The sequence below is a fragment of the Gossypium hirsutum genome, chromosome D07 (assembly GCF_007990345.1).
Source record: "Gossypium hirsutum isolate 1008001.06 chromosome D07, Gossypium_hirsutum_v2.1, whole genome shotgun sequence".
In the NCBI taxonomy this organism is placed as follows: Eukaryota; Viridiplantae; Streptophyta; class Magnoliopsida; order Malvales; family Malvaceae; genus Gossypium; species Gossypium hirsutum.
In genome coordinates, this window is record NC_053443.1 from 48,623,874 (window position 1) to 48,768,052 (window position 144,179).

At 34.0% G+C, this 144,179-nt stretch overlaps 1 protein-coding gene, 3 long non-coding RNA genes and 1 other non-coding gene across 5 annotated transcripts; 3 read left to right on the plus strand and 2 right to left on the minus strand.

The window, feature by feature from the left end:
* The first annotated feature begins 63,931 nt into the window (after positions 1-63,931).
* On the plus strand, positions 63,932-64,038 carry LOC121219706 (small nucleolar RNA R71). Its single transcript, XR_005916597.1, has one exon. It is a non-coding gene; the product is annotated as a small nucleolar RNA R71 (small nucleolar RNA).
* A 4,493-nt stretch (positions 64,039-68,531) lies between these two features.
* On the minus strand, positions 68,532-75,855 carry LOC107956784 (uncharacterized). Its single transcript, XR_005916314.1, has 4 exons — positions 75,555-75,855; positions 74,649-74,965; positions 69,745-69,807; positions 68,532-68,766 (listed from the first exon to the last, which is right to left on the minus strand). It is a non-coding gene; the product is annotated as an uncharacterized lncRNA (long non-coding RNA).
* Positions 75,856-90,087: 14,232 nt separating this feature from the next.
* LOC121219511 (uncharacterized) lies at positions 90,088-90,634 on the plus strand. Its single transcript, XR_005916315.1, has 2 exons — positions 90,088-90,194; positions 90,557-90,634. It is a non-coding gene; the product is annotated as an uncharacterized lncRNA (long non-coding RNA).
* A 9,168-nt stretch (positions 90,635-99,802) lies between these two features.
* Positions 99,803-101,569, minus strand: LOC121219512 (uncharacterized). Its single transcript, XR_005916316.1, has 2 exons — positions 100,627-101,569; positions 99,803-100,523 (listed from the first exon to the last, which is right to left on the minus strand). It is a non-coding gene; the product is annotated as an uncharacterized lncRNA (long non-coding RNA).
* Positions 101,570-121,323: 19,754 nt separating this feature from the next.
* On the plus strand, positions 121,324-124,155 carry LOC107956295 (fumarylacetoacetase). The gene is made up of 6 exons (XM_041097783.1): positions 121,324-121,570; positions 121,796-121,824; positions 122,298-122,362; positions 122,596-122,688; positions 123,312-123,438; positions 123,879-124,155. The coding sequence occupies exons 1-5, from the start codon at positions 121,324-121,326 to the stop codon at positions 123,343-123,345; spliced, it is 468 nt and encodes a 155-aa protein (XP_040953717.1). The 3' UTR covers positions 123,346-123,438; positions 123,879-124,155.
* Positions 124,156-144,179: the final 20,024 nt, after the last annotated feature.

Here is a 144,179-nt window from a genome sequence, read left to right on the forward strand (position 1 = left end):
ATGACACTTAGTTAATACTCTGATAATTACATGCTTTTCGGTTTAGAAAATCATTACTTTAAATGTTTTTCACTGCTTTGCAAAATACTTAAAGTATCAATAAGCCTTTTCTTAAAAACCTTACCTCATTTTTTAAATCTTCACATTAATAATATCATAATTGAATTACTAAGTAAAGTCGGTTTAAATTAATGAACTTTTTTTCCTAAAAGCGAAAGAGCAATTTTATACAAATGAAATCAAGTAAAAAAAAGGGCTTTATAGGACCACTTCGGTGATCGAATGTAACGCCTCCGACTTAGCTGAAACTCCTAAGACGGGTCGGGGGTGTTACAAAAAGCAAAATGCACTAGCAAATATTAGCTCCTTGATTACCTAAGGTTTAACTTATAATAAGTTGCATTATATGAACGAATTAATTATAATGCAAGAAGACAACTTATATTAGTAGATAATTTAATTTGTCCACGGTCCATATGATTATTTTGATTAAATGGCATATTTTTAAAGAGACTATTATGTCATATATAAATCCAATAAGAGAGATAACTTGTATTGGATATCAGAGTTGTTTGACTCCGAAAATGGAGACATTGATGTAATTGTCTAAACTGACAATACATTGGATTGAACTTAAGTTGAATTTATCCTAGATCTGTTTATATATTCATTCACTTGTGACTTACCTCAATTGAGCATACAAGGTCTTGATATTGACGTGACCTACATCTCTATAACAAACCAACGAAAGGTCTCGACTTAGTGCATCAAATGTCTAACTCTTATACCAATTAAAAGTTCATTTACTTTTACTTGCAGACATTTGTTCAGTTGGCATTGAACTAAGTCACTACTAGTAGTAAAAACAAAGATGGACACAGTACAAGTTTGATTACATAAAGAGTAATATATTACATATAGAGTAATCTAGATTTTGTTTTACTTAAATCATGTCTTGTAAAAGTTGATTTATAATATATTATAAATAGTTTAGTATTGTTTCTCAAAAAAACTTTTGGATAAAAAAAAACTTTTGAACAAAAACTAAAATTTTCGACTTCTGCTTTTAACTAAAAAAAATATTTTTACAAGGTATTTTTTGTCTCAAAAGTATTTTTAAAAAATTTAAAATCATCTTATTTAATAATATTTTTATTTCAAAAATATTTTTATCTCAAAAATACATTTTAAAAAGAATGGTAAACTCCCCTAACACTTTCCATTAGGGGTGAGCAAAACTTGATTCGACTAGAAAAAATCGAAAAAAATTCGAATTTCGAGTTAAACGAACCAAGTTATTCGAGTTAATCGAGTTATTCGAATCAACTCAAAATTTTTTTCGAATTTCGAGTTCGAATCGAGTTGAGTTTTCGAATTCGAATAATTCGAATATCAAACTATAATATTTTACATTTTTACCCCAAACTCCCAAACCTTTTTACTTTTCCTTCAAAACTTTTACTCCTTCCCACTTTTCCCCCAAAACTTTTACTCCCCTCCCCTCCTAACCCCCCAATCTACCCAAAATCCATTTCCCACCAAAATTTTACTCTCCCATTTACTTTTTCTCAAAATTTTACTCCCCAAAACCCTCAAAACCTTTTATTTTCCCCCAAAATTTTTACTCCCTCTCACTTTTCCCCTAAAACTTTTATTCCCTTCCCATCCCACCTCCCATCTATCCCAAACCCTCCCCCCTCCAATTTTTTTTAATATTTTCCCTCCAAAATTTTACTCCCCCTATTTACTTTCCCTCAAACTTTTATTCCCCAAAACTTTTTATTTTTCCTCTAAACTTTTACTTCTCACCATTTACTCTCAAATAAAAAATCGAAATTATCCCAAAAAAAATCACTGTAATAATTTTATTTATATCTACTATTTATATTATTAAATTAAATTTCACATTTTATATTATTTATATTATTGAATTGTTTAGTCATATTGAATATTTATATTAAAATTGAATTATTAATTATGCCATAAAATATTCGTGTTAAAATTTTATATTGGTATCAATTTCACATTTTATTTTTAAAATAACTTTTATTAAAAAATCATATTTTTACATTTAATATATTTTTTAATTCCAAAATACATAGTGACAAGAATCTGAAGATAATTGAAACAACTAAGCAAGCAAAGAAGCTAACCAATATATAAAAAATTAATAAATAAATTATGAGGTGATGAAAGTTAATAAAAAATTTGATTAAGGTGGACAAATTTCATTACGATGGGTGACAATGGTTACAAGAACCTAAAATTATTTTTTAAAATTTAACTCGAACAAATATATTCGATTCGATTCGATTCGAATTCCATCTCACTCGACTCGATTCGAGAAAACTTTAAATAAAGTTAAGATGATAAAATGAGATTCGAAAACTCAATTAACTCGAAAATTTTTAATTTGATTCGATTCGATCGAATGCTCACCCCTACTTTCTATGATTGCATTTTGGCTCACTGTTCTAAAGGGAAACAACATATTGTTAATGCTCCGGCTAAACAAGGTTTGCGTGTTCCTGAAGATTGTTTATGGGTAGAACTGCTTGAAGCTATAGTAAATTTGGTGGAACGGTACAATGTTTTGTTTGGTGAAACATTTATTCTATTAATGGAATTTATTACTTTCAAAAAAGAAGATAGAGACACTTTTTAGAGCTGTATTTAATACCAAGTGTACTACGTTGACAAGTCAATGCATGTGATTTTACGTACTATTTCTACTTTAGACTAATTCACAACTAAACTTTCTTTATTGAGTTAAATGATATTTTTTTTCTTTTTCTTTTTTTATAAATCAATAGAAACGTATTCACAACAAGTTAAACTTTAACTTTATTATTATAACCGAAGTATCATTTAATAATTTTTAATAAATTTATTATACAGTAAATAATTGGATTAAATTTTTTAGCTATATTCTATTTCATTTATTTTGAAATAAAAGCATTTAATGTTTAAAGAGTTAATCAATTGAAATTATTTAAAATTTCCTTAATTTTCAAAATTTCATCCAATAACTAAGCTTTATCATATTTATTTTGTGAAAAATGATCTCCCTGAACATGATACTTCAAAATACAAATATCATAAAGGTAGACCACAAGTTATACATTAAGTCACATAACAAACAAACTAGGGGACAAGAATAACAAGCAAAATACATGACTAGTACTACTAATTGAGGACACTACTAGCCTCAACCAATAACAGGTAAGCGCATTGCCACGTAATCCAAGCCCCTATAACACCTTCAATATAAAAGACTCCGGTATATTAATTTTGAAGTATGAGCTCCCTTAATACCTTGTATTCTGTTCAAATATCCTTTTAAGCTTACTATTATTCCGTTAATACCTAGTAGTTCGATCCAATTCAAATGTCATAATAGAGTTGAGCTTAGTTTCCCTTAAAGTCCAATCATGAGATCCTAATCTAAGTAGCTAAACTCAAACCCCAACTTATTCGTTCAACATTTTATCATAAAAAAAATTCGAGATGAAGAATTGAAGCTTCAAGACGATTGATTTTAGAGTGAGGATGAATTAGAAGAGATTAATTTTGTTCGTGGGACTAAACTCTCAATCTATGATGACAAGCCCATGTGGAGAATGAAAACAAGCATAGGTGTTTCACTTCAATAACCCTAATCAATTCCACAAGCTTAGGCATTTCATATTGGGTTCGAACTCTAGACTTAATTTTTATTATATATGAGCCTAAATATTGTATATATCATGTCTTATTATTTTATTCCGAATTTTTTATAATTATTAAATGTTTTAAGTTATTTAAGAATTTTATGTTAACAAGAAAGTTTAGTTTAAAACTACTTCTTATTTACATTAAATTAGAGTTCTAGTATATTTAAGAGTTTTATTTAGATTTATTTAGCAAGCCTATATATAGGTCTTTGCATTGTACACAATTCATTCAATTCATTATTATTCAACTTCTTTTTTGAGTTAATAAATTCTTTTTAAGTTTTCTTTTTAAGAATTTATCTTGAGTTTCTTTCAGAGGAGTTTTAGCAATATTTTCAGATTGTGGGGATCATCTTCAAATTTTTTCTTGCCAAGTTTTCTTTATTGGAGGGAAAATTAGAGCCGCTTAAAGGGGGTTGTGGATTATTCATGTTTCCAAGGCTTCTTAGGACTTCTACATACCACATTTTATCTTTCCATCTATCTTATTTATTTTCTTCCTTATTGTTCTAATCGTAGATTATTATGTTTTGATTATCTTAGTTATTTATTTTAATTATTTATCTAACTTGGATTTAATTACGTTTTAGGTTGTGTCAAAATTCAAGTTTGTTTCCGAACATCTAGAGCCCTAAGTCAAATATGCAACTTTAACAAACTTTACGATCCGTTTCCGTATTTATCCGTTTCATTTTTTATCACCTTATATTCTGTTCAAATATCCTCTTAAGCTTACTATCTTGTAGTTCCTCGATCAGCCTAGTCTAGTATCACTGCAGTCCATTGCTGTCTTAATTAAAAAAGAAATTAAAAATTAATCAAGGTTTCGCCGACTATAAAAAGTACTTGACTTTTAGAGTTTTTATATATTAAAAATTATATTAGAGTAATCCAAAAATTCACTTTTTAAGCATTCAATAAAAATGTACCATACTTCAGTTTTTTTAAAATAATTTCTAATTAATATCATACTGTTCTAATATTATGTTGTGCGGAAGCGTGTAAAAGAGTAAAATTATTGTACTAAAAAATCACACTAAGTTCAATTCCTAGGAAAGAGAGGTGGATCACAAGGATCGCTTAAGTACCAGGTCTTTCCTAGCCAGAATATCCCTCAATCGTAATTTAATAGCACAATAAATCACTACAATCACACACACAATTCATGCAGAATAATACAATAAAGAACACAAGAATTTAACGAGGTTCAGCAAATTTTGCCTACGTCCTCGGGCACTACCAAATATATTTCACTCCAAAATACAAGTGAGAATTTACAAAGAGAGAGAGAGAAAACAATGCCTTAAGTAGAGAATGGCAAGTTTGAGATACAGAATGAGAGATGGTTATGCCTATTTATAGTTGAGGTTCAGGGATCAACTTGCAAAGTCACTTTACAATTAGGGACCATATATTGCAAATATTCAGATTTTATTATGCCAATATCTCGATACCCATATCTTTGACTTTCCAATATTTGATACCCATATCTTTGACTTTCCAATATTTGATACCCATATCTTTGACTTTCTATTATTTGATACCCATATCTTTGATTTTCCATAAATATGGATAATTCCCAATAATCTCCACCTTGAAGATTTGATTCGAGTAATCTTATCTTCAAACAATTCTCTCTGCCATTGTCAACAACACTTGATAGTGCCTTCTTCAACTGTTAAACATGCAGAATATTGATCAAGTTCAAACAATGTTCGAACTTGATTGTTGTTACCACCTTGGTCATCATATCTGCGGGATTATCTGCAATCTTAATCTTCTGAAGGTGAATTTTCCCCTCATCAATAATTTCCCGCACAAAGTGGAAACGTACATCGATATACTTTGTACGTGCATGATAGACTTGATTCTTTGCTAAATGAATAGCACTTTGACTATCACAATACACATTAATATGCTCCTGGACCAATCCCAAGGTTTTAACCATACCTTGTAACCAAATAGCTTCCTTTACAGCCTCTGTTACAGCCATGTATTCAGCTTCTGTGGTTGACAACGCAACTGTAGACTGTAGTGTAGACTTCCAACTTATTGGTCCTCCAGTAAGAGTAAACACATAACCAGTGGTTGATCTTCGTTTGTCCAAATCACCGGCATAATCAGAATCAATGTACCCAACAACACCTTTACCAAGTGTAGTATCCTGCTTGAACAGTAATCCAATATCCATGGTCTTATGAATATACCGTAGAATCCATTTCACAGCTTGCCAATGTCCTTTTCTAGGATTATGCATATACCTGCTCACTATACTAACTGCCTGTGAAATGTCGGGTCTTGTACACACCATTGCATACATCAAGCTACCTACTGCATTAGAATACGGAACTTGTAACATGTATTCTTGTTCCGTATTTGTCGAAGGAGATAGTTGTGCAGAAAGCTTGAAATGAGAAGCCAACGGGGTACTTACAGCTTTAGTCTGCTCGTTCATGCCAAACTTCTGTAGTATCTTCTTTAAATATTGCTTCTGAGATAAACTAACCCTGCCATGAGCTCTATCCCTACATATTTCCATGCCAAGGATCTTCTTAGCTTCACCCAGATCTTTCATCTCAAACTCAAGGTTGAGTTGAGTCTTCAATCTCTCAATTTCAACTTTACTCTTAGATGCTATCAACATATCATCAACATATAAGAGCAAGTATACGAAAAATCCTTCTTGTAGCTTCTGAAAATACACGCAATGATCAAATTTACTTCTTGTATACCTTTGCCCTTTCATGAACTGATCAAATCGCTTGTACCACTGCCTTGGAGATTGTTTCAATCCATAAAGCGACTTTGCCAGTTTGCAAACCCAATTTTCTTTATCAGCAACCTTGAATCCATCTGGCTGAGTCATATAGATTTCCTCTTCCAAATCACCGTGTAAAAATGCGGTCTTCACATCGAGCTGAACTAGTTCAAGATCATATTGCGCAACCAAGGCTAGCAAAATCCGAATAGACGAATGCTTCACAACTGGAGAAAATACTTCATTGTAGTCTATTCCTTCTTTCTGAGCGTAACCCTTTGCTACCAATCTAGCCTTGTATCAAACTTCATTTTTATCAGGAAATCCTTCCTTCTTTGCATATACCCATTTGCATCCAATTGCCTTCTTTCCTTTAGGTAGTGTCACCAACTCCCAAGTCCTATTTTTATGAAGAGACTGCATTTCTTCATTCATAGCTTGCTTCCACTTTACACTATCAGAGTTACTTCTTGCTTCTGTGTAAGTAGAAGGAACATCATCATCTGCAATTGGAAGTGCATAGGCCACCATATCATCAAAGCGAGCAGGCATACGAATCTCTCTTTTTGGCCTTCTATATGCAATTGAATCATGTTGTTGTAGAAGTTCTTGGGTCGAAACTTCTTCATCATTTGTTCCTTCAATATTAGTTGGATCATCATTAACCTTTTCAAGCTCCACCTGCTGCAAAGTGCCACTGGTTGTGTTATCCTTTTGTGAATCATTGTTCTTCATCATGGTTGATTCATCAAAAGTCACATCTCTACTGAAAATTATTTTCCTTGTATCAGGACACCAGAGACGGTATCCTTTTACTCCACCAATTATACCCATGAATAATGCTTTCTTTGCTCTTGGGTCTAACTTAGATTCTTTTACATGATAATATGCAGTGGAACCAAAAATATGTAAAGAATCATAATCAATAGCAGGTTTACCAGCCCACCTCTCCATAGGAGTTTTTCCATTTATTGCAGCTGATGGCAACCGATTAATTAGATGGCACGCATATGTAACTGCCTCAGCCCAAAATTCTTTGCCCAATCCAGCATTGGACAACATACATCGAACTTTCTCCAGTATAGTCCGATTCATACGTTCTGCCACCCCATTCTGTTGTGGTGTATCTCGAACAGTGAAGTGTCGTACAATACCTTCATCGTGACATACTTGTAGAAATGGATCATTCTTGTGCTCAGTACCATTGTCTGATCGAAGTCGTTTGACTTTTCGACCAGCCTGGGTCTCCACCATCTTCTTCCATTTCAGAAATACATCCAAAACTTCATTTTTCCTTTTCATTAGATACACCCATACTTTTCTTGAATAATCATCAACAAAAGTAACAAAATAGTGCATACCTCCCAAAGAAGCCACTTTAGTAGGTCCCCACACATCACTGTGAACGTAGTCCAGAATTTCTTTTGTATTGTGAATTGCTGAACCAAATTTTATCCTCGTCTGCTTGCCCAGAACACAATGTTCACAGAATTCCAATTTGCAAGAATTTGCACCTTTCAACAAGCCTTGCTTCGCCAAACTCTGCAAAGTTTTTTCACCAGCATGTCCCAATCGCATATGCCATAACCTGGTAGCCTCTGAATCTGCATCTTTCGTAAAAGCTGTTGATGTTGATCCAATAACTGTACTTCCATTTAAATAGTACAGATTATTCCTTCTTGTGCCTTTCATCACCGTCAATACCCCAGCTACTACCTTTAGTAATCCATCTCTCAAAGTGATTGTGAGCCCTTTAGATTCTAGGACCCCTAATGAGATAAGATTTTTCTTCAAGCTAGGTATGTAGCGAACATCTGTCAAGACTTGAATTGAGCCGTCGTGATTCTTCAATTGGATTGTACCTACTCCCATTGTCTTACAAGCGCTATCATTGCCCATAAAAACAACTCCACCTTCTAGTTCTTTAAGACTAGAAAACCAGTCCTTATTAGGACACATATGGTAAGTACATCCCGAATCCAAAATCCACTCATCTGTATGACATGCCATTGCCATGCCAACCAAGCTAAAGTCTGACTCCTCATCATGCTCCGCTACACATGCATCAGAAATAGCTTTACCTTTTTGTAACTTAGGACAATTCTTTTTCCAATGCCCTTTCTCACGACAAAAAGCACATTCATCTTTGGCAGGTCTCCCTTTGGACTTACTCCTTCTACCAGATTTGTTGCTGCGCGAACGACTTCTTACTGTTAAGACTTCTGTAGTTGTATCTCTGTGATCTTTTTTATCTTTCTTTCGAGTCTCAGATCTATACAACGCACTACAGACTGCATCAAATGTGGTTGTATCCTTCCCATGAAGCAATGTGGTGGTAAGATGATCATATTCATCAGGAAGAGAATTCAACAACAGTAATGCCTTGTCTTCATCTTCAAATTTATCATCCAAATTTAGCAAGTCTGCTAAAATTTTATTGAATGAGTTCACATGGTCATTCATCGACATACCGGGCGCATACGTGAATCGATAAAGTTTCTTTTTCATATAAAGCCTATTTTCAAGACTTTTTGTTAGAAACTTTTCTTCCAGTGTATCCCACAACTTCTTCGCTGATGTCTCCCTCATGACAGAGTACTTCTGCTCTTTGGCCAAACATAGGCGAATTGTTCCACATGCCTGTCTATTAATCTTGGCCCACTCCTTGTCATCCATCTTGTCAGGTTTTTCTTCAAGGGCTATATCCAGCTCTTGCTGACATAAGACATCCAAGATCTCACATTGCCACATACCAAAATTATTGGTACCATCAAATTTCTCTACTTCAAATTTCGCATTGGTCACAGTAGTCTTTGAAGATGACTTTTCCATTTTTTTCTCCTCAATCCCAACTACAGTACGTGAACAGTGCCGTGAACGATCGTATTCCCCAAGTACGAATCTAGCTCTGATACCAATTGTTGTGCGGAAGCGTGTAAAAGAGTAAAATTATTGTACTAAAAAATCACACTAAGTTCAATTCCCAGGAAAGAGAGGTGGATCACAAGGATCGCTTAAGTACCAGGTCTTTCCTAGCCAGAATATCCCTCAATCGTAATTTAATAGCACAATAAATCACTACAATCACACACACAATTCATGCAGAATAATACAATAAAGAACACAAGAATTTAACGAGGTTCAGCAAATTTTGCCTACGTCCTCGGGCACTACCAAATATATTTCACTCCAAAATACAAGTGAGAATTTACAAAGAGAGAGAGAGAAAACAATGCCTTAAGTAGAGAATGGCAAGTTTGAGATACAGAATGAGAGATGGTTATGCCTATTTATAGTTGAGGTTCAGGGATCAACTTGCAAAGTCACTTTACAATTAGGGACCATATATTGCAAATATTCAGATTTTATTATGCCAATATCTCGATACCCATATCTTTGACTTTCCAATATTTGATACCCATATCTTTGACTTTCTATTATTTGATACCCATATCTTTGATTTTCCATAAATATGGATAATTCCCAATATACTCGATCAATTCTAGTTAATAATATTTCAACCTTAGGTAAATAAAATTAACAAATAATAATAGTAATGCAAGGTTTATGGTTTTTTTATCAATTAGATTTTTGATTTATGGTATAGTGTATTAGAATTTAAAATTTTAAGATTTATTAAGATTTAGAGTTTAAAGAGATCTAACGTGTTAGGGTTTATGGTTTTAATTTTTTTATAGAAAAACAAAGAAAATTAATTTTAAAGTTAAAAATAATAATAACTAATTTAATGTTTATTGATGTACTATTTTTTATTTATATGTTTTATAAAATGATGTGAAATATTATTATTGGACGCAAAAATCAAATGAAATATCTCTGCGAGATGATGCTTTGATTTTAATGAGATCTACATTTTTTATTGAAAAAGAAAACTCCTAATACAAATGTAATAGGCCCAATTTGCCAGGGCCTAAAAGCACAAACACGAATAAACCAAAAATAAAATAAAAAACCAATAGTAGTCCTTTTTTAAATGTTTAGTATCAAAACCCAAATAAATAATAATAATTTTAAAAATCCAATATAAGAACAGTCCAAATACATGGGCCCAACGTGGCCCAAATTACTTGCAACCCAACATTTAGCCCAACTATCATACAACCGAAAACAAAAAGAACCAGAAACCCTAGCAGCAAGGATTCCTAGCGCTGCAGCAGTGGCGCCCCTCGCGGTCCCTCCGCATGTGACGCCCCTCGCTCTCCCTCCGCACGTGACGAGCCCTCGTATGCGCGCCTTCGCCTCTGTACATGCCACGTCCCCAGCCCTGCACGCCGTACCTACAAACGGGAGGAAAACGCAACAGAGAAAAGAGAAAATTTGTATTTTTTTTAGTTTAGTTTTTTCTGGCCTATAAAAACAAAAGACAAAAGGCCTTTGTAAGTTTTTCAAGAGAGAAAAATAAACAGACAAAAATAAACACATACGTATATTGTAAAAAAAATATTCTCAAAGAAATCGAAAAGAAAGGAGTTCGAAAGGTGATCCTTCTGTGATTTTCAGCGATATTTCTCGTTTCTTTTGATATTTGTCTTCATTTTTCAAGATTTGTGAGTAGAAAGTAGAAAAAGAGGGAGGAGAGACTCACCTTATAGGTGGAAATGCCGCATCCTGGTTCACTCCGCCGTAATCGGAGTTTGGACTGGCTGAATGGGAGGCTGAAGTGGCGCGGCTCATGAATGAGTAGTTAGATTTCTAGGTTTTTTTTTGTTTTCTTTTTTTTCTTTTTTGTTTAGAGTAATAGGGTTAATGTGGTTTAAGTGGGGAGTCGAGAAATGTCGCCGTATTGCCTGATTCAGTGGCTCTTAAACGGTGCCATTTTAGGCCGCGACCCGATGACTCGACCTAGACGTGGTTAGATCCGTGTGTTTTGGCGTAGGGAGGGATATTTGCGCGGCCAGCCCTTCCCCTTTTCTGGTGCTTTTGAATCAAGTGTCTTCTTTCTTTCTGATTTGGCCTCGTATTCTGTTTTCATTTCAGTTTGGCCCAGCTTGCAACGCCGCGTTTTGGAAGGTGAGGAATATTCCCCTTTCGATCCCCCATGTCATTCACGCTTTGCAATTTGGACCCGTTCTTTTATTTGTTTTAGATTTCTCCCCTGAATTACTGCTTTAATGCCAATTTTGTCCTCTATTTTGTTATTATTGCTAAAATCGTTTAATTTATCATCTTTACTATTGTTATTATTGGTATTATTATCATATTAGTATACATATTTACTTATTTTCATATATATATATATATGCATGTACATTACTTTATTTCATTACATATTGTTATTTTAATTCTTTTTCTATTCTAATATATTAGTATATATTTTATGTTAATTATTAATTATATATTTGTATAATACATTTTTCTTAAAATGTTTATTCATATATACTTTTGTGCTTAAAAAAAATCAATAATACCTTTATATAATACTATTTTATATACATATGTATATATAATTTATATCAAATTATGTTTATTTTACATATAAATCTATATTATTGATCTTATTATTGTATTTTCTACTTATTATTAATACATACGTAATTTATTTCATTTAAAAAACTACCTTGTTATATTTCACTTATTTCATTTTTTATGTATTATATGTTATTATCCATTTTGATTTTTTTATTTATTTCTACAAATATTATTTATTTAAATTAATAAATATATGTTATTTTCTTTAATTATGATATTTATTTTTTAAATTTATTCGGATACTATCATTCCATTTGATAATTGTTTTTTAACTATAATTTTGATTTATTTCAAATTCTTATTTATTTATTTTCAATTTATTTGAATTATAATTTCCTTTCTTTCATACATCCTAAATTATTTTTAAAAACTTGTACATTTTCATGTGTATTAATTTATTTAGTGTTTTGATGGACTTTAGCTTCATTAGCTTTTAAATGTTAACATAATATATGATATGAGAATTGCTCTTAGGTGTATTGTATTGCTTGTTTGTATTTGCTAATTATTCGTAGTTCATTAGAATGCATTTTGATTACAAATTACTGCTTAGTATTGTACATTATTCCACCGTGTTTCCTTTGCTAAATTTTGTGTTTAATATGATTAAAGTTTCGAAATCCCTTTTTAGATGTTATAATACTCAACATTCATAATTCACGAGAGAATTCTGCCCTAACTTACTGGACTTCAATTTTTCTGATGAATTTAGGTAGTCGAGTATCTCTTTTGTAATAAAAACCTTATGGTTTCTGAATAAAGCTTTTGAGATTTCAAATCGTTAGATCCTAACTTACTGGATGTGACATTTTGTTATCTTGATTTTAAAATAAAGGCAATGTCTGATGGTTAAGAACTTCGAGAAATCGAAACCTAACTTACTGGATTCAGATTTCTTGTTTGACTTAAATGACCAAACATCCTTTTCAAAATGCATGAATTTCAAATTTTAAAAATTAAAAAGACATACTTAATTTTGACGATTGAATTGTTGCACTCTAACTCACTGAGTGTGGCAATTCGTTTCTTTAAAATGAGTACATCTTGCTATTCAAATTTAAACTTTTAAAGGATCGTATTCTTAAAATCTTTTCAAAATTTCAACCTTAAGACATTGAACAATCAAATCGGTACCAATTTTGGGCGTTACGAGGGTGCTAACCCTTCCTCGTGTGTAACCGACTCCCGAACCTATTTTCTCAAAATTCGCAGACCTAAAATTGTTTTCAAGGTGATCCGATCACACCTCAATAAAAGATCGGTGACGATTCCCATTTTCATTTTCAAAGTCGATCCCCATTTTTGTACTTTCAAAAAAATGGTTTTGACAACAAAATTTCGCAAGCTCTAAATTAAGAGAGAAGCTAATGAATCATTGTCGATTCATATGGTTCTCGTTTTACCCCCAACTACATATGCATACTACATTTATCAACTAAATTCACGAGAACTAGCGGTGAAAGATACGCATATTCATATTTCAATCATTTTATTGCCAAAAAGCCCTAAAGGCTAAAATCTTGAAAATTATACATGCCATCAACTTAAATTTTCCATAAAACAATGACCAAGATATTTTTTTCACATGCTCCTCATCTCGGCGCTATAAATACTCCTCTTAAGGACATTGCATTAGTTTGCATAAAAAAAATGGGAAAACATTTACCGACACCCATCTTTTCAGCAACGCTTATTACCCTTATGTTCTGTATATTACAAGCACCTCTCAAGCAACCAGCTTTGCTTCACTGACAAAGATGAATGCTACCGTCACCATTGATGAAAGCCACATAGAATCTGAGTTGTTAATGGACCTTGGTATGGGTAGAATGCTTTTCAACTACAGATATCTGATAAATCGGTCCGGCAACCGTAGGCGCCCTATTGTGACTTGCAATAGAGGAAACGCCTATGCGTCGTGTTTGCCGGCTAAAAACCAACGGATAAGATCTGAACGTTGCGGTATTTACAAGCGTCGTGGATGCTTCTAGTTTATTTGCTCAGGCCAAGGGGTAACTTGTGTATGAACTTCCTTTGTTTTTTCTGTTCTTTTTATTTTTTTTCCATCTGTTTCTGTGTCAAGATTTATGGCTTCCATTTGTGTGATGCTTAGATATGTATCTACCTTTAAGAAAATGGAATTTTATATGTTGTGTTTCAAGTTTTTTAAGTCAAATTTCTGTTTCTTATATTCATTCACTGAATTAATTTAGATTAGCATCGATGGGTTGAACTCAAAATCATAAGTCCAACTACTCAAATCGGTGTTATATAACTAGAAATAGTTAGAACTGTTTCAATATGATAAAAATCCGAAAATTAGGGATGAAAAAACAGGTTAAAAGTTAAAACCAGGGAAACTAGATTTCTTTTTAAAAAAAAAATTAATTTTACATTTTTAGCAAAAGAATTTAGACTTCATCATTATGCGTTGTTATTTTTATCTTGGTTTTTTTTTAAATATTCTTTCTTTCCTTACTTTTCTTTAATTTTTTTTTATAATTTTAAATATAATTTTAAATTTTTATGAAATTTTTAATCATTATTATTTTTTTTATTTTTTATTTTTTAAAGTTATTGAATCGTCCTATTCAACAGGTTGAATTGAAAATAAAAAATCTAATGTATTTGGTTCTTATGCCATTAACTGTTACTAATTTCTTCTATACTTTCAATTATCTTAAGGTTTTTATTCTTTTTTAGAAAAGAAAACTACTTTTGTAACACTCTCTAACCTAAATTCGAAATAACCTCAGTTAGGATACTACATTAAAATCCTAGAGACATCTTGAGTGATGCATTTAGTTGTAGGTGATTATATATGGGTTTTACTACCTCTAACTTTATAAAGTCAATTTATAGTGTCACTTATATTTCTGAACCCATTATTCGAATAATCTATACTTAAGAATATGCTTTTATATAAACTCATAACATAAGCAAACACACACTAGGATCCTTGTACAAGTACCTATTATGTAGGTGCCAAAAGCTATCAAACACAACTCAAACATAGCAAAATTTGCATTAACATGATTGTGACTTTGTAGGCAAAGACGTAATTATTTAATCTTTATAATCAACTCGATGAATTTATGCACAAGAGACAACAACGGTGCGTTGCGTATAAAAATACTCGATGATAACTCCATCAATCTCCAACAATTAATATCAATTCAGAAAATTGTTAATATGTTTGTAATGCCTTTTCTTCAGTTCATTTACAAAAAATGTTATGTAGATTAGCCTTAATCAATATTAATACCATAGTTCCAATTACAATAATTAACTCCATTTAAAAAAATAGAGAGAAACATGTACAGCTTAATAATTACACTATTAAGTTCCTTGGACTAAATCTTAATTTCATGTCCTATGGTACCGAACCTATTTATTCTATTAATTACAGGCAATGTAATTTTTCTTTTATGGTCTGTTCAGAAACCATGATTTGGGTGAAAAAAAGAATAGATTTAGATTTGAAAATCTTTATTTTGATAACAAATTAAAAAATATGAGAACTTGTTTTTGGTGACAAATATGAGAATTTTTTTTGTTCTCTTCTTTCACACTTTCTTCAAAATCAAAACAATAATTAATTAATTTTATTTATAATATATCATCAATGGTTCCCAAATCAACTGGTTCATTCGATCCAATCAATTGCATCAAATAAATTATAAAAAAATATTTAAAAATAGATAAAATCGGTTTAATCGGTTTGATCGTCGATTTAGCTGGTTTGATCGGTTCAATTGATTAACGAGACAACCAATCTGACCCTGTATTTCAATTGCATCAAATAAATTATAAAAAAATATTTGACCGGTCTGATGCAGTATTGAAAACAGTGACGAAGCTTCATGCATTTAATTTAATACAATATAAATATTCAAAATTTTCATTTATACCAAAATTTCAACAATTTCAATTTTAAACCTTTGACTTTCATTTTATACCTAAGTCCACTACTGCCAATTGTAATCGATTTGACTAGCTGGTCTAGTCTAGTTTTCATAATTGAATTGGTGGTCGAATTAATTAGGTCACAATTTCTGGGTCCAACCAATTCGATTGGTTTGACTAGTATGATCAATTTGTTTGATTCTCTTAAATAAATCATTAAAAATTCATAAAAAAATTGAATTATCCAAACAATGAAGGTAGATTAATTCAAAATCTTGAAGTCAAAATATTTTAATTCCCAAACAAATAATTTAAAAATAATGAATTCATAAATCATAAATTCCAAAGCTAAAATTTTAAAATCTAAAATTCAAATCCAAATTCCAATTTCCAAACACCACCTTAATATAATCAATTATAGGTTCAATACGTGAATATTATATAGTATTCATTTAAGTATGTTTATCAATTAACAAAGAATTCAACTCTTGATTTATTTAATATTCAATTCATGAACAAATTTAATATGTTTATTATTCTTACTACATTTTACCCTTCGTATATAATGTGGACAATCAACCCAGGTACACAGATACTAACTCCTATACACCATGATAGAATAGAACGATACGTGCAACATATGAACGATACTTTGGTGTGCGTTAAAACACAACTTAAAACCACCTATACACCAACGCACAAAGAGCAACATATGAATGATACTCCCGGATGTGAGACGCTAATCGTCAATAACATATAATATATCAATAGTGCGTTGTATCTTATGGCAATATATCAATAGTGCGTTGTATCTTATGGCATGCCAACTATACCTATCTAATTTCAACGAAGTCTACAAGGGCCAAAATAATTTAATTATTTTGATACAATTTAATCATTGTTACCCATATATAACTACTCCATTATCACTATTGACATGTTTTAAATTTCTACAATGTGCTAAGGAAGTTTCCACTTCCAAAACTACTGTGACAAATCAACAATTTGCAATATTTAGAAGATTGACAATTTATTGAACAAATCTTTGGGTTGTGTTGATGACAAGGAGTGATACAAGCCCATCAATGAAGATCAATTCACTTAGAAAAACATATGTTGATGATTGGATCAAATTCATTATATCAAATCCCTTGGATCAAGGGAGTCGGATCAAGTCGAAACTTATCTGACAACAATCTTTTCTTTTTTACTTTTGTTGTTAATATTATATTGTATGTAGCTATTTTGTTGTCGTTTCGAAGGGATTGTGATTGATCTTTTAGTATGTTAGCAATTGTCGAAAATATCTATAGATTTGAGAGACTTGTATTGGTTTAGGTACTGATTATTGAGAGCACTTATCTGTTCAGTAAGGAATGTTATTTGTGAGAGTGCATTTGGATTGTAAAACCTATTTGGGATTGGTTTTACAAGCTAAGTTCTCAAGAGAAAATTTTGTGGTGAAAAATCTAATATTTGATATAAAAATTGATGATTCTTCATTAGAGCGTGTTAAAACTAGGATCACTAATTTTATTTGTTTCAAATATAATATATTCATCTCATTGAACTATTTCCTATTTTCATTGTGGTTGTCGTAGTTACTACAGAAGTGCTCACTTCTTCTCATAATCTATTCTTACAATTTTGCAATTGATTCAAAGTCAACAATCACAATAAAGTATAAGATAAAACATATCATTTACTGATACATCGATTTGAGCGCTTCAATCCATATCTGTTATTCTTATTCATAATACGACAATTCCAATAGCATTAATAACATTTCTAATAATAGATATTAGGTCCAATTCATCCGATATTCATATAGCTATAATTTTTATTGACATTATTGATATTTCTATCTTGGTAATTCATTAATATCCAATAAATGGCTTACGGATAAAAAAAAAGTCCTTAGTAAAAAATTGAAAATAATCAATTGAGCCTTTTAAAAAAAATATACCCTATTGAATCCTTAATGAGCAAAAAAATAATCAATTAAACCCTTCCATTAACGAAAACTGTTAGTTGACCAGTTTGGTTGTTAAAGGTGATGACCTGGCTAATGACAGCCACCAGGAGATGACACATAGCTTGCCATGTGGAAGGGTGTTGACGTCGCATGCCACGTCAGCAAAAAGTTTCAATTTTTAAATATTAAAAAATATTAAAAAATATTAATAAAAATATTAATAAAAATTATTTCTTGAATGAACCTAGACAAATGGTTATCCAGGTTCATTTAAATTTGGACAACCATTTGTCCATACTCGTTCTAGATGAGCTCGAAAGTATAAAAAGTTAAGAAATTATTAAATAGTTATAAAAAATTAAAAATTAAAAATTAAAAATTAAAAATTTCAAATTTTAATGTTTTAAATTTTTATTAATAATTTTTATACATATTTGAATTTTAAAAAGTTCAAATTAAAAAAATTAATTAATATTTTTTATATTGGAATTTTGTATATATAAATTATTATTAAAAAATTATATACAAAATTCGGATCTAATCTTCCCAACGTGAATTAAAAAAAATTATTGAAAAATTTTAATAACTTTTATTTAAAATATATAAGCTTTGATTGACTCTATTTTCATATTGATCCACCATTTGCAGTAAGTCCTTCTTGTATGCTGCCCTCTTTCTCTCTTTTACTACCTGCAGTATCAAATCACATAACTCCTTTTCTAGTGCCCAAGCTTCTCTGTTGCTTTTTGTATCAAGATATTTGTACAAAGCCCAAATTTGCCCCAACTCAACAAACTAAATTAAACCCAAAAAAAAAACAGCAAGCCCAAACCCAATACATCAATTACCCTAGCCCATGTTCAAAAAAAAAAAAACAGAGAGAAGAACAAGTAGTAGCAACCCTAGGTGCGCCGCACCTAGGGTCTTCAGCCACCAACCCACCGCACCTAGCCTCTGCTAAAGTCATCCACTTGCCCTGGTCGCCGGCGCCGCACGTCACGTCTCTGCCCACCTGCTTCACCGCTTTCATGTGGCCTACAAGAAATGACAATAAGTAATATAAAAACATTGTAAAAAAGGCTATAAAAAGCCATGCAAATACCAGAAAAAGGGGGTTTTTCTTTCTTTTTGCAATATTTTCACAAAAAAATAAGAAACAAAAAAGAAAAGGTGATTTCTGGGTCCTTGTATTCTGTTTTCTTTTGATGTTCGAACTCATTTTTTATTTCATTTTATTTTTATTTATTTATTTGTGTATATATATAATATAAAGCAAAAAGAGAAACTCACCGGAAATAGGGTTTTAAAAGCTCGTTATAGTGCTTCGTCGGCCGTTGACTTGGTGGCGGTGCGGCGGATGTGCGAACGGCAGTGGGAGGCCGATCGTTGGAGGGCATTTGAGAGGGTGAGAGACAGAGACTGAAAAGTTTTCAGTATTTAAAAAAAAAGAGAAGAGAATGGGGCTGAAATGTATTTTTTCAAAAAAAAAATTGGTTTAAATACCCAGTTGAAACGGCGCCGTTTTGGCCCGCTTCATTCGGCATGAAACGACGTCGTTTGAGCTTTAACCCGCGTGCTCGACCCGATCCGACCAGGAGGATCTGCGTGTTTTTAACTTTTGGGATATTTGTGCGCGCAGTCCCTCCTATTTTGCAGCGTGTTGCAATTTGGCCCTTTTTCATTATTTTCTTTTATTTTTGATTTAACCCCATAATTTTGTTTTTGCTTCAATTTGATCCTTTTTAACGCTGCGTTTTGGGGATTTGGGATATTTTTCATTTTGGTCCCCTCTCTTTAGGTGCGCATCACGATTTAGTCCTTTTTTGTTTTTTTTATTCTGATTTCGCCCCGTATTTTAGACTTTACTTCGATTTAGTCCCTTTCTAGCTTTTTTCATTATCTTCTTCATTATTTTAATGTATTATCATTTATTATTATTATTTCTATTATTATTATTATGTATATTACTGTTACTTATCATTATTATTATGTGATAGCTTAAATATATATATGTATTTTTTCTAACCTATTTAATATATATAAATATTTATATATATAAATATCTATGTGCTTTGTTTTACGAGTATATGTATATATATTTATATATATATAGTTTCTTTTATATTTATATATATATTATTTTATTTCATTTTATTTTTTATATCTCACATGTACATATATATATATTTTTATATATGTAATATTTATATGTATTTGCACATTTTATTTACATGTTACGGTTTATTATTTCGCATGTTATCGATTTGTTCTTTTTATTTATTTTATTTTAGTATTATTATCTGTATTATTTTTATACTTTTGTATTCATCATGGTTTTGCCATGCATAACAATGTAATTTGCTTTCACATTTTTACTACGACTTCATGTTTTTTATTTCACTCGATATAACAAAATTTATTTTAAAAAATGGCACTTCATGTTTAGATTCAAGAAGATCGTACCCTAACTTACTGGGTTTCGATTTTCACAATAAATCTAAATACACGAATCTTTTCAAATTCAAGTTTTTAAACGATCTTGGGAATCAGGAAAATATCGTGTCCTAACTTACTGGTCATTATCTCATTTTTAAACCCGAGATAATAAAATATATTTTAAATAAGCATTTTTCATTCGCCTATCGGGAATTCCAGACATTGTGTCCTAACTTACTGGATATGATTCTCTTTCTCGAATAACGTGAAATATCCCCTTTTTTCCTAAAAATTTTCAATGTTTTAATACAAGGATCGTATTTTTAAAATTCTTCAAGGTTTTCAATTTTCGACATTAAGACATTAAGTAATCAACTAGGTACCAATTTTGGACGTATCGAGGGTGCTAATCCTTCCTCATGCATAACCGACTCCCGAACCCTTTTTTCTAAATTTCGTGGACCAAACTTGTTTTAATAAAATCAAACCGTTTATTAAAAGCAACCCTTTTTCAAGGTGGCCCGATCACACCTTATCAAAAAAAATTGGTGGCGACTCCCGTTTTCATTCTATTTTCAAAATCCAAGTCGACCCCGTTTCCATCAAAAAAATGGTGTCAACAGCTTGGCGACTCCACTGGGGACTTTAAATAAGAGAGTCAAGCCACGAGTTGATTATTTCTTGTCTTTTTGTCGAAAGTTGAAAATTTGGTTTAAATATACGATCCTCTCATTGCATTTCATTTGTTTTGAGTTATAATCATGTTTTGTATTTTAAATTTTTATATATCTCTGCACATTACATTGCATGACCGTTGGTCACACCTTTTAAGTGGGAGCGAGAAGCTACTCCTTCGTGAGGTTTTCACCTCCGTGCAGGATAGTGGATCGCTTTCGGGATACATCCGTACCTATGTCTTCGTGAGATTTTCATCTCTGTGCAGCCATAGGGAAATGTATTCCCCTGAACCGAACTCAGTCCGTATGAGCCTATAATGGGAGAGGATCGAAGAATCTGCTGGTTCGGGTACCTTTGCTTTAGAACCAAACCACATGTAGTGAACCTTAGGAGCATGGACATCACCATTATCGAAGACTTCTAATGGGCATTGCTTCATTTTTTGAGAGGCTACTACATGGATCGAGGTCATCCTATACCGATACAGAATTTCAGAGAAGATGGTATTGAAAAATGCATTGAACTTAAATGATAGCACGATAACTGAGGTCTGAAATCAATTTAGAAGCAGACACCATGTTTTGTCACCGAATTACCTAGAGGTGAACAAGGACTGGCATGAGAAATTACCATTTGCCCTCATTGTTTATCGAACATCTGTACTGGGGCAACACCTCTCTTTTTGGTCTACAGGATTGAGGTAGTTTTACCTATTAAAATCCCCTTATTGCTTGTTGGAGGGATCCAATCGCGATGTGATCAGTTGGCCCTAGGAAAAGGGTTAAAAGCTATTCATCAAGGTTGGATGTACCATAAATAAATAATATGAGCCCATAATAAACAGGCTCGTCTCAGAGAATTCCACGAGAGGGCTGAATGTTGAAAAAGATCCTTTCTTAACGGAAGGATTCTAAAGGGAAATGAATGCCAAACCAGGAATGTCCCTATGTTGTAAAGAAGACCATTTTCAGAGGAGCACTGATCCTAAGTGAGATTGCCAATCCTATAAACTTGGATCCAATTAAGAAACACTTCGTTTAAATGAGAAGGAAGGACGAAGGTGAAAACCTGCAAAGGGCACTTTGAGTAAAAAAAAGATGAAAAAAATGAAAAAATGAAAAAATGAAAAAGTAAAAATGGAGAGGCTAAGGGGAAAACCCGCAAAGGACACCTTAGGCCAAAGGGGATTTGAGTTGAAAACCCGAAGGGCGGCTCAAATGTTGATCAGAATAGGACATGAAGTGATCAGATTGGGGCATGTGGTGATCTTGCTATACCTGAAAGGGTAAGGCGACATCTTGGGGCATCGATAGAGTCTTGTAGATCTCCTAAACACATGTCAAACTCAGGAAAGTCTTCAGAAAGTTTGTACAGAGAAGTTCAAGCTGCGATATCTGGGGCACCTAACCTTCATACTATTTATATTGAATTTGTTGTTGTTCTTGGAATACTTCAATCTTTTTCAAGATACGTGTTCCAATCAATTCCTTTTTTATTCTTGCTACCCTTGATAATTCATTCATTTCAAACTTGCTCTCAAATCAATTCTATTTCATCCATCATTATATTCTTTTTTGCTAGTATGTTGCATTAGAATGATGATACTTTCACAATGAGGTTTTGCATATTACTCTGAAAAGTTTCTAAATAATATAGGAACCTGAAACAGGACAATTGTTTAGAACACACCAAATATAAAGGTTGGAAATTTGAGAAAGAAGAGTCTAAGTTTGGACTTTCTCTTTGGATTTTGTTGTCAAGTGCATTGATTGAACAAAATGACAAGATGTCGTGTCAATGATAAGGCTTAAATAAAAAAGCAAACAATGATCACCAGGCAATAGGAAGAGGTTTCCTCGGAGAAGAAATTCTTCATTTTGTGCATGAGCATTTGGTATGACACCTTGGGAATGGGGTAAAGGACCAAAGTGCTTCACATTCTGTATCATTGAATTGTGATTGGAGAAGATTGAGAAAAGTCATACGTTTCTACCCTAGGGTTACAGTGGGAGATTGATGGTACAAATTTTATGTCCCATTGGATTGAACTTCGACGTTCACAGTGAGGGGCAATCAGATTAAGTGATTCTTTGGATATGCTAGCTGAGCAAGAAGGCGTTGTAGCACGTTAGTGATAAAGCCTTAATATACTTTTGCGTGATGATAACCTAAGCATTAAGGAATCATTTTCATGACATTTTGCATTCATTCAAATTTCATTCATACACATCTAGTTAGGAGCATTTGATTCATTCTGTTCATGCCATCCTAATCATTAGGCATAATTAGGTTCATTATACAGGTCATGTTCCCCAGAGAACAGATCAATGAAGACATCAAATCTTGCTTTCCTGTACTGACTGTGAAGCAGATCAAAGACAACAGATCTTGCCTTCCTGCCTTGACAGTGAAGCATATCGAAGATACAAGCTTTGTCTCCATCGGTTGCAGTGGAACTGATTGAAGATAACAAATCTTGCCTTCCTGCGTTAACAACGAAGCAGATAAAAAACAAAGCCTCGCCTCTATCAGTTGCAGCGAAGCTGATTGAAGAAAGGATCTTATCTCTCTGAAGTTACAGCAGAGTAGATCGTGTCAGGTCTTATCTCCCTGAGATTACAATGGAACAGACCAAAGAATTTCAGATCTTATCTCCCTGAGATTACAGCGGAGCAGATTGAAGCTAGTAATCCTATCTCCTTGAGATTACAGTGGAGTGGATTAAAATAAAGGATCTTATATCTCTAAAGTTACAGTAGAGTAGATCATGTCAGATCTTATCTCCCTGAGATTACAGTGGAGCAGATCAAAGCTAGTAATCCTATCTCCCTGATATTACAGTGGAGCGGATTAAAACCAAAGATCTTATCTCCCTGAGATTACAGCAGAGCAGATTGAAGCTAGTAATCCTATCTCCCTGATATTACAGTGGAGCGAATTAAAACCAAGGATCTTATCTCTCTGAAGTTACAGTAGAGTAGATCGCATCAGGTCTTATTTCCCTGAGATTATAGTGGAACAGACCGAAGAATTTCAGATCTTATCGCCCTGAGATTACAGCGGAGCAGATTGAAGCTAGTAATCCTATCTCCCTGATATTACAGTGGAGCGGATTAAAACCAAAGATCTTATCTCCCTGAGATTACAGTGGAGCAGATCAAAGCTAGTAATCCTATCTCCTTGATATTACAGTGGAGTGGATTAAAACCAAGGATCTTATCTCTCTGAAGTTGCAGTAGAGTAGATCGTACTAGGTCTTATCTCCCTGAGATTACAGTGGAGCAGATCGAAGCTAGTAATCCTGTGACACCCTTAAAGTGACCCTAGTCGGAAAGTGGTTTCGGGACCACGAAACTGAGTCTTATAAATAATTAAAGGTTATATTCTGTGTTTATGATGTGAGTAAATGCTTGTGTGATAGTTCCATACTTCAATTTGGTCAGTGTATGTGAAAATTATTAGTAGGGACTTATGTGAGACAATTTAGAAATATGCTAGGCAAGTGCTAAAGTTGCCTATTAGTATATGTGGGAAAGTGCTTGTCCTTGCATGTCAAATTAGCCAAACTATAGGTAGTGGCCGGCCATGCTACAAATTGTATAATCAAGTGTGAATTTTATATTAACTTTAATTAACTAGGTGCCATATTAGTATGGAGGATGTAATAAAATAAAGAATTGATAACTAAAGGAAGGGATGGGTGAAAGCAAAAAAAAAAGAGATCATCATACATGTTTCTTCCTAGCCGAATCTAAAGAAAAAAAAAGGGGAACAAGAGCATTTGGTGATGAAAACAAGTTGTGTTCTTTGGTTCTTCTTGGCCGAATTGAAAGGAGGAAGAAGAGAGTGAAGCCATCGGTCATCTTAGGTCAATATTAAGGTAAGGTGTTCATATTAGTTCTTGAAATTTTAGTTGATCTTGAGTGAGATATCAAGTTATTTTTTTTGTAACCCATGATGAAATTTTGATTTTTTGATTGAGTAAGGTTTTCGACTATGGTAGCTAATAATGGTGAGTTTTGTTGTTTCATGTTAAAGTTAGGTGAATGAGGATAGATGAGTGTTTGAACCATAAAAAAGAATTCGGCTACCTTGTTATGAACTAGGGCCGATTGTGAGTTGGTTGTGGTTGAATATTACATGCTTGGTAGAATGGTGGATGAAAGTGCCGAATGTGGTCTTTGGTTTGGCATGAGGTGATAAATAAAGGTTTAAAGGTAGCCTAAGTTAATTGATACTCACTAATGATTTCGAATGGAAGATTTGTTAAGTGTGAAATGAGTGGCCGAGAGAGAGAACTATAGACTATTGCCGAATGTATGTTGGGTTGATAGAGTCTCCAAATTGATTTTATGTGAGTATGCATGACCGAATATAATCGGCCACATGAGTAAAGAAATGGGTTATTTGATATGTGGTAAAAGTTAAGTGTTAAACGAAATGGAAATGATATCATATTGGAATATGTATACTCGACCACATGAATGAACACATAGATTGGTGTTGCATGTATTCGGTTATAAGTAAGCATATTGGTGGCTTAATCTTGGCTTAGACAATCGGCTAAAAGAGAGTGTGGGTTAATATGTTGAGTTGATTCATGATTTCATATGTATGTGACTTTAATGTCTAATGTATATATATATGGGTTAAGTACCTTGATTTTCTCTTTTCGATGTTCAATTGATTAAATCAATTTATTTGTTAAATTAAGCTCAAGAGCAAAGGGGAACTAAATCCGATAAAGGGAAGGAAAAAAGTGATCGAATAGCCGCCGAAATCGTTCGACCACATCCGAGGTAAGTTTTAAGTGATTAAACGTTGAGTAAATTCAGTCATAATAGGACATAATGAGTTGATTTAATAAGATATGATGTGACCATGATATGTCTTAAACTCAAATGGTAAGTTCATAAGTGTTTGGACTTGGAAATTTAAGAGCAAATTGTAATAATTTGCTTTGGACAGCAGCAGTAACGTGATTTTAGAAAATCACTATAAATTGTTGGTGTGGAATTATAGGCTGAATAAAATATGTTATCAAGGATTAATTAGTCTAGTTTCTTATAAAAGAGACCTTGTGAGCAAACAAATTTCCTATAAAGAGATATTTAAAGTTGAGTGAGACGGTGTCAGAATGACTCCGAAATCCCCTGTTCTGTTTTTAGAAAATCATTATAAATTGTACAAAAATGGTTATAAGATAAAATTTATATTCTTAGACTCCTTAATGAGTCTAGTTTCAAATGAAATCAAATAAAACACATTTTGAATTCTTTAAAATGAGAAATTTGATTCGTAGTGAAGAGTGGTCAGATTAGTCAAACAGTGAAATAGGGGAAACTTTAAGAAAAATCTGGTATTGATTGGACAAACCTAAAATTCTGAAAATTTTATGGATGGAAGATATACGAGTCTTTATTCAGGGAAAATTAATGGCAAGTGATTTGGAGTTTTTTAGCTCCAGTTATAAATAATTTAGTGACTACTGCTCAGGAAAACAGCTCGTAGTGAATATGTGATTTTGTTGTAAACATGGATAAAACTTGTTTTAGTTACTCATAAGCTATTGATTAAACCCATACGTGAATTCTAAGTCGTGATATTGTAAAACGATACATGAGTGTTAGATGGATCTTTGATATTAAAATTTGTGAAATTGTAAGTTTATGAGTATTCGAATATGAAATGATAGTATGGCGTGAAATTGAATTATTCATTGGGAAATGATTAATGTAGATTCGGCCAAGACAAAGTGTATACATGATAGTATATGTGATATGTGAAAGTGTATATATATGTGATAAGGCCTAATGGCCGATGTGATGAATGTGAAAGTGTATATATGTGATAAGGCCGAATGGCCAATGTGATGAATGTGAAAGTGTATATATATGTGATAAGGCCTAATGGCCGATGTGATGAATGTGAAAGTGTATATATGTGATAAGGCCGAATGGCCAATGTGATGAATGTGAAAGTGTATATATATGTGATAAGGCCTAATGGCCGATGTGATGAATGTGAAAGTGTATATATGTGATAAGGCCTAATAGCCGATGTGATGAATGTGAAAGTGTATATATGTGATGAGGCCTAATGGCCGATGTGATGAATGTGAAAGTGTATATATGTGATGAGGCCTAATGGCCGATGTGATGAATGTGAAAGTGTATATATGTGACAGGGCCGAGTGGCCAACGTGATGGATGTGAAAATGTATAAATGTGATAAGTCCCGAAGGGCAATTGTGTCAGTACTATATCCGGGTTAAAACCCCGCAGGCTTTATGCGAGAGTATTATCCTGATTAATGTCCGTAGGCTTCGTGCTTGTACTATATCCGAGCTTTAAAGACCCGACGGCTAAATGCTAGGATTCAAGTAAGACTTTGATATTGAGTATCTGCATTAAGTTACCATCAAATAAGTATTATGTATTCAAGATGTTCAGGTACGTATTACTTACTCATCGGTGGAGTGATTTCGAGGTGAATTATCAGTATCAAAGAGGTAGGTAAATGTGATTAATATTATAACTCCAAATGTGAGAATGTGCTTTGGAAATATTTGACCATCTAGGTCATTATTATTCGAAAGTATATATGTGGCAGCCAAGTGTTGCGTTTAATGATATTATAGATCGAGATGAAGCTCTAGATTAACTTCATCGAACAGTTGAAATGAATGACCAATAATAGTGATTGAGAACACTTTGTCTTGCTTAAAACTTACTAAGCATTAAATGCTTACTCCGTTTCTCTGTTTCTCTGTTTTATAGATTTTGGCTCGTCAGCTATCGGACTCGGGATTTTTGGAAGTCGAAGTCTCCCACACTATCAAAGCCCCCTTTTGGTACAATTTTGGTTGAACTTTGAAATGGCATGTATAGGACTACCCTTTTGTTGTTGGTCTTGTACCCTTCGGTTTTGTGTAAATTTGGATAGCCATGCGAAAATGGCTTAAATAACTTTGATCATAGCATTATAATCGTTTTGTATGTTGTCCGTCGAGAGGTATGGAAATGTTGGTAACGGTTAGCCATGGGAAAGGTTATTCTTGATCACTTTTGGAATATGTATGACAAACTCTAGTTGATCCATGGAGGATCATGAAATAGGTAAAGTCTACCTTAAAGGCAGATGCTGACAGCAGCAGTGATGTGGATTTGAAAAATCACTAAAAATAGTAGGAATGGAATTAAATAGTGAATAAATTATGTAAACGAACCTTGATGAATCTATTTTCATAGGAAAGTAACGAAATGATCATATGGATAGTATGTTAAGAGATATTCAGGTTCTCGTGAGACAGGGTCAGAACGGTTTCTGGATGCCCTGTTCCGACTTTAGAAATTCATTATAAATTAACCAGAGATAATTAGGAGTCATGCCATATATGTATAGATTCCTCTTTGAGTCTAGTTTCTGTAGAAACAAACGGAATCAGCATTGAAGCCATGTATAGGGAGATATCCAAGTTGTTATGCGCGAAGGTCAGTGTAGTCAATCACTGTAACAGGGGAGACTTTAACTAATAAAATGTACTAATTGGCCCAACCAAAAATTATAGAAAAAAAAGGTGTAGGTGCATATATGAGTCTAGTTTCATGGAAAAATCACGAAACTGATTTTCGAGTTGTGGAACTCAAGATATGATTTTTAAGGTGACAGCGACACAGTTAGCCAGCTGTCTGGAAATTTTTAAAATGGACTGCGATAGTAAGCGAAATTAGTCTGTGAACCCCTCGTGTCCGACTCCGGCAACGGTCTCGGGTACGGGGTGTTACAATTTTATTGGTATCAGAGCTACGGTTTAGTCGATTCTAGGACTACCGTAATACGTTTGGGTCTAGCTATACATGCCATTATGTGATTATTTGATAGTGTGGTGATTTCTGACAATTGAAAATGTGTTTATTTATTGTAATGAATTCCGATCCCGATCGAGCTGTAGCAGATGGTATTGAGAGGACTGAGACATGCTTATGACGTGTCAATATTGAGAAGGGTATAACATAAGTAAGTTCTTGAGTAATAGAGCTTAAATTATGATTTGATTAGATCATGTTTTAAGCAAATCAAAATCATGCTCCTTGTGTGTGGCTATTGAGCCGAAATTGCAAGAGTGATAAGTGTCTTGTGTTTGAGTTTTGCTAATGAAAATGACATACGAATGTGTCATGATTTATTGTTAAATGTGCATGGTTATTCGAATGATGTCCGGGCTAAGTCCCGAAGGCTTTGTGCTAAGTGACCATATCCGGACTAAGATCCGAAGGCATTTGTGCGAGTTACTAAATCCGGGCTAAGTCCCGAAGAGCATTCATGCTAGTGATGTATCTGGGCTAAGTCCCGAAGAGCATTCATGCTAGTGATGTATCCGGGCTAAGTCCCGAAGAGCATTCATGCTAGTGATATATCCGGGCTAAGTCCTTAGCCCGAAGAGCATTCATGCTAGTGATATATCCGGGCTAAGTCCCGAAGAGCATTCATGCTAGTGATATATCCGGGCTAAGTCCCGAAGAGCATTCATGCTAGTGATGTATCCGGGCTAAGTCCCGAAGAGCATTCATGCTAGTGATGTATCCGGGCTAAGTTCCGAAGAGCATTCGTGCTAGTGATATATCCGTGCTAAACCCCGAAGAGCATTCGTGCTGGCGTTATATCCGGGCTAGGTCCCGAAGAGCAATCATGCTGGTGACGTGTATTCGGGCCTTCGTGCCTAGTAGGCTTCGTGCCGGTAATTTGAGCAAAGTTTAAGTATTCATTACTATACGAATTCAAATTTAAATGAGATGATATGTTTAAAAGTGTACATACATGATGTTTATAGACTTGGTTAAGTCATTTCAATGTGTAATAACGAATGAATAAGAGCACTATGTGTGTGAATGATTAGAGGCACTGTGTGTGTGCGAATTCCTTTAATCGAGCACTATGAGTGCGAGATCGGTCAGTGGGCACAAAGTGTGTGAAGTGGAATTCATGTAAGACCTCGTCTGGGACGAAGGCATTAATTTGAGATAGTGTGTAAGACCATGTCTGGGACATGGCATCGGCTCGATATGTGAGCATATGTAAGACCATATCTAGGACATGGCATTGTAAGAGCTATATGTGCTTAATGAGTATCCGTAATGATTTCGAATGATTCAACGGGTATATTTAAGATGATAAATAAAGTAAGATCAGAATAAGTGATACAGGTATGTACGGAAGGTATGTGAAAATCAAATGAAAGTAAAAAAAAATTTGTGAGTTCATATTATATTATGTTATGTATACTAAATAAGTTGAATAGTGAGATATGATGGAGTTATTAAGGATATTTATTGGGATGTTTGAGTATATGTGTACTTTTGGTCAAATTACAGCTTATACATGAATGAAAATGTGGGTTACGAATATGTGGGTTGATGATGTGAATTATACATGTTAATATGATACGAGTCACAAAAGCCCAAATTCTTGAAGGCGAGGCCCAATAAGCAAATTCCCAGCCCAATCAAGAAATCCATCCATAGTTGAAAATCAGGCCAAATTGTCAAAGTGGCCCAAGTTGTAAAGTTTTATTTTTATTTTTATTTATTTATTTATTTATTTATTTACTTAGTTTAAATTTTTATGTCAATATTCAGTCCAAGAGTCCCAGATAAAATGACCTTTGACCGAATTTCCATATTAAAATAATTAGGAGTTTTTTTATTTTAGTTTTCTAATTAGATTAGGACTAGTTATAAGGCCTATTTAAAGGCATGGCTGTCCACCTTGTTAAACACTTATTATTATTATTAAAATTTCAGATTTGTTGAGAGCAGAATTTTCTTTGAGTTTTCTCCAAGATTTTTCTCTTGAGTTTTCTTTAGAAGTTGTTTTAACAATCTTGTGATTGTGGGAGCCATCTTCAACCTTCTTCTTGCCATTGATATTCTTTGGAGGGGAGATTAGAGCCGTTTGAAGGGAGTTGTGAGATCTTTCAAGATTTCAAGGCTTCTTAGGACTTATCTTTTAATTTCTTACTGTCAATTCTTTCTTTATTTCTACTTGTGTTGAATCATTATCTAATCTATTTTCTGTTCTTATTGTGTTTTAGCCTTTTTCTATCTTAAGGAATCAGCCCAAAAATCCCCAATTTTTAGGGTTTTTCCATACTCTTTTTGGGTGAAATTAGATTGTCGAAATTTGGGGAAAACTATCTTGGTGTTCAATTGGGCAGAATCACAATCTCCTTGAGGGTTTCAAGAACCCTAACACTTATTTCTATTCTCAATTTGATTCTTTGCTGATTTGGGGATTTTATTTCAGATCTGAAAATTCAAAAATCTAATCTTTTAATTTTCTGTTTCGTTTCAGATCTAATTGTTTAGGGTTTTCGTAGGAGTTTCTCGTGACTTGGCAACTCGATCTTGGTCCGCGCGCAACCCCGTATCATTTGGTATCAGATTTTGGGCGTTTTGGGTGTTCTTGGTTGATTTCTAAACTGATCTCTATTTTTTAAAGCATAAACGGCAGTTTTACCCAGAAAAATTGTTCAAAAAAATTTCATTTGAGTGGGTAAACGTTGTCCGATTGATCTGAAATTTTACATACATGTTTTTGGCACTGTGATTGAATATAAAAAATTATTCCCGCAAACAAATCAGTCAAAAAAGTCAAAAAAATCAAAAAATACGAAATCAATAAAAATTTAAAAAAAGATTTAGCGGGTTGAATTTGGTGCCCAAAATTTCCAGATCAAAAATTCAATATATAAGGACACTCCAGATTTAATTTCGTGATTTTTGGAGATCGGGAACACCTCGAACGAAGTTGTCAAGTTACTCCGCAGTTTTTCGGGTTTTCTGTTTTCAGCAATTTTTATTGATTCTTAGCTGTAGGTTTTCATTTGTTTCCCTTTATTCTTCCTTTACGTTATCTAACACCTTCTTGTTTCTTGTGTTAGTAGGATTTAAACGTGTGCACAACTTCTTCCTCGGTGCAACACGAATCAATTGGTGTCTCGTCAGTTTTTGGCATCCTAGTGCAAATTAGGATTCTTTGGTAGTTTGGTTCACACTCTCTAATTGGTTGATATAAACTCTGATAAAGAACTCACAAGATTGAATTCGACCTCATTGAGAATTTGATTTTTTCTTTTTGAGTGATTAACGGTGAGGTTTGATAACTTTTATTTTTGAGTGTTGAGTGTTTTGCAGGTTTTAAAAAAAAATGTCTACAGGTGATAATACTAGTGACATATTTAAAAAATTCCAACAACAGTTGGACGAACAGGCTGCTGCACTTCGAGCGTTGACTGCTACTATCAATGAGGTGCGGTTGAATCAAGAGCCTCAATATCGAGATCAAATTAAAGACGATGTGGATAACCAACCTCCTGCTCATAGGCGCGCTCCTCGGCGTGTCCCTAGAACTGATTATGATCTTCATGATCATGGACAACCCTCTTTGGCAAAACCAAAGAGCGAGCAGCAACGAGAACATCTCTTTCATACTCGCTGCCATGTACAAGGTAAGCTTTGTAGAGTTATTATTGATGGTGAAAGTTGCTCGAACGTAGCCAGCACGACGATGGTGGAAAAGCTTTGCTTAACCACTACCAAGCATCCACGACCTTATCAACTACAAGGGCTTAGCAACGAAAGCCAATTTAAGGTCACTCAACAAGTGCGCATCGCCTTTTCTATCGGTAAATATCAAGACGAAGTCGTGTGCGACGTAGTACCTATTCAAGCCTGCCATTTATTGCTAGGAGAACCATGGCAACTGGATCGAAAAGTCACTCACGATGGTCGTACCAATAGGTATTCTTTCAAGCATCAAGGAAAGAAACTTACCTTAGTGCCGCTCACTCCGGAACAAGTCCATGAGGACCAAATCAAACTAAGAAATTCTGTTAAAACAAGTGAGGAAAAAGAAAAAGAGAATGAAAAAGAGCAAAAAGAGATTGAGAGTGAAAAGGAATGTGAAACAGAAAAGAAATTTGAAAAAGAAGTTGAAGAAAGAAGAGAAAATGAGTTAGAAAAAGAAACAAAAGAAAAAGACGAGGAAAGGCTAGTGAGGAATGTTTCCACTAACCAAGATATGAATTTTTCTTGTGTTGCTACTTTTCAGGTTCCTGAAAGATCGAAAGATGACTTTCAACTTCAATACCTCTCAAATGAAAGACGCTTTCATACGATCAACTTAGGCAAAGATGAAATCACACTACATGATCCCGAAGGTAAGCGAGGTAAGGAAATTTTAGAAACTGAGTCCAGTGCAGATTTGAAAATTATTGATAAAACTTTTGGTGACTTAGTTCTTAAAAGATCCCCTCATTTTGATCCGATTAATTGTTACTCTTCGATTGTGGTTGATAAAGTCATTACGAAAAGAAGCGTGATATTCTCTTGATTTACCTTGTGTAAAATCCTCGAATTTGTCCAAATCTGTTTTGGAGAATAAGGTAATGAAATTTTCCAAATTTGTTTTCAATTTATATTCGTGTCTTAAACAGTTTATGTGGTTGTACATGAAGTTTGAGTTCCATTTGACAAAGGTTAACTCAACAACGGAGATTCGACTACACTATGCCCCCGATGAGCGAAGGTTTATTTTAAATGAAAAAGGTAAAATCGACCCTTATTCTTCTGCTTATCGAGGTAAGATGCTTGAAACCTTTGAAACACTTTTGTACTCTTCGGATAGTGATAAAGATCGTGTTGATGAACACTTAGATCGAAACGTGCTTGACTGTCCTATTTTATTTATTGATGATCTATCTGTTTTGATGGTTGATAAAAAGATTCTTGTTTTTGATAATGCATGTGTGAGTGAATCTAGAGACCGTCGATTAATGCATGGTATGATTATGCAACTCTGTGAACCATGTGAATCTTTTCAAATACCTACTTGTGACGATTATGTTTACCATTTGATTTATTACTCGCAATTTATTCATGGTTTGTGGGAACAATGTGAGACGACTGAATGCCTTAAAACATGTCAATCTTTGTTTCAAATATTTGACGAGGCAGTGGTGAGTAAATTAGATTGTTTGCATGGTAATCTGAATCTGTCCATTCACATGCGTTATACCTGTTCTATTATGCTTATGATTGGACTACAAGCTTATTTCCGTTGCTATTTACTATCTCATGGCTATTCTTCTCAGTGGACTCAATTGCCATTAGTCCCGTTCAATAGAGGAAAGTCGAGTTCATTTGATTTTTTAGATTCGAGGACGAATCTTTTTGAGGAAGGGGGGAATGATACGAGTCACAAAAGCCCAAATTCTTGAAGGCGAGGCCCAATAAGCAAATTCCCAGCCCAATCAAGAAATCCATCCATACTTAGTTGAAAATCAGGCCAAATTGTCAAAGTGGCCCAAGTTGTAAAGTTTTATTTTTATTTATTTATTTATTTATTTAATTAGTTTAAATTTTTATGTCAATATTCAGTCCAAGAGTCCCAGATAAAATGACCTTTGACCGAATTTCCATATTAAAATAATTAGGAGTTTTTTTTATTTTAGTTTTCTAATTAGATTAGGACTAGTTATAAGGCCTATTTAAAGGCATGGCTGTCCACCTTGTTAAACACTTATTATTATTATTAAAATTTCAGATTTGTTGAGAGCAGAATTTTCTTTGAGTTTTCTCCAAGATTTTTCTCTTGAGTTTTCTTTAGAAGTTGTTTTAACAATCTTGTGATTGTGGGAGCCATCTTCAACCTTCTTCTTGCCATTGATATTCTTTGGAGGGGAGATTAGAGCCGTTTGAAGGGAGTTGTGAGATCTTTCAAGATTTCAAGGCTTCTTAGGACTTATCTTTTAATTTCTTACTGTCAATTCTTTCTTTATTTCTACTTGTGCTGAATCATTATCTAATCTATTTTCTGTTCTTATTGTGTTTTAGCCTTTTTCTATCTTAAGGAATCAGCCCAAAAATCCCCAATTTCTAGGGTTTTTCCATACTCTTTTTGGGTGAAATTAGATTGTCGAAATTTGGGGAAAACTATCTTGGTGTTCAATTGGGCAGAATCACAATCTCCTTGAGGGTTTCAAGAACCCTAACACTTATTTCTATTCTCAATTTGATTCTTTGCTGATTTGGGGATTTTATTTCAGATCTGAAAATTCAAAAATCTAATCTTTTAATTTTCTGTTTCGTTTCAGATCTAATTGTTTAGGGTTTTCGTAGGAGTTTCTCGTGACTTGGCAACTCGATCTTGGTCCGCGCGCAACCCCGTATCATAATATGTGCTTAATATGTGTTTGAAATGCATTGGTGAATTAAATTAAGTGATTATTGCTTATGAAATCAAGAAAATGAGATATATGTGCATACTTGTAGAAATGTTTATGTATTTGTTTTAAGATAAGAAAATGATTTTATGGATCGATGCGAAATCAGTAATGAATTACAATTGCTATCGATGAGCTAATGTTTATATGGATATAATTCAATAAGAGGACGTTATCCTAAACTATGCATCGGTAGAAATTTTCGAGGACGAAAACCCCTAAAGGGGGGAAGAGTTGTGACACCCCTAAAGTGACCCTAGTCGGAAAGTGGTTTCGGGACCACGAAACCGAGTCTTATAAATAATTAAAGGTTATATTCTGTGTTTATGATGTGAGTAAATGCTTGTGTGATAGTTCCATACTTCAATTTGGTCAGTGTATGTGAAAATTATTAGTAGGGACTTATGTGAGACAATTTAGAAATATGCTAGGCAAGTGCTAAAGTGGCCTATTAGTATATGTGGGAAAGTGCTTGTCCTTGCATGTCAAATTAGCCAAACTATAGGTAATGGCCGGCCATGCTACAAATTGTATAATCAAGTGTGAATTTTATATTAACTTTAATTAACTAGGTGCCATATTAGTATGGAGGATGTAATAAAATAAAGAATTGATAACTAAAGGAAGGGATGGGTGAAAGAAAAAAAAAGAGATCATCATACATGTTTCTTCCTAGCCGAATCTAAAGAAAAAAAAAGGGGAACAAGAGCATTTGGTGATGAAAACAAGTTGTGTTCTTTGGTTCTTCTTGGCCGAATTGAAAGGAGGAAGAAGAGAGTGAAGCCATCGGTCATCTTAGGTCAATATTAAGGTAAGGTGTTCATATTAGTTCTTGAAATTTTAGTTGATCTTGAGTGAGATATCAAGTTATTTTTTTTGTAACCCACGATGAAATTTTGATTTTTGGATTGAGTAAGGTTTTCAACTATGGTAGCTAATAATGGTGAGTTTTGTTGTTTCATGTTAAAGTTAGGTGAATGAGGATAGATGAGTGTTTGAACCATAAAAAAAGAATTCGGCTACCTTGTTATGAACTAGGGCCGATTGTGAGTTGGTTGTGGTTGAATATTACATGCTTGGTAGAATGGTGGATGAAAGTGCCGAATGTGGTCTTTGGTTTGGCATGAGGTGATAAATAAAGGTTTAAAGGTAGCCTAAGTTAATTGATACTCACTAATGATTTCGAATGGAAGCTTTGTTAAGTGTGAAATGAGTGGCCGAGAGAGAGAACTATAGACTATTGCCGAATGTATGTTGGGTTGATAGAGTCTCCAAATTGATTTTATGTGAGTATGCATGACCGAATATAATCGGCCACATGAGTAAAGAAATGGGTTATTTGATATGTGGTAAAAGTTAAGTGTTAAACGAAATGGAAATGATATCATATTGGAATATGTATACTCGACCACATGAATGAACACATAGATTGGTGTTGCATGTATTCGGTTATAAGTAAGCATATTGGTGGCTTAATCTTGGCTTAGACAATCGGCTAAAAGAGAGTGTGGGTTAATATGTTGAGTTGATTCATGATTTCATATGTATGTGACTTTAATGTCTAATGTATATATATATGGGTTAAGTACCTTGATTTTCTCTTTTCGATATTCAAATGATTAAATCAATTTATTTGTTAAATTAAGCTCAAGAGCAAAGGGGAACTAAATCCGATAAAGGGAAGGAAAAAAGTGATCGAATAGCCGCCGAAATCGTTCGACCACATCCGAGGTAAGTTTTAAGTGATTAAACGTTGAGTAAATTCAGTCATAATAGGACATAATGAGTTGATTTAATAAGATATGATGTGACCATGATATGTCTTAAACTCAAATGGTAAGTTCATAAGTGTTTGGACTTGGAAATTTAAGAGCAAATTGTAATAATTTGCTTTGGACAGCAGCAGTAACGTGATTTTAGAAAATCACTATAAATTGTTGGTGTGGAATTATAGGCTGAATAAAATATGTAATCAAGGCTTAATTAGTCTAGTTTCTTATAAAAGAGACCTTGTGAGCAAACAAATTTCCTATAAAGAGATATTTAAAGTTGTGTGAGACGGTGTCAGAATGACTCCGAAGTCCCCTGTTCTGTTTTTAGAAAATCATTATAAATTGTACAAAAATGGTTATAAGATAAAATTTATATTCTTAGACTCCTTAATGAGTCTAGTTTCAAATGAAATCAAATAAAACACATTTTGAATTCTTTAAAATGAGAAATTTGATTTGTAGTGAAGAGTGGTCAGATTAGTCAAACAGTGAAACAGGGGAAACTTTAAGAAAAATCCGGTATTGATTGGACAAACCTAAAATTCTGAAAATTTTATGGATGGAAGATATACGAGTCTATATTCAGGGAAAATTAACGGCAACTGATTTGGAGTTTTGTAGCTCCAGTTATAAATAATTTAGTGACTACTGCTCAGGAAAACAGCTCGTAGTGAATATGTGATTTTGTTGTAAACATGGATAAAACTTGTTTTAGTTACTCATAAGCTATTGATTAAACCCAAACGTGAATTCTAAGTCGTGATATTGTAAAACGATACATGAGTGTTAGATGGATCTTTGATATTAAAATTTGTGAAATTGTAAGTTTATGAGTATTCGAATATGAAATGATAGTATGGCGTGAAATTGAATTATTCATTGGGAAATGATTAATGTAGATTCGGCCAAGACAAAGTGTATACATGATAGTATATGTGATATGTGAAAGTGTATATATATGTGATAAGGCCTAATGGCCGATGTGATGAATGTGAAAGTGTATATATGTGATAAGGCCGAATGGCCAATATGATGAATGTGAAAGTGTATATATATGTGATAAGGCCTAATGGCTGATGTGATGAATATGAAAGTGTATATATGTGATAAGGCCGAATGGCCAATGTGATGAATGTGAAAGTGTATATATATGTGATAAGGCCTAATGGCCGATGTGATGAATGTGAAAGTGTATATATGTGATAAGGCCTAATAGCCGATGTGATGAATGTGAAAGTGTATATATGTGATGAGGCCTAATGGCCGATGTGATGAATGTGAAAGTGTATATATGTGATGAGGCCTAATGGCCGATGTGATGAATGTGAAAGTGTATATATGTGACAGGGCCGAGTGGCCAACGTGATGGATGTGAAAGTGTATAAATGTGATAAGTCCCGAAGGGCAATTGTGTCAGTACTATATCCGGGTTAAAACCCCGCAGGCTTTATGCGAGAGTATTATCCTGATTAATGTCCGTAGGCTTCGTGCTCGTACTATATCCGAGCTTTAAAGACCCGATGGCTAAATGCTAGGATTCAAGTAAGACTTTGATATTGAGTATCTGCATTAAGTTACCATCAAATAAGTATTATGTATTCAAGATGTTCAGGTACGTATTACTTACTCATCGGTGGAGTGATTTCGAGGTGAATTATCAGTATCAAAGAGGTAGGTAAATGTGATTAATATTATAACTCCAAATGTGAGAATGTGCTTTGGAACTATTTGACCATCTAGGTCATTATTATTCAAAAGTATATATGTGGCAGCCAAGTGTTGCGTTTAATGATATTATAGATCGAGATGAAGCTCTAGATTAACTTCATCGAACAGTTGAAATGAATGACCAATAATAGTGATTGAGAACACTTTGTCTTGCTTAAAACTTACTAAGCATTAAATGCTTACTCCGTTTCTCTATTTCTCTGTTTTATAGATTTTGGCTCGTCAGCTATCGGACTCGGGATTTTTTGAAGTCGAAGTCTCCCACACTATCAAAGCCCCCTTTTGGTACAATTTTGGTTGAACTTTGAAATGGCATGTATAAGACTACCCTTTTGTTGTTGGTCATGTACCCTTCGGTTTTGTGTAAATTTGGATAGCAATGCGAAAATGGCTTAAATATACTTTGATCATAGCATTATAATCGTTTTGTATGTTGTCCGTCGAGAGGTATGGAAATGTTGGTAACGGTTAGCCATGGGAAAGGTTATTCTTGATCACTTTTGGAATATGTATGGCAAACTCTAGTTGATCCATGGAGGATCATGAAATAGGTAAAGTCTACCTTAAAGGCAGATGCTGACAGCAGCAGTGATGTGGATGTGAAAAATCAGTAAAAATAGTAGGAATGGAATTAAATAGTGAATAAATTATGTAAACGAACCTTGATGAATCTATTTTCATAGGAAAGTAACGAAACGATCATATAGACAGTATGTTAAGAGATATTCAGGTTCTCGTGAGACAGGGTCAGAACGGTTTCTGGATGCCCTGTTCCGACTTTAGAAATTCATTATAAATTAACCAGAGATAATTAGGAGTCAATGAATATATGTATAGATTCCTCTTTGAGTGTAGTTTCTATAGAAACAAACGGCATCAGCATTGAAGCCCTGTACAGGGAGATATCCAAGTCGTTATGCGTGAAGGTCAGTGTAGTTGATCCCTGTAACATGGGAGACTTTAACTAATAAAATGTACTAATTGGCCCAACCAAAAATTATAGAAAAAAAATTGTAGATGCATATATGAGCATAGTTTCATGGAAAAATCACGAAACTGATTTTTGAGTTGTGGAACTCAAGATATGATTTTTAAGGTGACAGCGACACAGTTAGCCAGCTGTCTGGAAATTTTTAAAATGGACTACGATAGTAAGCGAAATTAGTCTGTGAACCCCTCGTGTCCGACTCCGGCAACGGTCTCGGGTACGGGGTGTTACAAATCCTATCTCCCTGATATTACAGTGGAGCGGATTAAAACCAAAGATCTTATCTCCCTGAGATTACAGTGGAGCAGATCGAAGCTAGTAATCCTATCTCCCTGATATTACAGTGGAGCGGATTAAAACCAAGGATCTTATCTCTCTGAAGTTACAATAGAGTAGATCGTACCAGGCCTTATCTCCCTGAGATTACAGCGGAGCAGATTGAAGCTAGTAATCCTATCTCCCTGATATTATAGTGGAGCGGATTAAAACCAATGATCTTATCTCTCTGAAGTTATAGTAGAGTAGATCGCACCAGGTCTTATTTCCCTGAGATTACAGTGGAACAGACTGAAAAATTTCAGATCTTATCTCCCTGAGATTACAACGGAGCAGATTGAAGCTAGTAATCTTATCTCCCTGATATTACAGTGGAGCGGATTAAAACCAAGAATCTTATCTCTCTGAAGTTACAGTAGAGTAGATCGTACCAGGTCTTATCTCCCTGAGATTACAGCGGAGCAGATCGAAGCTAGTAATCCTATCTCCCTGAGATTACAGTGGAGCGGATTAAAATAAAGGATTTTATCTTTCTGAAGTTACAGCAGAGTAGATCGCATCAGGTCTTATCTCCCTGAGATTACAGTGGAACAGACCGAGGGATTTCAGATTTTATCTCTCTAACGTTGCAGTGGAGCAGACTAAAACCACAAACCTCATCCCTTGAAGTTGCTGTGAAGAAGATTAAAGCCACAAGTCATATCCCTTCTCGAAGTTGCAGTGGTGTGGATCGATGCAACAAGACACAATGGACTGAAATGAAGCTACTTGAAGAAGATAAGCGTCAAGAGAAGTCAAGACTCGGTAAGACCGGGCAAATTTGGTCTTTCTTCGTCTTTGCTCTGTTCTCGTTACACGACAACGAGCAAAGAGGGGCAGCTGTACAAAGCCCAAATTTTCCCCAACGCAACAAACTAAATTAAACCCAAAAAAAAAATAGCAAGCCCAAACCCAATACATCAATTACCCTAGCCCATGTTCAAAAAAAAAGAGAGAAGAAGAAGTAGCAGCAACCCTAGGTGCGCCGCACCTAGGGTCTTCAGCCACCAACCCGCCGCACCTAGCCTCTGCTAAAGTCATCCACTTGCCCTGGTCGCCAGCGCCGCACGTCACGTCTCTGCCCACCTGCTCCACCGCTTTCAAGTGGCCTACAAGAAATGACAATAAGTAATATAAAAACATTGTAAAAAAGGCTATAAAAAGCCATGCAAATACCAGAAAAAGGGGGTTTTTCTTTCTTTTTGTAATATTTTCACAAAAAAATAAGAAACAAAAAAGAAAAGGTGATTTCTGGGTCCTTGTATTCTGTTTTCTTTTGATGTTCTAACTCATTTTTTATTTCATTTTATTTTTATTTATTTATTAATATAAAGCAAAAAGAGAAACTCACCGGAAATAGGGCTTTAAAAGCTCGTTATCGCGCTTCGTTGGCCGTCGACTTGGTGGCAGTGCGGCAGATGTGCGAACGGCAGTAGGAGGCCGATCGTTGGAGGGCATTTGAGAGGGTGAGAGACAGAGACTGAAAAGTTTTCAGTATTTAAAAAAAAAGAGAAGAGAATGGGGCTGAAATGTATTTTTTCAAAAAAAAATTGGTTTAAATACCCAGTTGAAACGGCGCTGTTTTGGCCCGCTTCATTCGGCCTGAAACGACGTCGTTTGAGCTTTAACCCGCGTGCTCGACTCGATCCGACCCGGAGGATCCGCGTGTTTTTAACTTTTGAGATATTTGTGCGCGCAGTCCCTCCTATTTTGCAGCGTGTTGCAATTTGGCCCTTTTTCATTATTTTCTTTTATTTTTGATTTAACCCCATAATTTTGTTTTTGCTTCAATTTGATCCTTTTTAACGATGCGTTTTGGGGATTTGGGTATTTTTCATTTTGGTCCCCTCTCTTTAGGTGCGCATCACGATTTAGTCATTTTTTGTTTTTTATTCCGATTTCGCCCCGTATTTTAGACTTTACTTCGATTTAGTCCCTTTCTAGCATTTTTCATTATCTTCTTCATTATTTTAATGTATTATCATTTATTATTATTATTATGTATATTACTGTTACTTATCATTATTATTATGTGATAGCTTAAATATATATATGTATTTTTTCTAACCTATTTAATATATATAAATATCTATGTGCTTTGTTTTACGAGTATATGTATATATATTTATATATATATATAGTTTCTTTTATATTTATATATATTATTTTATTTCATTTTATTTTTTATATCTCACATGTACATATATATATTTTTTATATATGTAATATTTATATGTATTTGCACATTTTATTTATATGTTATGATTTATTAATTCGCATGTTATCGATTTGTTCTTTTTATTTATTTTATTTTAGTATTATTGTCCGTATTATTTTTATACTTTTGTATTCATCATGGTTTTGCCATGCATAACAATGTAATTTGCTTTCACATTTTTACTACGACTTCATGTTTTTTATTTCACTCGATATAACAAAATTTATTTTAAAAAATGGCACTTCGTGTTTAGATTCAAGAAGATCGTACCCTAACTTACTGGGTTTCGATTTTCACAATAAATCTAAATACACGAATCTTTTCAAATTCAAGTTTTTAAACGATCTTGGGAATTAGAAAAATATCGTGTCCTAACTTACTGGTCATGATCTCATTTTTAAACCCGAGATAATAAAATATATTTTAAATAAGCATTTTTCATTCGCCTATCGGGAATTCCAGACATTGTGTCCTAACTTACTGGATATGATTCTCTTTCTCGAATAACGTGAAATATCCCCTTTTTTCCTAAAAATTTTCAATGTTTTAATACAAGGATCGTATTTTTAAAATTCTTCAAGGTTTTCAATTTTCGACATTAAGACATTAAGTAATCAACTAGGTACCAATTTTGGGCGTATCGAGGGTGCTAATCCTTCCTCGTACGTAACCGACTCCCGAACCCATTTTTCTGAATTTCGTGGACCATACTTGTTGTTTTAAAAGCAACCCCTTTTCGAGGTGGCCCGATTACACCTTATCAAAAAAGATTGGTGGCGACTCTCGTTTCCATTCTATTTTCAAAATCCAAGTCGACCCCGTTTCCATCAAAAAAATGGTGTCAACAATATCTATACTCGATACAAATTAATTATAGAAGAGTTATGGTTAAAACAAATTCCATTGATGCTTGCTTCCATGGAAGAAAGATAGGACTTAAAATTGAGAAAACATGCTCAACTCATTCCCGTCACAAACAAAATTTAAAATTTTCAATATTTTTTTTAATTCACGTTGGCAAGTTTAGATTCTAACTTTTTTATTCTAATTTTTATTAATATTTTTCATAATAATTTATATATAAAAAATATTAATAAAAAAGTTTTTAATTCAAAATTTCAATTCGAACATTTTAAAATTTGAATATATATACATCATTAATAAAAATTAAAAATATTAAAATTTGAATTTGTTTCAATTTTTTATATTTTTTGTAACTTTTAGAATTTTTAAATAATTATTAATAATTTTTTATAGTTTTTAAACATTTTATACTTTTGAACTCGTCTAAAACGATGAAGAAGGGATTGAATTTTTAATACCCTAAAGTTACTTTAAGCAATCACCTTCTCAATAAGCTTGTCCTCTTGTCCTTGCTTTGGCTCTCGACCTCTTTAGGTGAACCAACCTCCATTGCACCACCATGATCTCCTCCTTACTCCTCCTTTTCACTTTCCCTTGTATGTTATATCAATAATTGGTGTGGTGAGCATAGATTTAACAATGTCTCAGAATCAGAACAATGCTACCCCTAACTCGAAAAAGAAGGATACCAACCTCGTCAATTCCTCCACTCTGAGGAAAGACAATGATACCACCAACACTGAACTCCTTTCAGCCCAAACTAAAACATCAACTCACTAGTTGTTACCACCATCGAAGCCCTTACCTAGCTCTGAATGTCCTGAACGCTCCTTTTTCTAGCCCCACCATTGTGGTCTCTCCTTCAATTTCTAATACCCCATCATCTCCTGTTACCCTACAAGATCCTACATATGACCTTATTAAACAAATCTTCTCTTGTTTGGCCTCTCAACCTCAGCCCATTTCTACAATCATTTCTCCCGATCAAGCTTCTTGATAGCAGCAACTTCCTGGTTCCCAACACCGTGTTATCGAGATGAAAGAAAAATACGCCTCATGGAGGACCAATTCCTGGCTCAACAATGACAATTTTAGGAGCAACAGGAGCGCCAACGCCAATTAGATATATAAAATGCTCATAATGAGTAGCTGATTGTAGAACTATGTGTAGGTAAGGACACTGCCAATGATGCCCACTTGCCTCCTCTGCACCATCTAGAAGGTTCGACTCAATCAACCATTCGTAGGAATTGGAAGGTGCTTGATGATGATGAAGTGATGTGATACCTTCATCCCTTTAATTGCCTGAACCAAGTGGCTTAAAACAAAGTTGCTTCTGTTGAGGAGTAAATTGCAGCCCTTAGACTAGAATTGTTGAAAGAAGCTGAGGGTTCTAAGTCTGATGAAGTTTCTTAGAGCTTCACCAATGAACCCATCGCCAACCTCTCTACCCCCTTCAAGTTTCCCAAACTAACTTATAGTGGCATTTGTGACACCTTATACCCGACCTAGTTGTTGGATTCGAATACAAAATGCCACATTTCATTGCCGAAGCAACTCACTTTTCCTTGTTTTTCTAAAAAAAGGAAACGTAGTGGTAAAATTATTTTATAAAAAATTTAGCAGTATTTTTGCCTATTTTACATGAAATCCCCATGCAAAATTTAGATTTCATAAAAACCCACATTCAAATAATCTCCCAAATCAATTTCTAACACTACAATTTCTCAAAACATATCAATAAACTAGATTTCTACGCTTTACTATTTTATCAAAATATTAGTTATAAAGTACTAGCAAAGAAAACATAACGAAAATATTTAAATTTAGTTTACGACATAATATCATATATATACAAGCCTAGGTACATTCCATTTACATCAACTATAAAGTAAACTTTTCACCAACATTGTTTGAGATGAAATTTGGTTCTTCAAATATTGTTGGAATGATCTAGCGAATCTAATTATTTGCGCACGAAAAAATAGGCAAACCTTACCCTGAGCAATTTTTATGTTCAGTGGTGCTAATATCATATAAATCATTACATAAGTATTGAACATAAATTAAATAATAGAAATAAATTAAAACATGATCATAAATATCATTAATAACATCCCAATAAAAGAAAATTCTAATATTAGTAAACTTTAAAATTTTAATATTGACAAATCGAATAAAGAAAATAAACTTTTAATCAAATTCGAACAATATGGAAATTCAAGTAAATTCAAATTTTGGTTTTACTTTTCTTTCAATTTAGACCTCGTACTAAAGTTTATACTTATAACCAGATATACGAATCCCCCACCTCGAGTTGTTCGGCAATGATGGCTATCAGAGAAGTCCACGACTGTTTGGGAATTGGGATTGCCCACGACCCTTTGGGAATTGGGGCTACTAATAATAACTGACCAATTTGACCTTTCCTCCCTCGACCCTCTAGGAATTGGTGAGTTCTAAATCCTTTGATATAAAGACTCTATGGTATGCCAATTATATTTGATTTAGTCTAATATAGTGTAACAAGGTAAAAACCAAGTTTCATAATCCATTTTAATTCAATACCATTTTCATATCATTCTCATTTCAATTTCATTTCATGTTCAAATCATATATTACCTAATGTAAAATTAGGTTTCCAATTCAAAACATATTAAATATTTTCTTGTTCAATCATCCAAAATCATATTACTCAAATTCAAATTATAACCATGAATTTTCTAATTTAATCACTTAAAAAGTCTTCATCTTGAAATATAATTTTATAAATATTAACTAAATCATTCAAACTCATCCAAAACTCATAAAAGTGAAATAGAATAAAATAAAATAAAATAAATATAACTAGTCTTAGTAAACTAAATATTCTAAAGTTTTATGTAATGGAATAAGATATTAGCACAAACCAAAGTTTCAAACGCTTTACTCCTTCGCTTCGTCTTTCTCCTTCAAGATGCTCGCTTTGTTTTTAGCTACAATAGGAGCAATTCAGTGCAAAACAATGTTATTTATCCATTCTAATACTAAAAGTAATAAAACCAAACTTAAATGTGCATGTTTATGACAATTTAAGTTTCCTAGTCTGAAATTCGCATATCTTTTGACTTAATTATCCATTTTCAATTCCGTCTTCACTGGAGTACTCGCTGCTTCACAAGCTATCATTTAGCACCAATATTACACAAAGTGGCCAATGTTCTATACTTCCCCTTTAACGTGGCCAAATATACCAAGTAAGCTTTCCATCCATTTTTATTTCTTTTTCACACTTTTAACAAGCTAGAACTCATCTTCTACTCATTTTCTATCCAAAAAATATACCTACTTCACTTAAGTTTTATAAGCTTCCATCAATGTCCTTTAATGGCAACTTTGAAAATACTTGGTAAAATAAAAAAAGTACTGGTACATATATGTAAAACAAGCTTCAAAGATTCAAAATTTATGAAAAGTTTGAAGAAAAATCATACCTCAAGAAGGAAAAATAATGAAAGAAATTTTTTTCTTCCCCCTTTTTCTTTAGGTGAAAAGGAGAAAGAGATGAGAAAGATTTCATGTTTTTTTCTCCTTTTTTATATATTAGAATAGTAATTAATAAAATATTATTACTTATTAAAATATTATTAATAATAAATATAACACCCCAAACCCGGCCTAGACGTTATGGCCGAATTTAGCAATGTCACATGGAATGGGATTTGAAGACAAGATTGTCGAGTTAAAACCATTACAATTAGTTAGCTTTTATTTAATTCGAAAAAAATAAGGACTAGTTGATTTGCTTTAAAACTTGTCTCTTAGCGGAAGCTTTTGTAACCAATTAATTTAGGGAAAAGCATTTTTATTTACGAAAACCTTAGTTTTTAGAAAAACTATGTTTTGCTGAGTTGCGGTTTTAAAAAAATCCATAAAAATAGTATAAAGTCCCAAATTTAGAGCCAACCAGTCCATAGTCCAAAAGTTACATCACAAACCCCAAATAATTAATAAATTATAGAAATTAACGGAAAACAGTCTAAAATTTACGTATGGCCATCGTCGAGTCCTCTGTCGTACCGACCCGTCAAATCTGGGGATTACCTGTACAGATTAAACAGAAAAAGGGTAAGTCTTCACAAACTCAGTGTGTAATCCCCACAGAAAACATGCATACAAATATTCAACAGCATTTAGTTAGATACAGTCTGGGGCCTAGGCCCATCACATAATCAATTTGGGCCATAGCCCGTTCAGATACAGTCTCAAAAATATATTAGGTCCTTGGCCATATCATATACAGAATGCAGATACAGTAAATCAGAATCCTACCCACCGGCCTCTACCCACCATCTCCGTCCAACCCTACACACCAAGTGGGGATTAAATCAACCCACCCATCCCTACACATCATGCTGTACTAAAATGCGGCACATAATCAAAAGGTTGTAGCTGAGCTGCCAGATAACAGGCTTAATAGCCTTTTAGACACTTCCTCCAAATATCATCAACCCACCCCGATGTAATGCAACATGAAAAGTATGTCATGCCATTATGCAATTAATAATACATGCATTCAGATATCATAAGTCATGCTCGGTATAGAAATCAGACAGACAGATCACACATATAGGGGTCTAAGTGAATCTTACTGATCCTACAGTAGGTCCACAGTTGAGTTGGACGACCCGTGCAACCTTACAGAACTTTTTAAAAAAATGGGCTCACACGCCCATGTGGTCTGCCCGTGTGGGCACACATGCCCGTGTGGCCCATCGACCCAAATTGTCCTTGGCCGAGTGATCCATTTTTAATGTGACTCGTGCTAGATAAATATTCATATATGTTTTCACTATTTACTTATATGTTCCTTCAAAGTTGTCTACTTGAGTCATTGTTACTAAATTATTTATATCTTGAGTACAGAATTCCAAATTAAGATTCGCTTCATGTTTTTGAAACTAGACTCGAATATCTTTCTACCATAAAATTTTTAGAATTTTTGGTTCAGCCAATAAGTACAGTAAAATCTTCAACCATACCTTTGTTCTACTGTTTGACAGCTTCGACCTTTCTTTACTAAAAATTAATTATCTCTTAGTAAAAAAATTGGATGATGTTACCATTTGTTTCTATTGAAAGTAGACTAATTAATAATTTAAACATGTAAATTTTAATTCCTAATTATTTTTATCCTATTTTTGATGATTTTCCAAATTCAAAACAGGGGAACCCGAATTCATTCTAATCTTGTCTCACAAAACTTATTATATCTCACGATTTACAGTTCCATTGCTCACACTATTTATTCTATGAGAAACTAGACTAAATAAGCTTTAATTCCATCTTTTTTTCATCCTCCAATTTGATTTCGACAATTTATGGTGATTTTTCAAAGTTAGCCTATTGGTGCTATCCAAACAGCAAACAATTTCAGCTTTTCACCGAATCTCATTTTTTGCGTTTCGGGTACACACCTAGTTTTGTTTGATGTTAGAACAGTCCTCGACAACTCCAAAACCTATAATTGAACAAATAAAACTAATTTAATCTCACATAACATGATCCCAAATCGACTTTTCTAAAACTTACCTTCAACTGAGGAACAATAATTCCCGCACAAACTAAGACTCCGATTGGTGATGATGAGCCCTTGAATCCTCCCCTAATTGACATAAAAGAAACACTTCAAAAGAAAGTTAACAAACAGAGACAAATCACTTTTCTAAAACTTACCGAATCATCACAGACAAATGTGGAGCAACACGAGGTAGAGTGGGAAAAGAAAAATTAAGAAGATGAAGGGTGAAAGAGAGTAGAAATTTGGTAGCAATGAAGAGAAAAATGACAAGAGGGTGGAGGGATTTTGGGGAAAGTAAAAAAAAACAAGAAAAAAAAGAAGAAAAAAGATGAACAGAATATTTGATAACCACCCCAATCCCTTTTTTCTCTGCATCAAACTCGCCACTAAATCCACTACTCAGATTTTTAGTCCATCTCAAACTCTCCTGGACGTACGAGCAAAAATAATACTACCAAGATTCGAGCACAAAACCTCCTTAACACCAACACTCCATTTATCCACTAGACCAACAGACCCATTCTGTTAATTATTTGCCATCTTTTACTTAAAAGCCTACTGACCAAAGATAAAATACCAAAATTTTTCTAAGTCCTGGCTTGAACTTAGGACCTCCCAAACACACTTAGAACACATAACCACTGAAGCAAAACATATATTTTGTATCACACATTCACAATACCCAAAATTAAAATTTTGGGGCGTTACAATAAAAATATCATTTAAATGCAATCATGAAACCATTGATTTTTTAAGTAATGGTAAAATTTCCATTAAGTCATTTCCATCAAAATAAAAATAGAATAATTTCACTTTAATCTTTATATTTTTTGAAATTATTCAATTTAGTCCCTGAACTCAATAGCAAATTTTTAATTGAACCACATGATCCTACTAATAATTCTCTATGTTTTCATGTTTGACAGTTTCCTCTAAAAATAATTATAATTTCTTATACTGTTATTTATTTATAGATCACTTATTCGAGGAATTCTACCATAAATATTCTTCTTATTTCTTCTTTTTATTTATTTATTTTTAAATTGAAGATGTTACAATTCTCCTCTCCTTTAAAAAAATTTGTCTTTGAAATTTACCTGAAGTGTTGCGGATATTGTGATCGTATTGTCTCCTCAGGTTCCCAAGTAGCTTCTTCTATGTTATGATTCCTCTACAATACTTTTACCAAAGGAGTTCGCTTGTTTCCCAACTCTTTTATGTCACTTGCTAAAATCTGCACCGTCTTCTTCATACAATAAGTCAGGTCATACCTTAATGTTTCCCACTAACACGATATGACGTGAAATACATTATCGATTCAGTCTAATTATGGTGGAAAAGCTAGCCGATAAGCAACATGTCCAACTCTTTCTACAATATCGTATAGTCCAATGAACCTCGGACTTAATTTTCCTTGTCAACCAAATCTCATAATCTTTTTCCATGAAAAGACTTTTAGAATTACTTTATCTCTCACTTCGTATTCAATTTCTCTTCTTTTTAAATCAGCATATAACTTCTACTGACCTGAAGCTGCTTTTAATTTTTCTTTAATTAGTCAAATGTTTTCTTAGGTTTCTTGTATTAATTCTTGGCCAACCATATTATTTTCACCAAATTCAGTCTAACATAAAGGAGTAAAACATTTAAGTCCATATAGAGCTTCATACGGTGCCATCTGAATGCTTGATTGGAAACTATTGTTATATGCAAATTCTGCAAGTGGTAGATAATGTTCTCAATCACTATCAAAGTCAATGATACAAGCTCTTAACATATCTTCTAACAAATGAATCATATGTTCTGATTGGTCATCTATCTGAGGATGAAAAGCTGAGCTAAAGTTCAATCTAGCGCCAAGTGATTCATGTAACTTCCTCCAAAACCTTGTTGTAAATCGAGGGTCACGATTCGAAATAATGGACTTTGGCACACCATGCAATCTCACTATCTCAACTATGTATAATTCTACAAGCTTATCTAATGACCAATCCATCCTTACGAGTAGAAAATGAGCTGACTTTGATAATCAATCTACTATAACCCATATTGCGTTATGCTTTCGAGTGAGAGGTAAACAACTGACGAAATCCATAGTTATTCTATCTCATTTCTACTCGAGAATCGATATAGGTTGGAGTAATCCTGTCAGAACTTGGTGTTCAACTTTCACCATTTGACAAGTTAACACTTTGTAGCATATTCTATAATCTCTCTCTTCATACCTGACCTCCAATACAATTCTCACAAATCCCGATACATCTTGGTAGTTCTTGGATGTATAGCATAAGGACTATTATGCACCTCTTGAAGTATCTCACTATTCAATTCAACCTTGTTTGGCATAAATTCTTCCATGAATTCTTACACAACCATTATCTCTAATATCAAAGTCTCTCAAGCTATTATGCTCAATTGATTTTCGTTTTTCCATCACCTTATTATCATTTTGAGGAGCCTATCTAATCTACTCAATTAACTGGGGCTTCACTTTTAATTCAATTAATAATGCACCATCATTACAAACACTTAACTATACAAACATTGATCTCAAATCAGTAAGGGATTTTCGACTCAAAGCATCAGCAACAACATTTGCTTTACCTAAATGATAATCAATCACACAATTGTAATCTTTTAATAGCTCTATCTAATGACGTTGTCTCAATTTCAATTCTTTCTGGGTAAGAAGATATTTCAAGCTTTTGTGATCTGTGTAGATGTAACACTTTTCACCATATAAATAGTGTCTCTAGATTTTTAATGTAAAAACCAGTGTTGCCAATTCTAAATCATGTGTCAGATAGTTGCGTTCATTTGGTCTTAGTTGTCGTGAAGCAAATACAATCACTTTTCTGTCTTGCATTAAAATGTAGCCAAGACCATTAAGTGAAACATCACTATATACCACAAACTTCTTTCCCGATTCTAAAAGTGTTAACATTGGAGCCTTTGTCAACAATTTCTTAAGCATATCAAAGCTTTCCTGGCACCACTCATCCCATAATGGTACATTCTTCTAGAGTAGTCAAGTCAAGGGCAAAATTATCTTTGAAAATCCTTAAACGAATCTTCGACAGTATCTCGCTAATTCCAGAAAGCTGTGGATCTCTGGAATATTTTTTGATTGTATCCATTCAAGAATGACCTCAACTTTCTTCTGATCTACACAGAAACCTTCAGCTAAGACTATATGCCCAAGGAACACTACCTTAGATAACCAAACTCACATTTTCTAGGTTTTCCATAAAGTTGTTTTTCTCGTAATTTCTACAGTACAATCCTTAAATGTTGATTATTCTCCTCCTCAGTCATTGAATAAATTAAAATATCATCATTAAACACTACTACAAATCGATCTAAATATAGTTGAAAAATACGATTCATGAGATCCATGAATGCAATAGGAGCATTAGTCTGCCCAAAAGGCATCATCAGAAATTCATAATGGCCATTTCTGGTTTGAAAAGTATTCTTCGGTATATCACTTTCTTTCACCTTCAATTGGTAATAACCAAACCTTAGATCAATCTTAGATAATATTGTTGCACCTTTTAATTGATCAAATAAATCATCAATATGAGGAAAATGATATTTATTCTTTATTGTTACATTATTTAACTGTCGATAATTGATACAAAATCGTAACGAACCATCTTTGTTCTTTACAAACAACACTGGTGTGCCCCAAGATGATATACGCTGGGTCGTATAAAACCTCGATCTAATAAATCTTGCAACTATACTTTCAATTCTTGCAACTCTTTTGGTGACATGTGAAAAGAGGCAATAGATGTTGGAGTAGTTACTGGACAAACTTCAATTGCAAACTCTACCTCTCGATTAGGCGACAGTTTTGGTAATTCTTCCAAAAACACACCTGGAAATTCACAAACCGTATAAATTTCCTCCAATTTCAGACTTTTCACAATCGAATTTATAACTGTAACGCGTAGGTTTGTGCAAGTGTACACAGTCGTTATCAAGTAATAAGTAAGTATCGAGTTATCGTCTCCACAAGGATTGTATTTGTGCTAAGTCACTTAATTTGTAAAATTATATTAACAATTTGGTAAATAAAAACACAATATAGTTGAGAAGTGGTGATTAAAATATATTAAACTAAACGCAATGATCCCTAATGCAAAAGTATGAAAACTATACAAATGAAATAGATTTTAGTAAAAGTAAACACAATTTGCAACAATTATAACATAAATAACTAGGACAATTACTTTAATTAAACTCAATTTATTATCAGCATGCTTAATAACATTCAGAAAAACATTCCATGGCAACTCAATCCTTCATGAGTTTGGAAACCACATTAGGTTCTTTCGAAATCCTTTACTTAGTAAATATGCATTTTACTAATCCTTATTTACTATGGGTTTCTTAACATTCGTGTGGGGTAACAGGGACGTGTCAGGTTTGAAACAATTTAATCACACAAATCTAAAAACTATGTAGATAACAGGCTTGGTTAGAGTTGTTATGCAACCTACAATTTAATTGGGTTAGGATCTAAATTGAGCATGCACATTTCAATTATGCATCCATTAGCCGTCGACTGGTCAGGATGGGTCAGCTAATTCAGGTGCATTTCAATCACGTATGAACAAAATACAGACTTAATTTTAATTGAAAACATGATCAATTGAGGCACAAACATTATAAGCATGAATAAAATAAACATTATTTAATCAAAGAAATCATCCTAGCTTAAACAAAATTAAGCTAACATTGTTGTAAACAAGAATAAAGAACACATAGCAATCATCTTTATAAACTCAAGTTAGAGTGGCTGTCACCCAAGACTTTGACTGATGAGGCTCCTTAATTCCTTTGTTTTGCTCATTTGCTGATGGCTCTCCAAGGTGGCTGACCAATGGTTCTTTAATAGGCTTAATTGCTAAAATCTCTATAAAGAGATGATGCTAGGCATGTGAATGGAAAAGGCTAAGAAAATTTTGAGAAAAGAGAGAATGATGCTTGAGGGATGATTGAGGGATGATGAATGAATGAATGAGAGGGTATTATTTATAGGTAAGAAGAGAGAGATAGTTTGCTAAAAATAGGAGTTTTCATCTTTTAAAGAAGCTTCCATAGGTGGCCAACCATAAATTGAGCAAGTTGAGCTAATTTTCCTTGATTTTTGGTCAATTTGAGTGCCATAACAACTCAGGACTGAGACTTAGTCAAGTAAAAATCTTCGGCTAAATCTCTCATTTCTTCAACTCTTCAAGGACTTTGTGCAATTAAACCAAAGAGTGGTTTATGGACAACCATGTGCAACCGAATTTAGGTTGACTTGGTCTCAAATTTGGATTGTTTTGTAATCCGACAAAGCTATCAGACCTGTCCAGAATAAATTAACAAGTTAGAGGACCAAAGAATAAAATTTATCCAATTTAATTAATTAATTAATTAAAACACAAATTATTAATGAAATATTTTTAAAATGAATTATTAAATATAATTTTATATTTTATTATTTAATTTAATCATGCATGACCCACTTTATGTCTTAAAAATATATTATATTCAAATTAATATAAAATAAGCCATTTATTGCATGAAAACTCTATAATAAAGCATAAAATCACATTTTAATAATTTCTATGTCCTAATTTCATATTTTCACATATTTCATTAATTTATTAAACAATTACTTAGTTTTAACAATGAATTTAAGTAAAATGGTGATAAATTATAAAAGAAAAATCCTATATATTTTTCTGTTTACACACCCCCAAACTCGTCCCGAGTAATGTTTATGCACAGCAAAAGGTCTTGCTAAGGCAAAAATTACTAATTGTGTAAGCAGCACCAATCTTTGTCCCATAATCATGCATTAATAACTTCGTGCTTATTGATCTTCTTTATTAACAAGTAATTCATATGCAAACATTCCTTAAGATTATACCAAGCTTCAAAATATGCCAACATGAATCATAGTTTGCATGTATGTCACAACCATAGATAACATTCTTCATTCAACATAATTTCCTATCAATCAAGTAAAAAATCACAAAGCTTATTTATGATCTTCGTATGTTGAACATAGGACTTCCTCTTCACTAATGTAGGTGACGTAATCATCAAATCAATAAGTCTTTTATAAGGTTGTAATAGGGATCTGTTAAAGGTAGGGATTTTAAGAGATGAGACATTTTGGTTTTTTGAAAAAAAAAATCTTAACCTTTAACTTTGTCTTGGTTTTTTCGTAATACAACCTTTTTCTTTAAGTGAAGCTTTGGAACACCCCTAAACTTATTTAGAACTCAAACTCGTATATTTTTCCTTTTGAGCAAACTTTTCTTTGCTCTTTTTTTTAGCATGAACATATACATCTTTATGAAAATTTCCTCTAATGTTGATTATCAAGACAACTTTAGTTAAGATAGGTGCACAAAATTAGGATAACTTTAAAAAGATGATAATTGGCTTATAATGTAGGTTCATTGAAAAAAAAAAGGTCTTTAAGCTCAAAATTACAGTTTCAAGGGTCTAATATCATAAGGTTGGCTTGAAAAGGCTCAAACGATTCAAAGAAAAAGTGCCTATATCATTTTAGATTTTTATGTCCCCTAGGAATTTTCCTCAAGAAAGTTACTAAGTCAATTCTAAAGATATAAACCTTCATACATTTCTAATCTCAAAAGAAACTAAGTTTTCATGGCAAGCATTACTAAGGCTAAGATCATACAACCGTTCCATTCTTCATGATAACATACTTTCACTTAGATAAAATCATTATTCATACTTGCATACAAACTATCTCAATAACAAAAAAATATCTCTAAGCATTCATTTATTAAAACATACTTATGAAAGAAATGATTAAAACACACTTGAAAATTTTAAAAGTTTGAGCAATTTATTTGCCTTATCCTCCTTTAAAATTAAGCAATGTCCTCATTGCAAGAACAAAGTAATGAATGAAAACTGAACACTAGGTAGGGTTGTTAAGAAACAGAGGTGAGTCATTAAGACTACTTAAATGCCAAGTCTTCCCTAATAACCCAATCCAAGACATGTTCATTCCCATTACTACATCACTTAGTCTTATTCTTTCAAAAGAAGTGTTAAGTTGTTCTTGCTTGCTATGTTTTATTCTGTAGAAATTAAATCCTAATTACGAAAGAAATAAATTCCTAAAGACCTAAAAATAATTAAATAAATAACAGGACAAGAATCCCCCCTTTTATTTTTCTAACTCATTCCCCTTGTCTTCTTTAGCTCCATCTCTACTTCTATCGTTAGTGATAGAGGGTTGCACGCGGACAAAGATCGAGTCACCAAGTCACAGAAACGTCCTACGAAAACTATCGACACTTGGATCTGAAACGAAAACAGGAAATTAACTTTAGAATCAAAAGATCTATAAAGAAACCCCCAAAACCAAAAAGGATCAGCCAAGAATCAAAATACTTATTAATAGGGTTTCTTGGAAGCAAAGAAAATGAGATCTAACTTCAGTAAAAACTTCAAAACCGAATCTGACAAGGAAAACACAAAATAGATAATTAAACTCAATAGATCAAGAAAACCGAATTGAAGTAGAACTAGGATTCTTGGGTGGCAAGAAAGATCTGAAATTATGAATGGAGGACGTTTCTTGATGCGAAAGAATGTTGCCAAATAGGATCTTGAAATTTGGAATGGCTGAAAATGCAACAAGAGCAATTAACCAAGTTATTCAATAATTCAGCACAAACAGAATTAATAAAGAAGAGCAAACAACAAGAAAATTAAAGAAAGTCCTAAGAAGCCTTGAAATCAAGAAAGATTTCACAACTCCCCTCAAACGGCTCGAATCTACCCTCCAATGTAAGAACACGGTAGGAAGAAGGCTGAAGATGGCTCCCACAATTAAAAAGATTGTTAAAACTACTTCTAAAGAAAACTTAAAAGAAAATTCTTGGAGAAACTCAAAGAGAATTTTCACTCAAACAAAAAAAATCCGAATTCAATGTAATATCCTTAAGGGTGTCCGGCCATGCCATATATATAGGTCTCTAATTACTTTCCTAGACCTATTTGGAAAACTAAAAAAAAAAACCTAATTGTTGACTTTCAAGGGAATTTCGTCCAAGGCCTTTAAGTGGGCCTCTTGGACTGAATTTTTACATAGAAATTTATTCATAAAGTCTAAAAATTAAAACTAAGTATTTAAAGAATTAAAATTTTGCAAATTGGGCCATTTTGACAATTTGGCCTGATTTTCAACTAAGTCTAATTTAAACTTCTTGGTTGGGATTGGAACATCTTATTGGCTAGTATCTTCAAGAACTTGGGCTTGTAATCCGTTCTCTCCCAAAATTGGTTCGTTGATGCTCGTAACTGATATCCAATGTGCCTTAGCTGTAAGATTCAACTTCTTGGACCAAGATTTCCAAGATTTGAAATCTTGATTTTCTTGATTCTTGAAATCGCTCAAAACAACATTGGACCAAGATTCAGTTTCTTGATTTTCTTGAAAACAAGAAAGTGAAGCTTGATTTTCTTTTTCCTTTGTATATACATCTAAGGCCTTGCGAATGAAGTCTTGAACAGTTCCATTTAGTTTCGTACACATTTGCCTAGCCTTTGACCTCGTTATTGGGCCTTGTGGTAATTTGACCCCATCACGTTCTTGAGCTTGAGTTGGGCCTTTGTGACTCGTATCAGTTAGTATCTTCCGTCCATGTAACATCTCTAATTTTTTCTGGGAAATCAGGAACAAAAGCATTAAAGATATTCTTAAAAGTATTTCGAATTGAGTCATCTCTAATTTTTTCATATTTCTAGTAAGTTTGTTGTTGATTGTGCATGAACTTGCACATATCCATCAAAATTGACAACTCTGATTTCCTTGAAGTACTTGCAGAAGTCCCCATGGGACTCGTCTATTCAGGTTCAACACTTAGCTTGACTGGTTCTTCTTCTGGCTCAACCCTGGTTCAGGAATGTTTGGTTCCTTATCAGATTCTTCCTTTTCAGTGTTTGTGACTGAATTAGCTTCAATTTTAGTTCCATTTGTTGACTCCTCTGTATCCGGCTCAGTTCGCTCTTCTTGCTCGCCTTGATTCAGCTCATTCATCCTCTCTACTAATCTTTCAAGATCATAATTTGTAATGCATCCGTGAACATATTGCCCCTTCGGATTTGCTTGTGTTTTAACACTGACCTTTAAGCAAAGTGAAGTGATTAATGATGGGTAATAAGCACTTCCTGCCTTCTTCTTAGCATAATCGTGAATCTCCTTAAGGATAATTTTCCCAACATTGATGGAATTTTTTGTCAAATTTGCATATAACAAAAGCATCCGTTCCATTGAGATGGTGGAACTATGTGAGATAGGCATAAAACTGTAGCGAACAAAATAAAACCATACGTTTGCTACTAGTTTTAAGTATTCTCTTCAACAACAATGACTCTCATACTTTCTTATAATCCATTGGGATCCTGGATTTGTCACAACATCAAGCACTTGTTGAAGAAAATCCCAATTGATATTGTTCATCATAGGGTAGTACTCATCTTCTTCAACATCAGGTAAATTAAACAAATCATTGATGGACTTAGAAGTAAGAGGTACTTTTTTCTTTCAAACACTGACTTCAGTAGCATCTTGCGTAGTCAAACTAGTATAGAATTCTCGAACTAGTTCATCATCGGGAAGTGAACGAGCATCACAAAATCATTCCCACTTTAGAGGATTGATTTTCTTTCTAATCGGTATAGGAACAACAATAAAATCATTATTCTTCAAGTCAAAACCTTTTTTTGGCATCATAGGTTGATGCTTGAAGATTGAATCAAATCTCTCTTTCACTTCTTCATCGATCAAAATCGGGTTTTCAGAGTAGTCTTTGAAGATCTGGTTCTTTTGCAATACATGGTATCTTTTTTGAAAATTCGGCAAAGTCGGTAGAACTTGCTACGGCAAAAATCTTGCGATAGTAATGTTGGTGCGATGGCGACAACGACGTGTGACAGCAACAACGGTGCTTCGGTAATCTCTTTGCGGCAGTAATAGGGAATTTCGACAAAAAGGGAAGAGAACTAGAGTTTCTTTCGGGATTTGAGGTTGACAGCAAATTGCTTTAAGGAATATGAAAATTAGTAGAACAGAGAGGGGTTTATATAGGGAAAAATTAGGGCAACATGTAGCAAAAATTTAGCTACATTAGGGTTACTTGGGCAGCAAGCAATTGGTGTGACGACAATGCATGGATTTTTCCCTCCTTTTTGCAATATTGGGCCTCAAACTTTGCTTATATCTTACTAAAAAAAACTGATTAGTACTTGGGCCAAATTTGACCCCCTTTATTAACATAAAATTTAAAATTTAAACAGAACAAATGGAATTAAAAAAATTTAAGTCTTAATTAGAAAATTTCTTCTTAACAAATTACATTAAATTAATTCCCAGGAAATGTTGGAGGGGTCACAACGGTCCCGCTTAAATTCCAATCTCCTTAGACAGAATTAATTAAATGTAATAAGTTAAGAAAATAAGTTCTAATTATTCATTTATTTACAAAATGAGTTCATGAAAAATTAAGGGTCTGCTAATTTGAGCGAAGATTCAATTCGCTCAACTTCACCATCCCAGCAGTGTTTGAGATGGTGACCATTAACTTTAAACGTACCTCCGTAATTGTCAATAGCTCCATAAGGATAAACTGGGTAGATGGTATAAGGTCCTTTCCATCAGGATTTAAGCTTCCCAGGAAATAACTTCAACATTAAATTAAACAACAAAACCTTCTGACCTTCTTTAAACTCGCGAAGCTGTATATGACTATCATGCCATTTTTTTTATCTTTCTTTACACATTTTGGCATTATCATAGGAAAACAATATCAGCTCTTCTAACTCATCAAGTTGTAACATCCTTCTCTCAACGGCTTGCTTAAGATCAAAGTTCAACTGCTTCAAAGCCAGTGAGCTTTATTCACCAACTCTAAAGGAAAATGACATGCCTTTCCAGAGACTAACTGATAATGAGTAATTCCTAACAGAGTCTTAAATGTTGTTCGATAGGCCCATAATGCATTATCAAGCCTTCAAGACCAATCTTTTCTACTAGGGAATACTTCTTTTTCAAGGATACTTTTTATTTCGCGATTCACTCTTTCCACTCGCCCATTAGACTAGGGGTGATAGGCAGTAGCAATGTTGTGCTTTACATCATATTTGTCAAGCAACCACTTAAGCCATTTGTTCACAAAGTGAGAACCTTCATCACTAATAATAGCTCTTGGTGTCCGAAATAGTGTAAACACATCCTTATGTAGAAATCTCATGACTACCTTAGCATCATTTGTAGGGTATGCTTCAGCTTCAACCCATTTGGATACATAGTCCACAGCAACTAAGATGTATTTGTTCCCATACGAAGAAGGAAACGGGCCTAAGAAGTCAATGCCCCATACATCGAACAATTCAATCTCCAAAATGTTTGTCAATGGCATCTCATTCCTCATTGATATATTTCCAGTCCATTGGCCTTTATCACAGTGCTTCACATAAGCACAAGTATCCTTAAATAGTGTAGGCCAAAAGAAACCTCCTTGCAAAATCTTTATTGCAGTACATGAACCACCAAAGTGTCCCCCACTTGGAGATGAATGGCAATGATACAAGATCTTAGCAATATTGCTTTCAACCACACACTTTCGAATTATATTATATACGTATTATTTAAACAAAAACGAATCCTCCCAAAGATAATACTGACCATCATGAAGGAATTTTTTCCTTTGTTGGTATGTCATTTCTCGAGGAATTATTCCACATGCAAGATAATTGGCAAAATCAACAAACTAGGGTATTTCATGAATTCGAGTTACCTCAAATAAGTGTTCATCTGGGAAATTCTCGTTGATAGGCACACATGACTGAGTTACCTCAAATAAGTGTTCATCTTGCTCCAACCTCGACAGATGATCAGCTATTTGATTTTTGACACATTTTCTGTCTTGAATCTTAAGGTCAAATTCTTGGAGTAAAAGTATCCAATGAATTAGCCTTGATTTTGCATCTTTCTTTGTGAGCAAGTATTTAATGGCCGTATAATTGCATTGGGCTCCCATCAAAGTTCTAGTTGCATAGTAAATAGAGTGAAACACTTTATTTCTTCTTTGACCCATCGTAGCTCCAACAGCATAGTCACTTGCATCGCACATCAACTCAAAAGGTGAGTTCCAATCAGGAGTAACGATTATTAGGGTTGAGATTAACCACTTCTTTAGATCTTAAAAACCTTCCAAACATGCTTTGTTGAAATCAAACACTGTATCTTTCTCTATCAACAAACACAACGGTTTATAAATTTTCGAGAAATCTTTGATAAACCTTCGATAAAAATCGGCATGGCCTAAGAAACTTCTGACTCCTTTCACATTCATTGGGGCCAGTAATCTTTCAATTACGTTCACCTTTGCTTTATCGACTTTAATTCCTTTCTTTGAGATCTTATGCCCCTTCATTGCCCATAAAATGACATTTTTCCCAATTAAGGATAAGATTAGTCTTTTCAAATCTCTTCAGTACCTTAGCTAAATTACTCAAAAAAATATCATAAGTGTTATCAAAAACAGAAAAAATCATCCATGAAAACCTCAACAAAATTTTAAACCATATCAGTAAATATTACCATCATGCATCATTGAAATGTTACAGGTGCATTGTATAAAGTAAAAGGCATTCGCCTAAAAGAAAACGTATTGTATGGACAAGTAAAGGTTGTTTTATGTTGGTCCTCCGGGGCTACAACTATTTGGTTATATCCTGAATAGCCATCTAAAAAATAATAAAATTCATTACCTGCCAGTCGGTCTAACATCTGATCCATAAAAGGCAATGAAAAATGGTCCTTCCGAGTAGCTTTGTTCAACTTTCTGTAATCTATACAGATTCTCCAACCGGTAACAGTTCTCGTTGGAATTAACTTGTTACGCTCATTTTCAACAATTGTGATTCCACCTTTCTTTGACACACACTGCACCGAACTTACCCACGGACTATCTGAAATAGGATAGATGATCCCTGTATCTAACCATTTGATCACTTCCTTTCTCACAACTTTTTTCATAATAGGATTGAGCCTCCTTTGCCCATTAATTCGAGCTCTTTTACCTTCTTCTAAAATGATTTTATGCATGCAAAAAGAATGGCTTATACCTTGAATGTCAGCTATGGTCCAACCAATTGCTTTCTTAAATTTCTTTAAAACAGCAATTAGTTGCTCCTCTTGATCTTTCGTCAATTCTGCTTAAATAATCACAGGTAAAGTAGAACAATCACCTAAATAAACGTATTTTAAATAGGAAGGAAGTACCTTTAGTTCGAGTGTAGGTGGTTCTTCAATTGACAACTTGGGTTGCACAAATTCTCTGACTTCTAACTCCAACGGTTCAAACCATGTGGATTGAATAAAATTTCCCAAATTGGCTTCCATCAAAACCATGTTTTCTTTACCTTCTTCATCCTCCAAAGGGTTAAGATCTAAGGTTTTCTCCAATAGATCTTCTTCAAAATTGCTTTCCATAGAAACTAAGGTTTCTATCTCTTCCATAACTGAACACTCATCTGCCAGATCAGAAAATTTCATCGCTTTAAGAATGTTAAAGGTTAACTATTTTGAACATGCATGGTGAGTTCTCCTTTTTGCACATCAACTAATGTTCTTCCCATGGCTAAGAAAGCTCTCCCAAGGATGATCAGAACTTCCTTGTTTGCTTCAAAATCTAAAACAATAAAATCAACAGGAAAAATAAATTTATCGACTCTTTCCAAAACATCCTCGATCTTCCCTTAAGGATATGCTAAAGATCAATCCGCTAGCTGAAACGTCATAGTTGTAGGTACTACTTCACCTATCCCTAACATCTTGAAAATAGACTTAGGCATCAAGTTGATACTCGATCCTAAGTCACAGGAAGCTTTACCACAGCAAGACTCACCAATTTTAAAGGGTATAGTAAAGCTTCCTGGGTCTTTCAATTTCGGTGGCAGTTTGTTCTGCAGGAACGCACTGCACTCGTTTGTCAAGGCAACAATCTCATACTCACTCAGTCATTTTTTCTTGGACAGTTTATCCTTCATAAACTTTACATAATTCGGTATTTATTCTAAAGCCTCGATCAACAGAATATTGACGTGTAGCTACTTCAGAACATCCAAAAACTTCTTAAATTGCACCTCTTGTTTTTGCTTGTGTTGCTACAATCTTTGCGGATATGGAGGTATGGAACTTTCGGTTGAACTAGACAACTTTCCTGAGTAGGTAAATCTGCATCCAAAAAAGATGTTAAAATATCTAAATTCACTAAGTTAGGGTTTTCCTTGTCAGACTTTGTAGATTTTGATTCTTTTGGTGTAGGAACTTCAACATCTGGTTGATTCTTCTCAACGGGTTTATCTTCGACATCAATCAATCGGGGTTCTAGAATTTTACCACTTCGCAATGCCACTGCCTTGATATGTTCTTTACGCAAATTTCTTGGATTCTCAATATCATTTGGCAAGGTTCCTTGCGGTCTATTACGTAGCTCCGTAACTAACTGACCCATTTGGTTTTCCAAATTTTTCAGTGTTGCTGCATGGCTTTGGATCAAAGCGTCATTCTTTGTCATGTACGCTTTCAACAAGTTCTCCAAACTGTTTGATGCCTCAGCTTGAGGTGATTTTGGAGCTTGCTGATTAAACCCTTGAGATTGGTTGGGTCTTTGCTGTAATAAGTTGTTGTTCGATCCATTTCCTTGGTTGCTACAAGAAAAGTTAGGATGATTACGCCATAAAGGATTGTAGAAGTTGGACTAGGGTCATTGTCCACTCCTATTTTGATATTGGTTCCCCATATAGTACACTAACTCGGAATTTAATGGACAATTCTCAAAAGAATGACCTTCCCCACAGTACACACAGGAAACTACTTTAAACGGACTTGGTGGCTGAGCTGCAAAATTATTAGTACTATTAGCGGTTAACTATTTTAACATAGAGGAAATAGAAGATACCTGAGCTGATAACGAAGTGAGGAAGTTAACTTCATGAACTCCGGCTACGCGTCTTCCTGAAGCTGTTTGATTTGTTGGCCATTGATAGTTATTACTCACGATCCTCTCGATGATCTCATAAGCCTCATTATAAGACTTAGACAAAATTGCACCATTCGTGAAAGCATCTACCATCAATCTTGTATGTGCATTAAGGCCATTATAAAATGTCTCCAATAGGATACAATGAGGAATCCCATGATGAGGACACTTACGAAGTAACTCCTTGAATCACTCCTAAGCCTCATACAAAGACTCGTCATCCAATTGTTGGAATGTTATGAGCTCGTACCTTAACTTGGTGGCAATGAATTGAGCCATGCTCGTGCTAGATGGGAAATACTTAACTAAAAATCTCTCTGCTAATTTTTGCCATGTAGATATGGAACTTGGTGGTAATGAATAGAGTCATGCTCGTGCTCGATCTCTCAATGAATATGGAAACAACTTCAACCTTAGTGCATCTTCAGTCACACCGGCTATCTTAAACGAATTACTCACCTCCATAAACAATCGAAGGTAGACTTTAAACTGGGTTGCCTCAATATCTGGCCTTCTAATTCCTAGGTTTAACTTGCTGAAAAGTGGCACAACATAATGTCTGATGCATCGATCCCTATCATCGGCAATGAGGATGGGATTTCGTACATGATTGGCTTCATTACTTTGGTCTTGATTCTAATTTCCAAGGTCATCTCTACTTGTCTTTGATCTGTTCATTCATGTCTTCTTTGTCTAAACGTTTGCTCAATTTCAGGGTCTACAGGAAGTAAATCAATAATTCGATCTATGCTCATAAACACCTGAAAAGAAAATCACAAAAATTTAAAAGAATAAGTTAATAATGTTAGAAATAAATCAAATTGGAAATAAATAATTTCACGAAAAAAATGACAATGCCAACAGCTGACAATCCCCGACAACTGCGCCAAAAACTTGTAACGCATAGGTTTGTGCAAGTGTACACAATCGTTATCAAGTAATAAGTAAGTATCGAGTTATCATCTCCACAGGGATTTTATTTGTGTTGTCATTTAATTTGTAAAATTATATTAATAATTTGGTAAATAAAAACACAATATAGTTGTGAAGTGGTGATTAAAATATATTAAACTAAATGCAATGATCCCTAATGCAAATTATCCTAAGTATGCAAACTATATGAATGAAATAGATTTTAGTAAAATTAAACACAATTTGCAACAATTATAACATAAATAAACTAGGACAATTACTTTAATCAAACTTAATTTATTATCAACATGCTTAATAACATTCGGAAAAACATTTCATGGCAACTCGATCTTTCATGAGTTTGGAAACCACATTAGGTCCTTTCGGAATCATTTACTTAGTAAATACACATTTTACTGATCCTTATTTACTAAGGGTTTCTTAGCATTCGTGTGAGGTAATAGGGACGTGTCAGATTTGAAACAATTTAATCACACAAATCTAAAAACTATGTAGATAATAGAGCTTGGTTAGAGTTGTTATGTAACCTACAATTTAATCGGGTTAGGATCTAAATTGAGCATGCGCATTTTAATTATGCGTCCATTAGCCGATGTCTAGTTAGGATTGCCCAGCTAATTTAGATGCATTTCAATCACGTATGAACAAAATACAGACTTAATTTTAATTGAAAACATGATCGATTGAGGCACAAATATTATAAGCATGAATCAAATAAATATTATTTAATCAAAGCAATCATCCTAGCTTAAATAAAATTAAGCTGTCATTTTTGCAAACAAGAACAAAGAACACATAACAATCATCTTTATATTAAATTAAAGAAAAGAAAGATTAAACCCAATTCAGAGTGGCTGTCACCCAAGACTCTGACTGACGAGGCTCCTTAATACCTTTGCTTTGCTCCTTTGCTGATGGCTCTCCAAGGTGGCTGACCAAGGGTTTTTTTAAGATGCTTAATTACTAAAATCACTATGAAGAGATGATGCTAGGCATGGGAATGGAAAAGGCTTAGAAAATTTTGAGAAAAGAGAGAATGATGCTTGAGGGATGATTGAGGGATGATGAATGAAGGAATGAGAGGGTCTTATTTATAGGTGAGGAGAGAGAGATAATTTGCTAAAAATATGAGTTTTCATTTTTTGAAGCATCTTCAATGGGTGGCCGGCCATAAATTGAGCAAGTTGAGTTGATTTTTCTTTGATTCTTGGTCAATTTGAGTGCCACAACAACTCATGACTGAGGCTCGGTCAAGTGCAAATCTTCACGTAAATCTCTAATTTCTTCAACTCTTCAAGGACCTTGTACTATTAAACCAAAGAGTGGTTTATAGACAGCCATGTGCAACCGAATTTCGGGTTGACTTGGTCTCAATTTTGGATTGTTTTGTAATCCAACAAAGCTATTAGACCTGTCCAGAATAAGTCAACAAGTTAGAGGACCAAAGAATAAGATTTATCCAATTTAATTAATTAATTAAAACCCAAATTATTAATGAAATATTTTTAAAATGAATTATTAAATATAATTTTATATTTTATTATTTAATTTAATCATGCATGGCCCACTTTATGTCTTAAAAAATATAATATACAAATTAATATAAAATAAGCTATTTATTTGCATGAAAATTATATAATAAAGCATAAAATCGTATTTTAATAATTTCTATATCCTAATTTCATATTTTCACATATTTTATCAATTTATTAAACAATTACAGTTTTAACAATGGATTTAAGTAAAAAGGTGATAAATTATATAAGAAAAATCCTATATATTTTTCCGTTTACAATAACATAAGCTAAAAACGCTTCACAACCCTGGTTAATCAACGTATCTATCTTTATCCTGAGATTATTCGGGCAAGATCAACTGATTTCATACCTTTCACTTCTGTTTCTTCACCATTTGAATCTTATATCATTAACTTTTTCTTCCGGCAATCAATAATTACAGCATGCTCTGACAACCAATCCATTCCCAAAATCACACCAAATTCATCAAATGGCATCAACAATAGATCGGCCGAAAATATTTTACCCAGAATCTCAATAGGGCATTGCCTACATACTTGATTTACTATCACCGAATGTCCAATCAAATTTGGAACATTAATTATAACCTCAGATATCTCAACTATTAGGTTCTCTTTATTAATCAACCCAGTTCTCATGTATGAATGTGTAAAACCTGGATCTATCAATACATGAATAGATACAAAAATAGAGAAAAGAATATCAAAAACAACATCAATGGCATCTCCTTCCTCTCTAGTCCTAACAGTATAAACTTTAGCATGAATAGTAGCCTCTGCACGACTTGCAGATGAACTAGTGACTCTCCCTTGACTATCTTTTCCACTAGCACCACCTTGAGTACTACCACGACCTCGAAGTGCAAAAGATGATCTCTAAAATGACACAAGGGTAACATCAACCGACTTCAAACAATTTCGAACATAATGCTCCATTGAACCACATCTAATACACACTCTGGTCTTATGCTGATACTCTCCTTTATGACTCTTCCCACAATAATCGCACTGTGGTATCCAAACAGTACGACCAAAACGATCTATTCTGACTATTAAAGCAGATGATTGTCTAGATCCACTTCTGCCCTTAACACCAATCTAAAGCGTAGTGGATCTCGCTTGGCTTCTAAAATCTCTAGCTTGTTTGGAAGGTGGTTGTGAGCTAGAACTAATCCACTTTCTTTTTATCTAACTCCATTGTTTGCTCTAGCATTTTCACTCTTTCTACCATATCAGCAATTTTCGTAATCCTATGAGAATGTTTGCAGCTAGCTTCATCACTAAGAACCAATTCTGAAGTATACTTGGACCGGCGAAGAAATTCTCATTCATACATGGACAGACAAATAAATGCCCAATAAACTCTTTCTTCCTTTCTTCTAAATACAATTCTCCAGCATACTTCTTGTTAAACTCGTTCTGAAACAACTCTCAATTAATCTGATCTGCACAATGGGAACAAACCACTGTTCTCCACCAATGAAGGGCATCTCCTTACAGTAGAGACACAACACACTTCAAACACTTAGCTGAGGTGCATTATAATTGTTCGAATATACTTTCAACTGATTCTAACCATTCTTTAGCAATAGAGCGATCAAGACTTTTCACACCTCTAAGCTCAGTGGCCCCATGTTTTCTTAATTTTTTAATCAAAGACCCTCTCTGTCTAGTGGGAGGTGCAAGTTGAGGTGTAATACCAACAACCCTCTATAATAAATCAGTAATAATACGCAGTAATGGATCATCACCTTGAGCCGATTGTCTTTGTCTAGAAATTCTTGGTGACTGATGAACACTAGATTCATCTTCACCAAATGCATTGGGTCTATTTTTGTATTGTATTTCTTGTTTCATACTATCTCTCGATTTATCTATTATTTTACTATACAAAATTTCAAACAAAGCAATTTCAGCATTTGATTTCATCTCAAGTTGAATATTTAATAATGACATGTACACTAGACTTCATATACATAATACAACACTTTTTTACTTATCCGGTATCAAATCTGGATAGCTCTGATACCACTCAAATGTGACACCTTATACCTGACCCAGTTGTTAGATTCGAATATAAAATGTCACATTTTGTTGTTGAAGCAACTCATTTTTCCATTTTTTTTAAAAAGAAAACGTATTGGTAAAATTATTTTATAAAAATTTTAGTAGCATTTTTTCCTATTTTACATAAAACTCCCTACAAAATTTAGATTTCACAAAATATCCACATTTAAATAACCTCCCAAATAAATTCTTAGCACTGCGATTTCTCAAAACATTTCAATAAACTAGATTTCTCCGCTTTACTATTTTATCAAAACATTAGTTATGCAGTACTAGCAAAGAAAACATAACGAAAATATTTAAATTCAGTTTACGACATAGTATTACATATATACAAGCCTAGGTACATGCCATTTACATCAACTATAAAGTAAAATTTTCACCAACATTGTTTGAGCTGAACTTCGATTCTTCGGATGCTGTTGGAACGATCTAGCGAATCTAACTACCTGGGCATGGAAAAATAGATAAATCGTACGCTGAGCAATATTTATGTTCAGTGGTGCTAATATCATATAAATCATTACATAAGTATTGAGCATAAATTAATTGATAGAAATAAATTAAAACATGATTTTAAATATTATTAATAACATCCCAATAAAAAAAATTCTAATATTAATAAACTTTAAAATTTTGTATATTGACAAATCGAATAAAGAAAATAAACTTTTTAATTAAATTCAAATTCATGTAATTAATTTAATTAACACAATTTGGAAATTCAAATAAATTTAAATTGTTTTTTTATTTTCTTTCAATTTAGATCCTGTACTAAAGTTTAGACTTATAACCAGATATAAGAATCAGCCACCCTGAGTTCTTCAGCAACGATGACTATCAAAGTAGTCCACAACCCTCTAGGAATTGGGACTACCCTCGATCCTTTGGGAATTGGGGCTAATAATAACTACCCAATTTGACCTTTCCTCCCTCTATCCTCTAAGAATTGGTGAGTTCTAAATCCTTTTATATAAAAACTCTATGACACGCCAATTATATTTGATTTAGTCTAATATAGTGTAACGGGGTAAAAACCAAGTTTCATTTCATTATCCGTTTCAATTCAATTCCATTTTCATATCATTCTCATTTCAATTTCATTTCATGTTCAAATCATATATTACCTAATGTAAAATTAGACTTCCAATTCAAAACATGTTAAACATTTTCTTGTTCAATCATCCAAAATCATAATACTCAAATTCAAATCATAACAATGAATTTTCTAATTTAATCGTTTTAAAAAAAACATAGCTTTTATCTCGAAACATAATTTGATAAATTTTAGCTAAATCATTCAAACTCATCCAAAACTCATAAAAATAAAATAAAATAAAATAAAATAAAATAAAATAAATATAACTAGTCTTAGTAAACTAAATATTCTAAAGCTTTATGTAATGAAATAAGATATTAGCACAAACCAAAGTTTCAATCGCATTACTCCTCTTCGCCTTTCTCCTTCAAGATACTCGCTTCGTTTTTAGCTACAATAGGAGCAATTCAATACGAAACAATGTCATTTATCCATTCTAATACTAAAATGATTAAAAAAAACTTAAATACGCATGGTTAATGACAACTAAAGCTCCTTAGTCCAAAGCTCGTATATCTTTCGACTCGATTATCTGTTTTAAATTTCGTCTTCACCAGAGTACTCACTGCTTCACAAGCTATCATTTAGCACCAATATTACACAAAGTAGCCAATGTTATCTACTTCCCCTTTAACATGGCCAAATACCAAGTAAACTTTCCATCTATTTTTATTTCTTTTTCACACTTCTAACAAATTAGAACTCATATTCTAATCATTTCCTATCCAAAATATACCTAATTCACTTAAGTTTTCTAAGCTTTCATCAACGTCCTTTAATGGCAAATTTGAAAATACATGGTAAAATAAAAAAGTATTGGTACATATATGTAAAACAAGCTTCAAAGATTCAAAATCTATGAAAAATTTGAAAAAAAAAATCATACCTTAAGCTTGAATTTGAAGGAAAAATAATGAAAGAATTTTTTTTCTTCCCCCTTTTTGTTTAGGTGAAAAGAAGAAAGAAATGAGAAAGATTTCATCTTTTTTTTTTCTCTTTTTTATATATATTATAATAGTAATTAATAGAATATTATTACTTATTAAAATATTATTATTATTAATAAAAATATCATTTAAAATCAATCATGAAACCATTGACTTTTTAAGTAATGGTAAAATTGTCATTAAGCCTTTTCCATCAAAATAAAAAAAAGAATAATTACACTTTAATCTCTATACTTTTCCATATTATTCAATTTAGTCCTTGAATTCAGTAGCAAATTTTTAACTTAACCATGTGCTCCTACTAATAATTCTCTATATTTTCATGTCAAACAGTTTCCTCTAAAAACGATTATAATTTCTTATACTACTATTTATTTATAGATCGCTTATTCAAGGACTTCTATTATAAATATTCTTCTTCTTTTCTCTTTTTATTTATTTATTTTTTAAAGTGGGGATCTTACAACATTGGAGACCCCGAAAGATCATTTGCCCCCAGTACATATTCATATGAACATCCTTGGGGATTTCAATGTTGTCAAATTCAAAATTTTCTATATAGCCCTCTCCAGTACTGCTCGACAATGGTACTTGTCACTTCTTCAGGGGTCGATCAACAAATTTAATCAGTTAGTCGAGTTATTCATGAGAAAATTTTTAGATAACAAGACTCCACAATAGTCCCCAGCTTATCTTATGTTTATTTACCAAAGGGAGAGCAAACCCTTCTACAGCTTCATGGAGAGGTTTAATGTTGCAACAATGATCACGAAGGCTGTCCTTAATGCCCTAGACATTTAAGCTTTTATGGCTTGAACCACCCATAAATTACTCTGGTTTCACATCACTAGCAAACCTTTGGAGAAACTGTCACAATTATATGCGATGGCCCGTCATTTCATGGAAGGTGATTAGATAAACAATGATCAGGCTAAACCTTCTTTTCCTTTGACCCAGGTGTCCTAATTTTCCAAGCAATCATCCCCACCATACCAATACTATCCTCTACGCCAATATCAACCTTAGTATAGAACTTACCCCCTGGTATGTAACAGATAGTTTCAACAGTATAACCTCACCAAAGACCTTCCCATCACTCAGCACCCGTGTGAGAAAGTCACCTATAACAACAAAAATGAGATAACGTCTCATATAATTGTCACTGTACTTACCATCAGCTCAATTTCTCCTCAGTCATTAACTTTAACTAGGTTAAGAACACAAAATCCTGCCAAATCCCCCAACCATGGCCTTCAATCAGTGCCAAGATGAGCCACCCTTTCATTTTCGATACCATAATAATATGCCTTCTCTTTGAACAAAATAAATAACCTTGAAGCTGAAGCTTCCAGGAATTGACACGATGACAAAGAGAAACAACTTGTAAGAGGTATTATTGATCTCTTGATTGAGGAAAATAGGAGTGGGTCACTTTTAATTTGAAGTAGAAAGTGCACTAACAGATTATCCTACCATTTCTACAACAATAAAAAAGCCAAGGTCTTCTAATTCGAATTTGAGGTTTTCAAAGAAAGATAAGTGAGAGGTTCTACATGCGAAAAGGGATGATCCCCTTATCATTTCAGCCACTATTTTGCCCATCCAAGTTAGTAGAATCTTGGTAGACATAAGAAGCTCGGTGGACTTTTTAACAGTTAAGGCATTTCATAAGATGGGTTTTAAAGAAACCACATTAACAAAAGCAAGTCCAGTATATGGTTTCGCCAATCAGCCAATCACAATCAAGGGATCTATTATTGACCGGTTGCGTACGTGCGCATTAAAATAAATAATTTATGAAACCATTTTTAAAGTCCAGCTTTATTGCAAACATACAGGTCAATTGTAATATTTATAGTGTCTTAATGAAACACTGAAGTATTACAAGGATCGAACCTAAAGGAAGAGGTGATTGAGAAATAACCAGCATACATAATAAAGGCTAAGTGGCTTTTAATACGATTTTATATTACATCGATTCATAAAAGATAAGTTTGCAAGAAAATTAAATATTCTACTCTAGGGACTAAATTGTAAGAAATGTAAACTAGAAGGACTATCTAGCAAATGACTAATGAGGGTTGGTTGACTTTTTATGTGGTTCACCAAATCTCAGACTAGGAACATAAATCGTGTAAATTACCAAGTGGCTCTCTTTTATCTTCCGATCTCAATTTTACCGACTTAGATGAATTAGACATGATTTATCTTTTAGTCTCATTGATTAATCCAGGACAAACGAATGAGTGCGAGATAAGATTACCTTATAGTCTCACTTTATCTTATTATTCCTTTAGAAGCCTCACTTCCTAAGTTCTTAGTTCTATTCAAATTAGTCAAATTTGTTACAATTTAGTCTTTTCTTCAAAGATTTTAGTTTATCTACATCTCCATCAACCAACCTCCTTAAGGATTTAGCTATACATGCTCAAAGTCAAGAAAATAAACATAACAATGGAAAACAAAGCAACCATAAAAGTAAAACTTAAGAAAAATGTGAAAGTTGATGTTTTTATACAAGAAAACTTAAATAACATGAAACTAAAAGCATTTAACAAAGAAATTTAAAGCAATAAACATAAAAGAACAAAATTTAATAGATTTGAAATGAAATAAACTAAAATACATTAAACTAAAACTTAAAGAGTCTTAAAAATAAGGTACAAGGACTAAAAATATAAATAAACTTTAGCTACAGTGTCAACTAACATAAATAACATCAAGAAAAAGAAGTAAATGCAAAAAAAATAAACTTTAATCTAAGGTAGAAGAAAAGAAAAATAAAAATCCTAGAAAAATGCAGAGAAAAACTAAGGAAAACCTAGAGAAAACTAAACCTTAAACTAAGCTAAAATGTGTCTCCTCCTCAACAATTTTTGGTTTTTTTGAAGGGTGTTCTAATGATTTTTCAATGCTAAAATTGCCCATATATGGGCCTTGTGTGATTGGTGGGTCGGGTAGACAAAGGTTGCCCTTTTTTGTCCAAGTTTGTCCCTTTAACAAAGGCAATATCACGATACCCAAAAGAGGATGTCGCGATATCTCGGGCAGTATTGAACTTAGGGGTCTTCCTTGAAAGGTGGGTATCGCGATACCCAAAGAGGATGTCGAGATACCACTAAAGGGTCTCATTGGTCTTCTATATTGTCGAAGGTATCACAATTCTAGGGGTTCGATACCGCGAAACCCTTGCCTTAGATGTCATTTTCGCTCGTTTTTGACCTTTGAACGTCCCTACATCACTCAAACACGCATTAGACCTCCCAATGACATTATTAGCCAATTTGGGTAAAAAAAACAAAAATGAGAGATTTTCACTTATTACACGAAACATATAAATACATGAAAATAACGAAAAACTAAGCTAAAAATTCTATTTTGCTAAAGAAAAAACTCCTTAACTGTGTAGAAAAAACCTAATTTGCCACATTGATTTGTGGCAAATCAATTACCTTTCTGGTAGTATTAGGCGATGGAGAACATATAGTACTAGATATGGTCAAATTTTTAGTGGTAGATCATCTAACCGCGTATAATGTGATATTTGGCAAGCCAATAATGTGGATGGTCGAGATGGCTGTCGACATTTTCTGTATAATGGTTAAGTTTCCTACACTTATAAGGGAAGAATACCTAAAATGTGATTGATAGAAGGCTCGAGAATGTCATATAATTTCTCTAAGGCTTACAGAAGATCGAACAATTCTCCCTCCTCCTCTTGCATGTTGCAACCATATCCAATAAAATTCACTAATTAGAGTAAATTTGATTAGCAAAACAATTCTACACCTTCTAGGTCTAGAAGTGAAACTTAAGGCCAACCTCTTAAAAGCTGAAGTTGTAAAAGTCATGGGATCTTTATCCTTAAGTATAGAAGATCCTAATAGGGTCACAAAGATGATTGCAATCATTCTACCTACAAAAAAAGAGTTGCTGAGCTCCTTGCTAATTGAATGTAAGGATGTCTTTTCCTGGTCTACTGCTGATATGCCCTATATTCATCCTTCCATCATTCCACATTCTTCGAGGGTAGACCCTAATGCTGCTACACCCCTTACCCTATTTGATCACTGGACCTGAGCTAGAGGATGCTACCACAGTTATCGGAACAATCACGTACAATTTATATCATTAAATTAGATTAAAACTAACAATCATTTTATCTTTATATACGTAATAAGATTTAAACACAAAATAGGACTAAATCGAACATATGATATAATTGAATAGACTTGAGCATGCATAAGGACATAAAGTCAATGAGCAAAGAGCTAGAATCACATACTTGTAGAAAACCCAATATCGACTAGCTCATAGTCGAATGAAGAGAAATTGCCATCGAGGTAAGAGATAGGCTCCTTTAGGTTTGGACGGAACATGGGCACCATGTGAAGGGACCTGAGTGGGACTTGCCATTCACGATTCGGAAGCCTATCATACTTTGTAATAAAATGCCAAGACTCCAGTCGTAATCCTCAAAGGTACTTGGCAAAAGAATTCCTAGAGTTGAAAGGCCAACAATGTTCACATTGTTTCTGCTGCCTAAGATCCCTTAAGTTGTCCATCAGATACGTAGGAACATATGTCATTGCTCCTTGATCCCTGAGGTAATAATGAAACACCCTTCTGAAGGAAATATCTCGAGGAATGGCCAAATTCCCATTATGATCGATAAAGGTGTAAACATCAATCTCATCATGAATTTCCTCCAACTTCAAACAATAAAGATAACAAAAGGGTATATACCTTTTCCATTCAACTTTAGAAGTTGAGAACAAGAAGCTTGCCTTTAAATCTTCATTAAGCTTGTTAATTGTTTCACATAACATTGCTTAGTAATAGAACTTCTTAAATATTTATTTTCAATATTCTCAAAAAAATTATTCCATTAATTCAAAAAACTAAAAAAAAATTATTTCAATGCTTTTTATGTTTCCATTCTATATATGTTTCATGACTATAACACTTATCATTAAACATTACATAACAAATGGTTAGTAATTAAGGATCATATTCTTTTCATTTTATTATCAAAACAATATATATAGTCATTCAAAACTAATTTTCAAACCATTTCGACCTTACTTTTGGTGGTAGATGATAACGAAGTCGCCAATAATTCATATGTATAAACTACTTTAATGCATCATTTAATAACTATGAACATATAAATTATAATGAATTTCCTTACCCTTTTACTTTCACCGAAACTTAAGAGATCAAACAAGGTTCCATCATCTCCTTCAAGCTCTCTTTCTAGTAAACCAAGGCTACTCAAACTTTTCTCACCACTGAATTATAACTAATAAAATGGCCTCTCACCTTGGTTAGATTTTTCACTATCAATTTTATCAAATTTCCCCTCTAATTGGCTATGGTGATACACTGTTTGAGGATGAAGGCCAAGAAAATCCTCTTTCTCTTTACTTAGTTTTTTGCTTGAACGCCGAAAACATAGAAGAATGGAAAAGCTTCTCACCTTTTTTTCTATTTACTTTATACTTCTATTTATTTATTTTTTCTAATTCACCGAATGGAGGAGATTAAAACGATCTAGACAAAGTTCTACAAGCTTCTCCACACATTCTCTTTCTTCCACTTACTAAATCAATGGTTTACAACCATTTAAACATAAGGTTGGTGGGCTTTAATGGCAATGATGGAAAAGTCCACTAACATTATTTTAGGTTCGGTTAAACTACCCACTAAGGTCATGGCAAATAGCCACTTAAATCCATAAAATCTTCAAGATTCTCGCTTCTCGCTTCTCGCTTCTCGCTTCATTAATTTTAGATTTGACATGTCACTTTGTTTCCTTCTACAAATTAGTCCTTAGGCCCTTCTAGATATAATTCCATTCCTGTGGTTTCTTGGTACCACATTAACATTTAAATTGAGGTTTTAATGCGTTACAATTTCATATACCATTATTGGAGTTTAAGATTTTCACAAATAGGTGACACACATCCATTTAAAATGTATAAAATAAAAAAAATATTAAAAAAAACATGCCACAATATTTAATCCTATTTGTAGAAAAATATTATTAATAAATCATTACTCGAATAATAAGGTTCTATAAATTTTCAAGCTGATCCATAGTTTCGTAAAAAACAGATGGTTTAACATTCATTTAAATAATTTTCGCAAGAAATCGATGATGACTTCAACTCTTTTTTTCTTTTGGGATAAAATAATTTAATTTACAAGTTATAATAATATGGTTTAATAGTTTTTTGGTTTTATACTATACTTGAATTATTACTTTGGGATTTGTACTATTTTTTTATTAGTTTGTTTTCTGTACTTTTATTTTGTATATCCCATTGCTTTCATCTATATTTTCCTTTTAAAAAGTTGAGTCTGCTAATAGCATATTGCCACGTGTGAAGGAAAATAAATATACTTAAACTTTTAAAATATATAATTAAAATAAATCTTTAAAAGAATCTGGGAAAAAAATCCCAAACCTTGAAATTTAGAAAATTATAAAAAAAAAATCATAATTTACTTTTGAAAGTTACTAGTATGCAAAACTTCAAAATAATTTTAAAAAATTAGATAAAATTAATATATATATATTTTTGGAATTTTAGGTTCTTTTTAGAAAAATATAAGAATTTTATGAAATTTGTAATGAACTTTATGTTCTATTTTTTAAAATGTAGGGATTTTTTTTCATTTTTTATTTTTTAAGGAATTTTGAGTTTTTTTAGTGAAAAATACCATAAAATTCTTTCAAAATTCTTATATAATCCCAAACAAAAAAAATTTATGTAGTTTTTAATTTTCTTTTGAAATTTTGCATAATTATATTTTTAAAAATATTTTATATAATTTTCAAAATTAGATTTTGATGTTTTTAGAATTTGTATAACTTTGTAAGTTTTAAGATTTTTTTGAGTTTTTTTTATATTTTTAAAATTTTAAGTATTTCATTTTTACTTTTTTTTTACATATGCAGCATGTCATTGGTTAACTTAATGTTTTTTTTTATTATGGAAATTTAGGTTAGGGTAGCAGGGATTACAAAATAAAAATACGAGGACTAAACTAAAAAAAAAAGTAAATATACTTAACTATGATAGAGGAACCAAAAGAAGTATCAAGTCATAATATATATAGATGATCCTAGGAATCTACTTCATGTAATTAACAATACATATATTTTTAATCATTATAAATTTGAGGATAGGATGTGTTATATGACTCAATCCCTTACCTTTGGTGCCAATGTACTTCGGCTGTGTGATTATTGATTTATGAAAATTGTGATTTAAAAGAGCTTGTGTTTGGTAGAATAGTGTGGCAAAGGCACAAAGCTTTATTTTTATTGGAACATCAACACACATGGGTCGTCGAAAACTATAATCCCACATTATTTGAGTGGCATTTGGCAGTGGATAGAATAGTTTAATGAGTTAGCTTTTAGTTATTGGAATTTCCATATATGGAGGTTGAAACATTAATTTGATTCACATGGGTTGTCATTGTTTCAACTTGTATATAAATTGCATGACCTTAGAGAGAGCTGTTTAAGCTTTGTCATTGATTGAGGTAGGAGAGAGAGATTACGGAAGCCAAAATGATGAAAACATATCTCTCACTTGCAGTTATAGTGCTTGTGCTCTACAATCCAATGAATCCCTGTAGAGCTATGTCAATGCAAACCAACACCAGCCGCACCTCATCACTCATCGCCGACGATGAGGAGTTGGAGTTCCTGATGGATTCTCATAGCGGTAGAATCCTCGCCGGACATGGTGGACATGTGACTGACAATACTGGCAATCGTAATCGACCAGCTGCAGATTGTGGGAGGGGTCACCCTTACAAATCCTGCCTTCCCAACTCGAATACAGACGGTAAAACGCCAGAAAATCCTGGGGTTTATAACCGTGGGTAGAACACCCTGGGACCGACAGCCGTGGATGCTGAAGGTGAATGGCGAATTGAACTGTTTTTAGTAATTAATTTTTCTTTTTATGGCCTTGGTTGCCTTATGTATGAATTTTATCATTTCCTTTTCAATCTGCTAGGCGGTCTGCATATATAAAACCAAGAGTCATATAAAAAAAATAGGGATAAAATAAGTATGTTAATTAGAATTTAGGGATAATATAAGAACATGATTACATTGATTTTTATTTTAACAATTAAAAAAAACCTCTATTATATTAATCTAACTAAAGTATATTATTATTGCATTAAAATAAATTCTTAGTTTTACACTGGAAACCAAATAATCCTTTCTTTAACATTTAAATTATGCTATAATAATATCAACTAATTATTTTAAATAATTTTTATCTTTTTGTTGACACTATTTTTTGTCAGAACGGGGTCAAGTTGGGTTTTGAAAAATGAAAACAAAAACGGAAGTCGCCACCAATCTTTTTTGATGAGGTGTGATCGGGCCATCTCGTAAAAGGGGTCATTTTTAATAAACAATTTAATTTTATTAAAACAACGATTTTGGTCTACGAAATTCCGAAAAATGGGTTCGGGAGTCGGTTACGTACGAGGAATGGTTAGCGCCCTCGTAACGCCCAAAAATTGGTACCTAAGTTGATTAATTAATGTCTTAATGTCGAAGATTGAAAATTTTAAAGAGATTTAGGGTACGATCCTAAGAACTCGAATGACGGATTGAGATTTAGGAGGATGTTTGGCTATTTAGTCAAACAAGAAATCGAAACCCAGCACGTTAGGGCATGCTCTCTCAAATTTCCAAACACAAAACATTGCCTCGTTTTGAAATTTCGAAAGGATATTCGACTATTTGGCCAAACGAGTAATCGAAACCTAACACGTTAGGGCACGTTTTCTCGAATTTCCAAACGTAAAATATTGTCTTATTTAGAAAAATTTTCCTTTTGATGTATGGTGTAAAATATGCATAGCAAAACAATAATGAATATGATGGCGTAAAAATAACACGAGCAATAACAACGAAAATAAGATAATAAAAGGGACCAATCAATAACAAACAAAGTGACAAGTACATAGGCAAATAAAATTGAATCTTTCTTTCTAAATAATAATGAAAATGTAAATAAATAAATAAATAATGAATAGATGTAAAAACACATGTACATGAATGTATACAAAATTATGAAAATATGAAAAATCTATGTATGTATACATATTTTAAAATCGTCAAATATAAAAATGTGTAATGATGTATATATATGTGTGTATATGTATATAAAAATATGAAATGTCTAAAATATAAGAGTATGTATATTATAAAATAAAACAGTGTAAGTATGTACATATATGTATATATATATAGAGCATAAATAATATGTATGTATATATATATAAAAATAAAAATTATAGGCGTATATATATATTTTATAAAAATGTATGATGGATATAGACATATATATGTATGTGTAACAAACCTATGTATGTACATAGCAATAATAATAATAATAAAACTAATTAATTTAATAATAATAATAAAATAACGGGACTAAATTGAAAACAAAACAAAATCCTAGGGGATAAACCAAAAAATAAAATAAGGCCAAAGATCAGTCCGTGACGCACACAGAGGGAGGGGGACCGATTGGTCAATTATCCCTAGCCATATGCGTGTTGTTCCACACGGGACTAAAATGAAACAACTATAAAATTATATGGCTAATTTAAAATAAAAGAACAGAATGAAAAAGGGCCTAATTGTAACGCACTGCAAAAGCGGAGGGACCGCGTGCGTAAATAACCCGTTTCATGAAAGCACGCGGATCCTCCATGGAGCGGGTCGGGTCGCGCGCGGGTCATGGAGGCTAAACGGCGCCGTTTAATGTTTTTATTTAAAACCTCCTTAAAAAAACCCTAGTTTATTTCAGCAGACTAAAAAATAAAATAAAATAAGGGCAGAGCTTCTATCTCTTTCGGCCCTCCGAGCTCCGGCGCCAAACTCAACCCCCATCTTTCCGATTTAGATCCGGCGACGGCGCAGGTAAGTCCTCATCCTTCCCTTTTTATTATTTATTTCTAATGTAGAAGATAAAATAAAAATAAAAATAAAATGAAACAAACAAAAACGTAAATCTAAAAAAAAATCACCTTTAAAAGTCTGTTTTGTTTTTTTTTATTTCAATAATCGTGAACAGTAGATTCGGTTTTAACCGAAATAAAAGAGAAAAAAAAGAAATTCCCTTGTTACATTTTTTTTTATTCGACTCTTATAGCCGATTACATTGCTACTTTTGTCTACTATTTTGGCTTCATATCTGCTACTGTTTCTTCACTTTTTGCTTCTATTTTTTGTCTCTTTTTGCAGGTACATGGCAAGGTCAACTTGCCGTTTTGGTGAAAGGCTGACTGGCGGTGGCAGACTTCGAGCGTGGTGCGCGTTGGAGGCACATAGGAGCAGCAAGGGCTGCGGCGCCTTAAGGTTGGGGATTAGGGTTTTTTTGCTGAAATGTTTTAGGTGATTGGACCATTGGGCTTGCTGATTTTTGGGTTTAATTTAGTTTGTTGGGCTGGGCCAATTTAGATTTTAGGCCACTTGGGCCTTGTGTTTTGGGTTGTAAAAATTTGGGTTTTGGGCTGGGCAAAAATGAGCTTGTACAGCTACCCCTCTTTGCTTCATTGTTGTGTAACGGGAATGAAGCAAAGACTAAGAAAGACCAATTTTGCCCGGTTTTGCCGAGTTTCGTCTTCTTTTGACGCTTCTCCTCTTCAAGTAGCTTTATCTCAATCCACTGTGTCTTGTTGTTTCAATCCACTTCACTGCACTTCAGAAAGATCTGACTTGTAGCTTCAATCTTCTTCGCAGCAACTTGAGGGGGATGATGTTTGTGGTTCTAGTCTGCTCCACTACAATGTTAGGGAGATAAGACTTGTTGTGGTAGATTTAATCCGACTTACTGCAACTTCGGAGGTATAGGATTGATATTTATCCACTCCACTGCAACTTCGGGGAGATAGGATTTATTTCTTTCGTCTGCTCCACTACTGCTTAGGGAGGTAAGACTTGATGGAATCTGCTCTACTGCAACTTCAGAGAGATAAGATCTGTGGTTTTAATCCACTCCACTGGAACTTCAGGGAGATAGGATTGATTTCTTCTGTCTACTCCACTACTGCCTAGGGAGATAAGACTGGATGTGATCTGCTCCACTACTACTTAGGGAGATAAGATCTATGGTTTTAATCCACTCCACTGCAACTTCAGGGAGATAGGATTGATTTCTTCTGTCTGCTCCATTACTGCCTAGGGAGATAAGACTTGTAATTTCCAACCTATTCCACTGCTGGTCAATGACATAGGACTTGTGGCTTAAATCTGTTTCCCTACTCTTGGGGAAGATAAGATTCGCCGTCTTCGATCTGCTCCGCTAGTACTTAGGAAGGCAAGATCTGCTATCTTTAACCAGCTCCACTACAACCAATGGAGGCAATGCTTTGATTTCGATCTGCTTCGCTGTTAACGCAGGAAGGCAAGATCTGCTATCTTTAACCAGCTCCACTACAACTGATGGAGGCAATGCTTTGTTTTCTATCTGCTTCGCTGTTAATGGAGGAAGGCAAGATCTGCTATCTTTAACCAGCTCCACTGTAACCGATGGAGGCAAGGCTTTGTTTTTGATCTGCTTCACTGTTAATGCAGGGAGGCAAGATCTGCTATCTTTAACCAGCTCTACTGCAACTGATGGAGGCAAGACTTTGTTTTCGATCTGCTTCGCTGTTAACACAGGAAGGCAAGATCTGCTATCTTTAACCAGCTCCACTACAACCGATCGAGGCAAGGCTTTGTTTTTGATCTGCTTCGCTGTTAATACAGGGAGGCAAGATCTGATATCTTTAACCAGCTCCACTGTAACCGATGGAGGCAAGGCTTTGTTTTCGATCTGCTTCACTCTTAACGCAGGAAGGCAAGATCTGCTATCTTTAATCAGCTCCACTACAACCGATGGAGGCAAGGCTTTGTTTTCGATCTGCTTCACTGTTAATGTAGGGAGGCAAGATCTGCTATCTTTAACCAGCTCCACTGCAACCGATGGAGGCAAGGCTTTGTTTTCGATCTGCTTCGCTGTTAACGCAGGAAGGCAAAATCTGCTATCTTTAATCAGCTCCACTGCAACCAATGGAGGTAAGGTTTTGTTTTTGATCTGCTTCACTGTTAACGCAGGGAGACAAGATCTGCTATATTTAACCAGCTCCACTACAACCGATGGAGGCAAGACTTTATTTTCGATTTTCACTGATCTGTTCTCTGGGGCACATGACCTGTATAATGAACCTAATTATGCCTAATGACTTGGATGGCATGATCAAAATGAATCAAATGCTCCTAACTAGACATATGTGAATGGTGTTTGCATGAATGCAGAATTTTATTCTTCCGAGAATGATCCCGCTTAGGTTGTCATTACTCGAAGTTTATTAAGGCTTTGTGACTGACGTGCTACAATGCCTTCTCGCTTGACTGGCTTTTCTGAAGAAACATTTAGCCAGGTTGCCCCCTACTGTAAACCTCAAAGTTTAATCCATTGGGGCGCAAAATTTGTACCATCATTCTCCCACTGTAATCCAAGGGTAGAAATATGTGGCATTTCCTCAATCCTTTCCTACCACAATTCAAGGATACAGGACCTGAATCGTTCTAGTTCCTTACACCATTCCCAAGGTGTCGTACTCATGTGCAAATGAAGGATCTCTTCTCCGAGGTAACCTCTTCCTATTGCCTGATAATCATTGCTTGCTTGTTTATTTAAGCTTTGTCATTGACACGACATCTTGTCATTTTGTTCAATCAATGCACTTGACAACAAAATCCAAAGAGAAAGTCCAAATTTAGACTCTTCCTTCTCAAATTTCCAACCTTTAAATTTGGTGTGTTCTAAAAAATTGTCCTGTTTCAGGTTCCTATATTATTTAGAAACTTTTCAGAGTAATATGCAAAAATTCCTTTGTGAAAGTTTTATTAGTCCATTAATCATTATTCCAATGCAACATGCTTGCAAAAAAGGCATAACAATGGATAAGAATAAAGCTGGTTCTGAGCATAACTCAAAATAAATAAATTATCCAGAATAGTAAATAAGGATAATAAAGAAATTGATTGGGAATGCATATCTTGGAAAAGAATAAAATATTCCAAGAACAACAAATTCAATATAAATAATATGAGAATTGGGTGCCCCAGATATCACAGCTTTAACTTCTCTGTACAAACTTTCTAAAGACCATTCTAAGTTTGACATGTGTTTAGGAGATCTACATTGCTTTGTCGATGCCCCAAGATGTCGTCTACCCTTTCTTGTTGATTCAGGTATAACAAGATCACCACATGCCCCAATCTGACAAAAATTTGAATTGCTCTGATCACCTTATGCCCCATTCTGATCAATATTTGAACCGTCTTTTTTGGGTTTTCAACTCAAATCCCATTTGGCCTAAGATGCCCTTTGCGGATTTTCCCCTTAGCCTCTCCATTTTTTATTTTTCAATTTTCATTTTCATTTTTTTTACTCAAAGTGCCCTTTGCGGGTTTTCACCTTGGTCCTTTATTCGTCTTTAAACGACGTGTTTCTTGACTGGATCCAAGTTTATAGGATTAGCAATCTCACTCAGGATCAATATTCCTCTAAAAATGGTCATCTTTACATCATAGGGACATTCCCAGTTTGGCATTCATTTCCCTTTAGAATCCTTTCATTGAGGAAGGATCTTCTTTCAACATCTAGTCCTCTTGTGGAATTCTCTGGGACGACCCTGTTTGTCATGGCCTCGTATCATTTGCCTTTGGCACATCTGACTCTGCTAAATAGCTTTTAGTCTTTTTCCTTCTAATCAGATTGGATTCATTTTGCTCAACTAAAACCAGAGAACAAGGATTTCTACTTCAATAGGTAGAACTACTTCCGTCTTGTAAACCAAAGAAAACAGTGTTGCCCCAGTCAAAGTCCCGATAACCATTCGAAAAATGAGGAAGGCAGATGGTAACCTCACATGCCAACCTTCGTAAGTCTCAGTCATTGTTTGCAGTTCATTACAGTGATGAACTGTGATGTCTGATTTTGAATTGATCACAGACCTCGACTATCATGCTATCATTCGTGATACCATCTTCTCTGTAATTCTATACCGGCATATGATGACATTGACGCATGAAGTAGCCTCTAATCGTTTGACGAAGTAACTAATGATCTCAAAAATGAAGTAATGCCCATTAGAAGTCTTCAATAATGGTGATGTCCTTGCCCCATTTCGCTCAAAATTTGAGTCACCCTTTTCGGGTTTTCAACTCAAATCCACCTTTGGTCAAAGTACCATTTGCGGGTTTTCACCTTGACCTCTCATTTTTCTTTTCTTTTTCTCTTTTTTTTGACTTTGATTGATTTTTTTCTTTTTTTCTCTTTTTTATGGAATCTGAACTCATAGGGTTAGGCAAGTCCTTGTTATCCCTTTCGAAGGATCTTCTTTGATCGGATTTCCTTCATAGAGCCTGCTGGGGCGAAACTACAACAGAAAACTTTTGATCTTCCTCTTTAATTAGGATAAAATCCCATAGAACTTGAAGACATGGAAGCTCGACTTCAAATGGGAAAAGCTATGCTGAGTCAACGGGAGAAGCATTTGCCCTGACGAAGAATGGCATCGTTCACTGCAAATTTCTGAAAACGTGCTACTGTGCAGATTTCATTATCAGCGATTAAGTCAGGCGTATCCTGGTATGATCATACAAAGACATCTTTGAACTCTAGAAGTAACTCAACAAGGTCCTGCTTTGTCTTTGCGGTCAAGTCAATTCTAATATTCATATTCACCAAGTTCACAATTTCTAATGATTCCTTGTGAGGTAGGATCTGTCTATCTTCTTGTTCTACCCTCCTCACCAAGTCCGAAGATAAGCTACGATCTATGTCATTTCCAAATTTATGAGATCCGTCTAAACACTTGCCTCGCTCAAGTGGAAAATCTGAGTTTGCAGCAGTTTCATTCATGTCATTGATATCTGAGGACTCATAATAAGTACCAAAGAATATATAAAAGAATGTATAAATTTATGAATAATTATTTATACAATATGATTATGAATGAATGAATGATGTGGAAGAAAATCCAAAAGAATGAAATAATCAAAAATAATTATTCAAAAAGAATGAAAGAATATTGGCTCAAAAAGGAATGCAAAGATGTATTTTATTAGAATAATGACGTTCAGACATTAGCCAATTTCACAAAGGAATTTCTATCACTTTTAGGCTGAAAACAACAAAAATGTTCTGAACATTACTCTAATTAAACTCTAAAAACTACAAGGATTTCTTCTGCAGTCCAATTGCTTAGAACACTCCAGATTTATAAGGGCAGATATCTAACAAGGTCCCTTTTCATTTGCTTTTCATTGATGTGAACATTTCCCACTCTTCTCCATGCATTGCATTGACTCCATTATCAATTATGATTGGGTAATGGATTTTCCGCACTGGAGTCATCATCAAATTTGACGACGCCATTACTGATAAGCCTTTCAATCGCTTTTTTAAAGGCAATGTAATTTTCTATGGAATGTCCCGTATTTCCCCCATGATATTCGCATTGTACATTCGCATCGTGCCATTTGGGGTACGGAGGTTGTGGGGGTTTTGAGTAGAAAGGGGAAACAATGTACGCATCAAATAACTTTTGATACAGCTCCTTATACGTCATCGAAACTGGCTTGAACTGGAGGTTCTCAGTACCTTGTTTCACACAAGGTTCTTGTCTAGATGAACCTTGCTAACTAGCAATCACCTTTCTTGGCTGTGTAATCGATTTGTTGTAAGTGTTCACATTGCTCACCTCGTTTTCCTTCTTCTTTAAGTCTGACCTTCTATTATTTTCTCCAGTATCAATCTTTCCACTTCTCACGGCACTTTCAATCATTTCACCGCTCATGACTATGTCTGAAAAACTCTTCGAAGCATTTCCCAACATGTGAGTGATGAACGGGGCCTTTAACGTGTTGATGAAAACCATCGTCATTTCTTTCTCTAGGAGTGGCGGCTGAACTTGGATAGCGACCTCCCTCTATCTTTGTGCGTATTACCTAAAACTCTCGTTCGGTTTCTTCTCCATGTTTTGTAACGTAATTCTATCAGGGGTAATATCCGTTACATGACTGTATTGCCTCATGAATGCTTGGGCTAGGTCCCTCCATGAACTAATCTCGGTACGGCTCAATTGATTGTACCATTTAGATGCTGCCCCTACCAAACTATCCTAGAAGCAGTGAATCAGCAGTTGATCATTGTTGATGTACCCGGTCATCCTTCGGCAAAACATAGTTATATGAGCTTCGGGACAGCTTGTCCCGTTATACTTCTCAAACTCCTGCATTTTAAATTTGGGAGGAAGGACCAGATCGGGTACCAAGCTCAAATCTTTAGTGTCCATTCCTCGGTGGTAATCAGCATTTTCCATGGCTTTAAACTTCTCTTCTAGCCATTTACATCGGTCTTCTAATTGTTTTGACAGATCCACTTTTTCTTTCTCCATTTCTGCCACATCGTCGAGATCAGGGACCATGAGATTAGTAGGATTCTCTCTGGGATTAGGACCTACTCCGATTTGAAAGTTCATTGGTATTGAAGGACCCGTCTGAAACTGCTAGGGTCTGATTGTAACAGAGGATTTGTATGGGTACAACTCAGCTTGAGTATGCACGTGTGGAGGGGTAAAGCCTGGAGGGTAGAGAGGTTCATCATTATTTCCCTCTTCAACATTAACTATAGGGTCCTTTCCCTTGTCATTTCCTCCTTTCAACAACTGCGTTAATCGTGCCATCATGTCATCCTAGGACTCCCGCATCTTTTCTATTATTTCTTGCTGAATTCTTTCCAGCCGCTCTTGTATCTGATCTTGCATATCTTTTTGGAGTTGTTCAAGTATGTTTTTAATCTTTGATCCATGTTCTTTGATTTCGCTCAAGTTCTGTAGGGGTGTTGGTTTTCCAGGTTAACTGAAATAATTTTACCTAATTAGGGTCACTTTATGAAAATCTAATGCATATGATGCAATGTAATGCAAATGCATGAAATGAATGCAAAAAGAGACGTTGATTCTTGGTTCAATTCTATTAGAACAACTTTACTAAAAAACAAATCTCTTTACATAAAGCGGATATATATACGGCCTTGCTCTTATATTCCATGACAACGATCCTTTTCTTCATTCGAGCGTTAAGATGAATCGAACTCTTCAAAAGGGACATCTCTTTTTATCTCCTTTTTGCTTGATCCGGGCCTCGACTCGTTGCTCGCTCATCCTCGTGATGCTCATTGGCTTCTCTTTAAGAAAGTTCAGCGACTCTCGAATAATCTTTGTCACCTTGTATCATCGGGCAACGGAGCAATAGTTGTGTTGTCCTTTATTATACTATCATCTTCCTCTTGTTTTGTTTTCTCGGAACATATTCGGGCAACCGTATAATTTTCCACTTTATCAAAAGACCCATTTTCTTATGACAAGATCCCTATTTAACAACCGAACGTGAATCAACACCTCTTTTCTTTATAATGAAAATACAATGCAATAATAACCAAAACTAAAGAAAATAGGTTAGTACAAATCAAAAGCAAGCAAGAAAGAAATACATAGAGCACCTATTCGAGTGACCACTAGGGGTTTGAAGTGGTTCTACCTAGGATGGGCTCCTAAGGTCTTCTACATGTGGTTTGGTTCTAAAGTAAAGGTACCTGAACCAGCAGATTCCTCGATCCTCACCCATTATAGGCTCATATAGACCAAGTTCGGTTCAGGGGAATACATTTCCATATGGCTGCACGGAGACGAAAATCTCACGAAGACATAGGTACGGATGTATCCCGAAAGCGATCCACTATCCTACACGGAGGTGAAAACCTCACGAAGGAGTAGCTTCTCACTCCCACTTAGAAGGGTGTGACCTACGGTCATGCAATGCCATACAGCAGTATATCAAAGGGCTTGAACTAAAAAAGTAAGCATATCAATGGGAAAAATTCAACAAAAGGATCGTACATTTAAATCAAAATTTCAATTTTCGACAAAAAGACAAAAATTAATCAACTCGTGGCTTGAATATCTTATTTTTAAATCTCATCCCCAGTGGAGTCGCCAAGCTGTTAACACCATTTTTTGTCAGAACGGGGTCAACTTGGGTTTTGAAAAATGAAAACGAAAACGAGAGTTGCCACCAATATTTTTTGATGAGGTGTGATCGGGCCACCTCGTAAAAGGGGTCATTTTTAATAAACAATTTAATTTTATTAAAACAATGATTTTGGTCTACGAAATTCTAAAAATGGGTTCGGGAGTCGGTTACGTACGAGGAAGGGTTAGCACCCTCGTAACGCCCAAAAATTGGTACCTAAGTTGATTAATTAATGTCTTAATGTCAAAGATTGAAAATTTTAAAGCGATTTAGGGTACGATCCTAAGAACTCGAATGACGGATTGAGATTTAGGAGGATGTTTGGCTATTTAGTCAAACAAGAAATCAAAACCCAGCATGTTAGTGCACGCTCTCTCAAATTTCCAAACACAAAACATTGCCTCGTTTTGAAATTTCGAAAGGATATTCGACTATTTGGCCAAACGAGTAATCGAAACCCAACACGTTAGGGCACGTTTTCTCGAATTTCCAAACTCAAAATATTGTCTTATTTAGAAAAATTTTCCTTTTGATGTATGGTGTAAAATATGCATAGCAAAACAATAATGAATATGATGGCGTAAAAATAACACGAGCAATAACAACGAAAATAAGATAATAAAAGGGACCAATCAATAACATACAAAATGACAAGTACATAGGCAAATAAAATTGAATCTTTCTTTCTAAATAATAATGAAAATGTAAATAAATAAATAAATAAATAATGAATAGATGTAAAAACGCATGTACATGAATGTATACAAAATTATGAAAATATGAAAAATCTATGTATGTATACATATTTTAAAATCATCAAATATAAAAATGTGTAATGATGTATATATATGTGTGTGTGTGTATATGTATATAAAAATATGAAATATCTAAAATATAAGAGTATGTGTATACATGTATATTTATAATAAAGGTAAGATATATAAGTATGTATATTATAAAATAAAACAGTGTAAGTATGTGCATATATGTAAATATATAGAGCATAAATAATATGTAAGTATGTATATATATATAAATAAAAATTATAGGTGTATATATATATATTTTATAAAAAGGTATGATGGATATAGACATATATATGTATGTGTAACAAACGAATGTATGCACATAGCAATAATAATAATAATAATAATAATAATAATAAAACTAATTAATTTAATAATAATAATAAAATAACGGGAATAAATTGAAAACAAAACAAAATCCTAGGGGAGAAACCAAAAAATAAAATAAGGCCAAAGATCAATCCGTGACGCACGCAGAGGGAGGGGGACCGATTGGTCAATTATCCCTAGCCATATGCGTGTCGTTCCACGCGGGACAAAAATGAAAAAACTATAAAATTATATGGCTAATTTAAAATAAAAGAAAAGAATGAAAAATGGGCTAATTGTAACGCACTGCAAAAGGGGAGGGACCGCGCGCGTAAATAACCCGTTTCAAGAAAGCACGCGGATCCCCCCTGGAGCGGGTCGGGTCGCGCGCGGGTTATGGAGGCTAAACGGCGCCGTTTAATGTTTTTATTTAAAACCCCTTTAAAAAACCCTAGTTTATTTCAGCAGACTAAAAAATAAAATAAAAAAGGGCAGAGCCTCCATCTCTTTTGACCCTCCGAGCTCTGGCGCCAAACTCAACCCCCCTTTTTCCGTTTTAGATCCGACGACGGCGCAGGTAAGTCCTCATCCTTCCTTTTTTATTATTTATTTCTTATGTGGAAGATAAAATAAAAATAAAAATAAAATGAAACAAACAGAAACGTAATCTAAAAAAAATCACCTTCAAAAGTCTGTTTTGTTTTTTTTTTATTTCAATAATCGTGAAAGCAAAGGAAGAAGAAGTTCTTCCTTACAGTAGATTCAGTTTTAACCGAAAGAAAAGAAAAATAAAAGAGAAAAAAAAGAAATTCCCCCTGTTACATTTTTTTTGATTCGGCTCTTATAGCCTATTACATTGCTACTTTTGTCTACTATTTTGGCTTCATCTCTGCTACTGTTTCTTCACTTTTTGCTTCTATTTTTGTCTTTTTTTGCAAGTACATGGCAAGTTCAACTTGCTGTTTTGGTGAAAGGCCGGCTGGCGTGGTAGACTTCGAGCGTGGTGGGCGTTGGAGGCACATGGGAGCAGTAAGGCTGCGGCGCCCTAGGGTTGGGGATTAGGGTTTTTTTTTGCTGAAATGTTTTAGGTGATTGGGCCATTAGGCTTGCTATTTTTTGGGTTTAATTTAGTTTGTTGGGCTGGGCCAATTTAGATTTTGGGCCAATTGGGCCTTGTGTTTTGGGTTGTAAGAATTTGGGTTTTGGGCCGGGCAAAAATGGGCTTGTACACTTTTTATAAATAAAAATAGTGAAAACTTATTTCGGTAAAATAAAAATATAATAAATTACATTAAAATATAGTTTTAAAACTTTTTAATTCTTTAAAATCTTAAAAGTAATTATTAGTAATTTAATTTAATTTATAAATTTTTAGACTCGTGGGTGTATTCCTAGTGATTATAAATATGTGTATCAGTGGTCATATTTAATCATTGTTTCTTCTTCTCCATTGTTTCAAAAAGAGAAGCAAAGAGAGGGAAAGAACAAACTGTCACTCGTTGGGGCAGGGGTGAGAGCAGAGGATTGTGCCTGAACAGCAACCGGCAAGGCAACCAAAGTAAAAACAAGAGCCGCAAATACAGCCACAAAATAAACCTTGGAACAGCCATTTTTTCCTTCTTTTTTTTTAAAAAATTTTGACAACAAAAGAAAATGTTCTATCTCAGTCTGTGATGGCTCTTTTCAAAAATACCCCTTCAATGGCTTAGGAGAGCCTCGCATACGGAGAGCTCTTAATATATATAATCCATGATGAAATGGGGACGAAAGGCAAGAATGGGTTGAAGAAGATTTTATATGGAAGAAAAAGAGGCGAGAAGATGTGGTCATCGTTAACGGATACTGCCTCTAAACAACTGTACAACCTACCAAATTACCTGAATCAGCTCGAACCCTCGAATCCCTCTTCACCTTAACTCTTTGTTGAACAATCTTATAAGTCTCATTGAAGTAAAACTTGACTACATTTGTAATGTAAAACCTCAAACACGGCCTAGACGTTATGGCCGAATCTGGGAGTGTTACGAAAAAGGGTTTGAAATTGTCGATACTTCGATAAAATCATGTGTAGTTATTTGGTAAAACGTCTAAGTTTTATAAAAACAAATTCATTTATATATTACTAAAACCATCATAAGTTGTTTTTTAAAGTTAACCATTTATTTTGCAGCGGAAGTTCGAAAATCGTTTAAAACAAAACCAAGCTTGTGTTTCCAAAAACCATTTGTTAAAACCATTTATTTTCATAAAGTGTTTTTGTCAATGTTGTGGAAAAAATCAAAACAAAATTCAAATCCAAAAGTTAAAACCATACAGTCTAGGGAGTCCTAAAAATTACAAACTCTCAAGAAAAACCAGATTTTAAAATAAAACTATTACTACTAAATAAAAGCAGTTCTCTGTCGAGTGGTCACCACTGGGGAGCTGCCGCACCAACCCGCCTAAACCTGTGGATTACCTGAACAGAACAGACAAACATATGTGAGTTTTTGTAAACTCAGTGTGTAACCCAACAGAAATAGTCATGCAACATACACAAAATTTCATGTACAGTAAGATACAGATTTGGACCTAAGTCCATAACAAATATAGATATTAGAATAGGATAAATAGAACAAATAAATAGAATCTTATTCCCATCCTCTCCATACCATCTCCGACCATCTCATCACACCATGTAGGGTTAAAACACTCACCCATCCCAACACACCATATAATGTCGATGCGAGACATAACAGAATAATATGTAGTCAAGCTGCCAGAATATAGGCGAAAGGTCGCCATACAGATCACTTCCTCCACATACGCAAATCCCACCCCAAACACAGATACAAAATACAGAATTAACAAAATTAACATTCTTAACATGCTCGTATACAAATATCATATATACTCAAATAGAAAAGTCAAATATATCTATCAGTGTCCTACTCAGATCAGACTATCAGAATGTCATATCATATGAGTTAGTTAGCCCTTATTGACCCTACGGTAAGCCCACAGTTGATCGGAACAACCTGTGCGACCCTAGGGAAAATTTTAGAATCTTGGGCCCACATGCCTATGTAGCCCACACGGCATAGCCTAAAACCTACACGCTCAATCTAGCCTAGCCCGTGTGGCCCGCACGACCAAACTCACACTGTCACATGGTCGTCTCTTGCGTACGGCCACACCTACGACATTCACACGACTGTGTCTTGCACACAGCTAGCCACATGGCTGGGCACATGCCCGTGTGGCATCAATAGTGCCCTTTTTCGACTTTCATCGAACATCAATTTTTTGTGTTTAGGGTACACACTGGTAGGGTTTTTATGCGAAAACACTTTCGAGACCACCAGAACCTAAAATTGACCACTAAAAAGCCAAATTACCTGTCTTAAATGATGCTAAACCGAAACTATATCAAACCAAACAATCCCTTGTTCAACCAAAACCCTTACCTTCAAACGAATAGTGATGGTTTCACGTAACTATGGCACCGATGGATAGCCCCGAACCCCTTGATCTTTACCTAAACGACAATCACGAAACCCATCAACCAAAAAATTCACCAACCAAAAACAAAAACCACACTTACCAAACTGAAATTGGGTACCAAAAATTGAAATACAGCAAAACGCGTGAAAAATTGATTACCGAATTGAAAAAGAGAAAAGAAAAGCAAAAATTTGACAGAAGTCACAAAGAAGAAGAAGACAGAACATCAAAATAGAAAAAATTTTAAGGAGAGAGAAAAAATAAAATAAAAAATAAATTAAACTCAAATAAAAATCCCACTATATCCATATCCATAACCACCTAACTAACTCAGAATCCCACTACCACTAAACCACTTTGAAACACCGTCAGTAAGAATTAACACCTACGCTCACGTAGGAATTCAAACATAGGACCTCCAGGAAGCTAACTTTTTACCACTCGAACCAACAGGCGAATTCTAATATGAGTTTACTAACAAGAAAATATAACCCAACCCACCAAGGATAGGGCTAGGGTCTAAAATAACAAAATTTTCCAATTGTGGGACTTAAACCCAAGACCTTATACACACACTCAGAGCACTTAACCACTAAAGCATATACACATTTTTTGTTAGATTTCAAAAAATAAACTTAAATTATTCAGGGTGTTACATGTAAGCTTAAATTGTCATGAAACAATGGTGGTAAAATTACTAGCTGTGCATTTAACCCAACCTGCAAACTCAATTTTTCGATTGGCTTTAATCATAAAACTCCCATCAAGCATTATGAAAGCTTCTTGTCTTTGAATGGCTAGCGCTGAACTATTATAAGCCATGATTGAGCATCAACATTGGGAGTTCTATGATTTAACTAGAAGTGTAAATTCGCATTCACCAGCCAAAATGATCTCACATCGACACCGATTCCACTATCGTGATAGTTACCGTCCTATAACCATCCCAAAAATAAGGTTAAATCTAGATCATAGCTTGGTAAATTAAAATCCTCGATCGCCACAATCTGTTCCCAAATTAATGGGTTAATCCCACAAGTGAAAATAACCAGAAAAACCACCTCCAATCCCACGAATTTCCCGTTGATCGTCACAAAAACTTCCCTAACGCGCCGTTCCCATGTTCCATTGTCAGACTATTCATTCGAATGTAGGAATAAGATGGATTCGAATACCAAAACTCGTTATTGTCGTGAAATGACACATATAATTCCAAAACGACTTGAATATTATTCTCAGAGAATCTAACTTTTTTGACATAAACGTCTGATTTGCTTTCCACTCTGAACTAATGTCCTCTTTTTTTTGTCGGTAGAGATCAAGATTCTTAAATCTGGTAGTGTTTTGAACAATCCCAATTCGGCGGTTCCCAAATTGTCTCACAAGAATGCTTTGCATCATTGCCTCCACCATGCTAAGCTTTAGCTTTCCAACTCTGACTAGCCCGTCGACCCCAATGCCGACATCTCCTGTAATAAAACACTCAATTTGTGGGTGGTTTTCTCTTTTTAAATTTTTGGATTTCCAAGTGTCCATTAGACAATTTGAACGATAAGAAGAAAGCTCAACGAGAGGAGCTCAACGAGAGGAAATACATACAAAAAAATGTAGGCCATCTGATGAACGAAAAAGAAGATCGGAAACAATGAAGGTCAAGGCTCAAAGATGGATTTTTAGGTTTTCAAATAGTTTTATTTTTTGAGAAAATAAATTGGATAACTTTAAGGAAGGGAAAGAGAGGAGCATTTTGGAGTAAGGTAGCTTGAACGGCGTTGGACAGTAGTGATGGTGAACGATGGAAAGAAACAATGGAGAAGAAGAAACGGTGATGATGATGATGATTTTAAAATAATTTTAAAAATTTTAAAATCATTTGTTGACGTAGCATGTAAGATAAAATAGTGTCACATCAGCATTTAATTACATATGGACTACCACGTCAGCAGTTAAAATTGATCATTAGTCAACTAACAGCCACATCAACATGTCTGTTAAAAATAGATTAGTTTGAAAAAAAATAAATGTTAAAGGTTAAAGTTCCCCCTAAAAAGAAGATAAATGGCCAAAGTGACCAAACAGTCAAATGTTAGGGGCTATTTTTGGCATTATGCCTTATTGTTATAGTAATTTAGAGGTCACGATGAATATGAAATATCCTCCTAGTCAATTTGAAATATAAGGTTATAGATAGTTTAATAAATAATAAAAAGTGCCAATTGAGTCTTAGCTTTTTTGGTATCGACATTGTTGCTAGTGCAGGCGGACGTAGATTCGAGTGCACTGAAGCGCATTATCCTCCTATTTAAGGGTTGAGGAGGTGCTATGGTAGTTCTAGACATTGTATCAAAAAAAGCAAATATGATAAAAAACCTATAATGAGATTAATGTCCAAAAATAAATAAATAATAAAAAGCAAGTTATTTGTATAAAAATTTAAAATGTTGATAAGTAGATATAAATCTTAAAACTAAACATAAATTTTAATTAAAAGTGCAATTTGATGTATGAACTTTGATTTTGGTTCAAGTTTATATGTGAAACTTTAATTTAAACTCAATTGTATATATTTAAAGAAATAATTACGTCAATTTGTTTTTATATTAGATAAATATAATTATTTTGCATGTAATATGTAAACTTAAAATGTTGTTGTATTGATAATTGTGTTAATAGTTTGTGAAAGTTGAATCAAATCAATTTTTTATGCATGAAATTGCACAAAATCTAAGTTCATGCATAACATTGCATATTGAACTAAAGATCATGTATAGTAACAAGATTTAATCCTTTATATGTATAAAGAAGAAGAAGAAGAAAAGCCAAATTTAACACTATGGTTGTGTTTATGGTGAAGTTCAACAAGGGGGGATTAGGATGGTTTTTGGCGATTCACCTGAATTAATGCGAGGCGAAGAGTCGCTATGACTGGTGATTAGTAGACTGGATAGGGAAGCCCAATGAAAGGTTGAAAGAGACAGAGAAGGGAGAAAAAATGGAGAGCCCCTTTAATTTGGGAGCCATTGTTGGCTATATATGAAGGGTTATGATCCCTAGGCACCATGTGTCCTGATGTCATATTGGTGGTCGAAGGGGGATTACATCAACTAATCTGGGTTTAAGCGTGGCTGTTAGGGTGGCGATTGGATAAGCTATCATTTGTGTCAGGTGGAATTAGGGCTAGTTTAGTATTGCTTTTGAAAAGTGCTTTTTAAAATTACTATGGAAAAGTGTTGTTCAAAATTTAAGTGTTTTGTGGAAAAGTGTTGTTTAAAATTTAAGTGTTTAGTATTGCTGTCAAAAAATACTTTTGAAAAATAAAATGTTCATTTTAGATATGATATTATAAAGTAACAATTATGTATTTAAATAATGTTCAAATTAGTTAATATTATTATATTTTAGCAAGAATATAAAAATAATTTATTATAACTTATTGTTAATATTTTAATATATAATTTTAATTTTAAATATTTCTAAGTATTTAACATTAATTAATTATTAAATTTAATTAGAATATATAAAATATATTCTAAATATTTAAATATAATCATTAAATATTTGTAATTAGATATTAACACATTTGTATTATTTTATTTTAAAATGTAATTGGAATATATAACCCATATTAGATATTAACATAACATAGAAAACATAAACCTAACAAATTAAAATATTACATGCATTTGGATTAAAGTTTCAAAAAGGGGTAATATTTATATACCAAATACATCATAAAAAATTTTACATTAGCATTTACAATTTAAAGTGAATTCATTAAACTAGAAGTTATAGCATCCCTTGTTAATTGCATTTCAAAACCACTTGAATTGTTTGATTCACCACCAGTGTCATCATCATCATTTTCTCCATGCATATCTTCTGGATCAATAATATTCACATATACCTTGTTAATATTTTATTATTCCATAAAACCTGCATCATTTCGACCGACATGTTTTCGGATAAAATTGTGTATCGCCATTGTAGCAACAACGATCATCATTTGCTTTTCAAAACTATAACTTGGCATATCCCTTAAAATGATCCTTTTTTTTTCAAAACATCAAAAGTTCGTTTAATAACACTACGTAATGATGAATGTGAATAATTGAATATCTCTTCTTTACAAGATATCAATCTACCTCTATGAAAGTCAGGTAAATGATACCGCTGACCTCTATATGATCTAAGATAACCTTTCATTTGAGGATATCCAGAATCAACAAGATAATATTTTCCTACATATCATAATATAACAAACAATTAATTGAAGATTTTTTTTTAAAATTATCAATTAAAGAACTTATACTTTATTATTTAAAAAAGAAATAAATGAAATTCTTACCATTTGGTGAGTGCAAAAATTTGTATTTTGGATCTTGAATTGCATCAAGAAATATTCTAATGTCATGCGCCGATCCTTCCCATCCAGCCATGACAAAGGTGAAACACATATTAAAATTACACACAGCCATAACATTTTGAGTCAGGACACATTGTTCATTTGGTGGAAGAATAGCGGCAATATGAGTACCATCAATTGCACCTATGCAATCCTGAATAAATAATCATATTAGTTTCGTGCATATTTTTAATTGACCAAAAATATTAAAATATAATAATATAATATTAAATTCTAACCTTAAAATCTGGCATATATATAGAACCATTACGTATTTGTTTGAGTATTGAGCTAAAAAAATGATCTTCGGGTGCAATTAGATTAATGGTCATCCTTGAAACTTTCTCAAGCACAATTGCAAAGAATCGACTTATTGTTGCTCCAGACTTTTGAAATCTTTCTCGACATAGGGAAACTTTTGCACCGGTGCCCAAGATATATAAAAAACTTCCCAACATATCAAGAAAAGATATGTGTCTTGAAGTTTGCAAGTTGTATAGTGTCTCCAAAACTCTTAATAAACTTGTGAATACAATTTTAGACATCCTAATATTAATCATACAACGTGATAAGCTATAAAAGTAACATATTTTAATCTCATTCTTGATGCGTTTTTAGATGATTAATTATGTAAATTAATGAATTTGATGCTCCTAATCCTTTAAAATCATGTTTCTATACTTAGGTAAGCATAGGGGATTGAAAAGAGTGAAAAATGAGCCAAAATCGTACAAAAAGAGCTATTTTCAGGATCCACACGGGCTGAACACACGCCTGTGTGAGCCACATGGGCTGGCCACATGCCCATGTGCTAGCCTATGTCCATTTCGAATTTTGCTTCTCAAATAGGCGAAAAAACCCAATTTTTAGGCTTTCTAAGCATTCTAAAGTTTGTAAATGCCTATTAGAAGAATACCTAAGGGAGCTATTAGAGAAAATCAAAGAAAATATTCGAAGAACACCATCGGAGCCAACTCAGAAGCAAATCTCCATCAAGATTGAAGATCTCCTTTTAACTTCTTTCAAAGCTTTATTGAATTTCTTTATGTCTTGTGGTTTTTCTGACTTTGAGATGTTTTCATTCAGGATTATGAACTAATCCCCTAGATACCTAGGGGAAATGAAACCTATGATGAATCCTATTATTTAATTTCTATTTTACGCAATAAATACTTGATTATTGCTCTCAATTATGTATGCTTATTTCTTGTTTTAATATTTTCAGGATATTAATTCATGTTTAATGTGCTTAATTCAGTGGAGTAAAAGGCCCTGTTTAAAAGCAGATCTAGCATAATTGAGTGGAGTTGCATGCAATCTTAGAAATAGAATGACATAAATCTACCAGATTAGAGTCAAATTTAATAGGAGAATCCATAGATCGAGTTAATGCGATGATAGGAGTTTTAATTAGAAAGAGATTTCGATTAATCAACCAAGAGTCAGTTGTTCTTACTCGAAAGAGATATTAACATAATTTAGGGATTTCTACGGATCAAGACACAAGTGAATAAATCGTTTAATTCAGATTCATAATAATAGGTGAAGTCTAGGTGGATTCTTTATTGGGTATTGTCTATCTCATTGGTTATATTCAATTATATTCCTATTTTATTCTCTATTGCGTTCTTAGTTAGACTAATTTAGTAATTTTAGATTAAAAAAATCACCCCAATTTATTGGCTAAATAATAGAAAAACAGTAATTAATAGTACTTTTAGTCCTCATGGATATAATATTCCCTACTCACCATAGCTATACTATTGTTCGATAGGTGCACTTGCCTTTGTCATATTTATAGTTAGTTTAGTGACCATCACAACGTGATTCATGACCATCAAGGATCTATCGGATCCATGTCTCACATGACTATGTTGAATCCATGGATGGTTGCTTCAATATATACCTCTTATAATATAATTGCACGAAAGAAGATGCAACAACAAATAATCGATTAAAAAATTCCATGCGTTGTAAAATCTCTTTCTTTTCCCTTTCATCATCTGGGATTCTCAACCATACTCATCACCTGTGAATAAATTTTATATCCAAAATCAAATATAAACAACTATTGATAAAGCTAATTTAGTAAAAATAAGTAGAACATAAATTCAATATCCAAAAACCAAACATAAACAATTACTGATAAAACTAGATTAAGCATAAATAAGTAGACCATAAATTCAATATTCAAAAACCAAATATAAACAACTGTTGATAACACTAGATTACACATAAATAAGTAGAACATAAATTCAATATCCAAAAACCAAACATAAACAACCATTGATAAAACTAGATTACACATAAATAAGTAGAACATAAATTCAATATCCAAAAACCAAACATAATCAACAATTGATAAAACTAGTTTAGCATTGTTGTTTAGTTACATAGTAGATATCTCTAGACCCTAGAAGATCAGAAATTTTTTAACTATCCTCCATTTCCGTCTTAAGCCACAAAGCTCTAATCTTGGGATTAATTGATAAAAACATAATTCGTTTGTCCTTATTGAGTAATAATTTCAGTGAGAAAAAGAATAGCAGACTAGCTTCTGGAACTTCTCTGACGTGCTATCAAGCATTTTGACTACTTGTGGAATACCATATGGATCCATAATAGGAGTCAAACTAGATGTGGCTTGACTCATATTGTCAGCTGCATTGCATAACTTTTCTATTTGATGAGACAATCTTGCAGCCTCTCCAATTTGCTTTGAGGATTTCTTCCTTCCAGTTTTAAAATGTGAAGTTGATATCTCAGGTGTTTTCCTTTTTTTTTGTTTCCATCAATGTGAACATCATTTAAAATGTGAACATCATTTCTCAAATTTTCTTCCTCATTTTTTTCAGGTATTTCATTGTCAACATCCTCAAAAAAATCACTACGGAGTGTACCAGAAGAAGGTGCCCTTGCTTTATCACCTGTTGCAACTATCCCCATGGACATTTAGTCCAACTTCCTTTCGAATTCAGGATCAATGCTCGATGTTCTAAATTTTTTAGCTTCAGGCACAACCTACATATAAAATGAGAGTTTAATAACATAAATTATTAATAACCCCATAAATAAGAAAAAAAATATTCAGAATTATTAAAGTACTTTTAGCCTACTCTCTCACCAATCATTCGAAGCATCAATGGTTCTTTTTATAGGATTCCACCTTAGACTAGTATCTCTGCCTTTAATTTTCTTCCAAGCCTTCCATTCTTTTTTCAAGGCATCCCACCTATTTTTAAGCTGTCTTTGTGAATAAGCCATGCATGTTTCTTTCTCGACATTGATCATTATTTTCAACCATCCATCTTTTGTGAAATGAGTACCAGGTCTATTGCCTTTCTATATCTCTTTAATACAAATATCACAAAATATTTTTATCAATTTCTTATCCCACGTTGCTTTTACGTTTTCACCATTAACTTCAACCGCCGAACTACTCATCTATTGTGTATACAAACATATTCGTTTCAGCCAGTAAAGCAATCAATAAAATCAAATGTCACATAAGTATATTTTTTTATATGTGCATCAAAATCAAGATAGGATCCTCAAATTTTTTTCTCAATCAAAATCAACTTTCCAAGATTGGAATAATATCCAAGAAAGAGAACACAACTAATAATTGCATCAAACATAGTTAACAAAGTCTGTATGAGCAATATTTTGTCAATTATTTTTTTACCTAATCATGAAATCTAAAAATACAAAAAAATGACCCCGTCTAGCTTAATTATAACAAAATAATAAATTAAAGAAAAATAAAAGATAGGATACAGTTAGAAATGTTGACCCCTCCTACTTCTAGAATCTAGAATTGCATTTATTATCCACGTTGTAGAACAAAATAATTAAATAGAAATTTTATGTGGCTAAATCATTTTCTAATTGTTTTTTTTCAACCAAAAGAAATTAAAATAAGTGGTAGCATGGTCATGAATATTGTGAATTTGTCATTGTTTATTATTTTAGAGGACTTATAGCCAGACGGAACTGTAAAATTAAGATTGGCACTAGTTGTCAACTTCTAAAATTGAAAATGCATTGTTTTATATGCTGACTGCCAACTCCACAAATACATACACTTTTTACTTCAATTCCAATATGAATTTGAATAATAATAATAATAATAAAACCTACATTTCTAGTTTGAATCATAGGAATAATAAAGTATATAACATTAATAAAAGAACGTGTTTAATACAAGTACTGAATATCAATAGTTTATGGTATATTTCGACACCAAAAAATAATTAGATAAAAGTGTACTTTTTGTTATAATTAAAATTTCTACACAGATTTGACTGATAAAATACAATTCCCCATTATCTTTCTTAATTAATCTATAATCACTCCTCTTTATTCTCAGTATAAAATAACTGCCTTTCTTTTTCCATCACACATGATAAAAAATGGTTTTGATTTAAGCTTCCATTTATATAACTCAATGGTTGGGATTTAAGCTTTCATTCCCTTGATAGAAAAGCTAATTAAATATCATGGAAGCTAACCTCAGCTAAGCATGATATAACAAAAGGGTCAGCAAATCATGGTTTAAATAAAAAAAATTGTTTTGGGATTTTGAAATCTAAAGGGAAAATAATTTGAAAGAGAAGATCACCAGTTAAAGAAAAGATCACATCTTCCTTGATCATTCTGTGTTCTTTAAAGGAAACTTATTAATATGTAACTACATGTGTGTTTGTACATATATATTCATTCAACACACGCACAGAGTGAAAGAGAGAGGCATGCAAAGCAAAGCAGGAAAAATGAAGACAACATATTAATTAAATCCAATACTGTGCTAAACAATGACTGAAGCTAAATCTAGAAACCAATACTCCTTAAACAAGACTATTGAACCAGGGTATAACAACTTATGTTGAGGAATATTACAGATTGAGTTTCCTCCAAAGGTGTCAATGGTCGATTTGGACGGTAGGTATGGTTTTGATGCTTGGCCCACAACCAGAATTGCTAAAATTGCACTGGTATGCCAAACTCTCTAACAACCTTTTCCTGCATATTGAATCAAAGAAAGGAAAATAAGCTTTTGGAGAAGAGAAAATGAGCTTTTGCATAAAAGAAAGCAGTCAATCGAAGAGACTTCTGTGCATGGTCTCCAAGAAAGAAAGAACCATAATTGATATCTTGAAGCTTTTGAGATAAACAACATTTCGAGAAAACAAAAAATTATTTCTGCCAGCAAAATTGAGCAGGTTTGCTCCACGAAACATCACACAAATTATTTTTTTTAATACTTAGAGACTAGAGTTTGATCTTTTAGTGATGGAATCTTCCAACAATGTGAGTTTCGATCTCCCCCATCTATCATTGCTTACAGAGAATAGAAGTGAAAAACAACAAATATAAAAAATAAAACTAAACCCTTCAACATCATCACTGCCCTTTAAAGGCAAAAATTTGTCACAAGAAAAAAAAAGAAATGAAATGAGCCCCATCTCGTTAAAAAAATCAAACAATTAATTTTTATAATATTTTTTTCATATTTCATCATAAACCAGATATTGAAATATTCCAATCCAATATCAAAATCTAAAAAATTTTATTCTCTCACAAGACAAAACTATCGCAGAAAACAACTAAACTAAAGCATAAGGAACAATAAAGAGAAGAAGAGAAGAACTAAAATAGTCACAGAAGAAAAGAAGATCACCAGTGGAGGAATTAAAAGCGGAACAAATTAAAGAAAATAAAAGAGAAGAGAACCAGATAAAGAAACTTTGAAAGAGAAAGTGAAGAAAAAATGGGTATTCTAACGTGTCTTTTGGTAGAAGAAAAATTGAGGATAAAAATGTAAATAGCCAACAAAAGCATTTTTGGCTGAGGAAAAAGTTAAAAAGTTAAAATTTTCAAATTTTCCATCTGTCAAAAAGCACCTTCTTAAGTTGAAATTTTCACTGAACTTATATTTGTTTGGCAATGCTTTTAAGTGAGAAGTGTTTTTTTGAGGGAAAAACCCTTCTCAGAAGCATAGTTGAATATGCCCTTAGTGTTTAGCGATTATTGTCATAAGCAAAGGTTTAGTGGGGCCCTTACGTGAGGCCCTTGTTTAGCTCATGCGTGGTGTGTATTTAGATCAAGGTGACATGCAAAGGGGTTCTCTCAAGGTTTGGTGTAACACCCAGTTTTCGATAAACCCAGAATTTAGAACAATTAAGGGACTAAATTGAAAGAGATTGCAAGTTAGCATCCTCTATTAGAAGAAAAAGGAAAGATGGAAACTGAATTGGAATGGTTAAGAACCAATTTTGGTTTTGTTAGAATGGAACCAGTCAGTTCCTTAGTGGGTAATAATGAGTGATGGATGGTTCTCATAAGGTTGGTATTGGCATAGGAAGTGCTATAAATTGTTAGGAAATAGCTTCTTAGAGATGATGTCCTTCCCGAATATATTTTATTTTCTTCCGTTCTTCATCCTCTTCGGCAGCTTGAAAAAGGGATAACCATGGAAGGTTCTGCATAAAGCAGACTTCATGAGGATGGAGTAGGAAAAGTAGGGAACCAACAAGCTAGTAAGGTTCTTAGCCCTTCTATGTACGTAAAAGTTAAGGAAATAAAGTTATGAACTTTAGAGCCATTTTAAAGGTTCTGCATGTTTCTAGAAAAATGGGTTTAAGTTGAGAATATTGAGTATAACCCATGTTTTTGGTTGAAATGCTTAGCTACCAAAAGAATGAAAGCTCTAACATTCAAGAAGGCTAAGCTGAGAAGATGATAAAGTTCAGGTGAGTTTCAGACTCTAAACCTGTTGTTACGATTTATACTGTCTGAGTATGTCATGTTTGCGTAAGCATGAAGTATGATGATATGTACATGCATTTCATGATTGTGGGAAAAACCTCAAAGGGATAGATAAAGTTAGGAAGGGAAATGAGGAGTGAACCTATTAGTTACCACCACGGGAAAAGCTCGAGGCCTTGCAGAGGGAACACTGCAGTGTTCGTGTAACACCTTTTACTCGACCCAAATCACTGAGTACAAATATCGGATGTTACAACATACAAACACTTTGTGCAAATTTAACAAACTATGAATAATCCTTTTTCAACATACTTCCTATTATTTTACTTAATTTCAAATATATAAAGAAAACATCCAAAAATATTACAAACTCTTAAAATTTATTGTAAAACATTAGAACCCAAAAGTTTGTTACAAACAAACTCTCTAGGCTGTAGAAAACTATACAACATACTACTAAGATGACCTCTATATGCATAACATCCATCTCGCCATTTCTTTAGTGCAATCCTAGCTTGGTCTATCACTTGGCGAACTCCTTTTTCAGCAGAACCTGAAATATAAATAAAACGCTTTTAAGCTCATACGAACTTAGTGAGTTTTTAATACACTTTACCTTAAAACCTTTCGAATTGAATTTCATATCTTAAAAGTTTGGATTAACCTTCTTTCTTTGGCAAATAATTTTAGATTAATGGATATATACCTATACACCAACTTCCATACTTAATGCCCCTCTTACTTCACACCATGGCGGATTACAAATTTTTCTAGTTGATACAGGTCTTAATCCTTCTTAGAACACAAGATACTTATCAGCTGAATATATATATAGAACCCACTTTCTACGAATTTCCTCTTCAAAAACACTTAACACTTTTCCTCATAATGGTTGTTCACAGATACTATTTCTTGATGGATATTTACTAATTGATCGTACATTTGGTGGAATCCCATATTGAGTTTGATAATCATCAAAGAAGCAATCAAATCATACTCTAATTCAAAACCAAAACAACCTTATACTGATAATGAAACATTCCAAATCATTTAGAAGAATTCCAACGTCTATGTTACATAATAAAAGAACACCCAATTTGGTAATCGGCTTAGATTCCAAGTAACCCTAGAATGAGACATGATACTACTCATAAATGGAAGATACCAGATAACTCAGATTTCAACCCTGCATACCATAAAAAATCTCAAACCAAGTAACTTATATACCTTTCATAATTATAAATATGCACATATCCTATACTGACAAATTACTACGGTGGATTTCTCTTCTAGAAATACACATACTTACTTCCCTTCAGGAATTGTCCCTTAAAAGATCTTAGAGCTTTATACAAACTTATCACATAGGCGAATAACCAGATTTTGCCACTAGGCATTATAAATATGCCACATAAGCATTTCATGGTTCACCATAAAAGCAACATAGAATATGTTGTAAAGGCATTTATAGAAAACATCATAAAGACATTTATAGAATACGTCACAAACGCCAAACAGAATACGCTACACAAGCCAAACAAAATACGCCACACAAGCCAAACAAAATATGCCTCACAAGGCAAACAGAATACTCCACAAAGGCAATATTGAATATGCCACAAAGGCTCTATTTGGATGCCACTAAGGTACCACATGAACAGTCATGTTTGTGATATGAATTTGCCTAAACTCATCATTACATGAGGCTTTCCTATCATCACCCTAGGACAGGTAGAAACCCCAGTAGATAAATGTGGCTCATCTCGAAATAGTAGCAACAATTGTTTAAAGAACGTAGAACCACTATTAAAACTCATTTATAGACAAATGACTAACATCTTAATTACATAATACCCTCATGTAGGGTTTCTTATTGACAACTCACTATTCATATGCTTTTTAATAGCTTTATTCTTTCAAAAACGTAACATGTAGAGCTATCAAACTTACCAAAAGGTGGAGCATCCACACATTAATTCAAATACCTTAACTTCCATATTAATAATGGGGAAGAAAACATATAAATTTAAGAAGAAGAACTAGAGAGTAATATCAAAGGAAAAAGAACTATCTAGACAAATCCTTTACATAATATATATCCAATTCCCTTTAGTGGAACTTGACAAGTGTCAAATGTATCAAGACTTTTTCCTAATAAATGACCTACAGAGATCTGATAGAGATTTAAATGATGAACTTGTACATAACCTATTTTACCAATCAATTTAGTTGGCTCCTAACCAAATCAAGTTACAAAATCCAATTAGCATAGTGCTTAGACAAACAGGGTGTACTATACACTTAGCGTAAGTCTTACCAGGCTTACTCTTCGCTTGCCATAATCTTTTCTTAATTAACAGAATAACCTGAGATAGACTCTTTAATTACTTACACGATAGATACTTTACGCCAAATCTTATTCACCAAAAGACTGCAAATGGGCAGACTACACTATGCCAAATAGACAACTTCACATCTACATGACTTCTGATTGGGTTCACCAAATTTGGGGTGTGACAATTCGTGCATCAATGTTAAGTGGTATAAAGGAGGTAATGGAAGTAGGATTTCGGCCAATTCGGTCTGGGCGATGACATCGAGAGATAAGTAGTTCTTACCGACTTATTAGGTTAATGGAAGGTCGAGAGGCCCTGTTAGGTTAATGACTAGTTGATTGAGTACAACCCGAAATAGGATTTCATTATGAACACTGAAGTGAGTTAGTCTTCTATCTTTCAATCTGATAAAATTTGCTATCTATCTCCACTATTATTTTTCTTATTGTTAAAATAGTTTTTCTCATCACCTTAGGATTAATCTTAATGTAATTTAATTAAATTACCAATTACTAATTAGACCCATTATCGTATAAATTAGTCTTAGTTTAGTCTCGCCTCCCTTGGCTACCATCCTCGGAGTACTTTCATATTTCGTTGTAAAAATTATATTACAACCTGACTCGTATACTTACAGACGCCACCTTTATTCATATCTTTAGTAAGTAGTATTCTCACTTTCAAAGTTGGTACGTCGGGAGGCAATCATCACCACACCCATTGTTGATGGTGAAGTTTAATAATAGAGGATTAAGATGGTTTTCAATAATTCACCTGGTTTAATGCAAAGTGAAAAGTCGCTATGAGTGGTGATTAACAGGGTGGATGGGGAAGCTTGACGAAAGGTAGAGAATGGAGAAAAGAAGAGAGAGAGAAAGGGGGAGAGAGAGAGAGAGAGAGAGAGAGAGAGAGAAGGGAAAAAAAAGGGATAGCCCCTTGATTTAGGAGTAATTGTTGGCTTATATATAATGGGCTATGATCCCTAGGCACCATGTGTCCTAATATCAATAATGACCGAGGGGGGACTATAGCAGCTAGTTTTTTGTGGCAAGTCTAGGTTTAGGCGAGGCTACTAAGGTGGCGATTGGATAGATTGCCATTTATGTTAGGTGGAATTAGATTCTAGCGGCTAGTGTTAGAAGCGCAGGTTCAATGAGGCCCTTGTCTAGTTCATGTGTGGGTGTATTAAGATCGTGGAGTTCTCACATCGCTTTCTTGCGAGGTGTTATGTAACACCCCGTACCCGAGTCCGTCACCGGAGTCGGACACGAGGGGTTTGCAGACTTATATCACTTCTTTGCACAATCCATTTTAAAAATTTCCAGGCAGTTGGCTAACTGCGTCACTGTCACCTTAAAAATCATATCTTGAGTTTCACAACTCAAAAATCAGTTTCATAAATTTTCCCTGAAACTAGACTCATATTCCCATCTACATATTTTTTTCTAGAATTTTGGTGGGGCCAATTAGTACAGTTTATTAGTCAAAGTCTCCCATGTTACAGGGATCGACTACACTGACCTTTGCGCATTACGACTTGGATATCTCCCTGCACAGAGCTTCAATACTGATGCCGTTTGTTTCTATAGAAACTAGACTCAGAGAGGACTCTATACATATATGGCGTGACTCCTAATTATCTCTGGTTAATTTATAATGAATTTTCAAATTCGGAACAGGGAATTCAGAAACCGTTCTGGCCCTGTCTCACGAGAACCTGAATATCTCTTAACATACTATCCATATGATCGTTTCGTTACTTTCCTATGACAATAGATTCATCAAGGTTAGTTTACATAATTTATTCACTATTTAATTCCATTCCTAATATTTTTATTGATTTTATAAATCTACATCACTGCTGCTGTCAGCATCTACCTTTAAGGTAGACTTTACCTATTTCATAGTTTCCATGATTCAACTAGCCCTTTTAGCATAAATAGCACAAATTATGATAGTGATTAACCATTCCCATGACCAATCCTTGTTAAGCATATCCACACCTCTCAATAACCATATCCATACCAAATGATTATAACATTATGCTCAAACATATATAAGCCATTTTCGCATGGCTATCCAAAATTATACAAATCCAAAGGGTCCATGACCCACAACAAAAAGGGTAGTCCTATACATGCCATATCCAGAGTTCAACTAAAAGAGTACCAAAAGGGCTTTGATAGTGTGGATGACTTCGACTTCGATGATCCCGAATCCGATATCTAACGAACAAATCTATAAAACAGAGAGCCAAAGCAACGGGGTAAGCATTTTAAAGCTTAGTAAGTTTCAAGTAATGAAATCGGCTTTGACTAAAGTATTACATTCACATAGCTAAATGAATCACTTTATTAATACACATTCTCATAAACATACTTACTTCACATTTCATCAACATATACACACAAGGTATTAACCTATCTAAAAGCCGAAAGTTCGTTAGTCGATTGAATGAATACTATTTAAAACGAATCGACTTTTCCGATGCACACGCAAACATACCTTATCGTTTGGGTTTTTCGAGCGTATTAATTGAATTTATTACAGCACAACACGCTCACCTTCGAACCCAAGTTTCTTCGGAATTTAGCTGGATATAACCACAAGCACAATTGCCTTCGGGTCTTAACCCGGGTATAGCAACTCGCACAAATGCCTTCGGGTCTTAGCCCGGATATATCAACTCGCACAAATGCCTTCGGGTCTTAGCCCGGATAAAATCACTAGCACAAATGCCTTCGGGTCTTAACCCGGATAAAATCACTAGCATAAATGCCTTCGGGTCTTAACCCGGATAAAATCACTAGCACAAATGCCTTCGGGACTTAGCCCGGATATCATTCAAATGCTCATGCACACATATATCAACAATCATGACACATCCATATTTCATTTTCGTTACTAAGGCTCAAACACAGAACATTTATTAAACCTTTCCAATTTCGGCTCAATAGCCACACACAAAGAGCATGATTTCAATTGGCTTTATAACATAGTCTCTATGCACATTCGGCTATCCGTCATAGTATGACTAATCATTTCAATATAATTCAAGTAGGGTCATTACTCGAAGACTTACCTCGGATGTTGTCGAACGACTTCAATGGCTATCAATTACTTTTTCCTTCCCTTTATCGGATTTAGTTCCCCTTTGCTCTTGAGCTTAAGTTCAACAAATTTTAAAATAGTCATTAATCGACTATTCAAGTATTACTTTCAGAATATAATATATATAGATTCGACTTTCACACACATAGATTACAGTAAGCTTTATAAAAATCAATAAATAATTCATTAGCAAATTTTCATTAATGTTTACAATATAATTACAATTTCCCTATAAGCTGACTTCCTGAGCAACAGTCACTAAAGTTTTTATAACTGGAGCTACGAAACTCCAAATCAATTGCCGTAAATTTTTCTTGACAGAAGACTCATTTATCTATTATCCATAAAATTTTCAAAATTTTTAGTTTAGCCCAAGAATACCAGATTTTTCTTAAAGTTCACCTTGTTACACTGTTTGACTAAACTGACTATCCTTCACTACGAATCAAATTTCTCATTGTACAGAATTCAAAATATGTTCTTGCTTATTTAATTTGAAACTAGACTCATTAAGGAGTCTAAGCACATAAATTTTATCTTAGGGCCATTTTTGTACAATTTATACTGATTTTATAAAAACAGAACAGGGAATCTAGTAGTCGTTTTGCTCAGCCCCACAATACTTCAAATATCTCAAGATCGGTAACTCTTTTGTTTTTATAGTTTCTTTTGTAAGAAACTAGACTCTTCAAGCTTTAATGACATAATTTACTCAGCTTCTAATTCAAATCCTACAAATTATGGCGATTTCCCAAAATCACCTTACTGCTGCTGTCCCCAAGCAGATTATTACCAAATCAAATGCTAACATTTGCATTTCACCTTAGTAGCTAGCTTAGCAAACCTTAAATTAACATATAATTGTTCATAACACAATTAAAGCATCCTCTCCATTCCATCAATTCAAAACACATACATTGCCCAATAGTATCCAAAATCATATTCGGCCTTAGTACACAACTTGTTAGCCGATTTTTCTCCATTTAGCAACTAATGCACATATGTGCTCATTTGTTAGACTCTACTTCACCTAACTACCATTTTCTTTTTCATCCAAATAACATGAACAACAACCATTTCTTGAACATTTTCTCTTCAACAATTCTTCATAAAACATAAAGACTATAACCCAATCTCATCCTTTAATAACTAAAACCGAATGCTCAAGACACCACACCATTTCAAATTTTGGTCATGGGTTAAGCAAAGAACTTAATGACTAACTAAAAAAAAATGCTAAAAATCCAAGAATCATCCTTGAACTTACCTTGATTTAGCTAACCACCATAGCTGAATTTTTCAAAGCTTTTCTCTTCTAGGTACGGCAATGAGGAGCAAGGATGGAGAAACTTTGGTTTCTCCTCCCATTAACTAGTATTTTATTAGCCTTATTCCTTATTTCATTTTGTAACATAAAATTATTAGCATAAAATGTTGACACAAAATAATTATAATATGCTTTAGTCCATAACATGGCCGGCCACCATCTAGAATTTGGCCAATTTGACATGCAAGTACAAGCATTTTTAACATGCATCAATAGGCCACTTTAACATTTGCCTATCACATTTCTAAATTTTCTCACACAAGTCCTATTTAATAAAATTCACTTACAATTAACAAAATTCAAACATGAAATTTTCACACATGCATATATACATATAATAAGCTTCAAATATGGCGGTTAATTATTTTTATGACTTGGTTTTGTGGTCCCAAAACCACTTTCCGACTAGGGTCACATTTTGGGCTGTCACAACTCTCCCCCACTTAAGAAATTTTCGTTCCCGAAAATCTTACCGGTAAATAGGTTTGGGTATCGTTCTTTCATCGAGCTCTCGGTTTCCCAAGTAGCTTCCTCGATCCCGTGTTTGAGCCATAACACCTTTACTAACGGAACCCTTTTGTTTCGCAACTCCTTCACTTCACGAGCTAGGATATGAATCGGTTCTTCTTCATAACTCAAGTCAGATTGAATTTCAACTTCTGAGGGATTAATCACATGTGACGGATCGGATCTATAACGTCGAAGCATCGAAACATGAAAGACTTCGTGAATCTTTTCAAGTTCAGGGGGCAAAATCAATCTATACGCAACCGGACCAACTCGTTCGGAGATTTCGTACGGCCCAATGAATCTCGGACTCAACTTGCCCTTACGGCCAAATCTGAGTACCTTTTTCCAAGGCGAAACTTTAAGAAACACTTTATCTCCCACCTGATATTCAATGTCTTTTCGTTTCAAATCCGCATACGATTTCTGACGATCTGTGGCTGTCTTCAGACTTTCACGAATTATTTTTACTTTCTGTTCGGCATCTTTAATCAAATCAACTCCGAAAATTTTACTTTCACCGAGCTCGGTCCAAAACAATGGTGTACGGCATTTACGACCGTACAAAGCCTCGTAAGGTGCCATCTTAATACTTGATTGAAAACTATTGTTGTAAGCGAATTCAATCAAAGGTAAATACCGTTCCCATGAACCACTAAACTCGAGGATGCAACATCTCAACATATCCTCAAATATCTGAATTATCCGCTCGGATTGACCATCGGTTTGGGGGTGAAAAGCAGTGCTAAAATGCAGCTTGGTACCCAAAGCTTCTTGCAATTTCTTCCAAAATCGTGAGGTGAATCTCGGATCTCTATCCGACACGATAGAAATAGGTACCCCGTGTAATCTCACAATTTGAGAAACATACAATTCGGCTAGTTTATCCAATGAAAAATCCGTACGCACGGGGATAAAGTGAGCCGACTTAGTCAGTCTATCAACAACAACCCAAATCGCATCCTTCTTACTTACCGACAATGGCAGTCCGGACACAAAGTCCATTGTGACTCGATCCCATTTCCACTCGGGTATCATGATCGGCTGAAGTAATCCTGAAGGCACTTGATGTTCTGCTTTCACTTGTTGACATATTAAACATCTTGAAACAAAGTCGGAGATGTCTCGTTTCATACCATGCCACCAAAACCGACGTTTCAAATCGTTGTACATTTTCGTACTCCCGGGTGAATTGACATTCGGCTACAATGGGCTTCGCTCAGAATCATCGAATTGAGTTCTGAATTTCTTGGAACACACAACCGACTTCTGAACCTCAAACAATCGTCATCATCAATTTGAAATTCGGATTCCATATTCGGAACACATTTAGCCCGTTTTGCAACCAATTTATCGTCGACTTTCTGAGCTTCACGAATTTGACGAATCAATAATGGTTTGGCCTTTAATTCAGCTACTAACACATTGTCGGGTAGAACAGACAAGTGCACATTCATCGCTCGTAAAGCAAACAGTGATTTCCGGCTTAAGGCGTCCGCAACCACATTAGCCTTTCCCGGGTGGTAATCAATGACAAGCTCGTAATCTTTCAACAACTCAAGCCAACGTCTTTGTCGCAGATTTAAGTCTCTTTGAGTCATCAAATATTTGAGACTTTTGTGATCCGAAAATACATGGCACTTTTCACCAAATAAGTAATGTTGCCATATTTTTAAAGCGAATACGATGGCAGCTAGTTCGAGATCATGGGTCGGATAATTTTTCTCATGTGGCTTTAATTGTCTCGACGCATAGGCCACCACTCGACCTTCTTGCATCAATACGCAACCCAACCCAAGTAGGGATGCGTCACTATAAATGGCAAACTCTTTGCCTGATTCGGGTTGCACTAAAATTGGAGCTTCAGTCAAATAAGTTTTTAGTTGATCAAAACTTTTCTGACATTTCTCCGTCCATTCGAACTTAACATCCTTTTGAAGTAGCTTCGTCATTGGTGTGGCTATCATCGAGAAACCTTTGACAAATCGTCGGTAATAACCGGCGAGCCCCAGGAAGCTTCGAACTTCGGTAATATTTCTTGGAGGCTTCCAGTTAAGTATGGCTGAAATTTTGCTCGGATCAACTCGAATACCCGATGCGGATACCACATGACCCAAGAAGCTAGCCTCTCTTAACCAGAACTCACACTTACTGAACTTAGCATATAACTGCTTATCCCGCAAAATTTGCAACACTAGTCTCAAGTGCTCAGCATGTTCGGTCCCATCTCTTGAATAGACCAAGATGTCATCAATGAACACAACTACGAACCGATCCAAATATGGTCTGAAGATCCGATTCATCAAATCCATAAATACCGCAGGGGCATTAGTGAGCCCAAACGGCATCACTAAGAACTCGTAGTGACCATATCTCGTTCTGAAGGCAGTTTTGGGTATGTCCGAATCTCGAATTCGCAACTGATAATAGCCCGATCTCAAATCTATTTTTGAGAACACTGAGGCTCCCTTCAGTTGGTCGAACAAATCATCGATACGCGGTAACAGATATTTGTTCTTTATTGTCACTTTATTCAGCTGACGATAGTTAATGCACAACCTCATGGTTCCGTCCTTCTTTTTCATGAACAATACTGGTGCACCCCAAGGTGAGAAGCTTGGTCGAGCGAAACCTCTATCCGTCAATTCTTGCAACTGAGCTTTCAACTCTTTTAACTCGGTTGGTGCCATACGATACGGAGCTATCGAAATCGGCGTAGTCCCAGGTACAAGCTCAATACCAAACTCTATCTCCCGAACAGGTGGTAAACCCGGTAATTCTTCAGGAAAAACATCCGGGTATTCACAAACCACCGGCACAGATTCGGGTTTCTTTTCTAATTCTTTGTCATCAAGTACATACGCAAGGTATGCTTCGCACCCTTTTCTTACATATTTCTGGGCCAACATTGAGGATATTACAGCTGGCAACCCATCCAAGTCCGTAGACTCAACTCGGATTACTTCTTTATTTGCGCACCTCAAATCAATAGTCTTGCTTTTGCAATTCACAACCGCATCATGCACGGTCAACCAATCCAACCCGAGAATAACATCAAATTCATCAAACGGCAAAAGCATCAAGTCCGCCGGAAAACAGGAACCTCGAATTACTAGGGGACATTTCTTACACACTTTGTCGACAAGCACGTAACGACCCAAGGGATTTGACACCCGAATTACGAACTCAGTAGACTCAATAGGTAAAGTCTTACTGGATGCTAAGGTTTCACATATGTAAGAATGAGTAGAACCGGGGTCAATCAAAGCAATTACATTAGTATCAAAGAGAGTAAAAGTACCGGTAATAACATCAGGCGAAGAAGCATCCTCGCGGGTACGTATAGCATAAGCTCTAGCAGGCGCACGAGCCTCGGATCTAGTCGTAGCATCTCTAGATCCTCTCTAACCACCACTAGCATTGCCCGTATTTCTAGATGGTCTACCTCGAGCAGTGGTAGCACCCGGTTTCCCACTCTGATTTACATTCTGTTCAGACAGCCTCGGGCAATCTTTAATGAAGTGGTCAACTGATCCGCACTTGTAACAGGAGCGGTCATGGAATCTACAACTCCCCGAATGCCATTTACCGCAATGTCGACATTCCGTTCTGTCTCGACGTTCATTCCCAACACTGGCGACCGAAGTGCCTCGTGTACCCACAGGGGGTCGATCACGATCTCGTCTAAAAAGGCCCGAAGTGCCTCTAGACCGGCCCACATCATCTCGAAATTTCTTCGATGCCTGTTGAAGAGACTTTCCCGAGGATCTTTTACGAAACTCTCCAGTTCCCACATCAACTTTTTGTTTTTCTTTTCTAAGCTCTTCGGCTTTACAAGCTCGCTCGACAAGTACTACGAACTCTCGTATTTCAAGAATGCCAACGAACATTTTATATCTTCATTCAGCCCATCCTCGAAGCGTTTACACATGATAGCCTCGGACGAAACACATTCCCGAGCGTATCTACTAAGTCTAACAAATTTTCGCTCGTAATCAGTAACTGACATAGAACCTTGCTTAAGCTCAAGAAATTCCTTCCGTTTTTTATCAACAAATCTTTGACTGATATACTTTTTCCAAAACTCAGTTTGGAAAAACTCCCAAGTTACTTGCTCTCGGGGCACAACAGAAGTCAGAGTACTCCACCAATAGTAGGCAGAATCGCGTAGCAAGGAGATAGTACACTTTAGGCCTTCATCGGGTGTACAAGATAGCTCATCGAGTACCCGGATAGTGTTGTCCAACCAAAATTCAGCTTGCTCGGCATCGTCGCTATCCGTAGCTTTAAATTCAGTAGCCCCATGTTTTCGGATTCTGTCAACTGGGGCTTATTTGACCTTATTTGGTCAGTTACCGGAGGTATTGTAGGTGCGGGGGTGGTATTTGTCGGGAATGGAGGTTGTGGAACAGCCGTATTAGTTCGAATGTATTGGTTGAACCAATCATTCATCACGCTATAGAAAGCTTGTCTAGCTTCATCATTCGGGTTACTAGCATTAGGTTGAGAGTCCACCGGCACTATCCCTTGTGCAGGAGCAGGTGCTACACTCTCAAGATCATCAGCTACCGCTCGGTCAGGATCGGGATCCATTACTATAAATAAACACATTTGCAAATGTCAGAAATCACCACACTATCAAATAATCACATAAAATGGCATGTATAGCTAGACCCAACGCATTACGGTAGTCCTAGCATCGACTAAACCGTAGCTTTGATACCAATAAAATTGTAACACCCCGTACCCGAGTCCGTCGCCGGAGTCGGACACGAGGGGTTTGCAGACTTATATCACTTCTTTGCACAATCCATTTTAAAAATTTTCAGGCAGTTGGCTAACTGCATCACTGTCACCTTAAAAATCATATCTTGAGTTTCATAACTCAAAAATCTCTTTCGTAAATTTTCCCTGAAACTAGACTCATATTCCCATCTACATATTTTTTCTAGAATTTTTTGTCAGGCCAATTAGTACAGTTTATTAGTCAAAGTCTCCCATGTTACAGGGATCGACTACACTGACCTTTGCGCATTACGACTTGGATATCTCCCTCCACAGAGCTTCAATACTGATGCCGTTGGTTTCTATAAAAACTAGACTCAGAGAGGAATCTATACATATATGGAATGACTCCTAATTATCTCTGGTTAATTTATAATTAATTTCCAAAGTCGGAATAGGGAATCCAGAAACCGTTCTGGCCCTGTCTCACGAGAACCTGAATATCTCTTAACATACTGTCCATATGATCGTTTCGTTACTTTCCTATGACAATAGATTCATCAAGGTTCGTTTACATAATTTATTCACTATTTAATTCCATTCCTACTATTTTTAGTGATTTTCTAAATCTACATCACTGCTGCTGTCAGCATCTGCCTTTAAGGTAGACTTTACCTATTTCATAGTTTCCATGATTCAACTAGCCCTTTTAGCATAAATAGCACAAATTATGATAGTGATTAACCATTCCCATGGCCAATCCTTGTTAAGCATATCCACACCTCTCAATAACCATATCCATACCAAATGATTATAACATTATGCTCAAACATATTTAAGCCATTTTCGCATGGCTATCCAAAATTATACAAATCCAAAGGGTCCATGACCCACAACAAAAAGGGTAGTCCTATACATGCCATATCCAGAGTTCAACTAAAAGAGTACCAAAAGGGCTTTGATAGTGTGGATGACTTCGACTTCGATGATCCCGAATCCGATATCTAACGAACAAATCTATAAAACAGAGAGCCAAAGCAACGGGGTAAGCATTTTAAAGCTTAGTAAGTTTCAAGTAATGAAATCGGCTTTGACTAAAGTATTACATTCACATAGCTAAATGAATCACTTTATTAATACACATTCTCATAAACATACTTACTTCACATTTCATCAACATATACACACAAGGTATTAACCTATCTAAAAGCCGAAAGTTCGTTAGTCGATTGAACGAATACTATTTAAAACGAATCGACTTTTCCGATGCACACGCAAACATACCTTATCGTTTGGGTTTTTCGAGCGTATTAATTGAATTTATTACAGCACAACACGCTCACCTTCGAACCCAAGTTTCTTCGGAATTTAGCCGGATATAACCACAAGCACAATTGCCTTCGGGTCTTAACCCGGGTATAGCAACTCGCACAAATGCCTTTGGGTCTTAGCCCGGATATATCAACTCGCACAAATGCCTTCGGGTCTTAGCCCGGATAAAATCACTAGCACAAATGCCTTCGGGTCTTAACCTGGATAAAATCACTAGCATAAATGCCTTCGGGTCTTAACCCGGATAAAATCACTAGCACAAATGCCTTCGGGACTTAGCCCGGATATCATTCAAATGCTCATGCACACATATATCAACAATCATGACACATCCATATTTCATTTTCGTTACTAAGGCTCAAACACATAACATTTATTAAACCTTTCCAATTTCGGCTCAATAGCCACACACAAAGAGCATGATTTCAATTGGCTTTATAACATAGTCTCTATGCACATTCGGCTATCCGTCATAGTATGACTAATCATTTCAATATAATTCAAGTAGGGTCATTACTCGAAGACTTACCTCGGATGTTGTCGAACGACTTCAATGGCTATTCAATTACTTTTTCCTTCCCTTTATCGGATTTAGTTCCCCTTTGCTCTTGAGCTTAAGTTCAACAAATTTTAAAATAGTCATTAATCGACTATTCAAGTATTACTTTCAGAATATAATATATATAGATTCGACTTTCACACACATAGATTACAGTAAGCTTTATAAAAATCAATAAATAATTCATTAGCAAATTTTCATTAATGTTTACAATATAATTACAATTTCCCTATAAGCTGACTTCCTGAGCAACAGTCACTAAAGTTTTTATAACTGGAGCTACGAAACTCCAAATCAATTGCCGTAAATTTTTCTTGACAGAAGACTCATTTATCTATTATCCATAAAATTTTCAAAATTTTTAGTTTAGCCCAACAATACCAGATTTTTCTTAAAGTTCACATTGTTTCACTGTTTGACTAAACTGACTATCCTTCACTACGAATCAAATTTCTCACTGTACAGAATTCAAAATATGTTCTTGTTTATTTCATTTGAAACTAGACTCATTAAGGAGTCTAAGCACATAAATTTTATCTTAGGTACATTTTTGTACAATTTATACTGATTTTATAAAAACAGAACAGGGAATCTAGTAGTTGTTTTGACTCAGCCCCACAATACTTCAAATATCTCAAGATCGGTAACTCTTTTGTTTTTATAGTTTCTTTTGTAAGAAACTAGACTCTTCAAGCTTTAATGACATAATTTACTCAGCTTCTAATTCAACTCCTACAAATTATGGCGATTTTCCAAAATCACCTTACTGCTGCTGTCCCCAGGCAGATTATTACCAAATCAAATGCTAACATTTGCATTTCACCTTAGTAGCTAGCTTAGCAAACCTTAATTTAACATATAATTGTTCATAACACAATTAAAGCATCCTCTCCATTCCATCAATTCAAAACACATACATTGCCCAATAGTATCCAAAATCATATTCGGCCTTAGTACACAACTTGTTAGCCGATTTTTCTCCATTTAGCAACTAATGCACATATGTGCTCATTTGTTAGACTCTACTTCACCTAACTACCATTTTCTTTTTCATCCAAATAACATGAACAACAACCATTTCTTGAACATTTTCTCTTCAACAATTCTTCATAAAACATAAAGACTATAACCCAATCTCATCCTTTAATAACTAAAACCGAATGCTCAAGACACCACACCATTTCAAATTTTGGTCATGGGTTAAGCAAAGAACTTAATGACTAACTAAAAAAAATGCTAAAAATCCAAGAATCATCCTTGAACTTACCTTGATTTAGCTAACCACCATAGTTGAATTTTTCAAAGCTTTTCTCTTCTAGGTACGGCAATGAGGAGCAAGGATGGAGAAACTTTGGTTTCTCCTCCCATTAACTAGTATTTTATTAGCCTTATTCCTTATTTCATTTTGTAACATAAAATTATTAGCATAAAATGTTGACACAAAATAATTATAATATGCTTTAGTCCATAACATGGCCGGCCACCATCTAGAATTTGGCCAATTTGACATGCAAGTACAAGCATTTTTAACATGCATCAATAGGCCACTTTAACATTTGCCTATCACATTTCTAAATTTTCTCACACAAGTCCTATTTAATAAAATTCACTTACAATTAACAAAATTCAAACATGAAATTTTCACACATGCATATATACATATAATAAGCTTCAAATATGGCGGTTAATTATTTTTATGACTCGGTTTTGTGGTCCCGAAACCACTTTCCGACTAGGGTCACATTTTGGGCTGTCACATGTTAGGCGAGGAGTATGCATCTTTGGTGCTCCGAAATGTGATATGCAAGGGGTTCTCCTAAGGTGTGACACTTTTTTTTAGGTGTTTTTTAATTATATTCAATTTTGTTAATATTAGTATATATGATATATTAATTTTAAATAATTTTAAAATATAAGTTGTTTCTAAATTTAATGTTAATATATAAATCACATTTTAAAGGCAAATGACCTTTTTTGGCCCTCAACTTCACAAAATATCATTTTAGCCCTCCATTTAATTTTTTTTCTTTTAGCCCTTAAACTTACATTGTTTGTCAAATAGCCTTGAAATGGATGAAAAAGTTAATGTTTGTTAACTTTGTTGACGTGGCGTCATACACGTGGCAACTAACAATTAATTAATTTTTAAAAAAATTTAAAATATATACATAATTTTTATATCTTTTTAGTAGTTTTTAAATTTTAAAAATTATTATTATATTTTTTTGAAAAAATTTTAAAAATTTTAAAAATTATTAATTATTGGCATGGCATCCATGTGGTAATTCACATGTACGCTACATCACTAAAGTTAACAAAAGTTAACTTTTTCATTCATTTTAGGATAATTTAACAAACTCAAGTTTAAGGGCTAAAAAAGACAAAAAAGTAAATGGATGGGTAAAATAATTTTTTTAGTAAATTTGGAGGGTCAAATAAATCATTATACCTATGTTAAATATTAAAATCTCATACGAGAATCTATACTATATTTAAGGGGTTTATTGAGTTAGTATTACTCTTCAATCGCGTCCCAACTCAATTGAGTAATTACCAAAACTCTTTCCTTTTACAAAGTAATAAACATATATTATTGTCATTTCAATTAATGTGAAATCTAGAAAAATATAATTGATAGGATTCAAACTCAAAACACAATAAATTTTAACATCTTCACCGCTTCAATTAAAGTTTCATTTGATCTTTAAATTAATTTGTATAGATATATTTATTACATAATTCTTTCACCAACATCGTAGATGTTCCATAATTTAATAAATTTTATAAATTAATTAAAATTTTCACCCAAAAATGTATTTAAAAAGAAATAAAATTTATCGACCAGGTATTACCTCGATTAGCATCAACATTGTTGTTAGAATAGGAGGACGTAAGTCCGAGTACATTAAAGCACATTTATCCTCCTATTTAAGGATGAGAAGAAATTATGGATAGTTCTAAATATTATATAAAATTAAAATTAAAATTAATTTTTTTGTCAAAAATACTCAATTCGCCAATAATATTCCATCAAAAGACCGATCGAAAATAGTGTATTTCTTGATAGAATATTTTTCATAAATTTATTTTTTTAAAATACTACTTTTTTTGAGTCAATAATATATCATCCTTAATAAAAGATATGACACTACAAGCATGTTTGGTTGGGGGAATAGGTATGCGTTCCCCTCAATTTTGAAGGCCCACCACCAAACGGGCATTTGGTTGACTGTAATAACATTACAGCCCGATTCAGTTTCGCCCCTATTACCCCCATTGGCTGTAATAGCCATTCCCCCCATTCAGCGCCGATTAGGGATTCCATTCCCGTTTCTTATTTTCTATTCCAGTTTCTGCCCTCATCAACTTCATCTTCTCAGACATTTCCCTTTCATATTGCAAGGTAATTTTTTCCCTTCCATCGATTTATGCTTCTTCTTCTCGTACGTTTGTTTTCTTCTCTTTACGTTTCTTTTCTTTTCTCCATTTTATCAAGAACGAAAAATGCTCGCACTCTTTCCCTGTTTTTCGTTTCTTTTCTTTTCTTTTCAGTAAAATCAATTTCGTTTTTCTTTCTACTCCTAACTCTACAGCAGCCTGACAAGTCGTTACATCACTCTTTTAGCAGCTCGCACTCTTCCCCTGTTTATTTTACAGGTTAGTTTTCCTTTTGCTCAAATTTGCAATATTTTTTTTGTTCTCCTAATTTTGATTATTTTCTTATGATTTCCATTGGGCTTTTCTTTGACTGTTTCTATTGCATGTTCGATTGAACAGATGAAAAGTTTTTCAATGTGGTTCTATACTTGTTTATTCTATTGCATGTTTGACTGGTTCTATTATTTTTCGAATGGCTTGTGATTTCGGCTAGTTGAGTTCTGTTTATTTGCATTTCTTGAAATTTCCTAATGTTAACATGGAGTTCATGTTTTAGGATATCTTTCTGGTTCTGGAGGTAGCATCCAACTTACCTCTTGATTTTCAGTATTTCACTAGTTATTTTAGTGGATGTTTCCCAGTTTGATATGATGTGTTTGTAGTATCGTGAATTTAAGTTATTTTCTTGCTATTGAGTTACGGGTGCTTAAATTTTATAAAATTTTCAAGGTGAACTTGTTTCTTGATTCTAGGTTCAAATTAAACCTTCTGGACAAACTGATTCATGCATGGTTACAAGAAGTAATTTAAAGAACCTGTAAGGGATTCCACTTCACTGCTGCTCTTATTCTTTTGAAAGTCCTGTCAGATGATAGCTGCTTTTTCCCTTATGATGTTATGAAAGAAAGAATCAAATTGTTTCATTATTTGATGTTGGGAGAAAATTTGAGTATTTTTTGAACTTGAAGATGTTGCATCTCTTGTTGTACTTAATATACTGATTTGTTGCTTTTCAAATATGTGTTGATTTTTGTTGAACTCTTCTAACAGATATTGGATAGTGACTCAACAAGTAGCACACCACACAATCAATGGTTGCAACCTGAGGCCAGGCGATCTCCTTAGAACTGGGACCATTAGTGGGTCTGTATGTTTAGTACATTATCTTTCACTTTTGTATCCTTTTTGCTTTGTATGTATGTATCTACCAATCCACACACAAACATGCACAAGTAATGAATGTGTTTATGTGTTAGAAATTTCCTAACTTAATCAATTGCTCCTAGCCTCTGGTGTTCTTTCAATGCACTGAATAAGACAGCCAAATAGGTCTTTGGACATTACACTTGGCCATTCCCTAAGAAAAGCTCATTTAAACCAATTCGCTTAATTATTTATTGCAACTACCTTTAAAGCAAAGTATGAGATGGAAGAGTTGCATTGATTTTTTTTGGAAAACTAAGAGTTGAGTTTTTATTGAATAGAATGGTTATGTTACTGAGAGTTGGGTTATAAAGTGATTCATGTAATCCTTCCTTGAATATTCCAATAGTTTTATGTATTTATGTTAATTGCCTTGGATGAAGTGAAAAATAACTGAGAGTCAGTTTTGGTATAGTGTTGATCATGCTGCTTGTTTGATATATGAGTCACAATATGATGATTATTCGGTCATACTGCGTCTGATGTTTTTTATTCTTCAAGCAATAACTATAAATGAGTCTAGTACTGTTTGCTTAAAGTTTAGCCTCTTATATTTTGGGTAGGAATTTGAATCATTTGGATGTTTGCTGGAACTAACATGGAATGGACAAAAACAATTTCCATTAAATGGGACAACTCAGAAAATTCTTAGAAGATGGAGATGAAGTAATCTTCTCTAGTTGCTGCAAGGTACTTCTTGTGTTCCACATGGTTTTTAAAACTAAATTGCAAACTCATTTATATCCCTATCATGCAATTTATAGATAGGCTCGAGTCTTTGGCCTTGAAGGAATTTTAAACAGGTGAAATGAAACCACAGTGTTTTAGGATATCTTTCTGGTTCTGGGTTATTGGTTGAAGTTTTGGTATTTATGGGGTTTAAAATTATGGAATTCAGAAGCTTAGTATAGTAGGGTTTAGAATCTAAGGTTTGAGCTCGAGGAGAATTTAAATTTGTTTATCTCTAAATCCTTGCTGAAAGTGAAAGTTACTATATAAAACTTGGAGTCATTTGATGTTAAAGTCATGGTCATGTATTGTTTCCCAAAATCTTTTACCTCCAATAGGAGGAATAGAAAAATGTGGAGTAGTATAGAGTGATTGATTTCTGAATTATAAATTGCATATAGGGAGATGGTTACAATGTTGGTTTTGGAACCTGTGCTGGTAAGATTGTCCCACCACGCGATTGAGGAAACTTTTTTACTTTAGAGATAAAAGAAGATCACGTGCCACTCACTCAAGTCGTTGATTTAAGAGAGATCATACTGGAAATTCAGAGAGTTGACGAAATGGCGTGTTTGTTGTATATGTGTTGACTGATCACTCCTACAATGTTAATATAGTTGTAGGACTTGATGGTATGCTGGAACCTGGGTTTGCCCATTAAGTAATAATATTTACTAACTAGCAAAGCCAACTTTTTTATTTATTAATTTTGGAGGAAAACTAAGCACTTAAACACACTAGGGCCTTATACTATAGTTGAAATTGAAGGACCTTTCGATGGCTGGTTGATTCCATACCTCAACGTGACACATAATTTTGCAATGATCAAACCACTTTTACATCCCTTACATTGAAGTCTACCTTTGCACTTGAACCCTTTCCCATTTCATTTATTTGAATCCCACATCCACATATCCAACGCAAATCATACTTCTTTATGGTAACTAAATTTATAGAGTGAAATAATTAGTTGCGCAAATTTTCACCAAATAGTCCAGATTGATGGGTCATGGAATTTATGATTTGGGAACAAAAATCCATTTTCCTTCATATATTTTCTAGGTCAAGTTGCCTAAAGTGTTCCATTAATCCTGAAAAGTGGAAACTAGATCATATAAATTGGAGTTGATTGAGAAGATTAATTAAGATGTAAAAAGAATTGGCAAATTACCAATAAAAGCCCTTGGCGACCAACTCAGTAGGAGTATTGTCTACGATGTGGTAGTTCAACAAAAGTCGGAAGAATTTCAGGTTATTCGAAAAGAAGCTATAAATTTATATCCAGCATTATGTGAAATAAAAGGTTTAACTGTGGATGAGCGCTATCAAGCATTGAGCAAAATTTCAGATCATCCAACGTAAATGTTCATTTTCTTCAGTTTACCGTCTTCTGTTCGATTGGAATGGGTCAGAAGATTTCTTGCTGACCATTAAAAATCGTGGTTCTGTTGATGATATTTTGGGGACTTTTTGTGTTTGTAATATATGGATTATGACATAAAAACTAATGAAGTCATGTAACCTTTTGTTAATATATGAATATTTATGTTTATGCAAAATTTAATTCTTAAGTTATTTATTACTTCTAATATTTTTTAATTGTAGAATAATTAAATTATTTGTTTCATTAATGATATTTTAGTACATTAAATATGTATTACGGTTAGGTTATATATTATTTTTATATTATTATATATTATAATTTTAGTAAATTCATATAAGAATAATAAAATTGTCTTAAATTGTCTTAAATTAGTAAATATACAGTACAAACTAGGCTGACTTTTCTTCTTTTTTTCGTTTTTGGAGAGAACAAACTAGGTTGCCTATTGAATATGCTTTCCCGAGTTTTGTAATAAAAATAATCGATAGTGGTAGCATGTGAACTTTGGAAATTTGGCACTTTCCTAAGCAAAAGACAAATTAGTAGGTAATTATTGAAAACAAAGAAGAGCTATACCGTCACATAGATGAGCTATAAACAATGTGGGTCTGAGTCAACGAATAGACGAGCTATACCCTGACTAAGAGGGTATTCACTTTCAGGATGTGGTCATCACAGATCAATTAATACTTACGACGGGATGTTGGGACTCTGTTGAGGTATTGCTTGGAAAAGAGGAAACATACAGATCAAGTATTCAGTGGACGGGATCCCCATAGAAACACGAGCTCTTTTTTTCTTTATATAAGAACAGGTCCTAATCCATTTCACACTGATAAAATAATACCGGTTAAGTCGTGATGTTTAGATAAAATCTTTCCAGTGGTAAGATTTGAACCAGCTTTTTTTATGCAAGAGTTAGTGTAATTATTGGTATAAAAATGACTTAGTGAATCTAAAAGAGTGACTGGAAATAAAATCTGAAAGAGGGAGGCCGAACAGTGAGATGGAGGTGTAATTGCTTGGTAGGCATAAGATCAGTTTGGTTCAATTTTTCGGTATTTTTGAACTGAAATAAGGTATTTGATATTACTATTTTCTGAACTGAAATTAAATTGGTGGGCATAAGAATTGTACTAAATCTGATCGATTTGGGTTTTGAATTTTCATACTTTTTTGAGTTTTGAGCTTTCAAACTTTATTTAGACAAAAGATTTTTGGATTTAAACTTTTTAACTTTAATCAAATAAAACTATATTTGTTTTATGTTTCTTTGATTCTATTTAACAATTAAATTTTTTTTTCCATTATACATAAAATTTCAATTAATATATTTATCTAAAAAGTATTTTGTAAAATCTATAATTATAAATATTTATTAAAATTCAATTAAACTTTGATTTAATCACTTTTAATCTTCAATTAACATACTCAAATGCTAGATTATTTGTACTTTATAACTATTAATTTGTAATAATAGCAAAAAAAACACTCAACTTGAAAATGTTAATAATGATAACAAAAATTTTAAAAATTTTAACAACAAATAATAATAGAAACAAGAACATAGTATGTATGAAGTAAAAAAGAGATGAACATTTGAATTCTTAGAACCTTTAACAATAATAATAAATAAGCAATGAATTTGTAAGAGACTAACATTGAAATTAGATTTAGGGTTTATTTTTCATTTTTATTTAATTATAAAATATCTAAAATCATAATAAAACTTATATTTAGAATTTAGAAGCAATGAATTTTGTTTTGGGATCTAATGAGTTTATATATTGAGTTTATGTGTTCAAAAATATTATGTTATTTTTTAAAAAATATTTAAATGGTTTTTTGAAGTTTTCGATGTCCAATGAGAAAAATTAAAACCAAACTAAATTAATGTGATTCAATGGTGATATTTAACAAAAACCGAATTGAATTATAAAAAAACTAGAGCAAAATCAAATTAAATTATCGATTCAACTCGATTCGACTCGATTTCTCTATTTAGTAGATTTTTTTTTTCATCCTATTGCTTGGAGAAGAGTAATGGAACGGTGAGGGAGGCTGAGCGATGTGAAATGAACGGGATTGGACAACTAACAACAATGGAGGTGGTGTCGTGGCTTGTGAAGAACAAGAAAAAGAAAAGGAGAATGATGAAACTGCATTGAGGTCAACCAACTTTAGTCAAAATTCTATTTTGGTACTCAACTATAAAAGGTTTTAAATTGGTCACTCAATTTATCAGGTTTATTTTTTTTGTCAGTTTTCGTTATGTGTTGTTATGTCTGTGACAGATTGATGACATGACAGATTTAAAATTAATATAATAACATTTTGAGCCATTTACATGTTTTATCAATTTGGTCATGATTATAAAGGAATTAATCCTCAATATTTATAAATTATCTCAATTTAATCCTAATTCTAATCAAATTTTAAAATTCTCATAAAATTTTAAAATATAAATAAATACATTTATATCTGAAAAAACTTTTTTTTCTCAAAATTAAGGTATGATATAAAAAAATTTAAAACAAAGGATTAACTCTTGTTCAAAGTTTAGTTGAATCTTTAATGTTGTATTTAATTCAACTTCTAAAAATATTTTTGTAAAACCTACATGTATTATCAAAAGTATTATTTAAATAATATAATATAACATATTTATATAAAAATTAATAATCAATAATCCAACCTGGTTGTTGAATTTGAATGTGTGACATTAAATTACGTTGTTGAAGCAACTCATATCAAACAAGCTCAAAATCCATATAATTGAATCACATAAATACATATCAATCATAATCTAATCAATTAGAGTTTAAGCAAACTCTAATACGAGAATAAGATTCAAATCCAAATTCTTTTCATCAAATTTTATCTTGATATCTCAAGACATGGAACCCCATGTCTCAAGATAGGGCATAATTTATTTTTCATATTTTTATTTTGATAAATGGATACTTGGATCAATCTACCAAGAGACCAATATACGTACCAAAATTCTAATCAGGGATAAATGTGCTGCCAACCACATAAAAATATGCTTATACCCTCAGGGAATTTGAGCTGGTGATATGTTCTAGACCCCTAGGATATTAAAGAACTATCACAGTATATACGTACATAGCATTTAATCTCTCACGTACCAAAGTGGATCTACATGCCAAATATACTCGTAACTCTATCCAACAATATTAATAGGGCATATCCATTTATCAATAATCGTAGTGTATGTTTACAATAGAATAACAATAGAATGTCACATATCAAGCATACACATATTCAACTAACATGCTAAATAATCACATATCACATAGTAAGGTATATAAGTACCTTTTGAACATATTCAACATGGATAGTTTTCTATTTTCATTCAATTATTGAGTTAAGAATATATAGATATTTAATGAAAACAAATTATGAAACCACAAACCGAAAGCGATTATTCGTCAATAGCTTTAGATTTTCCTTTGTCCCGTGAAGGTCCTACATAATATTTAGCTACAAAAATTAAATATGAATGCAGAAAACTCTTTAATCATGCAATTCAAACATAGATTATAGCAATATAACTTGCATGTATTTAATTACTTTTTTCCTTCAATACCCTAATATTTGAAATGCCTGTATCTAACGATTTACCTGATCAAATCTAAATCTGACTTCATTAGTATAGTACAAAGACTTCATGTTACCATTATTTACTATTAAACATCAAGGTTTTTATCCCCAATAGTTTGGTCCCAATGTTGGATCTAGTTCATTAAGTGTAGTATATTTTGTCTTTGTATAGTTGTATTTTTCGAACAAATTGAATTAATAAAATATCAATTGCTTACTTTAATATTTCTTGTATTATGTTGTCAGATTGTAATACAGAAAGACAACTTGTATTAGTTGATAAACCTAAACATGCCCTTAGCCTAATTAGAAACGAGCAAACTAATTGAACGACTAACATGACATCAACCAAGTTCAATTTGGGAGATGCTTTGTCTTAGGCATTGTAGTGGATGGCTCCCAGGGGATAAAGATATAGATGTGAATGACTAGATTGACAATACATTAGAAAAAAACTCAAGTAGAATAGATCCTAAATATTTTTATGAATTTATTCACTTGTGACGTTCATAGTGTGGCATACCTTAGTCTTGAGTGGATGATGGATTATGTACGCATGACTCGTATACTTTGATTTAAGTAAAAGTCTGAGTTCAAATAGATAAGGAACTAAAAGTTGGTAGATATGGTATACAACTTCTAAAGTATGTAGTATCATTTGCAATAGAGAATTTATAGTCCAACTAAAGGGTAAATGATATCCTTTTATCGGCATTACATGATAGGGGGAAAGTAAACATGGTCACGAGTTGTTTGTCTTTGTGATAAATGAATTGATTACAATTTAATAGTAATTGACTTTTCATGAAGAAAGATGCAATGATTAAAATAGGATTATATTGGAAGAACAAATTTACGCAAGGAGATTAATGATATCTTATGAGGGTAACACACTTATGACAAGGTCATTGGATGAGTATTGTTGACACTATTTTTTTGTGAAAACGGGGTCGACTTGGATTTTAAAAATGAAAATGAAAACGGGAGTCGCCACCAATCCTTTTTGATGAGGTGTGATCGGGTCACCTTGAAAAGTGGTTGTTTTTAATAAACGATTTGATTTTATTAAAACAATGATTTTGGTCTACGAAATTCAGAAAAGCAGGTTCGGGAGTCGGTTACGCACGAGGAAGGATTAGCACCCTCGTAACGCCCAAAATTGGTACCTAGTTGATTAATTAATGTCTTAATGTCGAAGATTGAGAACTTTGAAGAGTTTTTTAAAAATCTAATCCTAGTAAAAAACTCGAATAACATGGATTGAAATTTAAGATTCTCTTGTTCTGAAGAAATATCAAATCCAGCACATTAGGACACGATACTTTAAACCATCGAACCCAGGATCACCTTATGGTTTCAAAAACTCATACTTTGAAGTTTTAAGAGGATGCTTGGCTATTTGGTCAAACGAGAAATTTAAACCCAACACGTTACGGCACGCTTTCTCGGATTTCCAAATGCAAAATATTACCTTTATTATTTTTTAGAGAAATCCTTATATCGAGAAAACAACATCTCATATCCAATGCGTTAGGACACAACGTATCAAACTCTCGATACGAGAATACATGCCGAAAAAATTACTTATTTGAAAGACATTCGATTATCTCTATTTTAGAAAAGACCATATTTCGTAAGTTAGAACACGATCTTTTATTAATTCATGAGATCGTTTTAAAAGCTTATGTTTAATAAGATTCGTGTATTTAGATTTATCACGAAAATCGAAACCCTGTAAGTTAGGGTACAACCTTCTCGAATCTAAACATGAAATTTTGCTTATTCAAACGTCATAGTTTAAAAGGATATTTTGCTATTTAAGTTAAACGATAAAATTGAAACCCCGTAAGTTAGGGTACAATTTCTCAAATTTCCAAAACGCGAAATATTGCCTTATTTTAAAACTTTTCCACTTTTTGAATAATAGCAAACACAATACTTAAACAATGTGCATTTGTTTTATTTGTAATAAGAAAGGAAGGTTTATTATGGATATATACAAATCGAACGCAACTTTTGAAGTGATAAAATAAAGTGAAATGATAATATAGAACATGAAATGACAATTCATGAATAAAATATCACGTTAATAAATGGCAATAATGTGAAAACAAATAAACAAATTACACATACATAATGATAACAATTATACCACATGCATCACTTTAACATACCACTATTAATTATCCGAGTAAACGAAACGAAATAATAGAGAATAATTTTACTTAGCTAATAGTATAAAACAAGTAATTTATGATATAAATTCAAAATATTTCAAGCAAACAAAATACGAAACTTTAAATGAGAAATACTAAAGTAGTTTAAAATAAATAAATAAAATAAACCACAAAACAGTGTTCTTTTTCTTTATTAAAAATAATATATATATATAAAATTAAAGGACAATGTACATAAGGCAGTTTAAAACAAATAATGTAATAAAAAATTTAAGTAAACTTTAGGTAAAACATTTAAAATAAATGATATATGTAAAACTTAAAATAAATAATAATAAAAGAAGAGCTCTTAAAAAAACAAATAAATTAATTAATTTTAAAAAAAATAAAGAATAATAAATTAATTAAATGGAATAAGGACAGAATTGAAATCAGACCCAAAATTTAGGGTTTAAATCGTAAATAAATAAAAGTGGAGGGACTACAACAAAATGGCTGAAGGAGCAAGGGACTTCTAGGGAAATATTCCTAGTCCTAAAACGCAGTGCTTCAGCCAGGACTAAAATGAAATTAGCATAAAATTTATGGGCCAATGTGAAAGAAACAAAAGGGTCAGATTGCACTGAACTATAAAAGAGGAGGGGCTGAACGCGCAAATAGCCCTTCCAGGCGCAACACCCGGATCCTGACCTCATTCGGGTCGGGTCTCGGATCGGCACTTGGGTTTTATTCCAAACGGTTCCGTTTTGGCCATGGATGCTAAGGTCCAAAACAACGCCGTTTTAAATCTTATATAAATTTAAAAAAAACAAAAAAACATTTCTCCCCTTTCGTTTTTTAGAAAAAAAATCAGAGACCCCTTTGGTCTCTCTCCCTCTCAGCCTTCCCATGTCCTCCGACGATCGGGCTTCTCACCGCCATTCATCCGTCCGCCGCACCGCCACTAAACCGACGGCCGACGAAGCACGACGAAGGGCTTTTAAAGCCCAGTTTCCTGGCGATTTAAAAAGTTGGATCTTTGAACCCCCATGAGTACCGAGATAGAGGCTTATAATCCCCATTTTTGGATATGGGCCAACGACGGAGAAACACCCACCGACGGCGCGGTCGCGAGGTATCTCCGGTAAGCCCTTTTTTATTATTTTTTGTTTTAAAAAAACAATAATGAAAATAAAGATAAAAGAAATAGACCGATTGAAATAGAAAACAAGAAATCGATTTGAATATACTTTGTTTTTATTTTCTCCAATATTCGTAAAAAGAAAGAACAAGTTACAGTAATGATCTTTGGCTTTTATAGCTGATTACAACTGTTAATCTCTATTTTATTTTGTCGTCTTACTATTTGGCTGTTTGCTGTTGCGTGTTTTTGCTGTTTTGTAGGTGTCAGAAGCTGACGGTGGTGGCAGACGCATGAAGGAGGTGGCGTGCGGTCCCAGCAAGGCTTGGGGAGGAGCGGCGCAAAGAGGCTTGGTTGGGGCTAGGGTTTCTGCTGCTAGTTTAGGTTACGGGCTAGTTATTTGGGCTTAAGCTTTTTTTACTATTGGGCTCTTCTGATTGGGTCTGTTTTTGGGTTAGCAATTAGAATGGATTTGGTTTATTTTTTGTGTTTGGGTTTAATTTGGGCCTCAGGCAAAATTTAGGCTTTTACAGCTGCCCCTCTTTGCTCGTTATCAAGTAACGAGAACAGAGCAGTGACTAAGAAAGACCAATTTTGCCCGGTCTCATTGACTCTTGACTTATTCTGCTCCAATCCACTGTGTCTTGCTGCTTCAATCCACTCCACTGCACTTCAGAGAGATACGGCTTCAATCTACTCTGCTGCAACTCCATGGGGATAAGATTTGTGGTTTTAGTTTGCTCCACTGCAACTTCAGGGAGATAAAACTTGTATCTTCAACCTGCTCTACTGCAACTTCAGGGAGATAAGGTTTGATATGATAATATCTAATTCGACCTACTGTAACTTCGGCGGTATATGATTCATCATTTTAATCCGCTCCACTGCAACTTCAGGGAGATAGGATTAATTGCTTCAACTACAACTTTAAGGGAATAAGATCTGATGCGATTTGCTCTACTGCAACTTCAGAGAGATAAGATCCATCATTTTAATCCGCTCCACTGCAACTTCAGGGAGATATGATTGGTTTCTTCTGTCTGCTCCACTGCAACTTCAGGGAGATAAGACTGGATGCAATTTGCTCTACTGCAACTTTAAAGAGATAAGGTCTGTGGTTTTCTTCCGCTCCACTACAACTTCAGGGAGATAGGATTGGCTTCTTCTGTCTGCTCCACTGCAACTTCAGGGAGATAAGACTGGATGCGATCTGCTCTACTGCAACTTCAGAGAGATAAGATCTGTGGTTTTAATCCACTCTACTGCAACTTCAGGTAGATAGGATTGACTTCTTCTGTTTGCTCCACTGTAACTTCAGGGAGATAAGACTGGATGCGATTTGCTCTACTGCAACTTCAGAGAGATAAGGTCTGTGGTTTTAATCCGCTCCACTGCAACTTCAGGGAGATAGGATTGGTTTCTTCTGTCTGCTCCACTGCAACTTTAGGGAGATAAGACTGGATGCAATCTGCTCTACTGCAACTTCAAAGAGATAAGATTTGTGGTTTTAATCCGGTCTACTGCAACTTCAGGGAGATAAGACTGGATGCGATTTGCTCTACTGTAACTTCAGAGAGATAAGATCTGTGGTTTTAATCCACTCCACTGCAATTTGATGGAGATAAGATTGACTTTTGTCTAATTAACTACAATGTCGGGGAAGCACAATTCGCTGTTGTAGTTTCAATCTGTCCCATTACACCGCTAGGGAAGTAAGATTCACCGTTGCAGCTTCAATCTTTTTAATTGCAACGTCGAGGAACAAGATTTGCCGTTGTAGCTTCAATCTGTTCCACTGCACCACCAGGGAAGTAAGATTTTCCGTTGTGGCTTCAATCTTTTAAATTGCAATGTTGGGGAAGCAAGATTCACCGTCGTAGCTCCAATCTGCTCCACTGTACCGCCAGGGGAGTAAGATTCGCCGTTGTGGCTTTAATATTTTAAATTGTAATGTCGGGGAAACAAGATTCGCCGTCGTAGCTTCAATCTGATCCACTATACTGCCAAGGAAGTAAGATTCATTGTTACGGCTTCAATCTTTTAAATTGCAATATCGTGGAAGCAAGATTCACCGTCGTAGCTTCAATCTGCTCCACTGCACTGCCAGAGAAGTAAGATTTGCCGTTACGGCTTCAATCTTTTAAATTGCAATGTCGGGGAAGCAAGATTCACCATTGTAGCTTCAATCTGCTCCACTGCACCGCCAAGGAAGTAAGATTTACCGTTGCGACTTCAATCTTTTTGATTGCAATGTCGGGGAATAAGATTCACTGTTGTAGCTTTAATCTGTTCCACTAAGTAAGATTCATCGTTGCGGCTTCAATCTTTTAAATTGTAATATCGGGGAAGCAAGACTCACCGTCGTAGCTCCAATCTGCTCCACTGCACCGCCAGGGGAGTAAGATTCGCCGTTGCGGCTTTAATATTTTAAATTGTAATGTCGGGGAAACAAGATTCACCGTCGTAGCTTCAATCTGATCCACTATACTGCCAAGGAAGTAAGATTCATTGTTACGGCTTCAATCTTTTAAATTGCAATGCCGTGGAAGTAAGATTCACCGTCGTAGCTTCAATCTGTTCCACTGCACTACCAGAGAAGTAAGATTTGCCGTTACAGCTTCAATCTTTTAAATTGCAATGTCGGGGAAGCAAGATTCACCGTTGTAGCTTCAATCTGCTCCACTGCACCGCCAAGGAAGTAAGATTTACCATTGCGACTTCAATCTTTTTGATTGCAATGTCGGGGAATAAGATTCACCGTTGTAGCTTTAATCTGTTCCACTAAGTAAGATTCACCGTTGCGGCTTCAATCTTTTAAATTGCAATGTCGGGGAAGCAAGATTTACCGTCATAGCTTCAATCTGCTCCACTGCACCGCCAGGGAAGTAAGATTTGCCGTTGCAGCTTTAATATTTTAAATTGCAATACCGGGGAAACAAGATTCACTATCGTAGCTTCAATCTATTCCACTGCACCGCCAGGGAAGTAAGATTCGTCGTTGCGGCTTCAATATTTTAAATTACAACCTCAAGGGTATGAGTAATTTCATTGATCTGTTCTCTAGGGAACATGACTTGCAAAATCCATTTCATGGACCTATTTATGCCTAGTGTTTAGGATGTCATGATTAGAATGAATCAAATACTCCTAACTAGATGTGTATGTATGATATTTGTAGAATGTCATGAGAATGATCCCTTTTTAATGCTTAGGTTGTCATTCCTCATTGTTCATCAAGGTTCTATCATTGATGCCTTCTTGTTCAGCTGGTATCTTTAACAAAAAAACCAAAGAAATAGTCACAATTTAGACTATTCTTTCTTCAATGCTTCTAACCCTTAAGTTGGCTAGTTCTAAACAATAGCCCTGTTTCAGGTCCTCGTATTATTTAGAAACTTCCAAAGTAATATGCAAAACTTCTTTTGCTTGAATATTATCAATTCAGTAATAGTTATTTCAATGAAAAACACTTGAAAAAGATTATCAAAATGGACAAGATGAAATTTTGTTGAGAACAAGCTCGAAATGAATGAATCAATCAAGATAGCAAATTTTTCTAGAATGAATCAATCACCTTGGCCTCTCCTTTTTCTTTTTTCGTTCTTTTTTTAAGTGAAGTATTTATTGCTTGAATCAAAATTCTCAAGATTAGGCAGGTTATTACCGTCCATCTTGGTCAATATCGATGCTTTTCCAAATAAGGTCTTCCACATAAGGTCCTTTCCAGTTTGGCATCCATTTTCTTCTGAAGTCATTTTGTATGGGAATGATCTTCTTCGATATCAGGTCCCCCCTCATGAAATTCTCTAGGGCGAACCTTTTTTGGTGAGAACGCATAATTCGCTTTTGGTACGTTTGACCATGACGGATAACTTTCAACCTTTTCTTATCAATCAAATTTAACTGATCATATTGGGCCTGGATCTATTCCGCTTCATCCAACTTTAGCTCTGACAAGTCTCGAAGGGTAGGAATATCAACTTTGATGGGTAAAACTGTTCCTATTCCATAGGCCAATCAGAAATTAGTTGCCCGGTAGAGGTTTTTTTATGCTTTTGTTTTTTTATTATTTATTATTATTTATTATTTTTTTGTTTTTTTTGCCTCCACTGAATCGTTCATTTTGGGGTGACATGGTGTTAATCTTGAACAGACTACAAACTTCTGATATCATGTCATTGTTCAAATTTGGTGTATTGTTAGATATATTTCTTTTTGGCATCTCATACCGACATATGATTTCTTTTTTCAAGAATTTACTGACCGTCATCTTTGTGACATCGACATATGAAGCAGCTTCTGTCCAATTAGTGAGATAATCGACGACCATAAAGATGAATTGATGATCGCTAAAACCTTAGGCGAGATTGGCTTAATGACATCCGTACCCCACATAGAGAAAGGTCATGACTTCCATCCATTCTTTGTAAGGTAGGATCTTGTTCTACCATCATTAACAAATCTGGGGATAAGCTACAGTCTCAGTTATCTTCAAAGTCCTGAGGCTCATCTAGACACATATCTTGCTCAAAAGGATATTTTGAGTCAATAGCAGTGTCACTCGTGTGTTTGATATCTGGAGACCTATTGTAGGGATGAAAGCAGATCCAAAGAATAAAAGAATCTAAGAATATTTATCTGTATAGTATGATTATGAATAAAATGGGAACAATAAAGGAATATTTGCTCGAAGTGAGAAACAAAGATGCATTTTATTGAAATAAAGATATTGAACATAAGTCTATCTCACAAAAGGATTCTTATTGCTCCTAGGCTTAAAACAATAAGCATGTTTTGGACATTACTTTGAATTAGGTCTAAAAAAATACAAGGATCTCTTCTGTAGTCCCATTGTTCAAAACACTCCCAAGTGTGTTAAGGGCAGATGCCTCATAAAATATCTTCCCCAGCTCTCTTTTCGGATACGGCGTTAACATTCAAATTTTCCAACATTTCTTCCGGGCCTTTGACTTCTTCAAAGAATTCCAACTCTTTATTATCCATTAAACTTTGCACCAAGGCTTTGAATTCAGTGCACTCTTGGATTTCATGGCCTTCTTTAGCGTGGAACTCACAGTAGCTCCTCATCCTTTTTGGTCTCTTCTCCAAATTCTGAATGGTTTCCCACGTCTATCATTTGGTTTTGGTTTTCTTCCCTCCATTCTCAATTATCGCATTTACCCCTGGTTCTGGATGACTGGGTAACGAATTTCTTGTCGCATTAGGTCCAGATGGATCGTCAAATTTCACGATGCCCATATTAATGAACCTTTCGACTAACTTTTTAAATGTAGTGCAATTTTCAATCGAGTGCCTCATAGTTCCTGCGTGATACTCGCATTGGGCATTCGCGTCGTACCATTTGGGGTATGGAGGTTGCATGGGTTTTGAGTAGAACGGAGCTACTACATGCGCATCAAACAGTTTCTAATATAACTCCTTATACTTCACCGGGATAGGTGTGAACTAGAGTCTTTCTGTGTTTGGCCTCGAGTTGGATTCTTGCTTCGAGGGCCTTGATAGCTAGCTGTTACCGTCCTTAGCTGGACTACAGTGACTGATTTTGAATACCCTTTATTATCCAAGCTCAGGTTACTCATTTCATTTTCTTTGAGCTTTAGGGTTGATCTTTTGACACCTTCCCCGGCATCTATCTTCCCACTTCTTATGGCATTTTCAATCATCTCGCCAGACATTACCATATCTGAGAAGCTCATAGTAGCGCTTCCCAACATGTGGTTAATGAATGGGGCTTTCAGAGTGTTGATGAAAAGCATTGTGGTTTCTTTCTCCAGAAGAGGTGGCTGGACTTGTGTCGCTACCTCCCTCTATCTTTGGGCATATTGCCTAAAGCTCTCACTTTGCTTCTTTTCCATGTTCTGCAATGTGATTCTATCAGGTGTCATGTCTGTTACATGGTTGTACTACTTTATGAAAGCCTGCGCCGAGTCCTTCCATGAGTGAATATTGGCACAGCTTAACTGGTTGTACCATTTGGCAGCCGAACCGATCAGACTGTCTTGAAAGCAGTGAATTAGCAGGTGATCGTTACGTACCCTGTCATTCTTCGGCAGAACATTGTGATGTGAGCTCCAGGACAACTAGTCCCATTATATTTTTCAAATTCTAAAGTCTTGAATTTTGGCGAGAGTACTAGATCTGGGACCAAACTTAGATACTTAGCATCGATCCTACCACGGTAATCAACATTCTCTATTGCTTTAAACTTTTCCTCTAGCCACCTACACCGATCCTCAAGCTACTTCAGTAGATCCACTCTTACTTCCGCCGCGTCGTCAAGATCAGGAACAACAGGGTTGGTTGGATTATCTCCCGGATTAGAACCCGAGCCTATTTGAAAGTTCATTCGTGTCGAGGCACCAGCTTGATATTGAGGTCTGATAGTGACAGGTATTCTTTGCGGGCACATTTCTAGTTGCACTAGGATACTCGTCGGGGTGAAAATTGGAGGATAAGCAGGGCCCTCATGATCAACCCCAGAATCAACTATAGGGCTTTTTCCTTTATCATTCCCTCCAGCCAATAACTGCTCTAATTGGTTCATCATAGTTCTTTGGGATTCTAGCATGTCTTGTTGGATTTTATAAAGTCGTTCCTGCATCTGATCTTGCATCTCTTTTTGCAATTGGTCCAATCTTTCTAACCTCTGATTCATTTCTTTTGTTTTGCGGCGCGTACCGTAATGATATTTGGTTGGTGGATTCTTGTTGGTTTCCAGATTAACTGAAATAATCTCGTTTAATTAGGGTTTTTTCATGAAATTTAATGCAAATGATGCAATGAAATGTAATGCAGATGAATGGAATGAATGCAAAAAGAGACGTTGATTCTTGGTTCAATTATATTAGAATAATTTTACTAGGAAACAAATCTCTTTACATAAAGCGGATATATATACAGCTCTACTCTCATATGCAGAGACATTCGATCCTTTTCTTCATTCGAGCGTTAAGATAAATTTCACGAACTCTTCAAAAGGGACGTCTCTTTTATTTTCTTTTTGCTTGATCCGGGCCGCGGCTTATTGCTCACTTATCCTCGTGATGCTTGTTGGCTTTTCTTTAAGAAAGTTAAGTGGCTCTTAAATAATCCTTGTCATCTTGAATCCTCGGAAAACAAAGCAAAGCCGTGTAGTCCTCCATTAAACTATCATCCTTCTCTTATCACATTTTCTTAGACCATATTCAGACAACCGTATTGTCATCCACTTTATCAAGAAGCCCATTTTCTTATGACAAGCTCTCTATTTAGCAACTGAACGTGAATCAAGACCTCTTTTTTATGATAAAAATGTAAAGCAATCATAACCAAAACAAAAGAAAACATGTTAGTACAAAGCAAAAGCAAGAAAGAATAAAAAGAACACCTATTCAGGTGACCACTAGGGGTTTGAAGTAGTTCTACCTAAGGTAGGCTCTTAGGTTCACTACATGCAGTTCGGCTCTAAAGCAAAGGTACCCGAACCAGCAGATTACTCGATCCTCATCCATTATAGGCTCATATGGATCGAATTCAGTTCAGGGGAAGACACTTCCCTATGGTTGTACGGAGATGAAAATCTCACGAAGACATAGGTACGAATGTATCTCGAAAGTGATCCACTACCCTGCACGGAGGTGAAAACCTCACGAAGGACTAGTTTCTCACTCCCACTTAAAAGGGTGTGACCCATGGTCATGCAATGCAACAGGCTTGAACCAAAAAAGTAAACATATTAAGACCACAAAAACGGCAGACGAAATGTAATGAAAGGATCGTACATTTAAACCAAATTTTCAATTTTGGACAAAAAGACAAAAATTAATCAACTCGTGGCTTAACTCTCTTATTTTCATCCCTAGCGGAGTCGCCAAGCTGTTGACACCATTTTTTTCTGAAAATGGGGTCGACTTGGATTTTAAAAATGAAAACTAAAACGGGAGTCGCCACCAGTCCTTTTTGATGAGGTGTGATCGGGTCACCTTGAAAAGTGGTTGTTTTTAATAAATGATTTGATTTTATTAAAACAACGATTTTGGTCTACGAAATTCAAAAAAGCAGGTTCGGAATTCGGTTACGCACGAGGAAGGATTAGCACCCTCGTAACGCCCAAAATTGGTACCTAGTTGATTAATTAATGTCTTAACGTCGAAGATTGAGAACTCTGAAGAGTTTTTTAAAAATACGATCCTAGTAAAAAACTCAAATAACATAGATTGAAATTTAAGATTCACTTGTTCTGAAGAAATATCACATCCAGCACGTTAGGACACGATACTTTAAACCATCGAACCCAAGATCACCTTATGGTTTCAAAAACCTATACTTTGAAGTTTTAAGAGGATGCTTGGCTATTTGGTCAAATGAGAAATTGAAACCCAACATGTTAGCGCACGCTTTCTCAGATTTCCAAATGCAAAATATTGTCTTTATCTTTTTTTAGAGAAATCCTCATATCGAGAAAACAACATGTCATATCCAATGCGTTAGGACACAACGTATCAAACTCCCGATAAGAAAATTTCTTATTTGAAAGACATTTGATTATCTTGATTTTAGAAAAGACCATATTCTGTAAGTTAGAACACGATCTTTTATTAATTCACGAGATCGTTTTAAAAACTTATGTTTAAAAAGATTCGTGTATTTAGATTTATAGCGAAAATCGAAACCCCGTAAGTTAGGGTACGACTTTCTCGAATCTAAACACGAAATTTTGCTTATTCAAATGTCATAATTTAAAAGGATATTTTGCTATTTAAGTTAAACAAGAAAATTGAAACCCCGTAAGTTAGGGTACAATTTCTCGAATTTCCAAAACGCGAACTATTGCCTTATTTTAAAACTTTTCCACTTTTTGAATAATAGCAAACACAATACTTAAACAATGTGCATTTGTTTTATTTGTAATAAAAAAGGAAGGTTTATTATGGATATATACAAATCGAACGCAAGTTTTGAAGTGATAAAATAAAGTGAAATGATAATATAGAACATGAAATGACAATTCACGAATAAAATATCACGTTAATAAATGGCAATAATGTGAAAACAAATAAACAAATTACACATACATAATGATAACAATTATACCACATGCATCACTTTAACATACCACTATTAATGATTCGAGTAAACGAAACGAAATAATAAAGAACAATTTTACGTAGCTAATAGTATAAAACAAGTAATTTATGAGATCAATTCGAAATATCTCAAGCAAACAAAATATGAAACTTTAAATGAGAAATACTAAAGTAGTTTAAAATAAATAAATAAAATAAACCACAAAACAGTGTTCTTTTTCCTTATTAAAAATAATATATATAAAAAAAATTAAAGGACAATGTACATAAGGTAGTTTAAAACAAATAATGTAATAAAAAATCTAAGTAAACATTAGGTGAAACATTTAAAATAAATAATATATGTAAAACTTAAAATAAATAATAATAAAAGAAGAGCTCTTAAAAAAACAAATAAATTAATTAATTTTTTAAAAAATAAAGAATAATAAATTAATTAAATGGAATAAGGACGGAATTGAAATTGGACCCAAAATTTGGGGTTTAAATCGCAAATAAATAAAAGAGGCTTGGCTGGGGCTAGGGTTTCTGCTGCTAGTTTAGGTTACGGGCTAGTTATTTGGGCTTAGGGTTTTTTTACTATTGGGTTGTTCTGATTGAGTCTGTTTTTGGGTTTGTAATTTGGAATAGATTTGGTTTATTTTTTGTGTTTGGGTTTAATTTGGGCCTCAGGCAAAATTTGGGCTTTTACAAGCACTTATTAAGTTTATAATTAATAGGTGAAAAGCTTAAACTTAATTGTAAATTATTTGAGCCCTAATTATATAAGTTCAATCGGTTCTTCTGCTAGCTCGTTGAAACCATAAATGAATTGCGTGTAAAACCAAATGAACATAAATGAGTGGAAATGATAAAGTTAAAGACATGAGTTGCATTCACAAATGAATGTGTTTTCTCACTAAGTACAAAAATGACTTGAGAATTAATTTAAGGTTTTTGAATTATTATTTAAATTAATTATAATTAAATAATTGAAGTTCGAAAATAAAACTAAATTAATTAGTTATTATGAATATATTAAATAAGGAGATTAAATATATTTCTTTATAAATTCTTTTAAGGTAAAGTTGTCATGACCTTAACGGAATTAGAATTAGATTAAGAAAATTATTTAACTGGGAAATTAATTTAGTTAATTAATTAATATTTATTTTAGAAAATATAAAATAAATATTAGATTGAATTATATTATAAAATGTTGGGTCAAAAGTCTAGAGAGCACATATAAATGGACAATATACATGAGAGGCCCAAAACCATCATAATATATGAGAGGGGAGCCAACCCTATTATTATTAACTAGGGTGTGTTGCCCACCCCTACTCTACTTAGCATAAGAATGTGTTTTGTATTTAAATAATATTATTTTTCAAGGACTTATTCAACCAGAATTTTTCTATCTCTCCCTATAAATAGATGACATTGGTTGAACTAAAAAAAAACTTCTTGATTATTGAATTATCGTTATTCTTCCAGAAAATAGTGGTAATTTATTTACTTAAGAATAAGTTATATTTTCTAGGAATTACTATCTTTACCAGTTTCTATTTAAAAAATTACTTTCATACTAAAAGTAATAATATCATTTCTTGTTTTGTGTTTCGTTTGTGTTACTCGAGCCCACACGGGATGCAATTTGTGGTATGAGGATAGTAGAGAAGGTCATTCGGTCGAAAGCCAGATCGACTCGAATCTGTCTCACACAAAGCACTAGTATTTTTTAGTAAAAGTTTATTGTTATAAATATATCTAGGTGGCTTGGTTTTAAAAATTTATAATTTTTCGTTGTAACTGTAAAATCGTTTTCTTAATCAAAATTTTCAAACAATTGGTATCAGAGTCGAGTTGTGCTATGTTTGTAGTAGAAGCTAGTATTAGATTTTCTCTTCTTTATGTTCGGTTAATTTTCATAAGATGTGACATTCTTTTAATTATTTGCATTTGTTGGATTATGTATGTGAATGAATGTATTTAATTATTTTATTATAATATGATAATGTAATTTTGCCAAAGTTTTGATTCTTATAAATTAAATTGGGTGTAATTTTAGTATTTAATAATTTTTGGGATATATAATTTGTAACACCCCTAATCCATTTTCATTGTCAGATTTGGGTTACAGGATATTACGACAATTAACAAATCTGATAATATCTCAAAACATTTCAATAATCAATTTAAATATCAATAATCAATATCCAATCATTATTCATCGCATATATGCGAAAACAAATTTTAAATCGGGCCCACATAACCTAACAATCAAGTCGAAAACAAATAGGGACTAATCTAAAACAAAATTGAAAAATGTGAAAAAAATATAAATTGGGGTCACACAGCCATATGGCCAGTACGTGTGAGAAGGTTGAGGCGGTGTGGTGCTACGCCACACTCTTGTGTCCTCAAAACGTGTACAACTCGATGTGATGAACTATAGGGTCATACAACCATGTCGTCAGGTTATGTAACAAACTGGGACTATGTGAAACATCCTACATCTAAAATCAAACAGACCACACGACCGTGTTGGGTGACCGCGTATGACACACGGCTATGTAGTTGACCATGTCATAAGTAGTGTGTACCTAAAAGTGCCTTTAAAATCAAACAATTTCAATCCAAAATGCTTAGGCCACAAGTCATACAATTTCCATCTCTTAAACCTACATAAAATACATCAAAACAGGCAAAAATATACCATATAATATTCAACCTAAGTGCCTGTCCAATGTGTGCTCATTGGCACCACATTTCAAAGATTTAAAATCCAATTTACATATATCATTTACCAAATCACAAAACATGTAACCAAACATTTCAAGAGCATGAATCATACCACTTATGTATACTTGACTATACTAAGCCAAAAGTACCTATTAGGTAGTAACTTAACCATTTTTATAAAGTTAAACATACACAACATGGTTATATACATTTGAACTTATAAATTCTTAATACATGCTATTTATAACCTAAACCTAAAATGAAAATTTCATAATAAATGATCAAGATAGGCATCAAGTGATAAGCTACCAAATTCAAGTCACCAAAACACCAAAAACGTGATTTCATCTCTAAAGGCACAAAACATCCCAAGATACCTATTAACATAAACATATCAAAATAACAATTCAAAATGCATTTAGATACCAAATCATGCATTAACCATCACACATTACAACCAACCAAAATACCAATTAGGATTCTCATCAATACACATATTATATACTTCAAATGGCACAAAATATAACCATAGTGCTTATAACATACATAACCAAAACCCTAGTTACATGTCACTTATAACCGGACCA

Bases quoted from the DNA above. Each gene is read 5' to 3' on its own strand.
- LOC107956295 (XM_041097783.1), top strand. From the start codon at position 121,324: ATGTTTGGTTGGGGGAATAGGTATGCGTTCCCCTCAATTTTGAAGGCC. The intron at 121,825-122,297 runs GTTAGTTTTCCT...TCTTGATTCTAG, and splicing joins TTCCCCTGTTTATTTTACAG to GTTCAAATTAAACCTTCTGG. The intron at 122,363-122,595 runs GTAAGGGATTCC...CTCTTCTAACAG, and splicing joins AGAAGTAATTTAAAGAACCT to ATATTGGATAGTGACTCAAC.